The 126,069-nt window shown below is 55.1% G+C and overlaps 1 protein-coding gene and 1 long non-coding RNA gene across 2 annotated transcripts; one reads left to right on the top strand and one right to left on the bottom strand.

Moving 5' to 3' along the window:
• Positions 1–7,692: 7,692 nt before the first annotated feature.
• On the bottom strand, positions 7,693–101,495 carry SDK2 (sidekick cell adhesion molecule 2). The gene is made up of 41 exons (XM_060135284.1): positions 101,350–101,495; positions 96,007–96,140; positions 88,647–88,758; positions 86,464–86,654; positions 86,252–86,335; positions 84,430–84,624; positions 83,791–83,907; positions 82,002–82,169; positions 80,963–81,065; positions 76,399–76,575; positions 75,924–76,060; positions 74,839–74,986; positions 70,937–71,077; positions 69,119–69,300; positions 68,460–68,575; positions 59,195–59,390; positions 58,897–58,995; positions 58,321–58,512; positions 56,576–56,697; positions 55,730–55,839; positions 55,478–55,628; positions 52,777–53,014; positions 51,885–52,000; positions 51,031–51,220; positions 49,568–49,666; positions 48,132–48,326; positions 46,863–47,064; positions 45,646–45,749; positions 45,064–45,134; positions 43,037–43,172; positions 39,991–40,092; positions 39,706–39,821; positions 33,418–33,604; positions 30,938–31,075; positions 28,533–28,694; positions 25,797–25,922; positions 21,616–21,780; positions 20,199–20,339; positions 19,796–19,934; positions 17,326–17,452; positions 7,693–8,332 (listed from the first exon to the last, which is right to left on the bottom strand). Exons 1-41 carry the CDS (start codon positions 101,493–101,495, stop codon positions 7,979–7,981), a joined length of 6,129 nt encoding a protein of 2,042 aa, XP_059991267.1. The 3' UTR covers positions 7,693–7,978.
• On the top strand, positions 27,117–29,560 carry LOC132511740 (uncharacterized). Its single transcript, XR_009537702.1, has 3 exons — positions 27,117–27,249; positions 28,129–28,258; positions 29,033–29,560. It is a non-coding gene; the product is annotated as an uncharacterized LOC132511740 (long non-coding RNA).
• Positions 101,496–126,069: the final 24,574 nt, after the last annotated feature.

The following is a 126,069-nucleotide window of genomic DNA, read 5'->3' as shown; positions in this document are numbered from 1 at the left end:
CTTGGGTCCTCCCAGACCTTCAACATGGCCGTCCCAGGGCCCACCTGTAGGAGGCGCTTCTAGCTGGGCCAGCAGGCTGCCTCCATCGTCAAGTACCAAGCATCAGTAGGAGGACCAGATCATTTATAGACCAAAGTGAAAGGGAGCGCCACAGATGATTACAGAAGGAAAATAGGTGCAGAGAAGGACCTGCAGTGGCCCTACTCATCGGCGACTTTATCCGGGTCCCACAGGGCGCTGCTGAGCAGATTCCAAACCCTCCAAGACTAGGAGGCTGCAGGCAGTTGGAACAGAGGGAGGTGCAGCCAGCCCAGTCCCCCCCTGTCCTGCAGCAGCCCCCCGCGCCCAGCTGCAACGAGAAGGAGGCCTTCTGTTCAGTTTGGAGTCAGGTCGTTCCTAGCTTGGTCCCACGTCCACGCACCAGCCTCCAGGGCAGAGTCCAGAGAGGTCACGGCCGAGGGTGTCCCTGCGTTCAGATCCTCTGGAGCAATGGGTGATATTCTTTGGGCTTTGACCTCCTGTGTCCTCTGGGGTAACCTGGGCCCTGGCTGAAGCTCTGGCTAAGTAGGAATAAGCCCCACCCCGAAGGGCTTGGTTGCCTGGGACGGTCAACTTTGGGAGGAAAGTGAATCAAACACTATTTAGTTATTTCCATTCCCAGGGTGCTGCTTAGCTGCTGAGCAATTGGCTTTAGACAACCCGAATGGCCCCACTGGGAAGTGGTAAGGCCTCCTGGATTTCCCTGGGGCCTCTCAGGGCCAGCGTTTGAGCAGGGTGGGTGTGGTCTGTGCTGGGAGCCTTGGGGCAGGCGGTCAGCCCTTCTTGAGTCTGATGGAGCCAATGGGCTGACCGAGCTGGAGCCGACTTCTGAGGCCCGCCCCTGGCCCATCCCCGCTCCTTACACTGCAGCTAACACGACCTCCTCCATACCCAACCTCCAGAGCCAGCTGCTTTGAGCGATTCCTCCCTGCCAGAAGCTAGGATGACAGAAAGAAAAACATCGCTTGCTTTCTCCACCTGCAGACTCCAGCCAAGCCTCGCTGCCAAAGTGCTTTGCCATCAAGATTGGGAAACTGAAAAAACGCAGCTCTGGTAGTTCCGGACCTGCCCTTCCACGTGCAGGACAGAGAAACTGGGAAAGGGAGGGTCAGGATGGCGTCTCCGTCTAAGAGGTTATTTCCCTACGCTTCATTCGTGACATGAGTCTGCGGTTGGAAAAGGTAGAAGTTGCACCCATTCCACAGATGAGGGAGGGGAGGCTGGTGGAGGTTGAACTCAAGTTCAACCTCAAGCTGGAATCTGTGTGAACCCAGGTCTGCCAGCCCCAAGCTCTTTTTGATTAGCCTTGCCAGTCAAAAGCGCTCTTCCTGGTTGGTAACTCGGGGAGTTCTGAGAAAAGAAAATCTGAGAGGCCTCTTTGATGTTTTCTGGGTGAGGTTACCTTTGCTCAGTAGAGAGAAGGAACGTTATGTATAATCCAAGCCAGTACATTGTATCACCAGATGTCTCCTTGGCTTTGGAAAGCACCTTCCTTTGCCCTCCCACTTCCTTCTCAGCAGTTTTACCTTCCTTATTGTTTTGGAGAAACGTATTGTCTTTTTTTTTCCTCCTAGTGTATTTGACTGGTATTGTTGCTGGAAACAGCCAAGGTCCATGCCCACTGGTCACAGTTAGGGAGGGGCCAGTCTGGGATTAGAAATGATGAGGAGGAAGACTGGAATTCCAGAATACCAGGAGGTTTCCCCCCGGGTCTAGAACAAACACACCTCTACCACCGGGAAGACACGCTTCTGACGGTGCAAGCCTTTCCTTCAAATCTCATTATTTCCCTGGATCTTCCTGTCAGTCTGGTTGGTGGTAGATGAGAAAACTAAGAGGCACTTCAAGGGGGCAGTGAGGGAGGGGTTATTAGGAGTTTGGGATTAGCAGATACACACCACTATATATACAATAGATAACCAACAAGGACGTACTGTATAGCACAGGGAACTCGACTCAATATTTTGTAATACCCTGTAAGGGAAAAGAATCTGAAAGAAAAAAAAAAGACATATATGTATGTATAACTGAATCACTTTGCTGTACACCTGAAAGTAACACAACGTGGTAAATCAACTGCATTTCAAAAAGAAAAAAAAAAAAAGAGGCATTTCAAGTCTCAGTTTGCAAGTGACCGTTCTAGAACCAAACCCCCACTTCTGACTCCAGTTCTGGAATGTCTTCCCCTTACTACCCTTTAACCAAACATCCTCAAATCAGTTGTGGGGGGTCACAGCTAATGTGGGGCTTGGGTTCCACACTGTGTACAATGTAAAGATTATGGGTGGTCAAAATTGCCCTGGAAAATCCCTTAACCACCTTGAAAACTACTCATAAAGTACAGTGTGCAGGGTTTGTACTGTAATACATACAGAAGGTCTCTTATCTGACCTCCACTTAACAAATATTAGCGATATTCATTGATTCTCTCTGCAAAGCATGGAGAAACCCATCATACCCTGGAAACTGAAGGCTTATGTCCTGCTTTCTCTGATGCCCACACATTCCTGCTCCTACCAAATTGAGTTGTATGTTTACAGAGTCACTCATCACTGTTCCCAAACTTGTTTATGCCAGTCATGCTTTTTATAGTAATTATGTAATTTAATGAAATATGATCTAAGTGGATAGGATAAGCGGGCAGAATGAGGACAGTTATTTCTTTGAAAATTACATCGAATGCTTTGGAAAAGGAGTTACTTTGATAAAGCAAAGTTGCAAAAATAAAAAGAGTGCTGAATTAGGGACAAGTACAGTAAGATATTAAGGAAAGAGTAATAAAATCCCTGCTCTTATATCAAACCCATCATTTCTACTCTGGTAAGTGAAGACTCTCTGTATTCACCTAATTTTAGGAGCAGCAGTTGGTCCTGTGACTTCTCTTCTCTATGGATCTAAGAAGAGGTGTTGAGTTTTCCACTTGCTTCGTTTCCCACCCATTGTTAGGACGGGCTGGCAACTTCCAAGCTCCTCACACGCCAGAAACCGCAAGTCTCCACTTCAAAATTTCTGTATATTTTTGCTTTAAAGAGATAGAAACTGGAGTCCACTGATGATATATTATAGATGTGTAAGAAAGACCAGAACTCTACACATTGAGCCCATTCTCAAAAAAAAAAAAAGGAAAAATGCTCTACCCAACATGAACGGATTGGTGGATGAATTGACATTTGTGAGTTTTAAGTAAAAATAAAGTGGAGAAGGTGCCTACGTAATAGGTATTTTAAATTCCCTGCTTTAATTATGTTTTGATTAGTTGAATGGCCTCCATATGAATAAATGTCTAATATGCATTAAACAATGTAGACTATATAAAATAAGTGTACTGTGTAAAACTGAATGGCTTTACATGTACCATTAAAATGGTTTTTCCTTCACTCTCTCTTATTGGAATCCATCTGACTTAACTATTGGGAGGTAAGCGTGGTCTATTCTAACGCCAGTGTACTCAGAAATTCAGCGATTCCAGCCCTAATTCTAAATCTGGGTGGATTAACTCTGTTAGATCCACCAAATGCCAGGGTGGTTCTTATTACATCAAGGTCACTAGGGCCTGAGGTGCTGGCTTTGTCGAAATTAAAGTGAAAACGGGCAAGAAACTTGCCTTCACACATAGGAGAGGCAGCATCTGTCTCTAGAGCCAGACTGCTTTAGAACAAATCCTGGCTTTTCTAATTCCCAGGGGCAAGCCACTTACATTCTCCCTGATCCAGTTTCCCTCCTAAGGGGTGGGCACAAGCATGCCATGGGTTAATCAGTGTAAAGTGATTAGAACAGTGCCTGGCACAGGGTGAATGCCATAGGAGCGTTAGCTATTGCTATTACTATTATTATTCATCATTACCATTGTGCCTCTAATTGGGCGTAATCTGAGAAGCTCTTCTCTTAAAAGTGTAAAATAAATAAAAGAGTGCATTGCACTTGAAGGCACAAATGTTCACTCACCTATGAATTAAGGCAGCAGAAAAACTTGAAGCCTTGACACTGCAACACCACAGAAAGGCTAAAAAGGGGTGTTTGGGGACCAGATTACTTGACAGCAATGTGGGGCCGGGGAATCCGCATTTATCCTCCAGGGAGAAGAATAATCAACATCGCTTCAGGACTCCAAAAAAAAAAAAAAAGTTTATTTATAAAATACTGACCAGTTTGACAGGACATGGGACTTCTCGTGGTCTATATTTCAAATCAATTTTTTTTGTTACCTTTCATTCAAAAAATAAACCTGCTAACAAGCTATATGACATATATATATATATTTTCTTACAGACAGACACCTGCCATAATGAATACTCTCCCCATAATTTTTCATTGTATCTTTTAAATCAAAAAAATAAAGATTTGTGTTGGTTCTTGTTTTTGGAGTCTATATGCGTAAAAGAAGGTAACACATTTAAATGCTTTTGGTTATTCTTACAGAAACAAAGAGAAGGGGGTTGGTCCCAAGAGGGCACCTGTGCTCAGGTGGTGGTCAGGGTTGCCGCTACCCAGGACCGCACAGAGGCACTCAGGGGCAGACGGCTGCCGTTCAGATGGTCCCCCCTCCCCCTCCAGCCCCTCACCAAGTGTGGGCACCTTCAGATGTGCACCATGGGAAGGGAAGGGGAGCCTCTGCCCAGAGTGGGCTTTAGGGAGGCTCTGGCACCTTTAAAAGCTCTGCCCAGGGAGGTGTGGACAGACAGAAGGCCTCCAGCCGGCGTGCGCAGGGCGGGGCAGCCGGCAGCATCCCTGTTTCCTCTGAATCACGGCAGTGCCAGGTGGGGTGATTGGAGGAGAGGCAGCCTGTGTTTGCAAACTCCCTGGAGCCCTGGGAGGAAGGTGCTTCTGGAACCCGGAGCAGCTTTTCGGTTCACCTTGGCAGTCTGGGTGTGGAGCTGATGTGAACACAGGAGGGTGTGGCCAGGAGGGCAAAGGCAGCCCTGGTGTGCCAAGCGTGCGCTGCGGGGCGCAACACCAGACTTCCCGAGGGCACGGCGAGGCAAAGCCGAAGGAGCCAGCGAGCGAGTGTCCTGATGTGAACCCGCTTCAGGTGGCGTCACACAGACACGGGTCCTGGCATCACTGGCCCAAGAAACCAAAGGTCAGGGAGGCTCCCTGTGCCCCGTGGGCAGTGCCCACGCACCTTTCCAAAGCAGCCAGGCGTCTGGGTGGGGGGCGGGAGCCTCCGCTGCCCCAGCAGGTATGTAAACAAGGGCAAAGAGATGTCCTCTCAGAAATCCAGAGGTCCACAGCTGGGGACCTGGGCTTCCAGATGTGGCTGGGGCAGTGGAGACTCCATTTCAGGTGGGTGGGGATGGACTGAGGCTGGGACTTTCACTTCTGCCCGGCCCGCCTTCCCAGCTTCTCTGAGTTCTGCCCTTTCAGACAACAGAACCCAGCCCGCCCCACATGTGGGAGTGACTCAGGCTGCCTGTGCCCCGCACAGGAGACGGCGTCAGCCCTCCGAGGGGGCTGCGGACACACGGACGCTGTGCATTCTGTGTATATCGGCGTGTGTGTGCACGGGCCCAGGTGTGTGTGTGTGTGTCAGCATGGGTGTGAAGGAGCACGTGGGGAGGGGAGGGCAGGCATCTTAATGCACAAGGTGATTCACAGAAGGCAAAGGGAATTTGGCCTCGTGAAATACATACACGCGGACAGAGCGTTTCTACTGACCCCCGCTTCCTCCTCCCACATCCCTCCCTGGGCTACGCAACAAACACCGAACCGGAAAGGGCTTTAAATGGTTCAACACACGGCAGATAGAGGAAAGGATGAGACTGTTTGGGGGGGGGGCGAGGGGAGAGAGAGATAAGGAAAGACAAAGCAGCATCACCATCACATGGCCCGCAGCTGTGCACGTTCCCCTAGGGAGACGCCAGATGTGTACAGGGGCAGAACCTCAGGCCTGTGTCCTCCTACAGGGGAAAGGCTGTGCTTCCCTTTCTAGAACCCCTTAGTGGAGAAGCTGCTGTTTGGACCTCGGAGCCGGGTCAGCCCGTCTACGGAGCCATCTTCCAACTTCTCCCCATCACATTTCGGGGGGATCCCAGTGCCTGGGAGCCCAGAGCTGGGTGTGCCCTTTCCTCAGGCCCCTGGCCCTGCTGCCACCCCAGGAACCTGATTCGGGGCGGTGGGGAGGGGTATAGGCCCACTCCTTCCTTGGCTTGTTTCCCAAATCCTCCATTGTTCTCCTTACCCCTCAAAATGGGGCATCACCTCCTCCCAGGCAGGGCAGCAGTGCCCACGCTTGGCGCCTCCAGGGAGCCCTGCGCCACTAAGGGGCCCCGAGATGCACTAAATGTGCCCCAGCCGGGCCATCCTCTCTTCCAGAGGCAGGGGCCCGTCCCCGACCCTGGGGGATGGGCTGCTTTGCAGGGCCGGTGGGCACCCAGGGCACTAGTTGGAAAGGCTCCCCCTTAAACTCCTGCATCCGGAAGGTCTGAGTTGATGGGAAGATGCAGGCCGCCAGAAGGAGCTTTGTAAAGCTCTGTCTCCCAACAGCTCTAATTGCCCCTTGGTCCCATCTGACCTGCTCCTCCCGGCCAGCCTGGCTGTGCATCGTGTAAGCTTGTGTTCAGTTTGGACGGGGCCCCTCCTCGCTCTGAGCTCTGGCAAGCTGAGCCGAGTCTGGAAGACATTAATGGGGGTTGGGATGGTCTTTGACTTGTAAATCGGGTGCTGGGAGATCCAGCCTCGGGACCGGAGACTTGGCCCGCCCCTCTGGGCCCCTGGACTTAGGAGGCGGGGGTCTTAGACACAGAGGACTATGGGTTGAGAACGAGAGACACAGATCTAAAAATGAGTGTCCTGCTGGCTAGGAGGACCCAAAGGGATTTCCCTTGGAGAGGATCTCTGGACCCTTTTCCTTGCCAGTGCATGGGGGTGTGTGTGTGTGCGTGTGCGTGTGCGTGTGCGTGTGCGTGAAGGTGTCTATCCAGGGAGAGGGGCGCGTCTGCCACGGCGATGCCTCACCCCCATTTAGCCCCTCAGCCCCACAGAAGCTGACTTTCCTTGTCTCTGTAATTCCCTTTTCCCTCTCCCTTTAAGAAGGGGGTCAGGTGGTACCTGAATTGGAAGAAAAGGAAAAGTCCAAGCTTCCTCCTTCCGGTTCCGAATTCTGCCTTATGCCCAGTTATCCCAGTGATGCCGGGCCAGTGCCCCCATCTCTGTTCCCCAAGTTCATCTCTCCTAGTCTGTGCTCAGGAAAGTGAATTCAAGGAAAGGGATGGCGGGGTTCAGTGGCAGGGGGACCTCTCCCCAACCCCCAGGGGCCCTCTACCTTGGGTTCACAACAGAGAAGTCTGTTAGGAGCAAAGGAGCTAGCTAGGCAAATTCTCATCCTTCAGCTGGGTTCGTTTTTCTAAATAAACCAAATGCTTGGTGGGGACATTGAACAGGGAGGGGGTAGTGGAGGGTGAGAAGCAGGGCTGCACAGGGTGGGGTGGGAGTGTGGGTGCAGGGGGGAGGGGAGCTTTGCCCCCAGGGATGCCCATCCTGGCGCAGCACTAGGCAGCAGCAGGCCCAGGGCTCCAGCACATGCCGGAAGGGAGCAGCCGGCTGGACTTCCAGAAGTTTCTTCACCACCGCCAGCCACGCCCGCCTTACAGCCCTCCAGGCTTTGCCTTCCCTCCCTCCCTCCCTCCCTCCCTCCCTCTCTCTCCAGGGGCCCAACCCACTCGTGTCCACCGCAGCCAGCCCCCCTACTCTGCTCAGCCCCCCGAAGGAGCAGCAAACCCCACAGTCTCGAAGCCACACACGTCCTCTCGTGGTTTTTCTCCATCCTTCTCAACACCGGCTTTGCTGGCCCTGGAATCTCTGGAAAAATAAACTCAGGAGGTGAAAAGTTGACTTGGTTTCTTGGTGTTTCTCTTTTCTGGCAGGCGGTGCGAGGAGGGGCGGAAGGGGAGTTTGGTGCTGTGTTTTCTTTCTTTTTCCTCTTCCGACAATGAGGATGACATCAAACAAATGATGAAAATCCTGCTATAGGAGCCCGGGAGCCAGGGGCGAGGCTGCTGGGGGGACGGTAGAGGGTGCTCTGCTGACTCGGGGGGTTCGGGGGGTTTTGGGGCGTTGGGGTCCGACTGGCCTTGGGCCGAAAGAGGCTGCCCTGCTGGGCGCTGCTGCCATTGGACAGGGCGGTGGGGTCTGGCTCGCCCGGGTCGCTCTCCGTGTAGCTGTAGGCCTGGGCCCGCGAGATCCCCTTCTGCTGCCGCCTCCACGAGTTGTAATAGGTGGGGTCACTGATGTAGTGGTTGACAAAAGAGTGGGCCTTCTGGGGGCTCGGGTCGACCTCGTACTCGCTGTCGCTTCCCTGGGATGGCAGAGAATCAGGGTGTCAGTGGGCCCCGGGGACAGGTCAGCAAGATCAGGGCTGACAGGCACAGAACACTCTGACCTGAATCTCTGCTCGGCCGCTTCCGAGCCCCGAACCGTGGGCGTCTCAGCCCCCTCTCTGCCAAGGTGGTATAACGCCCGCTTTCTTATGCACCTTCAGAGCTCGTGATGTGTATGAAGCCTCTACCTCAGGGCTGGTACAGAGCCTGAGGACCCTGCGCGGCAGAAGACCTGAGTGCTAACCTCTTACGAAAAATCGAAGTGAAATTCACATAACATGAGGTTAACCACTGTCAAGCGTACGGTTCACTGGCATTCGGTACGTTCGCAGTGTTGTGCGACCATCACGCCTTTTCATTCCACAACATCTTCATCATCACCCCAGGGGAAAACCTTGTGCCCACGAAGCAGTCGCTCCTCTGTCCTTCCTCCCCAGCCTCCCCCCGACCCCCACTCCCGGCAGACACCAGTCCACTTTCCGTCTCCGTGGACTGATCCCGTCTGGATATCGCATCAAAACGGAATCACACCACAGGTGGCTTTTGTGTCTCGCTTCTTTCATTTAGTATAATGTTTGCTTTTCGACGTTGAATTCATCATGTCTTTTCACTTTCTGGATTTCTGATGCTTTGATATCTGGGGCCTTTGCTGACCCTGGGACGACTGCCCCCCACCGCCCCCCCCCCCAGAACTAGCCAGTTCCCGGAGAGAGTGAGCAGCCTTTCATACCCAGAGTCCACGCCGATACCACCTCCTCTAATGGGCTCTTACACACCGACTCGGACCCATCATTCCCTGTCCCTAATCACCCCAGGGGCAGGTACCAGACAACCAGGGGCAGCCCCTACCCGCTAGGGCCCCCTGAATTTATCCAAACTAGCCTAAGCCTGCTTGCCCTGCCATGCCTTTCCTGTGGGAACCACGATAAAGGCTCCTGCCTGCGTCTTCCTGTTTTCCTCCGGCTCCTGACCAAACTGGGTGTCTCCCTGTGTGGTCCCACCTGGCCTGGTGTGTCCCCTCTTCTTGGGAACCGTGAATAACTATCTTTTCATTGGTGGTCATCTCCTGATCTGCTGGCCTCATCACACCCGAATAATAACAAACCTACATTTTAAAACAGAGGTTCACGCGTGATATACTGAGTTCTAATGCAGACCCAGCCTCTGACTTACTGTGACTGGGGCCAAAGCCGGGACCAGATCAGAAGACCTTTAGGGGCTCCTGGCACTGAACAAAGGGCGATGCTCACCCGTGTGTGGTCCAAAATAAAAGCAACACTCGGTTATAAAAGAAGCAAGAGAAAAAGATCAACGGAGTTCAGAATTTTCACACGATGACCACCCTGAGGCTGTCGGGGAGAAACAGAAAAAAAATTAAATTGTCCTGAACACGGTGATACTCTGGTGTCCTTGGCACGTGCTCTATCTGCCTTTTGGGGAAATCAGCAAAGGAGTCGGTCTGCGTTGGAAAGTGGCAGTTCGGCTCCCAACTGCGGAGCTAAAAATACCACGCACCCCTTCCCCCATCCCAAGCTCCCAGAGATGTTTTGAGAACTAGTAAGACAACAGATGGGAAGGCCCTGAGAACTCTCTGGAAGACATGCACTGATTTTAGTGAAGAGTACACTCTCAAGGAATATGGTGCAGAAGACCGCGCCCGGGTTGCCTCGTCTCTGCCCAGAGAATACATGCTTGGAGGCAGGAGGTTAATTTTATCAAGTAAAATATACGTTGAAAAAACCCCTGCAGCCCGGTGAGCCCAATACAAACGAGTCTGGGACGATCACCTGTGTTTTGCTTCACAGGTAAAGAGAATGGGGAGTTGACCTTGCCCAGGAGGTCTGAGCTGTGGGAAAGGTAATGTGCGCTTGTTTTCAGGAACTCAAAGTTCTTTATGGCATGTAAACCTTCAAGAGAAATAGGTACAATGCAAAGAACTAAAATGATACTAACTCTGGAAACGCTGACTTGCATTCTCGTATTTAAATTTCACACCTCTGTGCCGTAGCTACTACCCTACTCGAGCGCTGATGAGAGGGTGAGGGTTTTGCCCAAGGAAATGATGAGTTGGACTTGAACGCAGATCTGCCTGATTTTCCAAAGCCCACGCATGCTCTGAACTCCCATACTCCTGCCTGGAGGTCACGAGACAGGAAGGAGAGCCCCTCTACCCTCCCGGGGGGATTAACTGCTCCCTGGTTGATCTGCTAATTCATGTCCCCTGGCCCCTCCCCTCCTCCCCCCACCCCCGCCCTTCCACAGTCCCCACTGCCCCCAGCAGACACCCCCAGGACACGATGGTCTTGGCAGGCAGAGCCGGTTGCCCAAGACAATGGAAAGTCCCTCACCCTTCTTCCCGTGACGCAGAGCGGCACAATACAAGCCCTTTCTTTGCCTACGGCCCAGCTGCCGGCCCAGGAGGGAACAAAGGGGCTGGGCAGACTGGAGGGCTCCATATGCCAGGAGCCCAGGGGAGGGGCGGAGGGGTGGGCACCTGATGCCTGGGGCTGTGGTGAGGCTGGCCCAGGGGCAGGAAAAGTCTGAGCGAGCTGTGGAGGACGAGGCTGGGGTCCCTCCGGTCCAGGAGCAGTGAGGGTCTGAGAGTATGGGGGGTGAGAGGGGCGCCCCACAGTTTTCCCTACAGGTTAGGTCTCTCTGGGAGGGCACCTACCAACTGGCCGGAATCATTGCTAGCGGTTCTAGAACTTTGGCCAGCCCCAGGCCCCAGTCTTGAGGAGAAATCCCCAAATCACCGTGGGCCCAGAGTGAATGAGTCTCCGGGGTGAGAGGGCGCGGGGGCACAGTGAAGTCCTGACTCTTCCCAGGTAGGTAAGCTTGGACCCATCTCTTAGCCTCTCTCAGCCTCAGTATCCTTGTCTGTAAAATGGGTAGATCCCGCAGTTCACAGGATGAAGTGAGCTAATGGATGAGAGAATAGTGGAAAGGTATTATTAGGGAGACAGTGAGGGGGTGTCTGGGAGAGATGGGGCCTCGAAGCCCCCAGAGGAGGGATCAGAAGGGGCCACGGATGGGGGAGGCTGACTCAGGGCTCAGCTGGGAAAAGAAAAGAATGTACGGTTCCTGCTTCCCCGCAAAACCCCAACCCTCAAGGATGACTAGTAGGTAGGGAATGGGCCTCCTTGGCCCTCCCGGGGGCCCAGACCAAAGCCCATTCATCCAAATCGTCTCCTACCCTCTGTTGAGCACCTACTGTGCACCAGACGCTCTGTGGGGCAGCAGTCCCGGTGGGGATGGGAAAGCCGGAGGAGGAGCTGGGAGGCTGCGCTGGGGGAGGGGTGTGGGCTACAGTCTGCTCTGCCCCTCCCCCAGCTCTCCAGCGCCAAAGGATGGGGTCTCTGCACCGTCCTCCTCTCCGCCTCCACCTCCCAGAACATCTGTTTCTTTTCTGGATGGGGGTGGGGTGAGAAGAGAAGAAAGAAAGCGAGAGGGGACCAGGGGCTCCCATTCCGGCTTTCAACTCTCGCCCGGCCCTCGGTAATTGAATGCAGCTTCCCAGTCACCGGCCCAGCACAAAGAGGGCCTTTCACGGGCAGTCCCTCCAGGCTGCCAGCAATCAGGTGACTGCTTCAGCTCCCCGGCCTCTTAACAGCAACTCAAAGCCACTCCATCAGCAATCACCAAGGTCTGGGGAGGAGGGAGCGCAGACAGCAGGCCTGGCAATGGGAGTGAGCCGCATGGGGACCGGCGGGAGGGAGGACCCCGGAGCAAGGACGGAGACAAAAGAGAGGGAGCCATGGAAAGCCTTTAGCTTTTCTGTTCCTTTCTAGAAGGAGGAACTGTTGTATCAGACTCAGCAGGCGACAGGGTGGGCGGGTGCCGTCCTGGGCTTGGGGACCGGTGTTGAGAGCCCAGGGCGGGGCAGGGTGCCCTTATCTTGTTGAATCTCAAGAATTCCGGCAGGAACGCGTTGCCCCAGATGACAGGTCACCCTGTGCAGCTCCTTGGGAGACTGGGAGCTGGAGCCCCTCCCCCGCCCGTGGTCCAGGGGCTCCCTGCGCGGAGTCTAGCCTGAAGCCTAGTTGGGAGTCTGTCACCTTGGATGCTCTCACGGGGCCCCTCCTGCAGGGGCTGCTGCCTCCCGGGGGTTAGAGGTGGGGTGGGGGGTGGGAGATGCCTCCTTGAGGCACATTTTTCTCCGGGGCTCTGGGCTCCTTACCCCTGCCGGGTGTCACGCAGAGCCCAACCTGTGTGTGGCCACTACCACCACCAGGCCTCCCAGAGGGCTCATGGGTTAAGTGGTACCATTCTCGAACAATCCTTAGAGCCATTCCTGGCTCCTAGTAAGGCCTTCGAAAAAGTTCACTCTTCTGATGGAGTGCTCAATAACCAGTGTCTAAAATCTAATATGGCCTATATACTTCCTTTTTCCCATAGGTTCAATTTCATTATAATGAGCTTAAAGGGGCTGCCCAGACATCACAAAGAACCGAGTATCGATTAGAAGAGACTTGCCATGGGCTTGGAGTTCCTTTCCCACTGACATTTACTTGTGCGCTAACTGATTTTTCTACCCAGTGTGGGCTCTGATTTTGAAATGACGTAGGACAGTGGCCATACTTTCTTTTTAGAAGTTCCCTCAGACCAGCCTCAGCCTTTGTGGGTCCCCCTGCCTGGACCCCCTTCTCCTGTACCCCTTGAGACGCAGCCGCCAGCCCACCCCATGCCGCCTGAAGGGAGCCAGCCCCGCCTTCCTCTGCCTCCACCCACAGCCCTGTTATGGCCTTTCCCATGTTGTATCATGTGTGTTTGTTTATAAGAAACCTCGACTTGGTGTTTATTACCATATCACAGGAAGATGGCTGGGCAAATTTCCTCCAGTTTTGGAGACTGACTTTTGGGTGGTCTGACTTAGAATACCAGCCAGGCGGCACAGACAAAATTTACTCTCCGGGGACGGGGGGGGGGGGGGGGGGGGGGGTTGGGGACTTCGCAAAGACAGCTGGCCTGAGGGGCTGGCTGTGTCGCTGCAGCCCTTAGGGATGTGCCCTTGCAGAAACGACACGGGCAGGGCTAACGGTGCGTCCACCGCGAGCCCCGAGCTGAAAGTCGTGACGGTGGATGCCGCACGTTCCAGACACTGATGTGCGGTCCAGCTGCTTCTCGGGGGGGTGGGGGCGAGCGAGCAGCCCCAGGAGCATCAGAGCGAGGCCAGCTGCTCTGTCCCCAGTCTGTCCCCTCCAGCCCACAGGGAGCCCCTGGGAGGCAGGACTGCGTCTCCATCACCTCCTGGCCCTCACGGTGAGTGCTGAGAAGTCACGGTCTGCTTGCCGCCTGCACCGGCTGCAGCTGCCCTCACAGCCCCGGGCAAATGCTGACACCCAGGCCTCCTGAGCCGCTTAGGCGGGAACTTCGATCTGACCCCCAGAGGCACAGAGGAGTGGCCCTGGCTGAACCAGGCATGACCCCACCTGTAGCTGCAGAATCATCGAGCACGCTTCCTGGGTCCTCCCGGTGACACTTAGGGGCTCAGGGAGGGGGCTCTTTGCCAACAGGTAATGGAAGCAATTCAACTTTTTGTTTTGTTTTGTTTTTTTGGGTCACACCACACGGCTTGTGGGATCTTAGTTCCCTGACCAGGGACTGAACCAGGGCCCCAGCAGTGAAAGGGCTGAGTCCTAACCACTGGACCGCCAGGGAATTGTCACCATTTAACGACGCACAACGTACCAGTGCCCTCGGGCTGGGGGCACACGGGTGACTGATGGCTGAACCTCTCGGGGTCCTCCCGGGCCCTTTCACTTTCATGTCAGAGGACGCTAATGCTCTGACAGTAGCCTCCTGGATCCTGTATGACCGACCTGCCGTGACCCTAAAGCCAACTGCCTGGTTTTCAAGAACAATTCTAGAACAAATAACCCACGTGATCCTGGTTGCCTTTTCTAGGGCCCCTGTGATGAACCTGGCACTGCACAGGCCCGACGGCATCTCACCTAACGCACTCCTGTAACCGCCCCTTGGATAGACGGTCCTACTGTGCTGTGTGGGTGAGGACTTGAAGGACCTCCCCCACCCCCACCCCAGGGTCAGTAAAGGGTGGGTTGGGATTCAAGTCCAGGGTCACACACCAACCACAACTAAGTGCTGCAGATTTTCAAACAAGTGTCCCCCTTCAGAGCAGCCTCAGAAGCGGCTGGAGAATCACTGCGGTGACCCATTGTCCCAAGCTGCTAGGGTGTCTTTCTTGGGGAATATTTTAGTGCCTGTAGCACGTTCCTCTGAGTGTCTGTCTTTATCTTTTTTCTTTTTTCTTTTATTTTGCGGTACGCGGGCCTCTCACTGTTGTGGCCTCTCCCGTTGCAGAGCACAGGCTCCGGACGCGCAGGCCCAGCCGCTCCGCGGCATGTGGGATCTGCCCGGACCGGGGCACGACCCGTGTCCCCTGCATCGGCAGGCGGACTCTCAACCACTGCGCCACCAGGGAAGCCCTGTCTTTATCTTTTAAAGACAGGCTGGAGTTTATTTATTTTTTAGAAAGTCCAGTTGCTTATCCTCAAGACTGTTTCATCAGCTAGCTCTGAAGGTCTTTCCAGAAAGGTCTGCCACGAGGGCAACGTCACCGGCTTCAGGACGGGGGTAGGACCGCGGGGCTGATCTGGGGTCTGACATCCTAAGGCCTGTGTGTAGCATCTGGCTCTACAATCTGGAAGCCTGGGTTTGCACTTTTGGACCTGAGCCGACTCACTTAAGCTCTCCCAGCCTCAGCTTCCCCATCTGTACAAAAAAGATGACACCAAGGTCTGCCTTGGAGTGTCGGTGTGAAGATACACCGTGGCGAGGCACTTGGGATGCTGAGTGTGGCCCAGCGGGCGGGGTGAGGGGTGGCTGGCTTCCGTCATCAGCGTTAACTTTGAAGAGCCTCTATGAATGTCTGAGATCTGATGCTGGTTATTCCACGAATCTTTGTTTCTGTAACCCGCTAACCATATACGGTTTTGAGTCTGTTCAACCTGACTACCTTCCCCAGTGACCCTCTCATGCTCTCAACAGATACGCCCAGGGAGCCCACATGCCAGTGCCGTGCAGGACTCTGGGGACACAGCAGTGATCAGAACTGTCACGAGTCCCTGCTCTTATGCAACTTAGCTTTCAGAGTACATAGACCCAACTCAACTCAGCTCAGCCCCAAATCAAATCCAGAAGCATCCCAAACGCTGCAGGTGCAACTCCAGGCCTGGGCTGTGGTCCTCGGTTTGGGCATTCCGGAACCAGGAAGCCTCCTTTCTCTAGGGTATGCGCTCCCCGAAGGGGTGGCTGGTTCCAGGATGCTATGGAAACAGTGTTCAAGCGATGGGCTTGTTCTGAACAAAGAAGACCAATAGCTACATGGAGGATTCCGGGTACTCTGCCGCCCTGGGGTAACTGCTGAAGCAGGGTGCTCCTGGGATGGGAATTCTTCTCCCAGCAACCTCTTCAAGGCTGGGGGACCCTGGCATGGCCTCAGGGACCAGCTCTGTATCCCATGTGAAGGTCCTCCAGACTCTTGCAGGGATGGCCACAGAAAGCTCCGGAGACATCGGGCAGTATCGTCTGCCCTCAGGTGGCTTACTCTCTGAAAGGTCGGGGCTCAGCTGACGAGGGTGGATAATAATGCCCTCTGCGGAAGGTCAAGGGGGGCTGAGCAGAGCAACCCTTCCACCAGGCACCACGCTGCTTTCTCCACAGACAGGGGTGGGGCTCGAGCAGCCCTTTGTTACCACCCCACGGGCACAGGGGATCCCTGTATCTTTTTGAATTTTACCTTGGGTACCTACAAGCCAAATGCTCATCACCATCTTTGGGGAGAAGCCCCCAGTTCGGACGCGGCTGCAAAGAGTTAAATACGCATAACAGGATGCCGTAACCTGAATCACGTGAGTCCCCGTGTAACCCAGGCTAAGCTGGGGTCTCGGTCCCTGCCAGCTCTGAGCTGGGGTGTCAGCTCCAGCCTCCCCGGCTCTGCCAAGCCCAGCAGTAACCCTGGCTGAACAAAACAGCAGTGAGCAAGAGGCCCCCGGTTCACGGGGCCGTGACTGGATCCCAGGCTTTGCCGGTACATCCCGCCCGGCCAGCAGCCCCGCTCCCTGCCGGCGCCTCTCCCTTCTCATCCTCTCCCAGGACCGGGCAGAAAGGTCCAGGGTGTGGGACACAGTAGCCTTTTGCTGCCCCTTCCTCGGCAACCGCCAGGCTTGGCCAAGGCCGAGCGGGCTGGGTAAGAGGCCGTCACATCACTTTGCTGGAATGCACTCAATCCGCTGTCCCTAAAGTCTGGGGCAGTGTCCCCGCGTGGCCGCCTAATGGCAGCCTCTCCAAAGCTCTGGATCTCCCGAAGGCACCATCCCCTTTTCAATATTAAGAGCTGGCATTTATGGAATGTAACCTCAGCAACTCCTCCCCACAACCCCATGAGCCCATTCTACAGATAGAGAAACTGAGGGTCCAAGACGTTACTTAGCACACCCATGACGCCCGTGGCTCCTAGGCAGCAGAGCCAGGATCCAGCTCAGGTCTGAACCTCCAAAGCTTAACGCTTTAACGGCCTACACTGCTTTCCATCCTTAGGGGGTCCAGGGCACACAGTCCCCCATTTCTGGGGCTCATTCTGACCCCGAATAGCCAAGTTCAGTGGTTCTCCGGGCTCTGGCAAAGCAGGGCTGCTGTGCCAACCTCGCTCTCCTCGTCTTCATGCTCCTTTGCAGCCCAGAGCTACTGAGGGACGGAGCACGTGGGGTGACCCTTGCAAATCCAGAGGGCCATGCTCTTGGGGGTTCCAGGGACCCCACTAGCCCAGGGTGCAAACTCTGAGCAGAGCTTGGGAGGTGGCAGCTGGCCTACACACACCTTCCGGATAGTTTTCTGGGACCCCTTGGTTTTTCCTGCCCGTAAAGGAAAGGAGGGAAGGAAGTGATGGGCAGGTTCACACTCCGGGGTAGGCTGCTTCACCTCCCTCTCCGGGGCACCTGGCCCTCCTCACCTGAGAGTCAGAGATTTCCGAGGGCTTCTCGGTCAGGCTGCTGCTCTCGGCTGGGATGAGGTCGTTGTACTTGGTGACGTCCTCGTCGGAGTAGTGGAGGCTGCCCGGGCTGGGCCGAGGAGGAGATCTAGAGAGTGGGAGCGGGGGGTCAGAGCTGAGACCCGGCCTCCCTCACAGCAGCCTCGTCCAGCCCGGAAGGCACAGGGGAGGCTGGAGGCCCTCAGACCCCTCCGTCCTGTGTTCCTCCGTCCTGTGTTCCTCCTTCCCGGGTCTGCTCGTCCGGCAGGCCTGGGCCTTGGGCTGGAGGCCCTGCCTGGCTGGGGACGCCCCAGGTCTTGAAGGCCTAGGACAAGCCTCCCGAACCAGCTCAGGGAAATGGGGGGCTCGGGGAAGGAGAACCTTGACTCTAAGGCCCCAGCACTGGGAGCGCTTGGCAGTCAATGTTGCAAAGCAATTCTGGGCGCCACTGGGACCTCCTGAATCGGAATCTCAGGTGAGGTCTGGACACCTGCCCTGCAGACAAACTCCCCGTGTGACTCCTAAACTCACAAAGTGAGCTTCTGAGAGTTAACACAGAGGATTAGGGAAAAAAGGAGACTCATGGCCTCCCTCCCTCCACATCTGCTCAGAGACCAGAGATAGGCTAAGTCACACCCTACCTTGAAAAATCAGCCCTAGAGAAAGTTGTGCGTTTCCCAGGGGCTTGGCTCTGAGTCATCTGAACAAACAGCCAGGACAGGGCGCCTCGGGCACTCTGCCTGTCGTGGGGTGCATGAGAGGGTGGGGGACAGGATGGGGGCAGGGGAAGCAGGCTGGCAGGCTCCCAGGGGCCCTGGGCAGGTGGCTGGGGTCCCCCATGACTCTGCCCTATTTGTGTCTTCTCAGGGTGGGGTACAAGGGGGCCCTGCCCAGGGCCTGATGCCCCCACGATCTGCCTACCCTGCTCCAGCAAGCGTTTATGGCCCCGAGGCCCTGAACCCCAGCTGTCCCGCCCGGGCTGGAGGCGGTTTGCTGCCGAAATGCCACTCCGAGAACGATCTGGTGGCCTGGGACTGTGTCACAAGCAACGCCCCCTGCTACCTCCAACCTCTTGTACTGTATCTGCATGCATTTTATTCCAATCAACAAAGCTGCGTCCTTAAACTACTTAAGAGTAAGATGGCAGAACCGGCAGCAGCTTCACGCAGACAAGACTGGCAAAGCAGGACAGTGGCAGGAGGGAGAAAATGGGGCGCCAGGCTAAGACAGTCTTGGCGACATGCAGGCTGAGTGGGCGCCGATGTGTCACTGTGATTGGGTCGGGCCCCCGGCGCCTGGGGCTGGTTTGGGGACCACGGACTTCTGTGTATACACAGCGGGGTAGGGGCCGCAGTGTGTGGACACCGGGGGTGTGAGAGGCAGGCGAGGCCAGGCCGTGGGTGAAACGTCCTCTTTTTCCACGTGGCAGGGCCCCAGAGCCTGGCTGGCCACTGCGGCCTCAAACGGCTCTTTCTTTGGAAAGCTGGCTTTGGCAGCGGATAAGAGGGGGGGGCTGGCCGGCCTGCACACCCCTCCCGCTGTCCTCCCGCTGAAGACACACGTCGCTCTTCCTTCCAGGACCAGACAGAGGGAAGCTTTGTGAGCGGTGCCTGGGAGAAGCAAATCCCCCACTCCCGCGGGCACCTCCAAGGAGCCGGGAATGTGAACAGGGCTGAGGCTGGGGAGAGGAGCCCCTGGGCCGCAGCCCCAATGCTCCCGCGCTCCCGGGAGCCCGACACTGCCGGGTCAATCAGGTGAGGCTCACACGAGCCAAAGCAGCTGCCCCTGCCCTTGGACACAGGCAGCCCGGCCCGCCGCAGCGAGTGGGGCTAGGAGGGGCCTGGGGCTGGAGAGGTGTCAGGAGGAGACAGGAGCTGGACCGCCTAGACCTCCCCTGGTTGGCTGCTCTCAAGATGCTGCCCTTTGAGGATGACGCTGAGCCTGTGGACTTGGGGGGCCGGTGGGAGAAAACTGTCTACAGCTACAGCAGGTATGAGTAGGTACCCGGGGGAGAGGGCGTCCACACTGCGATGGCCCTCTCTTTCCGGAAGGAGGACAAGTTAAGGTATAAGCAGTCACGGGGGGACTCCTGCCTGGCCCACCTTCGCCGGGCGCATCTCGCCTTTAGGGCCAGTAACCATCGCGGCTTCAGGCCTGTACTAGAAGCAGCTGGCCCCACACAGCAGCCGGTGGTTTGCAGAATGGTGCAAGTGATTTGTATTCCGCTGTGTTTGGCACAAACCCTCTGTACCCACCTCCTTGTGACCTTCTCCCCAGCCCCTGTGGAGCTGCCTGGGCCCGGCTCTGTCTTCCTCATGACCATTCCCAGTGGATGCCGCTCCAGGACAGGGTCCTGCCTGCTCTGTGGCCCTCCCAGGAGTCCCCCAGTCCCTCGGCACAGCTGGCCCCCAAGCCTCCATCCCCCGGTCCCCCACGCAGACAGCCCCGCTACCTGGTATACAGGCCGTTCTTTCGGCAGAAGGAGTTCTTGACTGACAGCCGCCGGTTGTTGAGTTCTAGGGCAGGAAAACTGCTTTCGTCCAAGCTCATCATCTCCCCATGGCCCAGGGCACCAGACTTGGGATTGGTCCCTGGGAAGGGGGGGGGGATTGACATCCATCGCTCACTCCATCCCTTCAGACCAGGTGGCCTCCCTGCCGCCCCCATGGCTGGGCTGCCCCCCTTCTCTTGTTATAACAGGAGATGGAGATGGCGGGTAGGAACCCTAGGCTGCCGCCGCCCCTCCCCCATCAGAGCAAGTGCGTTTCCAGGAGAGGGAAGACCCCGCCCTTGCCAAAAGGGAGGGAGCCGCGTGAGAGTCCCCGTGCAGCCGGCAGGGCTCAGGGCCGGCTCACCCGAGTCTGTCTTCTTGGCGTACTTCTTGCTCTGGCCCCGGATGATGAGCACGAAGACCAGGAGCAGGATGAAGATGAGGCCGACGAGCGCGATGACCACCAAGAACCACCACTCCTCGTAGAAGGGGTTGGCTTTCTGGGCTGGAGCACGGGGCGGGGGTCAGGGCCAGGACCGCTCAGCTCCGTCCTGCCTCCAAGCCTCCTGCTCCAGCTGGGACCCTACCACCTGCTCTCACACTTCACGGTAGCTGGGTCTGTGCCCTCTGCACGAGGCAGAACCTGAGGTTGGTAGGGACGGTTTCATCTCAAGGGCCAGCTCTGAGCAATCAGTAAAGCGCTGCCTGGAGGGCTGTTTTGAGAAAAGTTCTGAGGTCGGTTCTAGACTCCCTAGGAAAGAGGGCTGGGATTGATTAGTGATGTCTGCTAAAGACACAGGAGGGAGGACTTGCAGTGTGCTTGCTATCTTTCCTTTCTTATTTTTCCTTGCCACCCGTGGCCCAGGGGCTACCTTGACAGACAGACAGCAATGTGGTTGGAAAGGCGATTGCCTGGTCTGTGATGGGCCTGGGAGAGTTTCTCCCAAGGTTCAGTTGTGACAGAAATCTTTTTCTGGTAGCAGAAGGCGGGGGAGCTGGGAGGGTGGACATGAATGGGTCTTCAGAAAGCCTCCTCCAGGGAGACTCCCCTTCTTCCAGAGCCCCCAGTACTGTGCTCCCTGCACCCGGCCGGTACTAATCCATGCTGCTGCCTGACGGGGGCTGGCTCTTCTGTTTCATCTTGAAGTGCTTACTTACCATGATTTGTTTCTATCAGGGCAAGGGTGAAACTTGCCTGGTGAGTAGACATTTTGAGTTATATTCCTGCCTCGAGGGAAGAGCCCTCGGTTTTAAAAGTGGCTAGTGGTTAGATTTGGGGTCATGGGTTTCGACACTGGCATCCTCTGTGAGCTTGGAGACAGTGGGAAGAGAAAGGCAAGGAGGCAGGGGAGGGATGGGGTCCTGCCCCATCGGGGAGCTGCTTGCTCAGGCCTGCGCTTCACAGGCTGCTGGCTCAGTTTTGGGGGGAGGTTTCCGCGGAAACACGCAGTTTATGGCCTGGTGCCCTTGAATCTCCTGGGTGACAAGCTCAGGGAGACTCTCATCTTGGTTCCGCTGATTCATCCTCAAGCCCACTGGGCCCCCTGCCCAGGGCTTCTGGAGTCCTTGAAAAGGAACCCAAAAGACCCCTGGCCCCCAGCTCCTTCCAGAGTCGAAGGCTGACTCAGGCCCTGGCCCAGGGCTCTCTGCTTTAGAGAACTGAAGCGGTCCCCACCCCAGTCTTCTGGGGCTGCTACCTCTCCTCCTTCATCCCTGCCCCAGACTCCACCACAAGGCTCTTCAATGGGGCACCCTCACCCCTCACCCGCAGGCCACAGTACCTGGCACAGACTGGGAGGGGCTGCTGGGGGTGCCAAAGCCGTAGTCGTTGACAGCGATGACCCGGAAGTCATAGCTCACGCCTGGCTTGAGGATGTCCATGCTGAACGTGTAGGACGTCACCTCCTTGGGGATGTCTTTGATGAGGATGTCCCAGAGCCCCTCGTCTGCAGGGGCACAGAGAGGGAGGTGCCCGTGAGGAGGGGCCCTGCCCGACCCTAACTGGTGCTCTGATGCTGGGGCCTTTTGGGTCTGCCCCTTCGACACTGAATCTCCGGTGCACGGCACCTAGCAGGTCCTCAGGAGACATTTACAAAAAGTATCTGACTTTTTATTCTTTCTTTCTCTCTCTCTCTCTCTATCTGTCTAGGCTGCACTGCACAGCTTGTGGGATCTTAGCTCCCTGACCAGGGATCGAATCCAGGCCCCGGCAGTGAGAGCACTGAGTCCTAACCACTGGACCACCTGGGAACACCCTCTTTTTAATTAAAATGTCCGTAAAACATTAAAAAATGTATAATAAAAAAATGTATAATAGGCAGAAACTCCTTTAACACCCAACCCAATATCACCATGCAGAGAAGGAGCCTCACCATTCCAGCACTTTGTGCAGAAGAAATCTACAGATCCGTTTCCCTGTCAGTAAAGCACGCTGGTCAGATGCTTTTAAGAGGCTGCCTAATGTGTTATCATGGGGGTAGGCCTTCCTTTACTTAACCAGGCCCCTATTTTTCTGATCCCCCTTCCTATTCAAAACACCCACAGTAGTGGCATCAGACAAAAAGAACAGGACTTTCTAACAATCGCTGTAGGAGGGACGGGGGTTGCCTGTGAGGTTCTGGTCAAGTTGCCTGGATGTGATGGGGCTCCGTTTGGGAGAGGAGATCTGACGAGAATGAGGGAGCAGTGAGAGCTGGAGGGGACTCCGTCCGCTCTCCCCCTACACCCCCATCCTTTGAGCTCCTGACTTAACCTTCAGGCCTGTCCCCCTTTGTCCGTGGCTCTCTGGGCCTTGTCCTCTTGGGCCATCATTCATTTCCACCTGCTTCAAAAGGAATGAGCGTGCTGCCCATGCAACAGAAGAGGCCAGCAGCACCCTCCAGGGCCCAGTGGCATCCTCCGTAGATGCTCTGTGTGGGGCCCATGGGGCTGGCCTGGCTTGGGGAGGAGGGTGAGTCCTGCCTGCGTGAGTGCAGGGCTGATTCAGCAACCAAAGTGTCAAGCCACTTGGGCCCTGGACGGGACCCGTTTTCACATGGACCAGGGGCCCAGGGGTCTCAGAAGGGCCTTGGTGGGCTGAGTGCCCAGGTCTTCATCCTGAGCAGCTGCCGCTGGCCTGGACCAGCTCCCACAGCACGTCCTCCGCTCCACCGGCTTCACCGTCCTTCCTTGTCTGCTTCTCAACTCCTTGGCGTAAGAGCTGTCTTTCTGGCCCACAGGCTGCTCCCAGCTCGGCCATTCCCCGGGGCGGATGGATTTTGCTTGTTTCCTTCCCCACACTATTTTTTACAGATCCACCCAAGTCAGGAATCCCGGTGGAGTGGCCGTAACTCCATCATCATTTCTGAATGTTGGACCAGGAGTGTGGTGGCACCTGTGGAGGCCACCTTCCTGCCTGGGTCCCTCTGCTTGAAAGGCGGCCCGTCTGCGTTCTGCTCTCCTTAGAAGACTCCAGGGTCCTCACCTTCCCTCTTAATGATTTGTTTTTCGGTGCCTGCCTCATACACATCACATCTTTTTGTTGACTGTCTCTCTTCCTCCTGCTAGGCTGTGAAAGTCCTCCAGGGCAGGGATCGTGCCTAATCTGTCTTTGTAGCCCAGCACCCAGCACAGGCAGACTTGAAGTGTTTTTGAATCAGTGAGTGCAAACCTTTCTTCCCTGGCCTTTCCATAGCATCATGAAACACAGGCCCCGATTTCAGTACTGCAGGCCCCGAAATACAAGTATTGGGGTGCAAATCCATTTTCCTCCTGTGACTTTGAATTCTCTCATTCACCCTTGATGACAGGCACGGTGATGATACCAATGATGATGATCAAACAGCGACACTCACTCCTTATCAAGCATCCTGGTTCCAAGGGCTTTACTGGCAGCAACGGTGAGAAGGAAGAACACTTGTACCCATGTTACAGATGCGGAAACCAAGGCGTGGAGACAGCTGAGCTCATCCTCCCGAGGTCACAGTGGCAGCGCTGGTGCTTCAGCCTTGAGATGCCTGATTCGTCCCAGCGCTGAACGCCCTCCCTGTGCCCAGGACGGCGGGCGCTGACCATCATGACCGTGTCCAGGTGGGCTCGGCCAGGACCCCGCTGCCTCCCAGAAGCTGGGGGCTCCGGCCTGCTGTCTGACCCTCCTTGTTCCTCCCCACACAGGAGCAAAGGGTGGAGCCGGGGCGACGGGGCCAGGCCGGAAGCTGAGGGAGCGTCATGCTGTGTCTCTGGCCTACAGCCCTGGGAGTTGGCCCGAAAGAGTCCCTCCCTGGTCTGCAGCGTCTGGCTTCTCATGTTTAGTTGATTCTGCCCAGGAGGGAGCACAGGCGATGCCGGCAGAGCCAAGGACGCGAGCGATTCCATCCTGAAGAGGATGTACAGCCGGGGGGAGAAGCACGGCATTCCCCTCGTGTTCCCGTCACCAGCTCTCGGGTACCACCCCGAATCCCCGCCCTTCAGGGGGTCCTGGCTTGATCCTTCCTCTGACACTCAGTCCTTGACCCCAAGTGTGCGCGCCGAGTCGCGGCCCCCAAACCTGGAACACCAGGTCCCCTGCCGGGCCTCCCAGGGAACGCTGGAAAATCCACAGGGCTGAAGTCCAGCGCCAACATTCCAGAGCCTGGCGCCCCGGCAGGCCAACTTGGATGGGAGAAACAGGCACAGGCCCTGGTTGAGAGAAGCACGCGGAGGTCTCCCAGCCAAGTCAGCAGCTGGCCCTGGCGGGCCAGGGAGGGACCATCCGGAGAGGGGAGGGCGCCAAGGCTGCGCGTATCTTCCGGCTACACGTTGGATCTGAGCTGCGGGATGTAATAGCTATCTGTGCCTGCAGTTATTAGTCCCAGATTAAGGCAATGGCAGGGTGGTAGCGCCTTCCTGGAACCGCTGGAATGAACTATTTGCTATTGAGATGTTCAGCGCTCCGCCACCCCGCGGTACTAACCACGTCGCTGGGATGTGTCAGCACCCTATTAGAAGTATTAGCTACTGAGATGCTGGCTTCCTGCTCTGATTAGTATTTGCTATTCGTGCTGGAGCAACACAGTCTTTTTGTTTGTTTCTCAACTTCAATTACCTAATCACAGATCCACGGAATACGGAGAACAAGCCTCCAGCCTGAGCCGACTCTGGCATCTCTGATTAACTCAGAAACCTAGCAACGGAGGGAGCTGGCTGCGGCCGGGAGCTCCTGGGGGTAAGGGGAGCTCCTGGGGGTAAGGGGAGCCGGAAAAGCAGGAGCAGGTGTCACCTCGACTGTGAAACAGGAGCTCGGCGGACAGCCCCCTGCAGCGACTTATCAACCGCTCATCTCCTGATGGCTTTGGAAGTTCTTGTGATTCGATTTCAGGCTTGAGAGGAGAGACTGAGACATTACAGGAACTGCAGTGACAGCCATGATAGCGGCGACGGGCCTCAAAGAGGCAGCTGGGGCTCCGGGGGACAGCCAGCCTCCTTGTGGGGCACTCGTCAGTGGGGTCGTGTGGAGGACATGGGTGTTTAGCAGATGGGAGCCCAAATCTTTGTTCTCCAGCTTCTTTTTTTTGCGGTATGCGGGCCTCTCACTGTTGCGGCCTCTCCCGCTGCGGAGCACAGGCTCCGGACGCGCAGGCTCAGCGGCCATGGCTCACGGGCCCAGCCGCTCCGCGGCATGTGGGATCTTCCTGGACCGGGGCACGAACCCGCGTCTCCTGCATCGGCAGGCGGGCTCTCAACCACTGCGCCACCAGGGAAGCCTTGTTCTCTGGCTTCTTGGATGACCCTTACATGAGTCGGTCCTCACCTGGTGATTATAGCTGTTCTCCGGGGCCTCCTGGGTTTCCCTTAACTAAGGATGCAAGTCCCATTTCCCACTCGTCACAGGGCTGCCTCTAGCTTCACCTGGGGCAGCACAAGCCCCTTCTCACGCGACATCAGTGCCCCAAGTGGAGGCACTCTGTTCCCGAGGGCAAGCCGGCTCAGCCCGGGCGGGACATACCTGAAGGTCTGGCTTCTATGACGTAGCGGGTGATGGGGCCTTTGCCGGGGTCTCCGCTGGACCAGTGGATGGCAATGGCCGAGCTGTACCGCACGATGATGGGCACTCCGGGCGGCCCGGGGGCACCTGTGAAGGGCACACAGTGGGTGAGAGGATGCATGGGAGCCAGAACAGGCGCCCAGGCTGTCTTCCTGAGCTCCAGCAGGAGGTGCTGGACGTCAAAACCAACCTCGGCCAGGGGCTCCAGGAACCTGCGTGTGCCGAGGCCCCGGGAGTGCCTCCTGCCCAGGCCTGCTGGGTCTGACTTATTCTCTGCCAGGTCACCCAGAGCCCCTGCACTCCAGGAGAGGTATATGTGACGATGCCAGAAAGGTTCCCAGCTGCATTTGCTTTAAGCCTAGGCCAGAGAGGAGGCCAGGGCTGCAGGAGGATCTGGAAGCTTTGCGTCCAACAGGAAGAAGAACCTGGCCCCGCTGCTGGCTCTGTTAAGTCGGCCACGCGGGCTACTGGCCCCAGGGGCCAGAGCAGGAGACAGACGTTCGCCTCCGTAGTGAGAGGAGTGAGCCCGTGCTATCTGCTAAGAGTCCTGTACCCCTTCTTCCCTGGGGTGCCCTGCAGCACCGGCTCCCACTGCCCCCAGGGCCCTGTCTGCTGTTCCCCACGACATCTGGAGCCCTGTACCCCCAGGGCCTGGCACACAGTAGGTGCTTCCTAGGTGCTTATGGGACAAGGGAGTGAGCCAGGGAGTGAGGGGGTGGGTGACTGGCTGGCCTGGTGGCCCCTGTGGACGCCTGCGGGGAAAGGAGCTGAGAGCCCAGCTTCAGACTGAAGATCCTCGGGGCCTGTGAAGGCTTGCAGCCGGACAGCAGGCCAGAGACTCACTACCAGAGCGTGGCGGCCCATTGCCCAGCCCGCGTCCAGCACCGCCCGTGACCTCAAAGGGCCTCACTGCCTTCCTTCCTGTCCCCCTTCCTCCCCTAACGAGCATCCTGCCCACAGCACAGGGCAAAGGCGGCTGAGGGATGGAGGGCGTGGGACACAGCCCGAGGGAGATGTGAAGGGTGGGGCAGGGGCCCTTGGGACCCTGAGTTCTCATTCCGCACAGGACAGCCCTCGGGGCTGAGAGGAGCTGTCATCTCCTCCTGGACTAGAAGCTTCCAGCATTTCCAGCATTGCCCAGCCTGGAGGGAGAAGGACACCCAGCTGCAATCTGCCCTTGCTGACCCCTCCTCCGCCGGGTGGGCGCAGTTCAGTGCTTTCTCAGAGGCCCCTCCCCCCAGCTCTGTACCGTCCCCCTCTGGATCCCCCCCCACCCTGGGTCACTTCAAGCCTCCGGTTAGAACCCCCTGTCCTCCAGGCGGCCCTCTCCTGTCCCCAAGCCACCGCACTGTCCTTCTTGTTCCTGCCGGCTAGCTTCCTGCTTTTGTCTCCCAAGGAAGCCAAGCTGGCTCAGGTGAGAGGTGCTGGGGGGATGGGGGGAAGGCTGGAGGCAGGGGGAGGGCAGAGGCGGGGCAGGGGGCAGCTCCCTGGCAATCTTCCCCCTGCAGCCCTGCAGGCTTTGTTCCAACAGAGCCCAGGGGCCAGAGGGCTTTTCTGCAGAACAAGAGGCAGGGAATACAAAGTGCCCAGGAAGAGAAAGTGAAGGGGGGCCACCTTGAACTAGCCCCTGGGCAAACCCGCCAGGCCGGTGAGGCAGCCTCTGCAGGCCCAGCTCTCCCGGCAGGGGGGCAGCGGCTCTCCCAGCCCAGCCCCGGGCTGAGCTGGGGCCTCCTCCACTCCTGGCTGATGGGCGGGGAAGATGGGGAGGAGGGATTTCAGGGGGAGTCTGGGGTGGGCTGTGTACTTTCTCCGAGGGGGAAGTTCAGAGTGGCTGGGAGGTGGATTCTATGTTTGGGACACACTGCACGGTGACAGAGACGCTGGGGAACTAAGCCTCAACCTCAAGTTGCCCAGAAGAATTCCCCCAGCCTGACAATGACCCCAAGAGGCATCGCAAAACCCAAACCAAGGCACTCTTTCCTCCCCGGTCCCCGGTACTCCCCTCCCTCCCCTCCCCTCCCCCCAGGCCCAGTGCACAGGGCCTGGCCTGTAACTGCCTGGCTCCTTTCTTGCCCTGCCCCCAACCCTGCCCCTCTGTCTAGGAAGGATGCAGCCAGCAGGTGCCCCCTGGCCCTGCCCAGTGTCATCTTCCCAAGCCTGAAGACCCCCAGAGCGTGGGTTCTCACAGTGGGTAGCAAAGAGCTACCTCAGCTCTCGTTCAAATGCACATTCCCAGGGTGGCTACACAGAGATGCTGAACTTCCTGGGACCCAGAAATCTGTACTTATCACAGGAACCCCGGGGGATCTGACATCAGTGGCACCTTGAGAAACACTCCACAGCCCGGCCGGCCTTCCCTCACACCTGGACACCCACCCCTTCCCATCCTGCTCCACCACAGCTTCAGAATTCTGCAGATGCCGGTCTGTATTCCCACGCAGCCATCTGAATGGATGACTTCACCCCCATGGAGTCTTCTGGAATCTCCCCCTTTACATACCCCCCCTCCTCCCCCCTTCCTCCCCCCAGGCCCACCCCCTACAACCCCAGGGGCCCACGTGCTCCACCAGAGACCCCGTCTTGCTCAACTCTGCACCCCCAGGCTCCAGCACGGCTCTGGGCACCCCCTTCCGACTTGGGGGGCTGAACACCGTGTATGGAGACAGCAGCCCCCGCATCCGCCCAAGGCTCCCCTACCTTCTCCGGGGCCCGTGGTGACGTTGGCTTCGATCTCGGGCCCGTAGGTGAAGGTCTTGGCTCTGATACGGAACCTGTAGGTCATCCCCTCCGCCAGGTCCTTCACCTTCAGCCACAGAGGGCTGCTGCCCTTCACATCCACCGTCACGATCTTACTGACTCCTGGGGGGGAGGGGGACACACCGCATGTAGGGCCGGGGGAGGCCATGGGGGAGGAGCTGGCCAGGGGCTGCACCCCCTTGGAGTCAGGCTGGGACAAGCACCCTTGGCCACACAGAGTGTTTTGCAGACTGCTCTCAGAACACAGCCCGCGGGCTGCCTACCTGCCTGCCTGCCTGCCTGCCTACCTGCCTGCCTGCCTGTCTGGCTGTTGACTGAAAACCCAGAGGGTCCTTCAGCATCTGGAGGGAAAAAACAACTCACCATCTCGCTTAACTTAACCACTGTACGCCAAACATATTTCACCCCCTGTTTTTGGTCCCCCACGTTCCATCCCATAGAATTCAAACCCCAAGGATCATCTTCCGGCGAGTGCTTCTGTAAAGACACCACCGTCCAGAGCTGGAGGGGACACCGGTGCAGCTGCCCCTAGAGCCCAGGACAACCTCCTTCCTCCTGTACCAGCAAGAGCCAGGAGCCCACGCCCGGCCCTCCACCAGCTGAGCCCGCCAGGCTCTTCAGGGCAACAGTGAGGGCGCTACAGCACTCCAAATCTCGGCAACTAGACGGGAGGCTGGATGGCTTCCAGGAGGTGAGAGTTTGCGTGCTGTGAGTCCCAAGTCAAAATCCTCCCGACCGCCAGCCTCCCCAGGACCGGGTTTCCTCTCTCATGCACACCAAGCAGCCGGCCACCCCCAGGAGACAGGCTTTGCGGCCAGCAGGCTGGGCTCAGACCCCAGAGCTGCCTAGGGGGTCTCTGAGCATGTCTCCTACCCTGGCTTCGCTTTATTCTACTGACTGAGGGTATCAATGGCATCTTAGGCCAGGTGTTACGAGATTAAATAAAATAACAGAGCGTCTGGCTCAGGGTTGGGGCCCAATGTATTGAATGAATGAAGTCCTGATGGACAGAAAAGTGGGCGATCTCGAGGGGCTTCCTGAAGGAGCGATGTACCCGTGGGGTCACGTGGTGATGCGCCCTGGGACCCGGAACAGCAGCCCTGGGTACCTGGCCCCTCGACTTTTCTGAGCAAACCCTTCACTGGCCTGGGCCTCGGTTTTCCCTACAGAGAAGCAGGGGTTGCTGCATCCTCGTGGGGCCTGTTTGCTGGACTGAGGAACAGACAGGCCAAGTGACCATGCCTCGCCAGGTGTGGGTCCCCTGGTGCCACGGCAACAGGAGCCGTCTGTCCCCCTGCGTCCCGTCCCCGTGACCTCTGCCCTCTCCATCCTTCCGTGGGAGAGATGGCCCCTTTCCTGTGTCCTGCACCTGACCACCCCTCTTCCTGGGGCCCAGCTCCCCCTCGGGACCTCCAGACCCGGTGAACTGCTGGCATGCAGGTTGGGCCGGGAAGACTGAGGGCCATTGTTCCCGCCGCTGACCCAGAACTGCTGGCCGCCTCGGCTCCCAGGGCTCCGCCCCTTGTTCTGGTCAGGCTCCACTGTCGGGGAGGGGTGACCCCAGAAGCGGTCACCTCTAGCCACCAGGGTGCCACCTGGTAGGCCAGCCATACCCCCAAGGCCTCACTGGGCTCTGGAACTGGACACAGGCCACCAGGGGTGCAATCTCCTTCCTGCCTTTCTAAGCAAACAGCAGTAATCTTGGCCGAGGGGGGGCAGCAGGTGGAGGGGCCCAGGAGTGGGGCAGGGTCCCCACGGGGGTCTGGATGGATGGGGCGGGGCTGCGGGGAGGGCACTGAGGAACAGGGCTCAGGGCAAGCGGGAGGGAGGCTAGTTGCCGAGCAACAGGCTTGAGCTGAGGTTCCCAGAGGGCAGCGGGGCCGCAGTGATTCCCGGACTCGTGCGCCTTTTGGGGAGAGGCTCCAAGGCTCTTATCAGATTCTCAGAGGGGTTCCTGCCCCCACGAGAGGCAGAGAAGAACTAACCCGGAGGAAGGGTGAGCCCCTGAGGTTGGCGGGCACACGTAGGACGGGACCATCGGGGGATGGCCCATCTCTATTATCCATCTCGGGATAGGTCCTTCCACTCCTCCCCGCTTCCATCCACTGAAGGGGAGAATGTATTTTAAAGTTCTCTCCCAGGACTCAGGAGGCCGGGGCTACTGTTGCAATTTTGCCTCCAACTTGCCACTGTTTCACCTTGGCGATGCCCCGGCCTGTCCTGTCGGGGTCTCGGTCTCCCGTTTGTAAGCGGGGAGGGGCTCATGGCTCTGCGTGGTGATCACGGAGAGGACCTGTGCAGAGGGTGGGTTCGGGGAGCCCCGCGGGAGGGAGGGCCCCACTCACCGTCCACGGGGGTGCAGGGCTCGTACACCAGCCGGTAGCCCTCCAGGACACCATTGGGGAACTGCGGAGCCTCCCAGGACACGTTCACTGAGGTGGTGGTCAGTTCACTGAACTTGACGGAGCTGGGAGCACTGGGGGCTGGGGGGAGACAGCAGAGGGGCTTTGTTTCCTCCTTCCTGGAGGTTCAAAGCCCTGGGTTTGGTTCCAAGGAACCAGCAGGGGCGTTTGGGCCCGGGAAGAAGCAGAAAGCAGGGCTTCGTGCCGGAGAGGGTGGGAGGGGTCACTAGAGGTCACTGGGCCCCCTTCCCTCCCCCGCTGAGGTCGTTAGCATTCTTTCCAACATCAGAGTCCAAGTACTGGGAGAAAAGGGGACTTTCTTTTCCCTAAAGTTGGAGAACGCTGGCTTCCTCTTGCTAAGTGGCCCCGAGCCCTGGCTGAGAGCGCAGGACACGCCTGGACGGTAGCCCCGGGGTCACTGCGGAGCCGGGCGATGCCTTGGCTTCCCTGGTGGAGGAGGTTGGGGGGTGCCTGGGCCTCAGAGCATCGGGTGGGCCCTAAACAACCTGCCAGAACTGCCACGGACGTGGACTTTCTCTTGCTCCTGGGGCCCCGGGGATTACTGCCGAGAGACACCACACCACAGGAACGTTCAGCGCTCTGGAAGAGAAGCTTTCTTGGCCCAAGAATCCCGGAGTGACCCCAGAAACATCGGAGGGGGGGAGAGGTCGGAGGGGGAGGACAGAGAGGAAGGGAAGGGAACATCAACCACGCGGCGTCCCGAGCTGGCTCCAGTGGGACGACCGGGCTATTATTGTCCGGAGCTGCCCGCCCACGGAGCCGGAGCTAATCTGGGCCGGCTTCCGCTCCAGCCCCGGGAGGCAGCGTCAGGGAGCCGTCCTTGAAGGACGGAGGCCAGCTCTGGAGGCCCTTCCTGCCTCCCCTCTGTTAGAGGGACGTGAGACAGAACACTTTGTCCTGCTGACGGAAGCGTCCACGCTCCCAGGGGCCCACATCCGGCCGATGACACTGACAGAGAGCGGTCGGGACAGACAGGCAGGCAGATCGACCCTCGGGAACCAGAGCTTGTCCCCAAAGAGGGCAATACTTAGGAACCGACTCCACGGGGTCTCACTCTGTCTTTAAGAGAAAGGTAATTGACAGAATGGGAAACAGCAGGTTGGAAAAGATGCTTCAGGCCAAAAGGCCTGTATTCAAATCCACGTGGAGAAAACTCGATGGCAGGCAAAGAAGGGGACCAGTGCCATGAAGACAGCCCAGGACATGCTCAGATATCCTGGGCCCCAGTCTCTGCTCCCCCATGGACCAGCTGGGGGACCTTAGGGGAGAAGCATCACCTCCCAGGCCACCCTTGCTCATCGTGAAACCGTGTAACTCCTGCCCTGCCCGTCCTCAGGGCTTCCGGAAAGGTCAAGTGTACTGTTGCCAGAGAAGTGCCTCTAGATACCATCTAGAGGGCTGGCTCTGCACGTGTGGACTGCAGGGTTCTTAGCATCGCCCGCTCCTCGGCCCCGCCCTGCCGCCCAGCCTCCTAACTGGCCTCCCTGCCTCCCTCCTCTCCCCTCCATCAGCCCGTCCCTGGTACAGCAGCCAGGGCGATCTTTTATAAACACAAACAGATCCTGTTGCCCAGATGCTCATCCCCACCAACGGCTCCCCGGCACGCTTAGAATTAATCCTAAACTTCCTTCCAAGGTCCCCAGACCCTCTGCCACCTGACTCTTACTCACGTTCTTTCAAGCCACCTGGCCTTCTCTCTGTTCTCTAATCCCCTCCAGCCTCCAGGCCTTTGCACCTGCTGGCCCCTCTGCCCGGAACACCCCTCTCCTCCAGAACTTCCCGCGGCTGGCTTCTTCTCACCGAAATCTCAGCTCAGATGTCAGCCACTCCGAGAGCCCTCCGCGGGCAAACCCATCGGAAGCCATCTGTCCACTCCCTGCCTCAGTCCTGAGCTCACTCACACCCACTACCACCTGAGGTTAATTCATCTAGATGCTTGGTTACCATCCGACTCCCTCCCTAGGAGTGGGCCCTTGTTGGTTTCATTCACTGTCGTGTTCCCAGCATATGGCCCGGTGCGGGCCCACAGAGAATGCTCAGTAAATACTGGTGGAGGGAACAAAGCCAGGGAGATATGAGATAGTCAGATGGGAACAGACCGGGAGCAGAAGGCGGCTGGTTGGGCATGGACGGGCCATCGGCAAGGCGGGCTACTGGGGGAAGATGGGGGGAGGAAGGGCGAGATCCGGGGGCCTCTCCAAGGCTTTCTGGGGACAGTGCCCCTCTTCTGGGCACTCATATCTAGGCCCCTCGGGGTGGGCGGTGCTCTCCCACTCTGGAGGGCGTCCCACGGGGCCCGGGGACCCAGGCCAGATCGCTCAGCTGCCTCCACGCCCCCACGATTGCGGACGCCAGGTGCCCCCCGCCCTCCCTGCCGTCTGTCCCTCCAGTCTGTCCCCCACCTGCTTGCTGGGTCTGGCCCCGGGCCGGCGTGCTCCGAGGCCCGTCCCCCGCGGCGTTGAAGGCCGCCACGCTGACCATGTAGGTGGTGTAGCCGGTCAGGTTCTTGAGTTTGACGCCGTTCTCGGCCAGGAAAAGCGTCTTCACCCGCTCCGTGAGGTTCCGCCGCTGGGCCTCCCAGAAATAAATCTGTGGGCACAGAGGATCTGGAGTGAGGGAGACAGTCCCCCGGCTTCCCCCCTTGCCCCCGCCTGATCCCAGGGTCTCAGACACACCTGCTTTCATACCATCCACACACCTGGATGGGAGCTGTAGGTCGCCCAGGAAATAGTATAGGTGTATTTAAGAGGTGTTTTAGAAACCCTTCCAGAGCGTTCCTTTTCACAGCTAATCCTTCAGTCTCTGCTAGACTGTAAACCCCATGAGGGCAGAGACCCCATGCGTCTGTTCAGTGCAGTGCCTGCAGGATTGAGCACAGTGCGGGCACGGGTGGCCCTCAGAATGTTGCCACTGTAGGAATAACTCAATTCTGCTCTGTAGGACCCTGAGTGCAGTGTAGGTAGACTGCTGGCGTGAAGTCTACCTCAAACCCAGCCGAGAGTCGACTTTGAGGACCAGCCCATCGGCATCACCTAGGAGCTGCTTAGGGATGCAGTGTCAGCCCACCCTGGACCTGTGGCATCAGCATCTGCAGGTTGACAAGGGCCCCAGGGACACACATGACAGCTGGAACAGCTCGCTGTAGAGGCAGGCAGGCCTGGGCTGACCCCAGCGCACCACTGACTTGCCCAGGTGACTTCTCTGAGCCGCAGTTGTGTCGTCCGTATAGTGGGGGTCACAGACACCCACTTCCCAAAACCAAGGTGACGTGCAAAGGTTGTAAAAAGAAGGAAGACACGGCAATTCTGCAGAAAGTTTCAGTCCAGGAGTGCAGCAGGTGTCCACAGTGCTTCCGATAATAGTTGAACCCCTGAACAACACGGGTTTGAACTGCCCGGGTCCACTTCTACGTGGATTTTTCTCAATAGACAGGCGCAGTACAACAGGATCTGCGGTTGGTTGAATCCGTGGATGTGGAACTGCGGATACAGAGAGCCGACTGGGACTTGAGCACCCGCAGATTTTGGTAGTATCCACAGTGGGTTCTGGAACTGATCCCCCGCGGATTCCGAGGGACGACTCTACTTCATATTCACCGGGGGTTAACACCCACTCATCGCCAGCGAAGCAGCAGATCCTTCACTGTTTTTATTTTTTGACTGTATCATTCTTTATTATTTTGGATATCTACACAAAATTTTACTTTATTTTTTTTTAAATTATCTTTTTTAACATCTTCATTGGAGTCTAATTGCTTTACAATGGTGTGTTAGTTTCTGTTGTATAGCAAGAGTGAATCAGCTATACATATACCTATATCCCCATATCCCCTTCCTCTTGCGTGTCCCTCCCACCCTCCCTATCCCATCCCTCTCGGTGGTCACAAAGCACACGGAGCTGATCTCCCTGTGCTATGCGGCTGCTTCCCACTAGCTATCTATTTTACACTTGGTAGTGTATATACGTCCATGCCACTCTCCCACTTTGTCCCAGCTTACCCTTCCCCTGTGTCTTTATTCCTGTCCTGCCCCTAGGTTCTTCAGAAGCATTTTTTTTTTTTTAGATTCCGTACATATGTGTTAGCATGCAGTATTTGTTTTTCTCTTTCTGACTTACTTCACTCTGTATGACAGACTCTAGGTCCACCGACCTCACTACAAATAACTGTTTCGTTTTTTTATGGCTGAGTAATATTCCATTGGATATATGTGCCACATCTTCTTTGTCCATTCCTCTTTCGATAGACAGTTAAGATGCTTCCATGTCCTGGCTATTGCAAATAGTGCTGCAATGAACATTGCTTCACTACTTTTAGAACTCAGAATCGAGGCGTTGGGAAAGCTACAAGTCCCTGGCCCGCAGAGGACTAGAGAGCATTTGGCGCCACCTGCTGGCCAACGGGGTTTCGGCACGCTAAAGGCTTCTCAATTTCTCAATTTGCCTGGAGAAAGTTCATAAAAGCGAGAAAGCTAATAAAAGTGTCCCCACCTGGCATGTGTGAACGGCAGTTAGGACGACTCGGTACCATCAAATCCTTGCTTTTCTCTAACCCCTCCCTTTTTCTTCTTTTTTTTTTCAGTCTTCTGATACAGGTAGAGAGTCACACATGAAGTCATTCATTCATTCACTGTTTGGAATGAATGAGTGAACCTACTTGGAGTGGATTCAAGAGAGACGGGGCAGAGGCAGCGGGCAGACATTTTTTGGGAGGGTTTCTGCCATAAAGGGACCAACCAGAAAAATGGCTGAAGCAAACGTGAGGCCAGGAAGAGGCATTTGAAAGATGCAACATATTTCAGCATGAGAAAAGTGACAATGCAGGACAGGGGATGCCAGTGGCTGGCGTCACGTTCTTGGGAAGGGGAGGAGGGGGGTCCAGGATGCAGGGCCACCACACGTACATAAACGGGCACCCTCAGCAGGCAGGTCTTACCTGTGTGAACCGAATTCAGCAGACCTTTGTTGGATGAGGATTAAGTGACATCTGTGCAAATAGCACAAGGGGCTGAGGCTTGACCCCAACCCCAAGGGCACACAGCCGAGTTGCTGTGCCTGCTGATGGGTAGCCAGGTGTCTGCTAGAAAACACGCTCCCTGGAGGGCCCACGTCCTTGGCTGCCTTGCATCTCAAGCGCCTAGAATCATGCTCAATAAATATCTGCTAATGGATAAACACCGTCCTTAGACGGGAACAGGTGTAGGAGTGACTCGTCATCACCACCTTCTCCTAGTCTCAATTCCCTGCCCCTTCGGGCTTCACCACAGGCAACAGGCCGAACTTCAGCCTCGGTTAAGTCAGGTTCATGCCCACATGTCACATCGCTGGCTGTCGCTGGAGGAAAGCCACACTTTCAGTTCACGAGCACAGCCTTGCGTGGCCCGGCCACCGTGATACACTGGCCTGGTCCACTCTCTGCAGTCTCCACACAACCCTTCCCCATTTTCCCTCCCTCCCCAACCTCACTCCTGGCTCAGGACCCTTCACGGAGCTCCGGAAGCCATCACACAAGACTCCACAAGCTCCCGCCCAGCTGGACCACCTCCTGCCCTGTGTCCCTACCCTCCGCCTCCCTCCTGTGACCAGGGCTGAACTGCTGGCTCCCTACTCAGGCGGGCCCCACGTTACTGCACTAAATCCCAGCCCCCCTCACAGCTTCCTCTCTTCCCTGACTCACCAAATTCCTCCTCTTTCCAGAATCATTTCTATCCGCACACAAATGAGTTATTCCTCCCATCTTAAAACCGCCTCCGTTCCGTTGACTGTCTTTTTCCAGTCTCTACCCCATTTTGTTACTTCCCTTTAAAGCAAAACTCCTCAAAAGGGATGTCGGTACTGGCTGCCTCTGCTCATTCTCTCGTGAACCCACTCCAAGCAGGCATTCCCCGCCCCCAGCTCTTATCAGAGTCACCTGTGAACTTGGCCTGTTTAATGCTGATCCAGGGCTCTGGAAACTCCCTCTGTAAAGGGCCAGGTAAGAAATACTTTAGGCTTTTCAGGCCTCACGGTCTCTGTTGCAGCTATTCAACTCTGCCTGTGACTTGAAAGTAGCCAAAGGCGATCTGTAAACAAATGGGTGTGGCTGCATGCCAATAAAACTTTATTTACAAAAACAAGTGGGGGGCCGGATTAGGCTCATGGGCTGTCTGCCCATCCCTGAATAATTGCTTCCTAGATTTCATCTTGTTTGAGCTCTCAGTAGTAGTTGGCACATCTGCTGCCTCCCTCCTTCTGGAAGCACGTTCTTCATGTGGGCTCTGAGACTTCGATCACTTGTTTTGGTCCCGGGGCTCCGTTTTCAGACTTCTGGTGTTTTGTATGTAGTCTCTGGGCTTTCAGGACCATCTATATGCTGAGGATCCCACCGTTCACACCTCCATCCTGGACCTTCTCCTTTGGACTCCGCACCTGTGTGTCCAGCTCCCTCGGGTGTCTCCCCTTGGAAGTCCAACAGACGTCTCCAACCAGCTCTCCCTCCGTGCCTCCCCCTCCCACCGTCTCCCCTTTTCCTGCGCTGTAACTGGAAGCTCGGTCATCCAACTGCTTGGAAATCCTTATTGCTTCTCCTTCTCTCACATTCCACATTTAGTCCATCAGCAAATTCTATCAGCTCTACCCCCTTCAAATGGAACCAAGAGCAGATGCTTCTTACCTGCTGCTGTGTGGACTAAACCACCATCACCTGGACGATACTGCCGCCTCTTCGTGTTTTGCATTTTCCCCATTTCAGGCTACTCTCAACGCAACAGCCAGCACAAGCCTTTAAAAACCCGAGTCACCCATGTCCCTCTTCTGTCCCCAAGTCCCTGTGGCTGCCATCTCATTCAGCCAAAGCCCCTGAGGACTCCAAGCGATGCGCCCCATCACACTGGGACACGTGGGGCTCTTTGCTGGGCTTTGTATACGCCAAGCACCCACGGATCTCAGGGCCTTTGCTCGTCTTCCCCCTCCTCCTGGAACACTCTTCTCCCAGATCCACGTGATTCACGCCCTGTTCGCCTTCATCTTTGGTCACGTGGCAACTTCTCATGAAGCGCTCTCCCAACGACCCTATTTAAAATGCCAAACCTGCTCCTGGACCCGTTCCACTTACCACCACCTGGAGGTGCCCTTTGCTTTGCATCACTGGCTTCCTCCCCTACAGTTTAAATAAGCTCACGTTGTCTCTGCTTTCATCTCAGCACCGAGGCCACTGCTAGGCACAAAGTAACTACTCAATAAACACGCATCCCTGAAAGGCCGGATGCGTGGACGTGCCTGTCCCTGCACACGTCACAGCTCATTCTGGTGCAACCACTGGCTGGTGGTGTGAATGTGTGGTTAATGTTAAGGTCAGTGAACGCGGATGTTAATGCAGGTCTGGGAGGTGGCAATTCTGTTTCCCTTGTCAATGTCCATGGCTGGTTATGATGTTTCCCTGAGCACGTGGACGTCTGCTGTGTGATGTCTGGGCAACCACACATTTCCTGGGACCGTCCCTTAACTGGAGACTTCCACACCTCCCCAGTCTGGTGGCTGCCAAACTGTTGCAGGCCCTGCCCGACTCCTTCTTCTTCCCCAGGGAGGCATATGCTAGTGGCGCAACGTTTAGTTCTCCCAGCTGGCGCTGCGCGGGAGCGTCATCCATCTTCAGAGCATCCTTCGCGAGACGTCTTTCTTCCTCTCTCCCGCCTCCTTCACCCCACACAGAACCAGACTCCTATACCAGATTCTGTCTGAAATGGGGTCTCCACAAGCCGTGGGACCGGGCAAGGCCCTTACCTTTGTGGAAACTCAGTTTCTGCCTGTGGGACGAGGGCTGAGCCGGGGAAGCCGGGAAGCTCCTGGGTGCTCCCACCCTTCCCACCTTGCCACTGCACTAGGCTACTCTCCGGAATAACAAACAACCACCAGGAATCAGAGCGGCGCTGGACAGCGGCACAGGAGGTAGGCCTCAGACATGGCCACGGGCTGAGCGTCCAAACGAGCAGCACGTGATTATTACTATTACTGTTATTGCCGTCTCCTCCAGCGGTTGCGTGCTCAGCGCTTCCTCCCCACCTTTCACAGGGTGACGGCGAGCAGACCTGGAATCTGACTCTCTGCCATCTATCTGCTTTTTCTGTGACCTCGTTGAACCACTAACCTGGGTCTCCGTTTCCTCATCTGTACAACGGGCACAAACATTATAACCTACCAGCTTGACTGGGCTTTCAGGAGGATTAAGGAGCTCTAAGGGGCTTTGCGAAGTTTGGAGACAAATTGAATCCTGCCATAACACAAGATGTTGCCTAAAATCTAGAAATAACTTTAAACAGAAATTACCAACACCTGGCCGGTGGTCCTTTGCTAACTGGCCATTCAATTTGCATCCATATGGTGACTAGGGTTGGCCAGATAACCACTTTGAGAGGTCTCACGTTGGCATCGGGAGCTGGTGGGCTGGGGGGGGGGCGGGGGGGTGTACTGCCCAGGGATGATACAAGCTGGGGGGTGTCCTGAATTTCTAGCATCTGAGTGCCTCCTGCCCCAAGGACGCCGGGGGTGGGGGGGATGGGCGGAGTCTTGCTCCAGCTGCAGGTGTTTCAGGGGATCGGGTGCAAACAGCCAGGGGATCAGGTGTAGCCCCGGGGCCTCACCACTGCTGGGTCACTCCCAACCACCACCCGGCCCTGTGTCCCTCTGAACCTTGCTCTCCGCCGGAGCGCCTGTACCTTGTAGCCCTGGATGTCTCCGTTCTGGCTTTCCGGCGGGGGTGGGTCCCACGTCACATCCAGCTGCGTGGCCGTGGCGCCGTGGACAGCCACGTTGCGGGGCACTGCCGTGGGCACTGGAGGGTGAGAGGGGTGGTGAGTGCGTGAGGGGACCTCAGGGAGGAGGAAGAGGAGGTGGGCTGGGGGCGGGGTGTAGTTCCCCCAGCTCCCGTCTCTCCTCCTACTGGGCTTCCGGGGCGGGGCGTGGGAAAGGTGTGCTGGGGCTGGAAGGGCAGCGGCGCTCACCTGCCTCCCCGACGAAGACCTCGTGTGGGGGGCTGGAGGGCCCCTCGCCCGCAGTGTTGTACACACTCATGCGTATTTCGTAGCGCCGGTGCTTGTTCAGGTCTGGGGGTGAGAGTGGGGGAGGGGAGAGGCACACAGAGGTCACTGGCCCTGCAGTGGACGGGGGCGGCGTGGAGGGGGGCGGCTGCAGGGGGCGCTGTGATGATGCACCCCTGCGAGTCTGGACCCCTGAGTGCAGGTTCAGGAAAGAACAGGTAAGAGGTGGGGCAGCCGACACTGGGGAGAGGGATGCTCTGGGAATCTGAACACAGGGTGACACTGGGTGGCGTCCTGGCCAAGCGTGACCACCTTGGGCATTTTTGAGACCGAAAGGTGTACTGTTAACATTTATGCCGGGACAACAGGTGTGAACCAAAACTGTCCCAGAGGCGCCAGGTCACAGGTCCCTCCTTCCCTGCCTGTCCTGGACACACTGGCCACTTTAGATGCTTCAAGTTCCCAGCTTCCCCCCGCCCCCACGTCTCCATCAACCAGCTCTTAATGCGGGGGGCAGGGCCCAGCCCTAAAGAGAAAAGGCTCATTGGAGGCGAATCTGGGGCGAAGAAACTCTCTGTTTTTGCTCAGTTGGGGTGCTTGGGGGGAGACGCTTAGACGGAAGCTGGGACAGGGGAGCAGCTGCAGGAAAACAGGCCCCGACACCCTGGGTGGGAGTTGCCGTCCCTGCTGGGGGGTGGCTGACACGTTCCCCCAGTCTCCTCTGCGTTCCCCTCCACAGCTCCCCCTCCCCAGGTGGAAGCCCTAAGCACCCCGATAGCCCTGGCCCTGCACCCGCGAGGGCTGTCGGTTCAGGAAGGACGGAGAGGCACAATTCAGTCAAACGCGTGCTATTAACGGGAGGCCCCCCTGGTCCAAAGCTCCGGGCCTCGGGGAGAACCGAATGTCCTCTGGGACGTTAGGAAAGAGCTAGGGCTCGGGGCACCAGGTGGGGACATTTCCTGGTCCCTGAGGGAAGACGGGGGCTCTGCTCACTCCAGGGTGGGCCTTGGCTTGAAAGACAGAGCTGAGCTGACAAGTGCCTCTGATGGGACGAGACAGAGCGGCAGCAACGTGGACGCCTGCCCGTGGACCCCCGGCCCCTACCGCGCACCTCCTCTCGCCGTCCCCCGCCCCCCAGGAGGACGAGGCCTTAGCCATTTCCCTTTCTGTCCTGCACTGATGGACGGTGGCCTGGAGCAGACCTTCCCTGGCGACCCCCTGCTTTTCTGTGTATTTCAGGAAAGTCACGCGTGTGCAGGGGGTTCCCCTTCTTCAAGCAGCCTGAGGTGGGCGCACCACTCAGCTGTGGTCAGGCGTCCTCGGAGGCCCCTCTCCCCTCCCCGTGGAAGGCGGGGCCCGTCGGGGAGCCGCCGTGCAGGGGGACTTACTGTCCAGCTCGTACTGCGTGAGGCTGGGCCGGCTCAGGTCCCGCACGGAGTACAAGGCTACGGGGTTGGGGTGGGGTGGAGGGGGCCGGAGGGAGACAGCAGACAGAGGAGGTTAGTACACACACACCCCCGGGCCACACAGACCCCGATGAGGGGGGCGGGATGGGAACACGCATGCAGAGGGAAGGGCCCTCCAGATTCCTGAGTGAGGGGCCAGGGTGGGAGCGGGGATGTGGGGCGGGAAGAGGCAGCTTCCAGGACAGTGCCATCCCGTCCTGGTGTGCACCTGCTGGAGGTCACAGGGCACAGGAGCCCCTGGGAGCCCAGCATCCCCAGATGGGGACAGCTCTGCTCCCTTGTCTAAGGCTGAGTTCCTGCCATGATAGAGTGGTGTCGTTAATTTCCTCATATGAACCAGAACCCATTTTACTACCAGGAAATATGACTGTATTATACACAGGCCTATAAAATCACAACGACCAGCACGTCTGCCAAAAAATAAAACAAAATAATGCAAGCTGCTGTATCAGCTCTTTCTGAGGTTTTCTATTAATTTTCCTTGGCTACGTGTTCAATCATCCTGTCTGTTAATACCTGCTAGGAGACAAGGTGCAGAGGGTTTACGAGAAGGATGGGAGGAAAAATCAAAACACAGAGGATCTTAAACTGTTCCTGTTCTCCCAGTGTCTCTGGTTTGGTACCACCACTCACCTGGGGACCAAATCCTCCAGATCCCTCCCCGTCCCACCGGCCTCCCTCTCCCCAGCTTGAATCAGTGCGCGTGTGTGTGGTGGGGCTCAGAGCACAACATCTCCCAAACAGGCCCTCGACTGCATCTCACGCCGGCTGCCCTGGCACCAACCTCATGCTCTTGCCTCCGTCACTGTATTCGCCTTGAACTGGGGCCACTGCTTCTGGACCCCATCACCAGCCATGGCCCTCAAGACCCCAAAGTAACCATCCTAACCCAGAAGTACGACGTGTCATCCCTTTGCTTGTGTGTGACTCTCTGGGATTTTTACTTGGCTTCTTGAATTTTTTCCTTCCTGCTGCAGAGGCAGGCTGGATTCCGGGGACCCCAGGGCAGAATGGGCATCTCCCTGAGGAACCAGAGGGGGCCAGACTGCTGCCCTTGGGACATGACCAGGCTTTGCTTTGGGTCCTTCCCACCTCAGGCCCTTTGCACGTGCCAGGATCCACCCTCCCCCGCCAACCTCCTCTGGACTGGTTGACCTGGAATCATCCGTCAGTGTCGGCACCACAGCCACCCCCAGGGAAGCCTTTTCTGACACCTGCTTTAGGATCTCCTGGAATACGTGCTTCACAGAGGCCATGCCGACGGTCTTAGATTACCTATAGCAGGGTTTTCTTCTCCAGCGCCTGGCTCCTCCCCCAGCCTGCAAGCTGTCTGAGAGGGCAGGGACCTTGTCTGTCTTGTTCACTGGTGTCCCCCCAGTGTCTGGAGCATAGAAAGTGCTCAATAAACATGCACTTGGGGATTGAATGGGATGGGATGAGAGGCACACACAGGGGAGGGCGCCAGGGTTTCGGGTTAGTGTGATTCCAGGATGCTGAGAGCTTCACGCCCCCGCCCGCCCCCGACTCCCTCCACTGTCACTCACAGGTGAGCTCTGCCCACTTGGCCCCCGGGTTGTTGATGCCACGCAGTGTGAAGCCCCTCAGACCCTCGTAGAGCAGCTCCCGGTACCGGATCCGGAAGCCCAGGAGGATGCCGTTGATCTTGTCTTCTGATGGTGGCTGCAGGGAAGGGAGTGGGGGTGGGGCCGGCCGGGCTGGACCATGGCTGGGCATCCCCTTCCCCTCCGCCCCTGCCTCCCTCCCCATCCTGCGTCCTGCAGCCACAGAGCAGGGACTGTGTCTTAACCGGGAAAAGGAATCAAAGTGGCATTGAGCATTCTTAATTTACGAAGCATTTCCAACGAAGTTACTCCATCCCTGTAGCATTCCCTGGGAGGCAGGGCAGGGCGGGAATCATCATGCCATCCCCACTGAACAGAGAGGAAAGTGAGGCTCAGAGATGGTGAGGAACTTGCCCAAGGTCACACAGCATCATGGGGGCCCTGAGCATGACTCTGGACGCAGAACCGTCTCAAAGAGTTGTTCCTTGTCTAGAAACTTCCTCACATGATCACGTGCCCTGGCCAGGATTTCCTGGAGTTTCCCGGGAATTAGGGAGAGTCCTCGCCCTGCTTTTCAGCAAGAACGAGGGCGGCGTGTCTTCGTGCGCTGCCCCTCTCTGCCTTGATCGTTTTCCTCTTTGCTTTCTGCTCCCGTCCTCAGATGAGTTGGAGAACAGGCTTCTGGAGAAGGTGGAAGCTACTTTATTTATCTACTTTTGGCTGCGTTGGGTCTTCATTGCTGCGCGCGGGCTTTCTCTAGCTGCGGCGAGCGGGGGCCACTCTTCGTTGCGGTGTGTGGGCTTCTCATTGCGGTGGCTTCTCTTTGTTGCGGAGCACGGGCTCTAGGCACACAGGCTTCAGTAGTTGTGGCCCGCAGGCTCTAGAGCACAGGCTCAGTAGTTGCGGCGCACGGGCTTAGTTGCTCCGTGGCATGTGGGATCTTCCCGGACCAGGGCTCCAACCTGGTGTCCCCTGCATTGGCAGGTGGATTCTTAACCACTGCGCCACCAGGGAACTCCCAGAAACTACTTTGTTATGATGCCTCTTCTAAAAAACCTGCTGAAATGGCTCAGCCTTTTATTAGCTCCTTAACTGTATTCCTGGCTGCAGCTGGTGCCTCCCTGCCCCCTTCATCACGATGGCCCCGACCTGCTCCAGCCTTGGTCGGCTCCCCGCTGCACTAGGTCATTTTCACTTAAGGGACTGTCCTTCTCAGGTGGGGCCTTGAGCTGTGGGAGGGGTCGGGGGGGTCCCTCCTGTTTTCTCTTCAAGGGCTTTCCCTTCAGGGGGGCTGCAGGTGGGCAAAGGTTGGCACCTGCCCCTCTAATCCTGAGAAACGGAGACAGGAGTTCAGGGCTTTGGGGCCTCCGTGGGTGACCCGCTGAGCCCCTGGACTGGGCTTCAGGGGCTGGGGAGGGTCCTAAAGGCACCCACGGGCAGCTGGGTCTCTGAGATGCGTCCCGGGTCTTCCTCAGGCCGTGAAGGGATGAGCAGGTGGCTGGCGGAGGAGAGGTGGGAGGCTGGTTCTTTGTACCTGGATGATGGGTTCCTGCTCACGGTGACAGGACCGAAGCCCAGCCTGGGTGCAGGTGAGGCAGGCACACCTGTGACTGGTCTCTGTCGGGAATCCCTTCACTCAGAGCGGGGCTGGGGTTCACAGAGACGCTGGAGGCCCTGACAGCCCCCAGCCCTTCTCTGTGCAAGGATTCTGCTGACGTAAGGGCACCGAACCTGGCCCTGCCACCTAGTAGCTGTGTGACCTGGGGCATTCTTGTCACCTCCCCGAGTCTGGGTCCTCATCCACAGAAGGGTATAGGGTAGGACCGTATTATCTGGAGGTGGAATGAAGGGTGTGTATGTGTACACACGTGTGTGTGCGTGCGTGTGCGTGTCTACGCACGTGGGTGCCGTGTTCCAGCCCTGCGGGGGCTATTGTCTTTCTGGTCCCAGCACAGGGTGTGTCTGAGTCCTCGTGGGACACGGGCCCCTCCCCGCCTGCCCGGCCGTACCTGCCATCGGATCAGCACGGAGGTGGTGGTGTGCGGTGTCACCGAGACAATTGTGGGTGCTTCATCAGGGGCTGGGGGGAGAGGCGGACAGGTGAGCTCTGGGGGGGGGGTGGGACTTAGGCCCCCTGGGAGCCATGGGACCAGATTCTGCAGACACTGGTCCCACTTAAGCCCCTCCTCATGCCCACCGCCCCAAGTTCTTTACAACAAAGAGCCAGTGTAAAGTGGGAGAGGGGCCGGGACCTTGACCCCAGCCCAAACCCAAAGGCCCAGATCCCCTCCTCTCTGCACCCAGTGCCACAGGCCTCCCCACTCCCACTGAGGTTTCCTGGGGTCGGCCATGAGCTTCGAGGACAGAGAAGAAACACACGAGGATGCCAGGCTGGCTGTGGGTCCTGAGCCCATGGCAAAGGCCCCTCTGGCCCAAACCTCCTTGGGACTCTGCCTGGGGAGCCAGACCAAGGGCCCAGCAGGCCCAGTGCCCCACCCATCTTTGGAGGCTCCTCCCCCAGAAGAGAATGCCCAGGGCCCAGCAAGTGCCCAGGGGACCAAGAGAAAGAGACCCCAGTGGAGGGCACTGACCGGCCTGCAGGGTGGTCAGTGGTTCCGACTCCTTGCTGAACTCACTGTCCCCGATGTCATTGGTGGCCTTCACTCGGAACTTGTAGGACGTGAAGGGCTTGAGCCTGTGTAGGGGAATCGGGTTTGATGAACAGAGGTGTCCCCTAATGGCCCTGCCCCACCGCCTCTGCTTCCCATCTCCCCAGGGCAGCCCCAGCAGCTGTGGGTCCATCATACAGACGGGAATGTAGAGGCTCAGAAGGACGGTCTGCTACGCAAGCGACAAGCTCAGGCCAGGCCCTGGGGTGCCCTAGACCAGGCCAGCTCAGGGTGTGGCCTCACCTTGGCCGCAGCTAGATGCCAAAGGTCCCCAAGTGGAAACGTCCACATATCCCCTATCTCAGAGGGGCCTGGAGGTAGGAAAGCTCCAGTAACTTCCCCTCAGAGCTGACACCTCCCCCAAAGACTGCCAGCCCTCTCTTGCATTTAGTGAATTCAGGAAGGGCTGAGGGTCTCAGGAGTTAACCAGCACTTCATCTCTATAAGTCTCATTTCCTCTGCAGGCAAACAGCTTCCTTTCTGATTTATTGAGGGTGGGAGGGGGAGTGAGGAGAAAAATCTTGCTCAAAACTCTCGGTCTCATCAACTGGAATGTTAAAAATACATCCCGGGCTTCCCTGGTGGCGCAGTGGTTGAGAGTTCGCCTGCCGATGCAGGGGACACGGGTTCGTGCCCTGGTCTGGGAGGATCCCACATGCCGCGGAGCGGCTGCGCCCGTGAGCCATGGCCACTGAGCCTGCGGGTCCGGAGTCTGTGCTCCGCAGCGGGAGAGGCCACAACAGTGAGAGGCGCCCGTACCGCAAAAAAAAAAACAAAAAACCCCCCCAAAAAACCCACATCCCACTAGGAATTAAATTGAAGGCAGAACTTTGGAGCGAAGCTCCACTCCCCTATTAAGGATGGAGAGGGAGGCTCCGCCTGGCTGGAGAAATCCAGCTAATGAAGGATGGCGAGCCTTTCACGGAGGGGGCTTCTAGGCTCCAGAAATAGATAATAAGAGGCAGCCCTAACAAGGCTCCAGAGAGGGTGGGGAGGGAGGTTAGGACAGAACTGGAGGGGATGAGCGTGGATGCGGAGAGGTCCCTGGGGATGCGGGCTGTGGAAGCGATCTGGGGGTGGGCGGGGTCTGGGCCGGGAGGGGCGGAGCGGAGATGCTGGCGGACACACGGGGGCCTCACCTGTCCACAACGAAGGCGGAGGCGTTGTGGCTCACAGAGGCTGAGTGCAGGGCCCACCTGCCGCTGGGCAGCTCGCGGGTCTGGATGGTGTAGTAGCGCACGGGGGACAGCCCGTCGCTCCCGGGCTCCCAGGACAGGAGCACGCTGCGTGCCTTCACGTTCTCCTGCTGCACCACGGGCTTGCTGGGGGGCTGCGGGCGGTCTGGAGGGGGTAGATCGGGGAGGAGCAGGTGAGGCCACGGCGGAGGTGGGGGTGCACTTTCTCGGCCCCCGGGAGCACTGATGCCCCCCATCCCATCCCATTTCTGCACGCAGGTTCCAACAGTCAGCACCGTGGCTCCTGGCCAGCGACTGTCCCTGGGCTACTCGAGGCCCAGGTGCCTGGGAATTTATACCCCCTGAGGGCAGCCCCAGCACAGGGCTGACAGTAAGGTGGTGTGAACGCCCCAGTTCCTTTGCCCCGGTCTGCACGGTGCTGAGATGGGACCTACACTGTCCCCAGTGGGGTGGGGCTGAGCCCACATCTCCCTCGGTGGGACTCGGTTTTGTCCCCTGCGAGGGCTTGGCCTCTGCTCACTTCCCCACGCCCCATGGCGGGATTCTTGGTCTCAGCACTCTGGCTCTTGGGTGGATGAGTCTTTATTGCGGGATCTATCCTGTGTGTCGCAGGATGTGTAGCGGCACCCCGGCCTCTACCCTCTAGATGCCAGGGGCACTTCCATTCCACCTGTGACACCCAGACTCTGCCCAGTATCCCGGGGTGGAGGCAAGGGCACCCTGGCTGAGAAGCACTGTCCTCCTGGTTTTTCCTGGGAACACTGTCTCATAAATCACGCTCACAGGGATCTGGGGCACAGGCCTGCTTCTGGGGAACCCAACTTTGGGCGAGAAGCCGGCTCAGGGAGGCAGGGCGACGGCAGCCAGGGCTCTAGGCTGCAGTCCCATCCTCCACCCAACTGGACACGGTCTCCTCTTGAGAAGGAGGGGAGAGAGGAAGGAAGCTGGTCTCACCGGCTCGCCCTTTAGAAAATCTGGGCAGGGCAGGACCCTGGGGAGGGGAACTCCCAGATCAGCTCTGGAAGTCTGCTGGAGCCCTTGCTGACCTTGGCCTCAGAGATTTGAGCCCACTTTCCCTTCTGGACCAGGGCAAGAGACTCACAACTAGCCCACCCCCAGCCATGCACGAGGAGATGGTGTGAGCTCCCGGGCCGGCTGCGGGTGCCCCCCCCCGAGGCCCCCCAGGCCTCCCCAGTCCCGGTGGGCAGTCACCTCTCTTCTCCGTGGTCACCACCAAGGCCTCGGCGGCCTCTCCCCAGCCCTTGCGGGTCTGGGCCGTGATGCGGAACAGGTAGACGGACTCTGGCTTGAGGCCGGTGGCCGTGAACTGGCGGGCGCTGGGCACGAGCACCTCCACCGTGGCAGCGTTGGCCGTGGTGGCGTTGAGCCTGTGTGTGATCTGGTAGGCTGCGGGGAAGGAAGCAGACGGGCCGTGCTGGGAGGTGGGGCAAGCTGCTCTGGAGCCCCGAGCAGGGTCAGTCCTTCCTCGGCCACCGCTGTGTCTGCCCTTGGGCCACCTTGGCTGTGGCTGGTCTGCTCGAAGCCCTGTGGGTGGCTCCCGCGTCCTCAGCTGTCACCTGGGGGGTGGGGCTGCGGGGGGCACGAGCAGGTGCTCTATGCAGCGTCTGCAACCCCCAGCCCAGCCCCCGACGAGGCAACTGAGGCTCAGGGAGGCCAGGCCACCTGCCAGGAATTGACCAAGCTGGAATTCCAGCCCAGGTCTTTCTAAGCCCAAACGCCTTCCCCCCACCCCCCAACCCCCAGCCCCATCGACTCTGTCTCCAGAGGCACAGGTTTCACAGGGGGCGGGCGCTGCACGATGCCAGGACTGAGCCCTGGACTGGCATAGGTGGTCCGATCCCCCGTTCTACAGGTGAGGGGCTGAGGCCATGGAGGGAAGCCGACTTGCTCAAGTTCACACAGCTGTTCATTTCAAGCCTATGAGTCTTCTCGTGTGTGTGTGTGTGTGTGTGTGTGTGTGTCTGCGTGTGTGTGTGTTAGTAGGAACCGTGACTACGAAATGATGCTTCCAACCTGTAGCATCCCTCCTGGGTGCCTTAGGCCTCGTTTCCCACCTGTGGGCGCGGCTGGGCTGAGCCAGCCAGTGTGCCCTCACCTGGCTACACTTAGGAACAGCGGCTGAGGGTCACCAGATGGCCAGTCCCCTGGGGACCTGGGTCACGTGGAGGCACAGAGCTGACCAATGGTCCCTGAGACACCTGAGCCCCAACCTTGCCCTCCGGCTGATAATCTTACGGGCTGAGATTTCCAGTAGGAGAAATTAGACTCACAACCATTCTTTTTTTTTTTTTTTTTTTTTTTTTGCGTTACGTGGGCCTCTCACTGTTGTGGCCTCTCCCGTTGCGGAGCACAGGCTCCGGACACGCAGGCTCAGCAGCCATGGCTCACGGGCCCAGCCGCTCCGCGGCATGTGGGATCTTCCCGGACCGGGGCACGAACCCGTGTCCCCTGCATAGGCAGGCGGACTCTCAACCACTGCGCCACCAGGGAAGCCCTCACAACCATTCTTGAGGAATGTGGACACTTGTCCTGGGCTTAGCCTCTCTCCTGCCAAGACTGAACAGCCTCCTTTACACCTTATACCTCCTTCTTCCTGCAGCCAGGGCCCAGGAAGGGTACAGGCTTACCAAGAATGATGCCGTTGGGGGCGGCGGGGGGCTGCCAGATCAGCCGAACCGATGTGGTCCTCACCTCCGGGAACAGGATGCCCATGGGTGGTCCCGGGACTGGAGGGGACAGAGGAGAAGCAGGGGACACTGCAGCTGCCGCTCAGCCCCTAGACCAGCCCGGCTCCGGCAGAGCAGCACGGCGGGGGGCAGGGGAAGGGGTCACTCTGCTCGCTGAACTTCTGAGGAGTGTGTGTCTGTGCTTGGCACCGTGTCCTCACACAGGACGTGGAGATGCTATCAGTGAGGTTTATGCATTACTTGGCAGGAACTAGACAGGGCCGAGGCTCCAGCTTTGGGGCAAATGAAAGCACCAACCCCAAGCACACACCACTCCTCTTTCTGGACCTCACTCTGGGACCTGTGGGCCTGGAGCTCCACCGCTCCTCTCTCTGGACCTCACTCTGGGACCCGTGGGCCTGGAGCTCCACCGCTCCTCTCTCTGGACCTCACTCTGGAACCCGCGGGTCTGGAGCTCCCTGCCCAAACAGCCCCAGGCATGCTTCCCTTCTACAGGGGCCCGGAACCACCCCCCTGAGGGTGTAGACTTGTCCCTCTGGACGGAGGGATGGCCAAGAGGCAGGTGTTTTGGGCAAATGGATGGAAACTGGATGGTATGGGCCAGAGGAGATGGGGGCGGGGGGAGACAACAGGGTGGCAGAGTCGGGGGACGGCTGAGGGGGCAGCTCTTCCCAGGCTGCCTCGATCTAATTCGGAATGCCAAGAAATCTGAGATTTCTAAACTTGAACTTGGCCTTCCAGGTCATTAGGAGGGTATATCTGTCACGGCAGGAGCGTAGAACACATTTAATTTAACAGATCATTAGCTTCATTTATCACTTTAGAACAGAGACATATGGTGTTTGGGCTTCGCTTTGCACTCTCGTCCCGACCCCACAAGTGTTTTTGGTGAGCAGTATGTGAGGATGTGTGTGGGGAGGAGAAAGGGGGGCAAAGGACCTGTCAGATCAGCCTCCGATGGGGAGTTTTGCTGCAGAGATGAATGCCTGGAGCCCGGCAGGGGTCACTCGTTTGCTAACAGGACCCGTAGTCTTGTGTAAAGGAAAAAATCAAGCCTTTCGCTTGCACAGACCTGCACTCAGAGAGAGCCTGCCCCAGGTGAACAAGAAATCAAAGCGGGTACAAATCCTCTTTTCTGTTCACCTGTCCCAGAGAGACTGGATCAGATGCCAGTCTGCCCTTGCATTGTCATTTCTTCCTTAGGGATGCGCAGTTTGTAATTAGCATCCCTTGCAGTGGGGTTGGTGGCCCTCAGTGACCTGATTCCCCCAGCAGAAGCCTGAGGCCACGGTTCCCTTTGGGGCAGAGAGAGACCTCAGAGGGGCGGGGCAGGGCTGGGCAGGGTAGGGGTGGACAAAGCGCAGCTCTCAGCCTTCCCCAGGCTCCCAGGGACGGAAACGTACTGTCATCCAGCGTCCGCTCCAGGATGGCAGGATGGCTGGGGCTGCCGTCCCCGATGCGCGTGAAGGCTAGCACCTGCACCTCGTACAGCACGTATTTGCCCAGGCCTGTGAGCTGGGCGCTGCGTGACGAGTTCCCTTCCACCAGCCAGAACCGGGGCTGGGAGTCTGAGTCCTTCTCCTTATACAGCACCTGTTGGAGCCCAGCGCAGGGGTGAGGGCCTCCGGCCTGGGTCTGGTCCCGCCAGAACCTCTCCTATCTCCTCCCCAGGAGCCAGGTGGGTGAGGATGAGTGGGTGGACCTGGGGCTCCCTGGAGGGGCTTGGTTCCCAGGTTACACAAGCCTAGTGCTCGGGGAGGGAGGGGGACACAAAGACGCAGTCAGCCATGGAGCTGGAAGGTTCCTTAGAGAGCATCCAGCTGAGGAAACAGGCCCAGAGAGGGGGCGTGACTTGCCCAAGGTCACACAGCCAGTAGTGGCAGAGCTGGGATGTTAAGCTACGTCTCCTGACTTCCAGGCTGGGGCGGTAGGTGCAGCTTTGGGAGGAATTCTAGAAGATAATGGAAATTGAAGCTGGGCCCATCGGGGCTGAGAGTGAGGCTTGGGGCACCCAGTGTGGCCTCCTGGGGGAGGTAGAGCTGCCCCAAGGACCTCAGGCCTTCATGGGAAGCTTCCCCACCCCCAAGGGAGGACTCCTTGGTTGTCATGGTGACCAACGGATGCCTCCGGCAGATCCCCTGTGTCCACTGTAGAAGGCAGAGTCCTGGGCCCCAGGGGGTCGCGAGGACAGGGCGCCGGGACAGGGAAGTGGGTGCAGGGGCTGCAGCCCCCTCCTCTGCTCGGATCTGGGACTCACCTTGTAGCCCAGCACCAGCCCGTTGCGGTCGGCCTCTGGGACTTCGCTCCAGCGAACCAGCATGCTGCTGGAGGTGGTGGCCAGCACAGACACGTTGGTGGGGCCCGAGGACGGCACTGGGGGAGAAAGGAGCGGAGAGAAGCAGCTCACGACCCAGAGCGGACCCGACAGTGGAGGGGGTGGAGTGGGGTCTGAGGAAGGAAACGGGGCACGGTCCCCAAATAGCAAATTATTCTGCGACGATGATGCCTTTGGCTCCGGAGTGTTGCAGATGCTGCTTCTGGCTTCAGATCAGCCTCCCCGTTATCCCCCCTCAGACTAACGTTAGGATGAGGCTGCATTTCCTGCCGTAGCAGCGAGGGGTGGGGGAGGGGCTAGGGTGGGAAAGCAGCCATCATTTAAAGGGCGTTAGGAAAAAGCCACAGAGCTACACGCCACACGCGGCTGGATGAGGGCTGCCTGTAGGCCGGGAGCACATATTCTGTGGATGTCCCCTTGCCAGGCCCCTATGAGCCGCTGCTGCTTCTGGAATGTTCTGAGAGCTCACCCAACCCGTACCCTCTCCCCACCCCCCCACCTCCATCTTGGGGTCTCACAGGCACTGCTGGGTGTCAGGGTTAAAAGTGGGGACACAGAGGCGGGAAGCCCCTCCTGGGAACCTCTGGAAGCAGTGCTGGGAAAACCAGGTTCTGGAAGGCGCGGCCACACACACACAGGGTGCTCTGCGGGACGCTGAGCACAAGTAGGAAAAGGAGCCCAGGACATTTTCGCACGACAGCTCCAGCCTTTGAGCCCTTAGAAGGCCCTGAGGGCAAAGAGACAAAGGTGGGGGGGTATCCCCAGGCCCCAGGGCGGTGAAGCGGGTGGGGTAGCTGGCATGAGGGCGCAGTACCTGACTCCCGGGTCCTGCCCAACACCGTCTGGCTCCAGGGCCCGCTCCCGATGGCGTTGAAGGCCTGCACCTGGACGCGGTACTCCGTCCACTCCTCCAGGTCTTCGATGGTGTACTCCCGTTCCACGCGGTCTTGGACCACATGGCTCAGTGTCTTGCCGTGGCCGTCCGCCCGGCTGTACTTGATCTTGTAGCCCACCGACTCAGGGTTCCCGTTGTATTCCATCTCTGGGAGAGGCTGCGGGAGGGCAGGGGTGGGAAAAGCAGCTGTGAGGCCAGGCCCACCTAGCGTATGGAAGAACTGCCTGGCTCGTGCTGCCTCTTCCAGGCAGCCTTCGGGATTACCCAGCCCACTGTCCAGCCCGTCAGCGCCCATGTGAGGCGCTCTCACCCCTGGGTGTGGCTTAGTTGTGTAACTCTGTGCTTCTGACAGTCCCACCATCTCCCTGTCTCTCTACCCTGGGCTCAGAGGAGAGGCAGCATCCACTCTTCATTGTGCAGGTGACAAATTTATGACCCTGCCAGGGGAGTTGGCCCTGGTGAAGAGAGGCATAAAGGCTGTCTGTCCCACACTCAGCACCTGTGGCAGTGGCTGTCTCTGCCACTTAACTCCCTCACTCAGCCTGCCAACATATACGTATTTAACTGCCTACGGCACGCCTGGTCTCAGGTTGTGTCTGCCCTTGGAGAAGCAGGCACGTGAAGGCAGCATCTCAGGCATGGGCGGAGCTCCAGTCACTGTCAGGAGGTCCTTCCATCCAGCACACCTCCGTCTCTCCCGCTGCAGTTTCAGCCTCCTCCTTTTTGTTTGAGTCTCAGTGAAGAGAAAAAAGACAGCTTCATCTCCTGAGTCTATGATTAGGCTGGTGGGGCTGTGGTCACCGGCTCAAGGTCATGCGGATGAACTTGGGCAGTGCTGATAAGCGGTGGAGGTCTTTGTACACTGGGGGCAGCCTGGGATCTGAAGCAGGCGCGAGCTGAGGGCCCAGCCTTCAGATTCTCCTCTGAAGGTGACAGGGCTGGAGCTGGGGCATCCTCAGCCCTCACCTGCCCGCATTCTGCTTCCCCAGAGGCTCCGACGAGCCCATGATCCACAGGCCCTGCACGTCCTGACCTACTTTCTCTGGCTGCTCGGCCTCTGCCTCACCGCCTACATCCCCCGTCCCTCCTGCCAGCCCCCGCTCCTACAGACACTCAGTGAAGCAGACTAGAGGCCATTAACACAGCAATCAATGGGCCTGAGAGCTTGAGATGGGCCTCGAGCACATGCCCTCCTACCTGCTAAGGAAAGGCAACGGGCCATGCGCCATTAGGTGGGACCGGAGGGGCCCGGGGCCCCGCACAGTGCAACCCCTGCCTTTTATTCCCCCTCCAGCTCCCACCCTACGTACCAGACTTTTTAGCCTTTTAGTATTTGGAAACCTTAAAGTGAGATGCAGAAGGGACGCGGGGAGCAGCCTGGAGGGGAGCAGAGCTGAGGTGAGAAGCGGGGGGTCGGCGAGGGGCGAACTGGGCCTGACAGCTCTGCCTGGCGCTGGTCCCAGCCGCCTGGGAGGGGCGTCGTCATTCATAACTAGCGCTTGTCTGGGCTGACGGCCATTAGCGCCTCCATCAGGCGTGTCCAGGCAAGCGGAAGGCAGCAATGACTTTCTGGTAAACCTCAGCCCACAGCTCGGGGTTTTGCAAGTTGAGTTTGGGGCAACTAGTAAGACATTTTAGTGGAAGCAAAAAAGAGTTGCATGGCCGGAGGGGCCTGGTGAAGTGGAGGCAGGCAGCTCCCCCTGAAGCTATCATTCCTGGATTCTCTAAGGAGCCGGGCTGTTCGGTGCTGGCCCCACGTCTGCTCGTCTAGGAATTCCTCTTGGGTTGCTGCTTTGTGGCGACCGCGCCAGGAAACGCGGTTCCAGGCGATGTCCTGGGGGAGAAATGCTCTCTCCTGTTCCCCAGAAGATGGGCTGGCTCAGGGGTTAGGGCGGTGGATTTTGGGGGCCAGACTCCCTGGGTTGGGATCCCGAGCCCTGCTGTTAACTAGGGGGTGTGGGGGGTCTTGGGCCAGTTATTCCACCTCTCTCTGCCTCAGTTTCCTCATCTGTAAAGTGGGGGCCAGGATCACTGTCACAGGCTCGTGGAGAGGGTTCAAGGTCCAACTCTGACAGCACTCAGAACCCAGCTTGGCAGGAGGAGAAGCCCTCTGCACGGATTACTCACTCGTGCAGGGTCACCGGGGTAATGACCCTCGATGTGGAACCCTGATCTGTGGGGACAGAGCCTAATGCCTCCCCGACCCCCCCTCAACCTGAGAAGCAACCCCTCCCTCTCTGACTTGGTGGGTGAGACAACTTACATCCGAAGCCCAGAACCACCCCGGGAGCTGTGTGACTGTGGGTGAATTCCTAACCTCTCGGAGCCTGTTTTCTTAGCTGTAAATTGGGAGAGTACCATGTCCTTTGCAGGATTACTGGGAGGATTAAATGGAAGAAAAATAACGTAAAATGCTTGGCGTGTGGCAATACTCAATGAACAGTATTTTCGAGCTTTTTTTCACGTGGGGCGTTTGTTCATTGGACTAAGACTGATGCTCAGAACAGAGGAGGGGCCTGGAGGGAATCCCGTGGACGCCTGCTTTGAGGCAGTGACACCTCTGCAGGGTGCTGAGGCCCGAGGAGACGTCCCACCCCCGCCGCCCTCGCGGGAGCCTCACCACCCAGCGGAGCCACAGGCTGGTCTCACTCGCCGTGCGCAGCGTCACGTTGGCCGGGGCCATGTCAGGGGGCGCCTGGAGGGTCTGGATCTTTCTGGAAGGCTGGCTGGGTGGGCTAGTGCCCACGATATTCACCTGGCGCATGCGGAAGCTGAGATGGGCGGAGACGGGTGAGCAAAATGGTGAGGGCAGGACCCCAGGGCCAAAGCCCGTCCCAGGCCGGGCAGCCCCCGCCCCTTCCTCACCCATTACCTGTAGTAGGTGAAGGGGTTCAGGTCGGGCACCTCCATGGACCGGGCGTCGGGCTCGTTGGGGAGCTGGTGAATCAGCAGCCACTCCTCTCCCTCCCCGACCACGCCCACCTGAAAATGGAGACACCCTTAGGCCTGGCCAGCCTGCCGGGCTGAGATGGGGGTGCTCTGAGCCCCAGCTCCCGGGAGGAACAGCCCGGCCCAGGGAAGGTCTTGACACAAACCCCAGGGCTCACCCGGAGGGCACCACAGGGGGCCCCCATCTTTCCAGGCCCTTAAACAAGCCTTCAAGTGGGACCCCAAGCCCTCCTGCATCAGAATCTCACGGGCTGCTTATTATAAACCCACTCCTGGGCGCTACCCTTGACCCAGCCAATCAGAATCCCCGGGGGTGGTGCCCAGGACCTACATATTTATCAACAGTAAGCTTCCCGGGTGATTCTCCCCAACACCCTGGCATGCTTCGTAAAACCCCAGCTAAATCAAAATCAGAATTTCTGGGGGTGGGATCCAGGTGCTGGAACTTCTGAACACTCCCCTGGTGCAGGCAAAGGTGAGACCCATGGGTGTAAAGGGCTGCAGCAAGCAGCTGGTTATTTCTCTAGGCTAGCCAGTCACCACCCTGACCAGAGGAGGAGTGTGTGTGTGTGTGTGTGTGTGTGTGTGTGTACACAGGTGAGGTGGAGGTGGAACTGTGGGCATTTTTGGTGTATCTGACCTTCTGATAGTTGCATGTGAAACTCACACAGATTGAAACACACATGTGATTTGCTCTCAAGAGCAGGCGTGCGGCCAAGGCCGGGGAGCAGGCTGCCCAGGCTGTAGGGCTCTCCTCTGGCAGCTTTACCTGGGCCTCCACCAGCCAGCGGGAGATGGAGGTCTTCCCATCATAACCTGGCCTGAACTGCAAGGTCACGGAGCGGGGGCCAATGTTGGAAATGCCCAGGTTGGTGGGGGCTCCTGGGAGTTCTGGAAAAGGAAAACAGGGCAGGAAAGGAGTGAGAAGAAGGTCCTTCCACCTCCCACAGGACTCTCCAGGCACGGGGCTGGGGGGGAGTGGGCTGTGTGTCGCACATTTCCTAGACACCTCGGAGTAGGAGCATGGCCGAGGCCTCAACCCACAACACGGCCTTCGGCCCTGCATCTAAGGCTCACTGTGTTCAGACTAGGGACCGAGGTAGGCTCGGGGCTGAGAGAACCCCCCAGGGCCAGGAAACGGGGGCTGGGCTTCCTGAATGAATCTTCTCCATCTACACACAACCCATTACAGCCCTCCCAAACCAATAATGGCTGAGGGAGGTTAGAAGGAGGGATGAGGACGGGAGGAAGCCCCTGTATTCTTTTTTTTTTTAAAAATTATTAACTTTATTTAGTTTTTGGCTGCGTTGGGTCTTCGTTGCTGCACACGGGCTTTCTCTAGTTGCAGCGAGAGGGGGCTACTCTTCGTTGAGGTGCGTGGGCTTCTCACTGCGGTGGCTTCTCTTGTGGAGCACGGGCTCTAGGCACACGGGCTCAGTAGTTGTGGCTCGCGGGCTCTAGAGTGCAGGCTCAGTAGTTGTGGCGCACGGGCTTAGTTGCTCCGCAGCATGTGGGATCTTCTAGGACCAGGGCTCGAACCCATGTCCCCTGCATTGGCAGGCAGATTCTTAACCGCTACACCACCAGGGAATTCCCAAAGTCCCTGTATTCTGACCAGGAACCTTGGGGTTCAGGGTGAACAGAGAGAGAACAGATTCCGGGGTCGGACTGTCTGAGTTGAAATCCAACTCCACTGCTTCTGATGCTGTGTGCCTTTGGGCAAGTTACCTAACCTTTCTGTGCCGCAGTGTCTTCCTCGGTAAAATGCAGATGATAACAATATTGCCTACCTCAGGGTTGTTGGGAGGGCTAAGTGCACGGATGCACTGAGCTCTGGGCCAGGTGAGCACTACAGTGTATCACCTGGGGTCAACTGAAGCTCAGGTATCTCAACCACCTCGGTGGGCAGGTCGAGGGATTCTGGCCGCATCGCACAAACACAGACTTACAGACCCAGACAGGACCACGTGGCTATCCGGTGTGTCTCTCCATAGACACAGATGGGGAAACTGAGGCACAGAGGGGGACGCTTGACCTGCTCAGGGTCACAGAGCCTGGCAGAAGCGCGATGGGGGCCAAAGCTTGCTGTTTACACCGGGGGTGAGGTTATTCTCACCCTGCTCTATCCCCTTCCCAACCAACATTTCCACTGGTTGGAATCCGTTTGGACCTTTTGGGCGACAGTGAGAATTCTTCCCCGGAATCATAGATACCGCTGCTTGATGCAGAGCCTGGAGAAGGATGGGGGAGCAGAGGGAGGGGGCAGTGGCGGAAGGAGGCAAGGGTGGGGTTCTGCGGGGGCCCGGGCTCCACTGAGAGTCAGGGGAGGAAGCGGCAGCAGCCCACACGGCCTCACCATCACGAGGATGCAGCCGGCCCTGGGAGGACCCGGGAACCCCAGACTCCAGGGAGGGGAGAGCTGTGTGGGAAGAAGCCAATCTTCCTGAAGAAGGGGCCTCCTCCCGAACAGGAGAACAAGAGGCCAGGAGCCCAGCGCTGGGGGCAGGCACCCACCTGGAGGCACCCCGGAGGAGATGGTTGAGGCAGACACCTGGCCCTGGCCCTTGGCGGTCATGGCGGCCACCTCGATGGTGTAGGTGGTGAGTGCAGTGAGGCCCGTGACGCGGTACTCCAGGGTGACGTTGGGCAGGTAGTGCGTCACGCGGGTGTTGGTCCGGTTATACTCCTCCCAGGAGATCCGATATCCTGGGGAGAGGCCCCAGTGTGGTGTGAGCTTGGCTGGGACCTTAACCTTCTGCCCTGCTTCTCACTTCCTTACTAGTCTGGCAGTTAGACACGCATTGGAAGGAGGGGGCCGAGGGAGGTGGGAGCATCGTGCCTGGGGCCCCGGGTGTAACCTGGGTGGGTGCCCCTCATTGGGTGTGGATTGCAGGAGGGAGGGTGGGTCACTGCGGCTGAAGATCTGGGATGCGGCTCAGAGCACAGGGGCTGAGAGCCTCCCATGAGTCCTTTCGAAGAAAGAGTGGCCTGCTGGGAGGCTCTGGATGACACTAGGTCGAAGGGAGGGGCATGGACGGGAGGGCCTTTGCCGCCCGTCTCACCCCGGGGCAGCGATGCCGTGGCGCCTACCTGTGAGAATGCCGTTCTTCTCCCCTGGTTCTTGCCAGCTGACCTTCAGCGAGGTGTCCAGGATTTCAGTGAAGCTCAGGTGTCCCACGGGCCCTGGCACTGTACCCAAAAGGGTCCCCCACCCACCCCATGCCAGTTAGAGCCGGAGAGAGACCACCGTCCTCAAGACAGCCCGTGGGGCTCCAGGGGTGACCCCCGGCTCGAAGACAAGAGCAGGGCCGTCCTGGGCCTGGAGCGCTCAGCCTGGCCCGCGGAGGGGGGTGGGGGCAGAGGGAGCCGGGGTTAGGGCGCTGCCTACCGTCCTCGTGGGTGCGCACCAGCTGCGGGGTGCTGCGAGGCCCGTCGCCGGGGGTGGTGAAGCACAGCACTGAGGTGAAGTACTCAGTGAACTTCTTCAGGCCCGACACAAAGCCCACGTGGATGCTGTCTTGAAAGTTGGGCCGGGCGGTCACCATGGTAACCTCCTCTTCCTGCTCTGGCTCCCAGGCCATCAGCTGCGGAGAGGGCAACCACTCAAGCAGGGCGGCAGCGAGCACGCGCCAGCAGAGGCCCAGCGCTTTCCCACAGGCTGGGCCAACAGACAGAGAGTGTCCAGGAGCCCAGCTTTCCTAGGGTCCCTCCTCCCAGGGAGGGCCGGCCGGGCGGATACCACAGGCCACTGGAGCCTCTGTCCTCTGGGAGCTCACTTTGGTGTGCTGCTCCATTTGCTGAGTGATTTACTCTAAGCAAGGTACCGGGCAGGGTGGTTTCAGTGAGTCCTCTCCCACTCGATTCCCACAGCAACCCCACAGGGAGGTACTTGACCAAGACTGGCTACATAATTTGCAGGTCCAGTGCAAAATGCAAATGGAGGCCCCCTTGTTCAAAAATTATGAAGAATTTCCAGAGACGGCAGCAGAGCATTTAACTGAACGTGGGGTCCTTCTGAGCGTGGAGCCCTGAACCCCCACACAGGCATGAAGCCAGTCTTGTTTTTTACAGATGGCGAAACAGGCTCAGAGAGGCTAAGTGACTTACAATATATCACACAGCTCCTGGGTAGCTGAGGGTCTTTGCTTCTACACCTGGGCTCCCATGCCTTTCTCTGCCTGGGCCGGGGCAGTTCCTCCTAAGAACTCCAGTATGTAGATAACTCTCTCTTTCAAACTTGTTCCAAGTTGGGATTTCAACTGTAACCATCCTCTAGAGGTGGAGCACTGGCAAGAAAACCCCGTCTGGAAATTCAGCATCACTTTTCCTCTAATCTCCACTCTACATATCCCAGCCATAACTGCATAAACGCCCCACCTCCCCTCCCTTCCTCTTTTATTAAAAATTGAAGAATAAAGTTGATTTACAATGTTGTGTTAACTTCTGCGAAGTAATTCATTTATATACATTTATACATCCTTTTTTTATTATTATTTTTTTTTCCGGTACGCGGGCCTCTCACCGTTGTGGCCTCTCCCGTTGTGGAGCACAGGCTCTGGACACGCAGGCTCAGCGGCCATGGCTCACGGGCCCAGCCGCTCCGCGGCATGTGGGATCTTCCCGGACTGGGGCACAAACCCGCGTCGCCTGCATCGGCAGGCGGACTCTCAACCACTGCGCCACCAGGGAAGCCCTATACATTCTTTTTTTAAAATATTCTTTTCCATATGGTTTATCACAGGATAGTGAATATAGTTCCCTGTGCTATACAGTAGGACCTTGTTGTTTATCCATCCTATATATAATACTTTAGCATTAAATATAGCATCTGCTATGGTAGCATCTGCTAACCCCAAACTCCCAATCCATCCTTCCCCCAGCCCTCTCCCCCTTGGCAACCACAAGTCTGTTCTCTGTGAGTCTGTTTCTGCTTCGTAGACAACTTCATTTGTGTCGTATTTTAGATTTCACATATGAGTGACATCGCGTGGTGTCTGTCTTTCTCTGTCTGACTCAGTTCACTTAGCAGGAACATCTCTAGTTGCATCCGTGTTGCTGCACGTTCCTGCTGCTTCTTGACCTCCTGCCCCACACTCCTATTTTCTGGGCCCTTTGTCTGTCTCTAACAATGACAGCTGGTCTCACAGATTTCCTCAATTATTTCAAATTGATTAAATAGCAATTAATGGTGAAAAGCTATGCTGGATGAATTTTAATAAGCCTGGGTATTTATAGACATAAAACAATACCACGCCAATGTCTCTTGATTAACTCAGGCCCATGACAATGCTTCATCTCCTCCTTTTCATGGCCGTGTGTTTATAAAGAATGTTTGGAAATTTAATTGGTATTGTGAAAAGATAGCCTATAGCAAGTTAATTAGATACCAATTAGACCCTAAAAATACTAATCAGAAACACTAAGTGGTATTTAATACGTAGGTTAAATACCCTCATTTCGGTTATCTTGTTTCATAGCAATTCAATTGCTGAACTTTGCTGGAGTAGATTAAGAAACAAGCTTGATGTTTTAATATACTTTAATCAATGTAATTGCGAATTAATTACACCATTAGAATTGTGTGGTGCCTTCTCCAGTAAGTGCAAAATCTGGGTAAATATTATTTTTTCGGGTTTAGGCCAATTGTGATCACTACTATTTAAAAAAATAAGGGACAAAGAATGTCTTGACAGGTGCCTTAAAGCACATTCACAGGGAATTGTCTTCAGATATGACAAAGAAGATGGGGACAGGGTGATGGTAGTGTGGTTGGGTGGAGTCATGACCACAGCATCATCCTCCAGGTCCAGGCCCAGAGTCCAAGACGGAGGCAGGACAGGGGTTGCTTCAGAACATTTACTCTGGGATGTGAACCACTCGTCCTGTAGCTGCATCCAAAGAGGAGGAGGCTAAGGGTTAAGAGGCCTCTCCCTCAGGTCCAGGAAGACAATAGAATTGTCTTCTGCACCTCTATTGCTTCCAAGGGGCTGGGCTCTGGGCAGCCATGGGGTGGAGGCTGTGCTCCATACACACACTGGGCTCTGGTCCCATGAGCCCTTCCTGTGTGCCTGGCACTGGGTTAAGCCCATCACGGACCAGTCCCGTTTCACCATCACGATGAGGATGACGTGCGAATCACTGTCCTGTGCTGCTACAAAAAGGAAACCAAGGCTCAGGAAGGTTGAGGACTGGTCAGTGCACAGGGGACCACCTGGATCTGGCTTCAGATTTGTGGACCTGAGACCTTAGACGCAGCCCTCTATCTGCCGAGGTACATACAGCTGCCAGGTGAGGGCTGGGGGTTCTCCACACCTGCTCTTGTTACTGGGGGTCAGCGCTGATTGACTTCCTCAGGTCCTTGGTCTTGGATTCTAAGCAGACTGGGCTGCCCTGAGCATGGCTGGGGTGTGTGGGTGAGTGTGCTTGTGGGGGGACTTCAGATCTAGATGGTGGGACAGGCAACTCCACCTTAGACAGCAGAGGCCCAGGGGGTCACCCCTGTAACTGAAAGGTGTGTGTGTGTGTGTGTGTGTGTGTGTGTGTGTGTGTGATGGTGGGGGGGCCAGGGTGCAGAATGTGCAGCCAAAGCCGAGAGAAAGGACGACAGAGCACAGCTTTGCCATTTACTGTGTGACCCTGGGAAAATCACTCAACCTCTCTGAGCCTCAGGCTATTACAGGAGCCAGTATTAGCTACCTCAATGGTTGTGGGGAAAAGGGCTGAACTGACGTGCCTCCTGTTTCTGATGGAGGCAGTACATCGCGGGCTCGAGAGTCTAGGAGAGTATAACCTGCTAGATTCTGGAGTTAAAAACAAGTCGGGGAAATTCTCTTTTGCACCCTCCCTTTGTCTTTCCCTCTACTTTTCTATCTCTTTTGCACGGATTCGCACAAAACATCCTGGAAGGATATGTAAGAAATTAACAACAGTGGTTCCCTGGAGTGTGGAGAATTTCAAGGTTGGGTGGGATAGAACCAGGCAGATGAGGGACTGGGGTGGCATGGCGTGAGATGGAGGATGTCTGCCTGCTATAAGTTTATCTTTTTACATTTGTTGGTTTTTGAATCGTGTAAATATATTCCCAGTTAAAAATTAAATTAAAAAATTAAAAAAATAACGGGGGCGGTTTGGCAATAGCAGCAAAATTATACACATTTACCTTTTGACCCAGCAATCTCATTTCTAAGAATCTGTTTCAGAGTTATATGTGACAGTATGAAAAAATGTAGGCACAAAACTATTCACTGCAGAAATCTTTGTTATAGTAAAAGACTGGAAACAACCAAAATGTCATCACTAGGGAGCTGGCTGACTAAACAATGGGAGATCCACATAATGGAACACGATACAGATTTTTTAAAAAGGGACAAGGAATATCTCTATATACTCTTACAGAGAGACCTCCAGGATACAATGTAAATAAAAAAGCAAAATGGAGAAAGTATGTGGAGTACACTGTCATTTATCTAAGAAGGCGACGGTACACATTTAAACATGCGTAGCTTTTGTTTATGTTAAAGACATGGAAGGGAAAACTGAACCAAACCAACAAACAAAAAGAAATCATTTCTCTTGGGAAGGAGGAGGACCAGAATTCAGGCTGATTTTTTTCTGAATTAACTTTGCTTTGTAGATTTAACTTTGGAACCATGTAAATATGCTACATAATTATAGAATAAAATTAAATAAAAAAATCAATCCCTAAAAATCGAAACCCAAATGAAACAAATGAACCTCACTGTATATTGAATTGTAGCAAAATTACACAGAAAGAAACCATTTCAGAGACTTTGCAGCACAGAAAGGGGGGGACTGTATCCCTGGTGGGATACCTCCTGAGAAGTACAGATAATCTGAAACTATTTTCAGTAATCACAGTGTTGATATTGCTGTTCTGAAACTGTCGTGGGTATTTGTGGGATCAAGTAGTGAGTAATTCTGTTGCTGCGGAAGAAACTAGGTTTTCAGAATGGAGAAAAGAGAGACAAAAGACCAATGAGATTATTTTTAAAATGTCCTGAAATTGAATTGGAAGTATCAGTATGTGTTTTATCTTTAAAAAAGTATTTCTGAGTTGTCCATTCACAGGGCCTTGAAACAACAACCAATGCTAGAACCAGGAGCAGCCCCAGTGCCCAGATTTTGGTATCTAACTATCATTAAAAGAAACAAGGGGGCTTCCCTGGAGGCGCAGTGGTTGAGAGGCCGCCTGCCGATGCAGGGGACGCGGGTTCGTGCCCCGGTCCGGGAAGATCCCACATGCCGAGGAGCGGCTGGGCCCGTGAGCCACGGCCTCTGAGCCTGCGCGTCCGGAGCCTGTGCTCCGCAACGGGAGAGGCCACAACAGTGAGAGGCCCGCGTACCGCAAAAAAAAAAAAAAAAAAAGAGTGGCCCCTGCTCGCCACAACTAGAGAAAGCCCTCGCACAGAAACGAAGACCCAACACAGCCAAAAATAAATAAATAAATAAAATTTAAAAAAAGAATTAAAAAAAAAAGACTCCTGGGGCCATATCAAAAGGACTCACCAACTTGGAAGAGGTGGGTGATGGGTCAATTTGGTATCAATAAGAGTAATAATGGCAGTGGATTGAAATATATCAGACGTATTAAAAATCCTTAAGGACATAATAATACTAACAAAAACAAAACAAAAAGATGCCTCCCTCTGCCCCCATCCAAACTCATCTGTCACCTTAGAAGACGCTAAGGAAACAATTCACTATTCTGAAAATTGTTAAGTCATGGAAGAGAACTGAGCATTTACCATGCTTTTCCTAGATGAACTAAACCTTCAGGTAACCAAAAAGTTGTTAACGGAAAAATTCTTTTGGGGGGAAAGTATTTCAACTCATAAATCAAGGAGAAATCATAATATTCAAGTATCCTCATTTTGATACTTGAATACATTTCATATCCTCAAGTATCCCCTATTGAGATAATAGAGCACACAAGGGTGGTCAATGGTCACCGCATCCTAGTAAGAGAGACAGGTAGACTCCGTGCCTTCTAATAAAATGCACAGCACCATCTAGGAAGTAATATTTTGAAAAAAAAAATCAAATCTGAATATGATCAAGCCTCTAGTTCTAAATTCCAATTTACTGCAAATATAGTGTTCAGAGGCATATATTAAATGACCCCACAGGGATGCAGTTGCAAATCCAGGCTGTGGAAAACTCTATAGGACAAATGGCTAAGTTTCTTTCTTTCTTTCTTTTTTTTTTTTGCGGTACGCGGGCCTCTCACTGTTGCGGCCTCTCCCGTTGCAGAGCACAGGCTCCGGACGCGCAGGCTCAGAGGCCGTGGCTCACGGGCCCAGCCGCTCTGCGGCATGTGGGATCCTCCCGGACCGGGGCACGAACCCGTGTCCCCTGCATCGGCAGGCGGACTCTCAACCACTGCGCCACCAGGGAAGCCCTGACTAAGTTTCTTTACTAAATAAATTAAAAGGAAGAGAGAGTGAGAGAGAGAAAGGAGAGAGAGAATCTGTAGATCAACTGAGACCTAGAAAACTTCAACCAGTTGCAATTGTGTGGCTCTCATTTGGACCCTGAGGCAAATAAACCAACCAGTAAAAGAAATGCCGCGGCAACTGGGGAAATTTCAATGCTGATGGGGTATCTGATGCTATTAAGGGGACTGTTGATTTTTTAAGGCACTATAATGGGAATGTGGTTATTGTGTTTAGGTTTTAAGTAGAGACTTTATAATATTTCTCTGCAGAAATATTTATGGATGAAAGGCTACAATACCTGGGATTTCCTTACAAATATTCTAGGGGAGAAGCAGAGGGCTGGAAAATAGAGGGAACGCATTGGGCCGTGAGTTGGTAACTGTCGAAGCCAGGGTGCGTTATGGTCTGATCAAGTCATCTTAGTCTCCTCACTACTTTTGTAGATGTTTGAAATTGTTCACAATTCAAAGGGGAAAAAAAGGTCCCTTCTCACTGGAAGGATGGAAGGGACAGACACTGCTTTTTTCCCCTCCCTGTGATACTGAAGGCCAAAGGAGCAGGAAACAAAATCCCCACTTGTATCCATTCATACTTAGAAAAAATCAAGTTATAGTTATTTACAATTAAATCATACAACACTTTCTTTTTAATGCAAGACGAAGTGCAGGCTCTGGAGTTTGAAGCCAAGCTTTGCAGTTACTCTGACTGTGAACAAGTCACTGGCCCTCATGCCTCAGTTTCCTCCTCTGTAAAATGGGGTGATGATAACACGCCTTCCTTCTTAGGGGTCTTGTGCAGCTTGTAGGAGACAAGAATGTGAGGGAAGCCCACGCATCCTGCCTGGCCTGTAGAAAGTGCCCTGAAAGCGTGAGCTTTTCTTACGCACCAGTTTCTATGCTCAAGCTATCTGGACAATTCATTTCTGCTGACTTTCTTGGAGCAGTTATGGGGTGCTGGGCACAGACTGGACCTGGGAATCAGGTGGGCTCCTGCAGCTTCCTCTGGCTCTGGGTCATTGCCCTAATTGTCCCGGCCACTAAGCTGGTCTCCTTGGCCCTCCGGGAGCCATTTGTCTTAGAAGTTTGCAGCCCAGGTCTCCCCAAAGTGGAAGGAAACTTAGAACCGGCAGCAAGAAGCTAATTCTTCCCAGCTCAGCTCCTCTGCATGACGCAAGCCTCCCTCTTCCCTCCACTGCCTCCCCCCAGAGTCCCAATTAGGAGGTTTCTCCAGCCAGCCGGCACTACCGGCGAGCAGCTACAGCCCTGGTCCAGGAGGGCCCCGCTCGGCTTCGGTGACGCACTTTCCTAGAAGCGAGATGTCTGCGGCTGGGGTGTATCGGGATCTGGACCCTCCCTCCTTTACTTGAAACACCAGCAGAACATTCTCTGGGTGATTTAATCTCAGCCCCTTCCCGTCCAGCCATCCCCCACTTTGCAGCAACAAAAGCTAAGGCTGCTAGTCCTAGAAATGGTCCTTGTTGTCACACACGGGTGGTGTGGGAATCTTCTGGAAGTATCTGCGGTCACCTCGAGGCCAGCAGAGCCCGCGGTTCCCTGCCCTCCACGGCTGGCTTCCTGGTGACATGCCTCTCACATCCGGAGGGAGCGCACTGCCTCCTCCCACCCGCCCCACTCAGCTGAGGCCAAGCTGTAAAACACGGCGTGGACCACACACTCTGTGATCTGCCATCTCCCATTCTCTTAGGGAAGGTCAGCTCCGTGCTCCTCGTGGGGTGAGAGGAGAGACCCAGGAGTGGCTGCCAGAAGGGGATGGTTGAGAAGTCCCGACTTGCAGCACAGTTCCAATTATAGCAAATCTACTACCATCACCGTCACCACCGCTACTAGTGCTTTTTGTTATGGCTGAATTGTTTCCCCTCCAATTTTTATGTGGAAGCCCTAACCCCCAGGACCTCAGAATGTGACTGTGTTTGGAGATAGCCTTTAAAGAGGTAATTAAGTTAAAACGAGGTCCTTAGTGTGGGTCCTCATCCAACAGAACTGGTGTCCTTCTAAGAAGCGGAAGTCTGGACACAGACACACAGAAGGAAGACGCGTGAGGACACAGAGAAGGCGGCCGTCTACATGCCAAGAAGAGACGCCTCAAAAGGAACCAGTCTTATCAGCACCTCGACCTTGGACTTCCGGCCCCCAGAACTGTGAGGAAATACATTTCTGCTGTTTAAGCCGCCCAGTCTGTGATACTCTGTGAGGGCAGCCTGAGCAACGAATCCATTTCTACTACTATTGCTACCATTTTCGGAATGCTTCTTAGGTGTCATTCTGCTGAAAAAATTACAAATATTCTCATTGAATCCTCATGCAATCCTAAGGGACAGAAATTATCATCACCTTCGTGTGCAAAGGAGGAAACAGGATGTCTCTTGGCTCTCCAGCAGCCAGAACAGCGCCCATGGTTGGGCTCAGTAAACACTTATTGAAGGAAGGATGCTCAGACAGTTTACAGGACTTGTCCAGGGGCCTGGCCAGAGGCAGAGCCAGGACTTTAATCTAAGCTTTCTGAGTCCTACTCCTGCCCTTAAACACACTGTGTAGGGTCAAGTACAGTCTGAGGACAGATGACCCTGCAGAGTGCCCATTAGCCCATGGCTTGGGGGTAAGAAGCACGGTCTGGATTTTTTTTTTTTTTTTTTTTTTTTTTTTTTTGCGGTACGCGGGCCTCTCACTGTTGTGGCCTCTCCCGTTGCGGAGCACAGGCTCTGGATGCGCAGGCTCGGTGGCCATGGCTCACGGGCCCAGCCGCTCCGCGGCATGTGGGATCCTCCCGGACCGGGGCACGAACCCGTGTCCCCTGCATCGGCAGGCGGACTCTCAACCACTGCGCCACCAGGGAAGCCCCGTTCTGGATTTTTCTGCTGGGGCCGTGGCTGTGCGGGGACCCTGAACCTGAAGCAAACCTGGTTTTGTTCATAAGGCAGGCTCATCGAGACTGACTGCTCCCTGCACTGGGTCACAGACAGGCCAGTGTCCGTACTCCCCGTGGCCTGGACGTGGACCTGGGGAAAGCCCGCATGCCCCTTGCCCTGATCATGTATCCTCTGCTTGGCTTGAACCAATGATTCAGAGACAGAGCGGGGACTCCCTCCTCCCCCTTCCTCGCCTTCTCCCTGCCTCTGTGGCCTGCGTCCTTCCGAGAATCTCCAGGCTTCCTCTCGGGGCAAGGAGAGGCCTCAAGTACCTTGTAGCCCTGGTTGATGCCGTTGATGAACTGGGGGCTGGGGGCAGTCCAGGTGAAGCGGATGGTCGTGGAGTTGGTGGCTTCTGCATGCACGTTGCCCGGAGGGACCGTGGGCACTGGAGGAGAGCAGAGAGGTAGGGGTGTGTGTGGAGGGGGCACCGTCTGACTGTCCGGCCCGGTTAAGCAGCGAAAACACATGAGGTCTGCGGACCCTGCTTTACACCCCTCCCCCCAGCTCCTCCCCTGCTGCTACGGAGACTTCAGATGCCCTCTTTCTGCAGATTAGTTTGGGCTTAATGAAACCGGTCTGGCCCATTTCACAGGGTACCCACAAATAAAAGTGATGGATCTGAAAATGCTCAGGGTGGTTTTTAGGTACAACGCTAAATGTAAGCTGTTTCATGATCCAGTTAATGGGTAACTTTGCAGAAGGCCCCTGTATCCCCGAAGCCTCTGCGTTCATCACACCCACCCCAACCTCTTCATCCATCTTTCCCTCCGTCCTCCCACCCTACGGGGTAGCTGGGCACAGCATGTGACAGCCTGGGACTGGATAAAACAGGTGACACGGTTGAGGCAGTCAGGACTGGACAGTCAGGACCCATCAGGCACGGAGAGGGGGAAGTACCAGCTCCTCCACGGCCACTGTCCCCACCCACCTCCCTGCAGTGTCCACTCGGTGACTTTGCTGCTGTAGGCACCCAGTCCGGCGCTGTTGTAGGCGGCCACCTCGATCTCGTAGTTGGTCCAGATGATGAGGTCCTCCAGCAGCAGGTTGTTGACATCAGCATCCGTGATGTTCTTAAACTGGTACCCAACAGGCAGCCCGGCCAGGCAGTACCTGAGGGGAGAAAGCCAAGATGCCATGGATCGGAGTCAGCCTGCTGTGCTCGTGCCCAGAAAGCTGTCTGTGGCGGTGGAAGCCCACATCCATGCTGTCCAACATGGAACCTGCTAGCACTTGTGGGTTTGGGTGCCTGAAACGTGCTTAATGTAACTGAGGAACTACCTTTGTCATTTAATTTACTTTTCTATTAATTTAAACGGCTGCAAGTGACCAGCGGCTACCCCACGGGATGACGCAAGTCCAGGGGATGTGTCTGGACTCTTCTTTTTGACGGGGGAGGAGGACACTGGTAGGATAGCTAGCCAGGGATGCTGAGAGCTCCTGGGAAGATCTCACAGGTCTAGCTTTGAGGGGTCGCTGATCAGAGAGTGGTCTCCAAAGGTCGGGCTCATTTCCTTTCTCCTTCTAGGAGAAGGGCTCCCTCTTTGGACAGTCATTCACTGAGGTGGAAAGAAAAAAACCTGAGGCTACGTACTCTACCAAGTTCCACCTTCCACTGGAAAAAAGAACGCAGGGTAATAAAGAAATGGGATACGTACAGGCAAATTTTGGAGGATGGATAGCTCATAGGAGAACAACAGTGCACACATACTCTAGCGTCTAACTATGGGGAAATCAGAGGCCCCAACTTATTCTGATGCTTCACAAAACCCCACAGCAGTGGTTCTCAAAGCCTTAGCGTGCATTAAAGACACCCGAAAAGCCTGTTGAAACACAGATTGCTGGGCTTATCCCAAAGGTTCTCATTCCACAGGTGAGGGGTAGGACTTGAGAATTTGCATTCCTATCAAGTTCTCAAGTGACGCTGACGTTGCTGGTCCAGGGACCACACTTTGAGAACCACCACCCTTTAGGATTCACCAAAAAGCCCACGACGAAATTGACCGATAACAGAGCAGCCCAACCAACAGTAACTGCTTCCAAAATCGGGGAATTCCAGTGCTGTGAGTGTACACATTCAGGAAAGAGACGTGTGAAGCTGCCTAGCATCTTGCAACCAGCCAGAGTTCAGAACACTGACACGAGTTCTCAGAAGTTTCAAGTAGCAGGCCAATTTTCTTTTATGAATACCAAATTTTAGTAACAACTTAGTAATACACTTTCAGGTTACCAGTAAAGCACCCACAGTCAAATGTAAAAATAAAAGGCTATATAACTGGGCTCCACTGGGCAGTAGGGACCAAAGACAGGACTTCCACTTTTTAACCAGTTCTTGGCCTAGTCATTCGCCCACTCATTGTCTGTCCTGGGGAAATCTGGCCTGCTAGAATATTCTTGGTTTCCCAGGTGGTTGGTCCCCTGGATAGTAACGTGTCTCCGTGTAGCCCTACTCCTATGTAGCCCTGATGTCTGGCAGACCTGCCATCCATACAGGCTTAAGGAGGCTACATTGTATCTCCTCTCTAACCATTCCTATTGTTTTCCAAGGCTCTCACTGCTGGAAGTTCTTCTAGATGTCTAACTTCAATTCCTCCTACTGTCGTGTAGGCATTTCTTGTTGCCTGGTCCTTGTTGATGAAGAAGGACCTGCCATGAATCTGCTCTGTTTTCCAATCCACTCCCTGACCCTCCCTCATCTCTTTCCTCTTGAGTCTGGGCGGCCCCTCCTTTCCCTGGTGTGGACGCCTACCTGATGATGTAGCCCTTAAGGATGCCATTCTGGTGGCTCTCGGGAGGTGGCTGCCACTGGATCATGATGGACTGGTTGGTCCGGCCGCTGGCGATGACATTCTGTGGAGGGGCCGTGGGGGGCTCCTCAGGAAGGGAGACCCTGGATAGGAAAACACCAAGAATGGGCAGGGCTTTTCACTCCTAGTCTCCACGGTAAATACAGGAGTTTAATGGGATAGGAAGAGGCCCCACCCTCCTCTGTCCCTGGATGACTCTGCACAATTGCTGTGTGCTTTTGGGCTAGTCACTTAACTTCTCTGAGCTTGCTTCTTTACCTGTAAAAGCAGTATCATAAAGTCCACTCGCCTGCTTTATGAGTGGTTGAAGCTCGAATGACACAATGTATATGGAAGTCTTTTTAAAACACTGTAAAGCACCAGATATATGTAGTTTCTGTGCGGTTGAGGGACACAGGCCTTGGTTTCCCATTTGTCAAAGAAGCTGCTGTCGGGGTTGATGACGTCATGAGTGTTCAAGTATTTTAGAAGCAGGAGTGTCAAATACTCACCTCCCAGTTACCAGCTGGCGGTGAACTTGAACCACGCTTCCTTTACGAAGCAGCTGAGCCCCGGCAGGGGTGAGGCAGGCCGGGTAGGGGTGGCATGGTGTGTGCGTGAGAGTTTGAGCATCCCCGCACCCCCCGAAGCCCAGTGCTACTGCATTTCTTTCTCTGGCATGGCCAGGGGACACAGCATTCCACTTCTGTATTTTTCACATAACTGACATGCATCCATTAACAACAAAAGTTGATTATTTTTGATGGATGTCTTTCCCGTTTTATGTTTTTGTTTCCTGATGGATAGCTTTTCCAAAACATCCTGCACCCTCCCATGGCTTTGTAAAGCCTCAAGTGAGGGTAATCTAACCTTTTACTTGCTGACTCAGGACGATTCATTAAGAAGATGAATCAGCATTACACAGGGAAGCCCGAAGGACTGGAGAAGTTATAGGATGGTTTCCCTACACTTCGAGGCTTCTTGTTATTGGGATTTCGTAGCTCTGAAGGATTGGGGCTATGTCCATTTTTTTCCCCTGCACCACCTCTCGTGGTCCAAACATGGCCTGGCACATAGTAGGTGCTCAGTAAACAGTGAATGAATAAATTCTCCTATAACTGCTCTCCATGCCAGGCTGTTAGCTGTCACTTCTCCCTCCTGTTAGAGTGTCACAGCCCCTGTGGCATCCCCCTAGTAAAAGCCAGAGGGATTCAAGCTTATTGTAACTGTGGGGAAACCACAATGATTGATTAAACCCAGTGGGGGGCGTCTGTGTACACACCAAAGAGCATCTTTTAAAGAGCAAAGTGCGTTCTTGGCTCCCTTAGCAAGTACTGTTTGCTATTTCTATTTGCTATTATTTCTGGGCTCTCAATTCTGTTCCATTGGTCTATGTGTCTATTTTTTTTTTTTTTTTTTTTGGTTGCAGCTTGCAGGATCTCAGTTCACCAACCAGGGATTGAACCCGGGCCACAGCAATGAAAGTGCTGAGTCCTAACCACTTGACTACCAGGGAATTCCCTATGTGTCTATTTTTATGAGTAGCATACTGTTTTGGTTTACTATAACTTTGTAGTATAGTTGGGAATCGGGAAGTGTGGTGCCTCTGGCTTTGTTCTTTGTTCTCAGGATGCTTTGGCTATTTGGGGTCTTTTGTGGCTCTATACAAATTTTAGAATCGTTTTTTACTATTTCTGTGAAAAATGCCGTTGGAATTGCGATAGGGACTGCATCGAATCAACGGATGGCTTTGGGCGATATGGACATTTTAACAATATTAACTCTTCTCAATGGGAAAAGGATAGTCTCTTCAATAAACGATGTTGGGAAAACTGGAAAACCATACGCAGAAGCAGGCAATTGGACCTCTATTTTACACCACTCCCGAAAGTGAACTCGAAATGGATTAAAGACAAACTTAAGACCTGAAACTATAAAACTCCTAGAATAAAACATAAGAGGAAAGCTCCTTGATTTTGGTCTTGGCAGTAATTTCCTGGATATGACACCAAAAGGACAAGCAACAGAAGCAAAAATAAATAAAAGTGGGACTATATCAAACTAAAAAGCTTCTGCACAGAAAAAGAAACAACAAAATCAAAAGGCGACATAATGGAATGGGAGAAAACATCTGCAAACCGTGTATCTGACAAGGGGTTAATATCCAAAATATATAAAGAACTCATACAACTCAACAGCAAAAAACGAAATAATCTGATCAAAAAATGGGCAAATGAGCAGCATAGACATTTTTCCAAAAAAGACATAAAAATGGCCAACAGGTCAATGAAAAGGTGCTCAACGTCACTAACCATCAGGGAAATGCAAACCAAAACCACAGTGAGATATTACCTTATGCCCATCAGAATGGCTATTATCAAAAAGACAACAAACAGGGCTTCCCTGGTGGCGCAGTGGTTGAGAGTCCGCCTGCCGATGCGGGGGACGCGGGTTCGTGCCCCGGTCTGGGAAGATCCCACATGCTGCGGAGCGGTTGGGCCCGTGAGCCGTGACCGCTGAGCCTGCGCGTCCGGAGCCTGTGCTCCGCAGTGGGAGGGGCCACGACAGTGAGAGGCCCGCGTACCGCAAAACAAAAACAAAAACAAAAACAAAAAAGGCAACAAACAACAAGTGTTGGTGGGGATGTGGATAAAAGGGACCCCTCGTGCACTGTTGGTGGGAGTAAAAACTGGTACAGGGACTATGGGAAACAATATGGAGGTTCCCCCCCAAATTGATAACAGAACTACCACGTGATCCAGCTACCCCACTTCTGGGTATATATTCACCCCAAAGAAATGAAAACAGGATCTCGAAGACATATCTGCACCCCCATGTTTACGGCAGCATTATTCACAATAGCCAAGATATGGAAACACCCTAAGTGTCCGTCAACAAATAAATGGATAAAGAAGATGTAACACAGCTATACAGTGAAAGATTTTCCAGCCATGAGAGAGAAAGAAATTCTGCCATTTGCAAAAACATGGATGGACCAGCAGGGTGTTATGCTAAGTGAAATAAGTCAGGCAGAGAAAGACAGATACTGCAGATCTCACTTATACGTGCAATCTAAGGGAGCTGAACTCAGAGAAATAGAGGAGGTGGGGGGCTGGGGAAGATGTTAGTCAAAAGGCATAAATTTCCAGTTATAAGAATAACAAGTTCTGGTGATGGAATACACAGCATGGTGATTATAGCTAAGAATTCTGTATTATATACTTGAAGGTTACTAAGAAAGTTGATCTCAAATGTTCTCACCACAAAAAGAAACGGTAATTATGTGACAGGATGGAGGTGTCAGCTAACACCACGGGGGTAATCATTTTGCCATAGAGGAGTGTGTCAAATCAACGCATTGTACACCTTAAACTTACATAATGTTACAAGTCAACGATATCTCAATAAATCTGGAAAAAATAAAAACACACATAAAAAAATAAAGAGCAAAGCACACAGCTTTGGGGCATGGGATTGGTGTCACTATCATTCTGACCTGATGTCTTTTTTCTCACTAGAGGAGGCTGCCTGTTCTATGGGGGTCTAGGCGGCTAGAACGCGCCTCCTACACAAGTGGGTGTTAAAACGCGTGAACTGCTGTTTTTATTAAACTTTCATCATTTTAAAAAAAGCTTTGTTGGAGGCTTCATGGGGTCTGGCACCATGCAAGGCACTGCATACAGAGATCCGTGTAGACCCTAGACGTCTTTGGAAATTCACGTGCGTTTAACAATGATGGCAACCCATGGGGATGTACAGCAGAATGGGGTTAAGTCTTGGAACTTGCATGGCCCACAGTGAGAAGGACAACTCAACTGGGTTAGTGAGTTGAGCCCCTGACAGACGCCCACCCGGCTCCCCTCACCTCTCTGTGTCTTTGCTGAACTGTCCTCTCCCCACGTCGTTGACGGCACAAAGACGGAACTGGTAGGAACGTGCGGGAACCAAGCCCTTGACCATCACCGAGGTGGCCTCGGGGTCCACACTGGCCAGGAGCACCGTCCAGGGGGCATCTACAGGGACAGAGGGTGGAGGCTGAGGTAGGCATCTTGGGGGTGCACGCTTCTTCCCCCTCCATTCCCAGCAGGGGTCCAGCCTCGTTTGGGCTGGCAGGGTAGTACCTCCCCAGCTTGGTCCAGTAGAGGCTGGTCACGTCATTTTTCTGGGTCCCCCTTAGCCCACACGTCCCAGGGGGTTGGGGGGTCCTGGGGAGGGAGCAAGGGCTCATGGGAACTGAGAGGCATTTGTCTTTTCTATCTTTTTTGTTTTTTCTCAAATTGATGAGCTCTAGCAAACTGTATTTGAAACACCACTCAAATGATGCCTGCTAATTTTGGAGTTCATGGCTTGGGGATGGAGGATAAAAATTAAAAAAAACAAAACAAAACTAATGGCCAGGGACTTCCCTGATGGCGCAGTGGTTAAGAATCCACCTGCCAATGCAGGGGACACGGGTTCGAGCCCTGGTCTGGGAAGATCCCACATGCCGTGGAGCAACTAAGCCCGTGGCCACAACTACTGAGCCTGCACTCTAGAGCCCGAGAGCCGCAACTACTGAAGCCCGTGCTCCGCAACAGGAGAAGCCACTGCAATGAGAAGCCCGTGCACCACAACGAACAGTAGCCCCCGCTCGCTGCAACTAGAGAAAGCCCGCGCACAGCAACGAACACCCAACGCAGCCAAAAATATATATATAAATAAATAAATTAATAATAATAAAAAAAACCAACAAAAAACAAACAAAAAACTAATGGCCAGTGTCTTGGAGGCTTCTGGGTGGCAGGTCCCAAGTCCAGCCTGTGCGTCATCTCGTTCAATTGTCACACGACGGCAGGATGCCGTGGCTCATTTTACAGATGAGGGAGCTGGGCCGTCCAGAGGGTTGGCTCAAAGGTACGGAAGTGGGGTCGCCCTGGCTGCGGTCGGCGGAGGGGGTGGGAGCAGCCTTACTGTTCTCCGACATCTCCAGGACGTAGCGGATCAGTGGGCTGTTGCCGTCGAAGGGCTTGGCCCACGTCAGGTTGACGGCCCTTCTCTCCGCGGCGCTGAGAGTCGCCACTGGGTGCTCAGGGGCATGAGGCAGCTGCCTGGAGGAGACAGGTGTGGCGGGGCCCCCCCGTGAGGTCTAGAATCAGGTGACACCCAGGACTCAGTCTGAGCTCCCATGATATCTGGTGCTCGGCCCCCGAACCCAGCCTTTGGGGCCATCTAGCTGGAGACTCTGTGCACTGGCTTTGGAGCCCACCTGGCGAAAGCCATAACCCAGACTCCCCGCCCTTGACAGGGGCCGAACTGAGCTGGCGAAGGCCTGGAGGATGCTGGGGTGAGGTGAGCGGGCTCAGGTCACACCTGGCCTGGTGGCCTGCCTAGACGCAGCCTTCCCTTTGCTGCCTGCACCCCTTTACCCCCCGGAGCCTGCCCTCACCTCACACGCAGGTGGGCACTGCGAGAGTCGTTGCCTCCGGCTGAGAGCACCCGGCAGGTGTAGGTGCCGATGTCCCCGGACCACGTCTGCGAGATGTGCAGGGAGCCGTTTCTGTCTAGACGGATGCGGGGGTTGCCCTCCATGCTCAGTGTGGCCCCATCCTTCTCCCAGACGTACCTGAGAGTAAGAAGGACCGCTATGTAAAGAGAGGCAGGGAAGGCAGGGTGGGGGGGGGGCTGCTGGGGAGGGCACAGCCCAGGGCTGGTCTGGAGCAGGGAGCTCCAAAGGTGGGCAGGGGGCAAGCCCCCAGCCACAGCGGGGGCACCTGCAGCCCATCACGCCTGCGGGTGGGGCCCTTGGTCCAGGAGCGTGACCACATCATTACCCACCGTTCACACCTTCAGTTCAGGTCCAGGTCACAGCCTGGTCGCTTTTGGCCGGAAGCCATCACCAAGCGGTGCAGAGTGGACAAAAGGTATCTTCCAAAGAGGTTAAAAGATTAGGGCTGGAGAAAGAATGAACGTCTCCATGTAGACTACATGTGGGGATTAGTTTTACGACGGGAAGCATCAGATCAATGCATCACTGTGACAAATTAACTTCGGCATCTAGAAAAATCACTTTAGCTTTGGTCAGTCAGTACAAAGGGGGACTTGAGAAACTACACACGTGCCCGTGCCTGACAATGAGCAGTACCTGCCCTGGGTCTGCCCTGGAGGAGACACAATCATTGTCGTGAACACACGGGGTGCCAGCTCCCGGGAGGATGCTGGGCCGCTTCCCCCGGGAAGGGCGACCAGGGCGACCAGGGCAGGAATGCGGTCGGGCTGGGATGCTTTCCATCAGTCGCTCAATGAAGGGACAGGGTGATGGGGCTGAGTCACAAGGCCCTAGAACTCTCTGGGTTTAGGGAGTGTGAGATGGCTGGGGAGAATGAGCCTGTTATATATATATATATATATATTTTTTTTTTTGCGGTACGCGGGCCTCTCACTGCCGTGGCCTCTCCCGTTGCGGAGCACAGGCTCCGGACGCGCAGGCTCAGCGGCCACGGCTCACGGGCCCAGCCGCTCCGCGGCACGTGGGATCTTCCCGGACCGGGGCACGAACCCGCGTCCCCTGCCTCGGCAGGCGGACTCTCAACCACTGCGCCACCGGGGAAGCCCTAACTAATATTTTATAGTCCTCAGGAGATCAAAGATGTGCAAAAATATTTAGTTATAAGGACATTCAGAATGATATTTCTTAACATGAGCAAAAATTCAGAAACAATCCACATACCCAGCATTAGGGAACTGGTAACAAATTCTGTGGCATCCACACAGTGGAGGACTGAACAGTCATATAACTGACAGAGGAAGAGATTCACAACAGGTTCGTAAGGGAAAAACCAGAGTAAAACACTGTTTCTAGTTTTTTCAAATGACACCCAAATACTACTCTCTCTAGTGAAAGGAAACAGATCAATCTCCTTTTCTACTTCCTCTCTCTCCATCCCTCCCCATGGTCTTTGGTTTCCCTGCATTTTCTATATTGTCCTCCCAAAACGGATACCTATTAGCTGTATGATAAGAAAAAACAGTAACAACACTGATTAATATTAACAAGGTGGACTGTTCGGATTCAGTCTAGATCTGGGTTCAGATACCAAACAGAAGCAATTTTGGAGGTTTTTCATGCTGCCACCTACACCTGCCCAGCCTGCGTCCCCTGGAGCCCAGCTTTATTCTGAGGATATGTAACCAGGATTAAGTGGCTACCACTTTAGTCTGATTTGGTTGTTCAAATCCTTTCCAGTCTGTCTACTCAGGGAACCCCTGGTATGTTTCCTGCCGCCAGAACAGGGATTTTTAATTCTGGCTACACATCAGAATCACTTCGGGGACTTCTAAAAAAATACTTAAGTCTGGGGCCCACCCCACCCCTAAGACTCACCTCAAGGAGGTGGAGGGCTGCCGGGAAGCTCCCCTCCCCCAAGGTGACGGAAACCAGGCGTGTGTGGGAGATGTCGGGGTGGCCTTGGCCACAGATTTTGCCAGTTTGGGGGGATGATGGACCAATTCTGTTCCCTCCCCCATCTAAAAAAGATTGTCCTAGATGGGTAATTCCACTCTAAGGCGAGGACCCCTCCAGTAAACTGGAACAGTGATTTCCCATCTGTAGTTCACTGGCGGTCCCGGAACGTGGGCCTGCAGATATATTGCAAAGGGTCCCTAAATCTCTCTGTTCACAAGAATTGTTCAGAGGGTGAATAAAATGTGCAAGTTTTCCCCAAGTATTTGTAGATAACATTTTAATAAAATACCAATTTATTTTAAAGTTTTACTGACTTAATATAGCTTTTCGTTACAATAAAAATTTGCAATTAATGGATGCTAAAGTGATAGCAGCTATTTATGTATGGGTCTGAGACCCACAACAGTGTTCTATGGGGAGAACATGTGGGTTCTCCTGGAAGACATTTTTACACTTGGTATATTAACTTTTTAAATAAAAATCTAATAAACCCTGGGATAAGCATATTCTAGATTATCTGCTGGCCATGTTCTAACTCCGTCTATGTGATTTCAAGGCTCATGTTTCTAGATTATCTGTTGGCCATGTTCTAACTCCGTCTATGTGATTTCAAGGCTCATGTTTCTAGATTATCTGTTGGCCATGTTCTAACTCCGTCTATGTGATTTCAAGGCTCATGTTTCTAGATTATCTGTTGGCCATGTTCTAACTCCATCTATGTGATTTCAAGGCTCATGTCTGCATTTGATGATGAGTATCCTAAAGGGCCAATGTTTAATGTTTAATGAGGTGTTTCTCCAACTGGGGCCTGAGACAGATCCTCTGAGAATGGGTGTGGATCTAAAAGCCTAGTACCCTTGAATGTAAGGCGGTGCAGCCACTGTGGAAAACGGTATGGAGGGTCCTCAGAAAACTAAACGTAGAACTACCAAATGATCCAGCAATCCCACTCCCGGACATATATCCAGAAAAAACTATAATTCAAAAAGATCCATGCACCCCTATGTTCACAGCAGCACTATTCACCATAGCCAAGACATGGAAACAACCATGGATGTCCGTCGACAGAGGAATGGATAAAGAAGATGTGGTACATACACACAATGGAACATTAGCCATAAAAAAGAACAAAATAATGCCATTTGCAGCAATGTGGATGCAACTGAAGATTATCATACTAAGTGAAGTAAGTCAGAAAGAGAAAGACAAATACCATATGCTATCACTTACATGTGGAATCTAAAATATGACACAAACGAACTTATCTACAAAACAGAAACAGAATCGCGGTCATAGAGAACAGACTGGCGGTTGCCAAGGGGGAGGGGGTTGGGGGAGGGTGAACTGGGAGGTTGGGGTTACAGATGTAAGCTTTTATACACAGCCTTTACACAACAAGGTCCTACTGTGTAGCACAGAGAACTATGTTCAATATCCTCTGATAAACCCAAATGGAAAAGAATATACATACATATGTATAACTGAATCACTTTGTTGTACAGTAGTAATTAACACGACATTGTAAATCAACTATACTTCAATAAAAAATAAAATAAAAAAGGGGAAATAAAGCAAAAAAAAAAAAGTTGTGGTACCCTTGCCTCCAACCTTGGTTTCTGGGGTCCCATTTGTCGCGGCCAGACAGACTGTCATATACCCACTGGCCACCAGGTGGGGCCCCAGGACACAACTGCCTCCTGAGCAGAGCGGGCGTTACTCCAAGTGGCATCAGTGCCCGGCCCTTCCAGCTCCGTGCCAGTTGCTTTGGCAGTGACATTGCCCATAAGATAGAGAAGCAGCACGGAGGGAGTATTTATTTCTAAGGAAACAGTGACGTTTTCTACTCAGCATCCCGGAGCTCAAGGGAGAGCCTGAAGGGACCATTTTGTTCCTGTTTTAGTTCCAGGAAGTGTCCTTGTGCCCAGCCTGGGAGGGTTCCCAGCTTTCGTGACTTTCTCGGCTTCTTCTGTGCTCCCTGGCCTCTCCAGGGTGTTCCACGGCGGGACCTGGTTCCCTCCAGGCCAAGTGGCTGGCCGAGGTCTGGGCTCCCAAGGAGGATGGCGGGGGTGGCCCCAGGCTGGGCCTCTGTCCCTCACGTGTGTCCCTTTGAGGGTCACCTCAGGACCCTTTCCCTTCCCAGCCCTGTCACTGCTCCCACGCCTGTTTACCCAGACCCCCCTGCTGTCCACGCAGTGGGCGGAGGGTCTAAGGCCTGGGGGGGTGGTGCTAGCAGGGGGTCCCGAGCAACCCGGAGCCTCCACCTCTCCCCAGACAGATGCCTCTTTCTCATCCCTTGCCTTCCGCCCTCCTCCACTCCCTTTCCTCCACTTCTTCACCCCCCAGCCCCTTCCCCTCCCCCCACCACCCTGCCCAATTCAACTCAGGCTGGTCAGTCCGCCAGGCATTTACTTAGTATCCCCCATGTCCCAGCCCTGCACTAGCTCTGCACGGGCCACACTTACCCGTGTAGACACTCGCCCAGCAACCAGCTACCCCCTAAAGCTGCCCCTCCCCTTTTGCCTACAAGGGGCCACAGCCGAAGGAGTACCTGACAGTCACTCGGGGGTCATGGGTCACTCCACACATCATGGAGGCCTGGGTTCCCTTGATGACGCTCTGGTCCTGGGGGGGCTTGGTGATGCGGGTCCGGGCTGAAAGAGAGCAGGGAGACGGCGTGGTGGGAAGGGAAACAGGTGGGTCCCACACAGACAGGTGAGATGCAGGTGTAGGGGAGGGGGACCTTCAGGTGAACGGCACCCGAGTGGCTGAATTCTACGGGTGGACTGGTCTGCTGTGGTCAATGTCCCAGAACGTTAAGAACCATGTGCTTCCACGGTATGGGATTCTTGGCAGCCACGATCACAGTGGGGGTTCTTTTAATTTTGCTCCCACAAACCCACGCAAGGGATGAAGAAAGATCAGGGCTGCGTTCCCAGCACACCAGTGGTCCAGCCAGGGTAAAAATAGGACCGTCTGATTCTGGGTCTAATGCCCACCATCACCCACCAGGCCCCTGGCGCTCAGCCTAGAAGGGCGGCCCACACCTACGTGTGGTACCAGATCCCAAGTGGTACCATCTGAGGGTGGGAAGGGGCTTGGGAAGTTGCCCCAGAGCAGGGGTCACGAACCACAGCCTGGGGTCGAGCCCAGCTGGGGGCCTGCTGGGTAAATTCCCCCGTCCTGGCACTCAGCCACACCCGCTGGATTCACCACCGTCTACAGCTGCTTTCTTGATGAAACAGAGGAGTTCATGGAGCTGTGACAGAGACTGTTTGGCTCACAAAGCCTAAAATATTTACTATCTGGCCCTTTACAGAAAAAGTGTGCTGATTTCGGCCCTAAAGTCTATGCCCATCAGCTCTCTCTTCTCTCAGCTTGGCCAGGCACGGCCAGAGCCTCGCTCACACGGCATCACCCGCGGGACCTTGGCCTTCCTGTGGCCTGTCCTCTGCATTGATCCATCCAGGTCCTTCTTGTAAGACGTGCCGGCTGGACAGACACGCGGATGTGGAGCTGCAGGGGCTCGCGCGCGCTCAGCGCCAACTAACCAACTAACTAAAGAGCTCCCGCTTGCCCTTCATACTCACCCCACACAACCAGGTCGGCCGAGGCTTCGTCGGCCCCCCGAGAGTTGGTGGCCAAGCAGGTGTAGGTGCCGGCGTCGGAGGTGTGCGTGGGGCTGACGAGCAGGCTGCCGGATTCCAGGAGCGTGAAGCGAGGCAGCTGGACTGAGCCGCTGGCCAGGATGCGCTCCCCTGGGGCGACACGGGGTGGGGGGGCACGGGTTCAGGCTGCCGCCCTGGGACACGGGCATCGCCAAGGGCCTGGACGGCACTCCCACCCGTCCCCGGCCCGTCTGGGGCAGGGTGAGCTCAGGCAGGCTCCCAGCTTCAGAAAGGCTGGAAGGGCCACCGGTGGGGGGATGGTGGTGGCAGCAGGGCTGGGGACCAGAACGGTTTCTGACTTGGTGATGGACACAAGGGCACACGGTCCCAGAGCGGGTGGCCCAGAGCCCTGATGTCTCCACCCACCGCGCTGTCTGCCCTTCACCAGAGGAAGCCAGCACTGTGCCTTGAGCTGCCGGGCACAGCCCTCGGAGGTAGCTGGCGCCTGGGCTGGGGGGAGGGGACAGAGAGCTCTGACAAAGTGGCGGCAAGCCTCCTGTGGGAGGATGCTTCTGGAGAGCCACCTGCAGGGGAGCAGAGGAAAGTGATGGGTGGGGACAGTAAGGGGTGGGGGCGGAGAGGGACACATAGGGCGGGGGCAGCCCTTGTCAGGACGGACCTCCCTCTGCAGTGGGACCTAGGGAGGCCTGGAAAGAGGGAGAGGGAGGGAGGGAGGAGGGAGGGGATACGCCGTGTGTGAGTGAGTCTGAGAGTGCAGGTTTTCGTGATTGCACCTATTTTAAAGAAAATCCCACCTGTCTGTACAGAGGGGACTGTCCGTGTGCAAGTCTGGGGGTGAGCGGGTCCCTCTGCACACACGTGTGGGCATACTGAACAAGTGAGCGTGTTAGGTGGGTGTGTTTACTTCTGGGCCTGAGTGTGCCCACACTCCCCCCACCAGTAGTGATGGGGTATCCACTGTGTGTCAGACTCTGTTCTAGGCCCTGCGGAGATAGCAGGGGACAAAATCGAAAGCCCTGACCTCGTGGGGGGCCAGGCAATAAGCAAAACCAAGGTGCAGATGATCTTGCGTATTAGAAGGTGGGAAAATAAAGCAGCGGGGGGTCGGGGGAGGGCCTGGGTGAGTCCTGTGGAGAAAGTTCATCTGAGCAGAGGCCTGGGGGGTGTAAGTGAGTGACTCTGTGTGTGTGTGTGTACATGTGTGTGTGTCCCCGGGGAGGGCTGTGAAGGTGAGTGTACAATGCAGAGTGTGGAGGAGTCACGCGGGGTGGGTGGACCTAGGTAGACGGCTTGGGCTTTGGTGGCTCAGGTGTCTGGAGCCCCGCAAGCTGCCTGCAGAGCGGGGATGGCCTCCTACCTGTACGAACAACCTTCACCGGGCTGTTACATCAGCCATCATTGTTTGGGCCTCCCTACTTCCCAGGCACAGAGCAGGCCCTGCGTGAGCATCCTCTCGTCTAGTTTTCATGCCGCTCCCAGGTATGCGTCCTACTGTCCCCATTTTACAGATGGGAACCTTGAGGCTCCAAGGTCACAGGCCTCACAAGAGGTAGAGCTGAGCCTTGAGCCCGGCAGGGTGGCACGTGGTACCTACCGTCGTGTGAAAGAAACCATCTTGGGTTGTACAGTGCACAACCTTCCCAACTGTACATGGGAAACCCCACCCGGCTGGCTCCAGAACTGAGCCCTGAGGACTGCCCTAGACTTTGTCACGTGGCCACACCCTCCAAAGCAGATCTATCTCAGCTACCTTTCTGCCAAGTGATGGCCGGCCGGGGCGCCCCCGAAGTCTCACAAGCCAGCACCACTGACATGCCGTCAATCACCGTGCTGTCCAGGGGGCCCCTGGTGATGTTGGGGGCGATGCCTGCGAAGGGAGACAGTGGGGCCTCTTAGGCACACCCCAGGTCCTTGTTCTGCCCTGCCACTCCCGCTGGCTGAAGTGGGTCCCTCTGCAGGGAAGGATGCAGGTGTCCTGACAGGGCCCCAGCATTGGGAAGAAGCCCGGAAGGCCCACGAGGGGCTCCCCTTACCACCTGCCTCGTGGAAGGACCCAGGTGACACCAGTCCCCACCCTGCCTTGATTCTCAAGTCTCCATTTAGGGGAAACTGAGGACCCCCAAGGGCAGCTGACACCCTCCATGACAAGGTAAATGGGATTCATCCTTCATCAAATGTGAAATCGAGGGTCTGGTTTGTAAAAGAAAAAACGGTGCTGGCTGCAGAAGCAGCAGGTGTTACTGGCCAGAGCCACCCGGCCCCAGGGGACAGCCTTCTGGGATCCTGTCTCTGCACCGCACAGCATCCTGTTCTCAAGAGGCCCCTGGCTTGGAGGAAAGCTGCGTCCTGGGCGGGAGGGGCTCGTGCAGGACAGGAAAGGTCGACTCACTGGTGACGGCCAGGTAGGTGGAGGTCTGCACCTCGCCGGCCGCGTTGCGGGCGAAGCACTGGAACATGCCGGTGTCGTCGGGCACTAGCCCGCTGATCTGCAGGCCCCCGTCGCCTCGCTGCCGGAAGCGGCTTAGCCTCCCCACCTCCACCACGGCCGAGTCCTTGTACCAGGTGATGGAGGGTGGCGGCACACCTGTGGGAGATGAGCGCCCACCGTCAGCCGCCCCTGAGGGATGCCCAGGTAGAGGCTGAGGCAGCAAGTCCTCGGGGGGGGGGGCGGGGTGTCCCTGGGGTGTCTTGGTTTCTAGAACCTTCTCAGAGGCGCCACTGTTGGTCTTGGGAGCGGGGAAAGATTTTCTCAGAGGGACAGTTCTCAAATTCTCGTCGAGTAGGCGTTCCAGGAAAATTTAAAAGATCCTGGGGTTAGTTTAGCTTGGAAAGGCTGGACTGGACAAGCTCTATTTTTTCTGCAATATTTAGCAGAGTCTTTTGTGTGCTCTGGGAACCTCCAACTGGGCTTTCACAAACCCAGGTGACCAGAGAACCCCGTGTCAAGGGGCATGCGGATGGGATCAGCATTCCTTCGGAAGCCCCCTCCTACCGGGTCGCACAGGGAGGTGAATGGGGTTCCCCTTACCCCTCGGCCTTCCCCAAGCTGTGTCCCCAGCCTGGCATGCTCTTCCCATAGGTATCCCCTGGCCCTCTCACCTCTCCCACTGCGTCTCTGCTCAAATGTGACTTCTACAGAAAAGGTCCCCAAACCCCGTTCGAAAGACCACCCCGTGGCTCCGAGCCCCCTCAGCCTAGTTGTTTTTCCTTCTCAGCACTTTTCAACCCTGACGTCCTCTAATAGTTCATCCAGTCCAAGCAGAGCCTTCTTTCACATTGTAACGTCTCAAATCAGGACGTGTCTTACAATCGACAGCATGTCATAATTTAATTGGCAGTCCCTTTTCTTTCTTAGAGGCACATGAAATAACGGGGCATCTTACAACCCATGGCATTTTAGATGAAGTGAAATACGCTCTCTTTATTTGCTTATTGGTTTGTCTACCTTCCTCATGAGAACGTAAGTTCTGTAAGAGCGGGGATTGGGCTGTTTGGTTCATCCTGTGTCTCTCCAGCCCCGAGAACAGTATCGGCACATGATAAGCCCTCCAAAACCTTTGTTCAGTAAATGAACGGATCTCTGTCTTCCCCTGGTGTGGTCTCAGAACCGGGGTCAGTATCCCCCCTCCCCCTCCACTGGACCCTCCCTCCTGCCTGGGCTACATTCTCCTCTCTGTTCAATGTCAGACCCTGTCCCGTCATGCACGCTCTCCCCTATCATCCCATCATCCCAGATTTCACCCTGGTTTCGGGGTGCCTTTGAGCTCAGTGGAACCTGAAGGGGGGGGTGGGGATGGGAAAAGTAGAAAGTCTGCAAGAATTCTGACAAGGCGGGGTTAAGTAAAAATGGTGGGAGGAGGTGAAGCAAAATGGCCCAGACACCAGGCAGAGATGCACTCAGTTCTGACATAACGATAATTTGGCATTGTCTACGACTCTCAGATTATGGGCAATTTAGGTCTGTCACCTATCCTGAAATTACGGTAATTTGGATTCATTTGTAACCTTCAAGTTATGGTAACAGGGGGTTGATTTCCAGCTCTGAGATTATGGTAATTTGGCCTGTTGTTTCCTGGGGTGTCTGCCTACAGCCAGACTGACTCTCTGCTCAGTGATGAGAAGGATGAGAATTTAGAAAAGTCCATGTCAGGGACAGGAGCGGCTGAAGGTCCGGGGGTCCCTGTCCCCCTCCATCCACACCACCGCGTTACCTTTGGCCCGACAGGGGACGTCCACCACTTTCTCCATCTCTGCTGTGATGTGTCTCTCTGGCTCCTTGACAAACTGAGGCGGTTCTGCAGGAGGGGGGACGGGGGGGGGTGTCAGAGCTGTGCTCCTGTTGGTATGGCCACCGTTTGGGGGGTCACCCTTAAGTAGGCCCTAGCCATGCTTGGGGGACCCCAGCAGCCCCACCCCGTCTCACCCAGCACAGACAGGTAGGCGCCACGGACGACAGAGGCGGCACTGCTGCCGCGAAGGATGGCCTCACACTCGTAGTAACCGGCGTCGCTGCCCGTGGGGTTGGGGATGGTGAGCCGGCGGTTGTAGTCGCTGATGCCGCTGGACAGCAGCACCCCATCCTTCTTCCAAGTGATGTGCAGCTTGATCAGGGGCCTGGGTGGGGGGGGGGGTGCGAGGGAGGCAGGCCATCAGCCACAGAGACTTCAGAGGCCCGAGAGGCAGGGCAGGGCATGGTAAGGACTGCAGGTCCGGGGCCAGGCTGCCTGGGTTTGCCCACGCCCCTGACACTTTCTAGGTGAAGCCGTTGTTTGGCGCGGTTCCTCCAGTGCTCTGGGCCTCAGTGTCCTCGTCTGTGGAATGGGGGCAACCGTGCCCACCTGGGGGTTGTGGCGAGGGTGGATGGACTCACACAGGACCTGGTCCCGGGGGTAACTCGTGCGCGGGGGCTTTCGAGGGCAGAAAAGCGTCCTTCCCACGCATCTCTCTTTCTTCTGCTCTGCTCCGCGTGCCGTGCCCCATCCCATAGAAGTCAGTGGATAGGAAAGTGTGAAAGGTGAGGGAAAGTGACAAGTTGAAACGGGAGGGAAGCACCCAAAGTTTGGAGATGGGGAAACAAAGGCAGGCAGGTGGACATACGCACCCCCAACTCAGAGAGAGGGCTGAGGGTGTGAGCTGGGCCCCCTTTCCTCCATCACTGACCCCGGCTCCCCGAGGACCCCTGAGCTGGGGTTGGCCCGGCTCTCCTGTTTAGCACCTGATGGATCCCTAAGGGCGGATCTGCCAAAGTGGGGTCCGTGCTAGTTCCCCGGGGGCTCAGAGGGGGTCCCATGAAAAAGGGGTTTCATGGTCGAGTGAGTTTGGGCAGCCTGGCCTGAATGGTGTTATGTAGGTTCTTCTCTGCTCCCTTAACGTGCTCTGTTGCATCCTGGCGGCCTTTCCCCTACTTGTGAGAAACTTGGGTTCTGAGAAATGTACTTTTATGTATTAAAAAATTTTTTTTGGCTGCGTTGAGTCTTAGTTGCGGCATGTGGGCTCTTTCGTTGTGGCGCGCCGGCTTCTCTCTAGTTGTGGCATGCGGGTTTTCTCTCTCTAGTTGTGGCGCGCATGCTCAGTAGTTGTGGTGCACGAGCTTAGTTGCCCCACGGCATGTGGGAATCTTAGTTCCCCGACCAGGGATCGAACCTGTGTCCCCTGCCCTGGAAGGCGGATTCTTTACCGCTGGATCACCAGGGAAGTCCCTGAGAAGCGTACTTTTAGAAGCACTGCTACAGAGACACGCTGTCCGGGAAACTTCAGCTGGGGGTGAGCTTGGGGGTCACTGGTCTAACTGCCCACTCCATCACATTGGATCATCTTTCCGGAGCACTTAGGAGGTGTCAGGTCGGGCTGGCTCCAGCATTCTACCTGCATGCCTCACTGCTGAGTTAGGCGCTGCATCATTTCCCATTTTATAGCTGAGGACACTAAGGCCCAGAGCCTGGCAGTGAGTGTGGGCCCGAGGGGTGGTGGCTTGTTGTATTGCAACTCTGCTATCGGCCAGCTGGGTGACCTTGGGTAGGTTGCTTGCCCTCTCTGGGCTTCAGAGTAGTGACACCTACGTGGGTAGCTGTTGGAAGAAAGGAGGTTTTGTGGGAGGGCACGTAGCACAGTGCCCACACACGACCAAGGGAGAGAAGTGAGGGTCGTACACGGCTGAGAAGGGGCCGCATTTGCACCTGACCCCAGGTCTACCCTCCTGCAAAGTGCATCACGTGACCTGTCTCCTAGCACAGCTTTCCTCTTGCCCATGCCTGTACGCGAGGAGGGCACTGCTGGCAGAGGTGAGCCACCCATCTCCAGGCTGCTCTGAACGTTGGAAGTATGAGTGGATCCCCCACCGGCCCCTAATATCCCGGGCTGGGATCTGCTGGCCCGTAACTGCTGCCATGCCTCGAGGCGTGGGCTCTCCCCTCGGGCGGGCCCTGCTTGCATCCGAGGGCTCTGTGACGGCCCACCTATCACCCCTCCTCTAGGCTAAATACCCCATCTTCTTTCATGGGTCCTCACGTGACACTTCTGGGCCTGTCTGAATTCCGACTGGTCTCCTCCGAGCCCACAGGTCAGGAGCGCTCGCTGGAGTTAAAGTGGGGGAGGGGCACTGCCCACCTGGCATTGGCCACGCACTCCATGGTCACCTCCGAGGTCCCGGTCACCACGCTGGTGTTCTTGGGAGGAATGATGATGGTTGGAGCGATGGGGTCTGCGGGGCTCCCGACATCTGGAGAGAGGACAGGTGTCAGCTGGGAACAGAGGCCGGAAATCCCACCCCCCTTTAGAGGGATGCCACGGGAGACCTTTGTCCTCACGGAGGGGGGGCAGGTGGCCATGGGGCAGACGCCCCAGCAGCCCCAGAGCCGAACCTCCAGACACGGACCCCGGGGTCCTTTCCACCTCCTCTGCTGATGGGTCTCCACACAGTGTCCAGGGAGAGTGCACTGGAGACCTCAAGACCTCTCCCGCTCCTCCGGTAATGCAGCCACTCCCTCGTCCCCATCCCCCGTCCTGGTTTTTTGTCTTCAAAATCCTTCCCTCCACCTGCATTTATCTTGTTGGCTTACTGCTTCATCTGCCACCTCTTCTACCAGAATGCAAACTCCCTGTAGTTGGCTGAACACTGTCCCCCAAATCCAAGTCCATGGCAGCTGTGAATGTCACCTTATTTGAAAATAGGGTCTTTGCAAGTGCAATCCAGTTAAGATGCAGTCCTACTGCATCAGGTGGGCCCGAAGTCCAATATGTGTCCTTATAAGAAGAGGGAAATTTAGACACAGACCCACAGGGGAGAAGGCCAGGTGAAGACAGAGGCAGAGACTGCAGTAATGAATTATAAGCCAAGGAACATCAAGGATTGTCCGCAACTGCCACAGGCTTGGAGAGGCAGGAAAGGACCCTCCCTTACACCTGTCAGAGAGAGCGTGGGCATGCCGACACCTTGATTTCAGACTCCTATGCGAGAGTAAATTTCTGTTGTGATAGGTCACCCAGTTTGTGGCCCTTAGGAAATTAATACATTCTATGAGGCAGGAACCTCATTTGTTTTTGCTTTGGACTGAATTGTCCCCACCCCCACCCCCATTCATATGTTGAAGCCCTAACTCCCCTGTGTTTGGGGTGGGGTCTTTAAGAGGTAATTGGGTTAAATAAGGTCATATGGGTGGGGCCCTAATCCAACAGGGTTAGTGCCTTGGTAAGATGAGGAAAAGGCCCCAGAGCTCTCTCTCTGCCATGTGAGGACACAGTAAGAAGGCAGCCGTCTGCAAGCCAGGGAAGAGAGCCTTCAGCCAAAACCAACCATGTTGGTACCTTCATCTTGGACTTCCAGAACTATGACAAGTAAATGCCTGTGTTTGAGCCCCACCGTCTGTGGTATTGTTATGGCAGCCTGAGTCAAGACAGTCCTGTTCGTCCCCACTTCCAGAACCGTGCCACACAGCACACAGTAGGTGCTCAAATACCTCTGTTAGGTGAATGAACGCATGGGACTGGAGCTATCGTTGTATAACTTCCAGGGTCGACGATTAAAATGAAAGAGAACTTATCATAACTGGGCTTTATTAAAGCAAACACCCCAAAAACACCCCAAACTCTCCTAACAGAGGCAGGAGCATTTCCTTTTTTATAGTTTTTGAGCTCTTTAAGAAGTGGCCAGGTTCTTAACTCTGTGGGTCAGCGCAGGCCCAATACTGGCAGAAACTCCAATATTCTCTGTACACCTGCTCTATGGCTCCCAGAAATACAGCCACCAAGGACTTGCTCTCACAACAAACCCATCCAGGTGGCCCCTAACTGGGAGGCTCTGGAGGTGCAGGCCATAATGAAACACACAGCCCCCCAGGCCACAGCAACAGGACATGCTTTATGGGGACGTCAGTCCACCCCAGTCAGCCCCGGGAAGGGTTTTCCTGCCGGGCCTCCAGGCCTTGCTGGGAATAAAATGTAAACAGTAAACTAAAATGAAGGGGGGAAGAAAGGAAGCTTATAAACCAAAATGACTGCAACAATATAAGAGCCTCATGTAGGCGCCCATAAAGAGCGACGGGACTGAAAGCTGCTGATGTCGCTGAGTCCATAAACGTGTGCTCCACACCGTACTGCACGCCGCGGTGCGCAGCTACGGAGGCCCAGACTACGGGCGCACGAGGAGAAGACAGACAGAGCCCCACGGCATCAACGGGTAAACAGAGCCCTCGGAGTTTAAAAATAGCAGGGCTGCCCCCCCACCTCAGGGCTGCCTTGTTGGCTTTAGGAGGTTAAAGGGGTGACTGACACCCACCCAGGGACCCTGTCCTGCCCAGATCCAGGTGGCTGCTTGCAGGGTACGAGGGAAGGGGCCCCGGATGCAGTGAAGGAGGGCCTGGCGGGCAGGAAGGCCTGGCCCAAACTCTTGCTCTGCCCCAGGCGTCCTGGGCGTGACTCCGGCTGGTCACCTCATCCCCCGAGTCTCTCAGTTTTTCTCAGCTGCAGAAAGGGGGTAGAAATCACCGCCTCTCAGGGTTGTGTGGGACCAGCTCCCGACTCAACAAAGCTTTTCTGGGTAAGGGCTCTGTGTGCGCCAGACTGTGTACCAGGCACCAGGGATTCCCTGCTGAGTGAGATGGGTAGGGGCGTCTGTCCTCATGGCGTGCAGTCTGGGAAGAAGTCAGATCCGCGCTTGGACGGCTAAGAGATTAAAGATGCGCGTGACGGGTGTTGGAAGGAGGGTCCTGGGGGGGCACGGCTAAGCTGCTCTGGGGTAAGCGCAGAATCCCTGGCACACAGTAGGTCCTCAATAGATGACGGTCCCTCCTCTGGGGACTTGTCTGCCTGAGCGTGGGTGGGGGCATGTTTCCTTGCTTCTTCCCTCCACCCCCAATCCAGCCTGGACCAAGTGATGGAGCCAGAGGCTACCAGGAGGGGAAGTCATGGACTCTCAGGGGCCTCTCGACCGAGGGAAGGAGGACACACGTGTTCAGGGCTACAGGAGATCAGGCAAAGCCTCGAGTGCTCCCTGGGGACTCACAGGAGATGGGGGAACTTGAGTGGAACTCAGAGAAGCCAGAGGAAGAAGAACATTCCAGAACAGAAGCGCTGTGTGAGTGAAGGTGAGCTGAATGGGGGGAGCCGGAGGTAAATGTGGGCGCGACGCCGGGGTGGCCTCAGAGTGCTGGGATGGATGAGAGGGGAGAGCCCCAGAGCAGACGTGATGGACCCTGGCCCACATGCTGCCCCGTCCCCAGCCCGCCTTCCTGATTGTCAGTGCTTTTCTTGCCTGAGCCCAGAGGTGTCCTCAGAATCCTTCTTAACAAAGCACCAACAATGGATCAGAGCTGGCCGATGAGGTGGATCCCATTTTCCATCCCTGCTAGGGGGAGTAGATCTGACTGGGAGAAGTTGGGTCAGGGCCAGATTCCTGAGAATTTCCAAGCTGGGCTATGGGCTGGAAGTCAGCCCTAGGTGGGCACATTACACGGAGGGGTCGACAGACATGAGGAAAGGATGCCTGGACGTGGGGCCCCCTTTACAGAGAAAAGTTAAGCCCAAGGGGAACAGGTTTTCAAAGAAGGGAGATGGGTTGGGGTTTTGTCGCCCTGGGGTGGCGATGGCGGTGGGATGTCGGAATGAAGGTACTCAAGGGGGGACATTCAGGAACACGAGGCAGGAGCCCCGGGGGGTGACGCGCCCGGAGAGAACAGGAGGGTGGGGCGAGGGGGACCCCGGGGACCAGGGGTGGGGGAGCGGGAGGCACAAAGGGCAGAGAACCAGGCATCAGCTAGTTCACATCAGGGGAGAAGGAAGCAGGAGACGGGAGAACAGGGGGAGACACGCAGGGCTGAGGAAGCTCAGGTTACGGGGTGCCAGGGAGGGGGGTCGAGGAGAATCAGGATGCAGGAAGTGGGTTTGCCACCAGGAGGTCACCAGTGGCAGGGGCTGGAGAAAGCAGGGGAGCCGGTGGCAGCCATGACCGGGAGGTAAAGACTCGGGAGGGGGGGGTAACTTCTGAAAAGTCTCGAGGTGCCTCTCAGGGGGCGGCAGTGGCCAAGAGGGAGATCTGCTTCCCTCTGGGACGTCTGGGGAGCTGTTAACGAGGTGAGCTTGGCAGCCAGGGAAACATGGTTCCATTCTCGGGTTTGCGCATCATTAGTGAATGTCGCTGGGAAGTAAATTGCTTCGCCTCTTGGGCCTGTTTCCCCCGCTTTTGTAACTCGTGGAGGGGAATGACAGACTGCCTCCAGGGTTTGCTGTAACGATGGAGCACCAGAGTGCCGGCTGGTGCCCAGCACGTGGGGCGGCGGAAAGGGAGGCTGTTGGTGTGGTGTGGAGGCAGAGGGGGACCGCTCGGGTGGACCCACCCTCGGCAGGACGCACCTTTCTAGCAGGCGCTCCCTGCAGGGAGGCCTGTACTGACTCAGGGTCTCGGGAGGGCCAGCCAGGGGGACGGGGACAGCCTGGCCATGCTCAGGCACTGCTCTGGACAGCGGGGTGAACGGGGCCCTAAAGATCAGGCAAGAAAACCACATGCAAACCAGAGCAAGGACGGGCATCTTCCGCATGAGCTCGCGATGTGGACGGGGTCCTGGGGCACGAGGAAGCTTAGGGGCTCCCCACATGGGGGCAAAGTTGGGTCTTGCTGCCCCAGGACGATTTTGATAACAGGCGCGACGGGGGACACCCACTCTGATCCATTCTCCCCGAGTCATCTCATCGAATCCTCTTCCCAACTACGCTTTGCCACAGGCGAGGAAACTGTGGCTTGGGGACCACGTGACGGGGCCACGGGTCAAGGGGGTGGGGAGCAGGGAGGCGAGCTGCTCCCCTCTGCCGGGCAGGCTTCCCGGTACTCGCGGGCCCAGGGCAGACCTACCCTGTCCAGCATGGGCAGGGGTGGGGCGAGAACCACAGGTGGCTACGAGCTCTTGAAACGTGACTGGTGCCCCTTTGATGCAATGGGATTTAATTTTACCTAATTTACATTTAATTAAAAGCGGATCCCCGAATCAGTTATTAGAACCGATTAGAACACTGTATGTGTGGAAAAACTTGGGCATACGATCCCACCTTTCCAGCTGTAAATTTTATGAAATCTAAATACAGATCACGTATTTCAGATGAAAACCCAGCATCCAAATTGAGATGTGCTTTAAGTGCAAAATACACACGGATTTTGAAGACTTAGTAAGAAAAGGAACCCAGTGTAAAGCGTCTCGTTAGTATTTTCTCCATTGTATGTTCAACTGCTAATATTTTGGATATGTTGGGTAAATAAAATATAATAAGATTAATTTCACCAGTTTCTTTTTCCTTCTGAAAAAGTGAGGCCAGTGGCAAGTTTTAAATTACATATGTGCCTCATATTACAATTCTATTGGACAGTGCAGCTCTGATTGCCATCCAGTGGGACCATCAGCCAGGTATGAACTTTTCAAGAGCTGTGACAGTCCGTGTGAGGTCACCTGGGTGACACCTGGGCAGAGGGTAACTGGGGGCAGGGGGTGTCCCTGGTCTTTGCTCTCTCCTTCTCCATTTCTGAAGAGCATGGATGTCCCCTGAGGGCTGTTAAGAGGCTGAGCTGACCTGAGCAGAGGAGGGAGGAAGGGGGGAGGGGGGAGAGCAGAGGGAGAGGTGAGGCTTGGGCGAGACAGATGAGGGGAGATGCAGCCGGTGGTGGGCGGAGAGGCAATTGTTCCTAGGAAACTGGCCGGCAGGCCGGCAGTTGGGGGATTTGTGTCAGTGACAGTAACTGGGATTTGAAGTGCAGTCACTCGTGGGAGGAGAAATTAGCTGATAAGCAGCTGATTTCGCTCTCAATCCAGTACAAATCACCGTGAGAGCAGGTGGAGGGGGGTGATGGGGTGGGGGAGAAACAGACAACAGGGGTGCGGCGGGCGAGGCTTGGGCACACATGGGGGTCCCAAGGGACCCTGCCTGCCTCTCTTGGGCCAGCCGGAGGGCTGGGGGAGGCAGCTGGGAGTGAAGAGCCCGCCCAGTTGGCCAGGAGAACAGCTGGTGCAATTCCCGCCAGGAGGAGGTGCCAGGGGAGGGGCTGGGGGATGGTCTCAGGGTCAGCGAGTCACCCAGGAAGATGCCTGGCCTTGACTCGGACCGTGAGCATCCCTCCCACTAAACGATTCAATTCCATTAGCCTCTCTAAGCGCTGGAAAATACATGGGGACAGACGTCTCTCTGACGGTTACCTTCCTTTTCCTATAGAAACAGCAGCCCCAGGTCATGGGTTAGGCCCCAGGTTGCCGGGACGAGACTGAGACCCTGGCCCAGGTCAATGTCAGAGGTTACACCCGTGACCCTGATAGGTCGGTATCCAGACTGGAACTCTGCTCCCTGCACCCAGGTTTCTCTCTGGGCAGACAGGAATGTGGTCTGGGGGGAGGGGGTCACTGCACGTATGGGAGGGGCTTCTGCTGGTGCTCAGGAGGTCCAGGAATGGGCAGGTCGGGACTGGGGAATGTTCTGGGCTTTCTGGGCCCTTGAAGACAGAGGCTGGGATCAGAGGAAGGACACGGGAAGGTTCCGAGCTGGCGGACACCCTTCTCTCGCTGCTGGCGGGTCGTCCCAGCAGGACCGCGGATGATAAATGAGGCTGGCTTTCGGAGCAGCAGTTGTGCAGATGTGGAGGGACGTGAGCATCTGGCTCCCCCAGCCTGTGTGGCTGCTTGGCCGCTGCGGGAAGCTCTGGCCTTGTCCCGCGTACTCTGTGACCCCCCACCCACCTCTCCATCCCAGGGATGGAGAATGGAGGGAGCGGGCCGGGGAGAACCAGGCCGGGGGGGACACCCCCAGCATCTCCATCACCGATCGGAAACCTGCCTTGAGCCTTGGCTGGACAAATACTTCTTTGCCAAAGACACCCAAGGAGTCACCCTTTCCATTTGCTACCCTCTGTGCTCTGCCACTGGGGAGAGCCTTGCCTCTCTCTTCCAGGGTGCGGGGTGGTCTCTGGGGATGGACACAGGGGCACTTTTAGGCAGGAGCCTGGGCAGAGAGCAAGTGTTCCCATCGGTGAACTTGGCTTGGCTCCAAGTAGAAGTGGCGCTTTTTACAGGCCAGCGGAGTAGAGGCAGTCAGTACATTTCTTTAAAAATGAGCTTCCCATCTCCTGGCGGGCTCAGCCCACCAGCACCTGAGCCCCAGGGGTGGTGGTGATCCTCTAGTGCACACACTTTCTCCTATATCCCACGCCCTCCCTGGGCTCCCAGGGGCCCAGCTAACAGCCAAGCTAAGTGTCCCCCCATCCTGCTAGGGTCTCAGACTCGTCACGGGCACGGGGTCCGGAATTCAGCTCCCTCCCGGCCTCCACCTCCCACTCCCACCCCCAGGTGGGCCTCTTCCTCCTTGGGATGGCGCCTCCCCCGCCCTTTCCCAGCCTCCCCCCTCCACCGCCATTCCATCTTCCCAATGACCCCCCGGAGCCCCATTCCCAAGATTTAACGACGGGCTCCACCATCGGTCCCGGGCCCTGCGGCTTACTTACTCTCCACGGCGAGCGCGATGGGCTGGCTGGTCTTGTTATCCCCATTCTTGTCATTAACAGCTTGCGCGTAGTAGCGGCCTGCGTCGGGAGCCACCGTTGACAGGATGACAAGGGCGTTCTCCAGGGTGATGGCTCTGGGGAGAGGAAAAGAACGCCTCTGCTGGGCCTGCTAAGCCTGAGCATCTGGGGATGCGAGCGGGGACGTGAAGCCAGGCACCCCAAGACCCCCTTCTCCAGCCCGCCCCCTGGAACCACTTACTGCCTGAACTCCAGCCGTGTTTAGTTTGCAGAGAATCCCAATACTCCACCAGCACTGGGGATCACACCCCAATACAGAACATGCCCAGGGGTCTGAAACTGTCCAGGTGACACTTCTCTGCCACTCCCCGCCCCCAGGCCTGGTTAGGGGCCAGAGCTCCCCTGGAATTCTACCCTTTCCTGTGTCACAGCGTGGATGGCTGTGTGGGGTTATCTCTGCACCAGGAGTGTCTAGAACTAAAGAAATTCATTCACCAGAATCAGTGAATGAATGAATGAATGATGAGAGACGAGAACGAATTTAGAAATGAACACGATCATTCCAGAATCACTGCCTTAACCTAATCCTGAATCTGTTTAGGTTGATTCAAAGGCTACAGTCTGCCTGTAACACAGCCTTCTGGGGTTCACATCTCCCCCCCCGTCCCCCTCTTAGGGCATCCGTTTACTTCTCCCCAAATCTGATCTATAAAAGAGGGGCCACCTGGACTGGTGGAGAGGGAAAAAGGAGACGGGCCGGGTAGTGGGGTGTAGACGTGGGCTGTTTGCTCCCAGCCTGGTTCCCACTGCTGGGATCCCATCCTGCAGCCCCTTGGCTCCCATGTCCGCGGGCCGGGCGCAGGGCTTTTGCAGGCGGGAATTTGGGGACCCCACTGGACGCGGGTGCAGGAGCAATGCCCACCCTGGCTCTGCCAGGCACCTCCTCTCACCCATCCTCCTGATGACAAACAAAACCACTAGTTTGTCAAGTCTCTCTCTGGATTTTAATGTGATGTGCCCAAGACAGCTGTTAAACATCCTTAATGTTCGTTTAACAAGGACAAATCCAGTTGAATTCTTTTCAAATTTTCCCATTAGGTGAACGTAACAGAGTTTTGAATGGGCTCTCAAATAAACACCCCCACGAAAGTCTCTCCAGCCTGGTCTCTCCCAGCCAGGCTGTGCTGAGGTCTCTCCTCCTGGTTTTGGGGCTTCGCGTGCTGAGTCTCAGGCTGCCTGCCGAGCTCCAGGAAGCAGGAAGACAAAGCCCTCCTACCCCAATTCCTGGGAACCCTAATGATGTCCTTTCTTTTGTTTTCTTTCCCCCTGGAGAGCTCTTTTAACCTCCAGCTAATGAGGTGATGGGAGTGAGGACAGAGCCAGCTAAAATATTTTAAAATCGACATAATGGGACAGGGATGGTGACCATGTCCTCACGTGGGACTCCGCAGGGGCCCTGGTCCTTTAGTGGAGCTTGTCGGGGTGGGTGAGGGCTGGCGAAACGGAGGCTGGGCTGTGCCAGGGCAGGGGGGCAGCTCTGGGGTGGAGCTCCGGCCTCTAAGGAGCTCACAGCCTCCTTCTTGCTGGGCCTCAGTCTCCTCATCTGTGTAAGGGGTGGAGGCAGAGGCGGGTGAAGACCCCTTCCAGCCCTGAGGCTGAGGCTGCTTCTGTTAGTTCCCAGGTGGCCTGAGGCTGTCCCCTCCCTCTCACTCAGCCCTCTCCAGGCACACAGTCCAAGGTCAGGGCTCACACAAGCAGCAGTGCGCGTGGACCCCCTGGGCTCCAGCTTCCCCAGCCGCTGCCCTGGTGACGCAGAAGCCAGCTAGATGAAATCTTTGGCAGGTGGGCACCCTGGGCATGGCCTGGTCCCCCTCCCCAGTACACCCGTCTGTCCTGAACGCCTCTTCTGGCCTCCAGAGAAGGCCCCCCACCTCCACTTCCTTCTCTCCTTGACCATACAGACTCTCCCCACCCCCTTTCTCTCCTTTGCCTATATTTTGTCTATATTATGATGGATCCTTCTAGGTCAGTGGTTCTCAATCAGGGGTGGCTTCACCTTCCAGGGGACATTTGGCAATGCCTGGACAAGTCTTGGTTATCCCAGCTGTGGGGCTGTACTAGTAACTAGTGGGTAGTGGTCAGGGATGCTGCAGTGTCCCCCCACGCACCAGACAGCCCGCACGACAGTTTGTGGGGTTCAACACGGAATGTGTGGATTGTGTGGTGGTCGGTACCCTGTCCTGGGTCGGGGGGGACGGCACATCCAGGTGGCAGAGATGGTCACCATCTACCTCTGTTTCTGGCTCCTCTCCTGCAGAGAACTGAAGATCTCGGTAAGCCAGGCGTCACCCTTCCCAGCCCCCCTTGCACCCAGGTGGGCAGTTGGCCGAGCTAGTGGGATACGGAGGATGTGCGCCGCTTCTGGGCTTGGACCAGCGGGGCCACTGGGAGCCCGGTGTGGATGAGGGTGGAGCTCCCACCAGCCTGGCTGTGGAGGAGGGTGCCCCTCCCATCCCTCGCCCTCGGTGGGACTTTCAGTTGGCAGGAAATAAACTTCTCTGGCGCTAAGCCCCTGGGATTTGGGGGTCTGTCTGTGATGCAGCTAGCATGGCCTTGACTGGAACTAGAGGAAAGCACTGTGTCCGGGACCCCGGGGCCTGGGTTCGAGTTCCCAGTGCGGAGCGAAGAGGAGGCAGAGAGCCGGGGAAGGGCCAGCGGCCTTTTGACCTGCTGTCCCTCTGTCCTCGGCAGGAGGCTAAGGAAGGTCCCTGGGCTAGCAGCCTTCTGCAGGATGACCTTCCCCTTGAGAGATGGTTCTAGAACGACCCTGCCCCTCACCTCCAAAGTGCACAAAGCTATTTGTGGCTGTCAGGAGGGCTTCCGGCCTACTGCCCCCAGAGGCACCCGCATTGAAGGAAGCTGCTGGAATTCTTGCAGGGCGTGGACATCAGGGCTCTACTCTCAGGCGGGGGCTGGTTGTATTTTCCAGCCATACTCCTCTGGTTTCAATTTCCTAGGTCTTTCCCGCTGCTTTGATGGGCCCAGCTCCCTCCCACCTCCCATCTCCCACTCCTATGAAGTGTGCCCTTTTTTCTCAGCTCCACGGGAGCCCAACTCATCATTTAATTAAGAATAAAATAAATCACCCTAGAAGCTGCCCAAAGCCCCCAGCGTGTGTCTTTGATGGGAATCTTGTCTCCTTTTCAACAATGAGTATCAAGGAACGGGCCAGGGGTTACTAATCTCCACTTCTGCCCTGGGAGGGAGAGCGGTCCTCTGTAGATAGCACACGCCTTCAGCACCCTGTGCACCCCACCGACTGACAGCGCTCATCAGATGCGTATCTCCAGCAAACAGACACCAGAGAATTTGTTTCCAGGGACCTTTCCTCTGGGTTATGAATATTAATCTGCTGTAATTGCTGAGATGAAATCCCCACAGTGTTCTCTCGTGCGTTCGGTATGACTGGAGGAGGTGGGGAGGGGGTAGGCGTGACCAGGAAGGTGTGCGTGTGTGTATACCCAATCATCACCTGCTCTGCAGCAGCACCTTCGCCAGGTGACCCTGTAGTCCTCTCACTCAAGAGCAGAATCAATTTCCTGGCTTCTTGAGCTGAGTTCTACCATGTGACTTGCTTTGACCAATGGGATATTAGCAGAAGCTTGTGTTTTGCTTCTTCTGAGACTGCCAGGAGGAGACGCTAGGGGCCACTGGCTAGAGGCTGGGACACGTGGGGCAGAATTGAGTCACCCAGGCATTCTCATCAGCCAGCCCCAGCCAAGTGAGAGAGCCAGGCCAAGCTCACCAATCTGCCGGTTCACATGACAAATACAGGCTTATTGCATCAGGCCACTGGGACCACTTGTTACGTAGCACTATTGGGTCTGTCGGTAACAGATACATTCTAGACACTGGCTCTCAATTGAGGCTGCATGCTGGAATCACGGGGAAGCTTTTAAAACTCCCAAGGCCTCGGTACACCCCGTTTCAATGAAATAAGAATGTGTGAAGGGTAGAATCTGAAAATGAGTATATTTTAAATGGTCCCAGATCATCTCAGAGGGCAGCCACGTTGAGAATCAGCAGGACCAATTCTCCAAAAGTACAATCACTTTATCCTTTTTAGCTCCCATGTCTTTGTACCTGTTCTCATATAATTTCCACATAAGGCAGAATTAAGGACCTGACTCTGGAGTTGGCAAGCCTGGAACCAGCTGCGTGAGATCTAGCAAAGCAGTTAAACTCTGGGGGCCTTCACTTTACCGTCTATAAAATGGGGGTAAAATCAGCCACTTCGTAAGGTTGTTGTGAGGGTCATTCATTCGACAAATATTTCTTGAGGTGGATCTGGGGATGGAAAAGGGAACGAGACAGAGCATCTCTCCCTGGGAGGTGCGTGTCTGTCCTGGAGGAGAGGGTGATGGCGGGTGTGCTTAGCCCAGGCCTGAGAACACAGCAGTCACTGTCGTTGCCAGGATATCATCATATTCTTAAGATCACGCTTCTCTCACTGGACCTCATGTTCCCCAGAGGAAAGAACTGTCCGTCTCGGCTTCTGCTTCCTACAGAGACCAGAATGGGCTCCACCCACAATGGATCTGCGGCCCGAGTGGACAGGGACCAGGGTGGTCTTTCCTCTCTTCTGGGAGTAGAGTGTAGGGGAGAGTGCGGGTCCTAAAGAGGACAGCCTGGGCTGGCTCTCCCAGGGGGCTCAGGAGGGCCGCTGCGCCCCGTGCTTTGCCCCTCGCCCTCTGTGGAGGCGCTGCTTCTGTCACTCTGCCCACAAGCCAGGCTGCCACAACCCCCTTCCGGGCAGCACAGAGGGGCCCTTGTGAGCGCTGAAAGGACCGTGTGTTCCTCTTCCCGCCTCTCCTGGCCTCACCTCCTCCCTGGAGCCAAAACACACACAGCCGTGCACACCGGTGGACACCCAGCCACACACACACCGCGGAGACACCCTGCCGGGGAGATGCCAGCGCCCTCCCATGTGCCCTGATCCCTGGGCCTGTAACCACGGTGACAGAGCCTCTGTCTGTACCAGCTCGGGTTTTTTAAGCGCTCTTAGAGGCAGAATTATTCTCCAGCCGAGAGTGGAGCCAATGCCTGGGATTCCCCGGGGAGGCCACGGAGCTGTCGTGGTTCCAAGACTCCTCCCGCACTCTCCCAGAAAGGTCCCTGGAAACCAGACTTCCCTCATCGGGGATGTCCCCCATCTGGCTCCCTCCCAGAGCAGGGAGGGCCCTCCGTCCTCAGCATCTGGGGGCGCTACGTGGCCCCGCATTTCCTCTCCTGGGGCCAGCCCCCCGCCCCCCCAAGGAGGCTCACATGCGGCTGCTGGGCGGGATCTTGCGGCCGTCCCGGAACCAAGTCACCTGCGGCCGTGGGAAGCTGGCGATGCGTGGGGCGCGGATGATGGCCGCTTCTCCGTGGGAGACGCTCTGGTGCTTCTGACTTTCCTCAAAGCTCCCCATGTCTGCGGGAGGGAAGGGCACATGGAGGGGTCAGGGGCCGGAGGTCGGCAGCCGAGACTGCCCGGCTCCCGGGCTGGGAGTGGTGGCAGCGGAAGGAAGCTGCGGGGCAGACAGGATGCTCGTGGAGCACGGCCACCATGCTCGGGCTACCTCACGGGGCCCATCACCCCATCCGTCACTACGACACGCTCTGCTTTGTACTTCTGGGGTTTGTATCCATTTATATCCATATGTCCCTGAAGCAATGGATTCATCCAACAACCATGAGACACGCGTCATTATTTCAAACAGTTTACAACGGAAGAACTTTGAAACAGGCTCGTTGACTTGTCCAGAGGCACGTGGCTGGAACAGGGTGGAGGCAGGATTTGAACTCGGACCTCAGAGTCTGGAGGCAGGCAGAGCTGTCCCTCCTTCCCTGCCCTGTAGTGCGGCAGGGGTTTAGGTGTGGGGTGAAGGGCACATCTGGGGAGCAGTTTCCCGTGCCCTTGGGTGAAGTGTGTGAGGCTGCATGGATGTTGTACACAAACACCACGTTGCTCCTTTAAAAGAATGCCTACCCCCTTGGCAGATAAAGAGGGGACCGCTGGTCCAGCTCCGGTGTTCCGTCAGCCTGGAGGGGAGCAGCGGAGATGCAGGTGGGAAGGTTCTGGCTGCCCACCTGCCTGCTGGGATCTGGATGGGCTCTGACTCTAAGAGCAGAGGCTTGGAGATGGGTGGAGTGTGGGAAGGGGTGTTTGTGTTGATGACCACAACAGCACAAATGAATGCTTTAAAGTGAATGCACATCCTTGCTACCCAAAGGGTGGTCCGTGGGCCAGCACATGGGCACCACCTGGGTGCCTGCCACAAAGGGAGAGCCTCAGGAATGCCCCGCCCCCCAGACCTGCTGAATCAGAACCTGCCTTTTAACAAGACTCCCAGTCAACTGTGTCCACATCCAAGTGTAAGAAGTACTGTTTGCCCTCAAACTTGGCTGTATGTCACTGAGTTAACATGTCAAGAGTTAAAAGCACCTAATGCTGGGGTTTCATCCCCAAACTTCTGATGTCCCTGGTACGGGGTGTGGGCTTCCCATCAGAATCCCACATGCAGTAAGGTTCAGACCACCGAAAGCTGGCTGTGAGTCCCCGTTGCCCACCTGTTCCCTCCTGGATCAAGGAGGCCGCGTGCTAAGCCATATGGGCCTCCTGCTGCTTTGATCTGTTTCTTAACCCCTCCAAGACCACTGCTCTTCCTCGTCTCCTTCAGCCAGGAGTCCCCAACATGACTGCCCCTTAGAACCCCCTTTAATATTCTCAGAGGTAAGAGCCTTTTGGGGTGTTTCTAGAGCCATTCAGGGTGTTCCAACAAGAGCCAAGGCCGAGAAGTACCGCTGGGCTGAAGCCAGTGGTTCTTACACTTTGGTGGGTCTCAGAATCCCTAGGGAACACGGTAAGCCCAGAAATTTGCTCCCACCCTTCCCTCGTCCCCTAGGGCACGGAAAGGCCCTGCTTCAACGTGCCTGGGTCTCTGAGTCCTTGACTCACCTTCCCGAGGCTTCTGCTGCACGCCGAAGTCCTAGGACCACCGGCCTACACTCTCGTTTTCCAAAGCCCTGGGCTTGAATCTCTTCTTGGCCACATTCCCCCTTGGAGGCCTTGCCTAATCTGATGGTTTTGGCCATAGTCTCTCTGCAAAGGCTCTCACATCTGCCCTGGCTCCTCCCTGAGCTCCAACACTCAACACCCAACTTGCCACAGGAAATGCTGGGTACTTCTTACCTCCCTGCCAAGCCTCCCTTCTTGCTTTCACAGCTCTGCTAATAGCTGCCCCACCTGTACCTGCCCAGATCACCTGGGCTCAGATGCTTGGAGCCTTTCGTGGTGCTTCCTTTCCCACACTACGGCCCCTCTGTTCTCCCAGGCCCCACCCACGTGCTCACCCCATCACTTGGCTGCACGGACTCCGCCCCTACACCAACGCCTACATTGGATCCGCCTCCCCCATCTCCCACACTGCTCCTGATTAATTTTTCTGGCTTGCTCAGATCCTCTGGTATCTCCTCATTGCCCCAGGAAAGTCTACATTCCCTTGCCTGGATTCAAGGTCTCTGCCTAATTTGACCCCAACCAACCTTTCTTGTCCTATCGCCCACACCACGTCCCGCGTCCCCCGCCACAATGAATTACTTACACCCCGCTTCTCACCTCGGGGCCTTTCTTTGTGTGGGGGACCCTGCCTGGAACGCCACCAGAGCAAGCCATGATTCACCAGGGCACCACGATTCAATAGCATCCCGGGAGGATCTAGTCAAGTAAGTGTCTCAAGAAATGAAACCTGACGTTGGCAACCTTGTCCTCACTGGGCAAGCAGTAAATGTAACGGTGGTGGCTTTGGAGTCACTGAGACCTGAATTCAAATCCCACTTCTGTTACTTATAAGGCACGACCTTGGGCAAAATTTTGACTTCGCTGAGCTTTCACTTCCTCTTCTGTAAATTGGAGTTAAGAAGAGTATGTCCCTGGGCTTCCCTGGTGGTGCAGTCGTTAAGAATCTGCCTGCCATTGCAGGCGACACAGGTTCGATCCCTGGTCTGGGAAGAATCCACATGCCACGGAGCAAATAAGCCCGTGCACCACAACTACTGAAGTGTGTGAGCCTAGAGACCGTGCTCCACAACAAGAGAGGCCACCGCAATGACAAGCCCGCGCACCACAACCAAGAGCAGCCCCTGCTCGCCACAACTAGAGAAAGCCCGCGCGCAGCAACGAAGACCCAACACAGCCTAAATAAATAAATAAATAAAATTTATTAAAAAAAAAAAAGAATGGTCTACATTTAAAAAAATGATACAAATGAACTTATATACAAACAGAAATAGACCCACAGACATAGAAAACAAACTTATGGTTACCAAGGAGGAAAGGGGGGAGAGATAAATTAGGGATTTGGGATTAATTTATACACACTATATATAAAATATATTTATATATATTAATTTATTTAATTAATATATATTTAATTAAATTATATATTATTAATAATTAATCAATATATATTAATAATTAATTAATATATAAATAACTAATTAATATATATTAATTTAATTAATTATATTTATTAATTAATATATATTTAATAAATTTAATTAATATATATTAATTTATACACACTATATATAAAATAGATAAACAACAAGGACCTACTGTATAACACAGGGAACTATACTTAATGTTTTGTAATAACCTATAAGGGAAAAGAATCTGAAAAATAATATATATATATATATGTATGTATAACTGAATCACTTTGTTGTACACCTGAAACTAACACAACGTTGTCAATCAACTATACTTCAATAAAAAAAAAAAAACGATGGCTACCTTACTATTTATCTCCCATTCAACATGATCTCCTGCCACTGAGAGGTGGGGGCTAAGACCCCTTCCCCTTGAGTCTGGGGGTTTTGTGACTATACTTGTAGAATATGCTGGAAGTGATGCTATGTGACTTTCAAGGCTAGGTCATCAGAAGGATATGGCTTCCACCTGGCTCTCCAGACACTGCTGCTTGGAATCCAGCTGCCATATTGTAAGGAAGCTCAATCTAGCTCACACAGACAAAGGAACAGCTCTTGTGCAGAGGAACTGAGGTCCCAGAGGATGGACTGCATCAACATTGGACATGTGAATGAACATGTGAGCCCTCAGATAATTTCAGCCCCCAGCCTTTGGGTCTTCTAGTTGAGACCTCAGTCATCAAAGAGCAGAGACCAGCTGTTCCCACTGTGCTTGGTCCAGACTCACAGAATCTGTGAGCATGATAAATGACTGTGGTGCACCATGATGTTTGGGGGTAATTTGTTATGTAGCCATAGAAACAGGAAGAGTATAGTCAAGTGCTAAAAACTGTGTCTAATATTTATAGTATTAAAATATTGGAATCCTATACATTTTTCACAGTTTAAATATCAACCTCTTCAACAAAGATTATCGCATGCCACCCAGATAGTCACTGACCCTACGTCAGGTTTCCTTCTAGGTGGACTTCACACAGATTGTCTCATTTCATCCGCATAATGACACGACAAAGCTCAACTTTCCTAAATACACATTTTTAAATTGTTTACTAATTTCTGTTACTTGGCTCTGTCTATAAAAAAATTGCATCAATAAATCACATTGATTTCAGTTCTTACAATAATTTTATCTATTTAAAAAACTTTTCACGGAGCTCTGAAGATATATTTGAACAATTTAAAGCAATTTCATGGTAATCGTGTTTTTCCTCCTCTCTCGGGTTTTATTAGCTCCATTTCATCAGTGAGGAAATTAAAGCTCATGGAGATAGAGTGGCTTATCCAACGTGCGCAGTTAGGGCTGGGCCGGCCAGCAGTTAGGGCTGGGCCGGCCGGCGTTCAAACCCGGCTCTCCCTTTGCATTTCCTCCTCGCCTCTTCCATGACTCATCCCCTGCGTTAAAATTCTTCATGCACATTCTTTATCTCTTTCTACTACATTGAAAGCTTCAAGAGGCAGTTCTATTCAATTACATTCATGAGCAAATCCTTATAAGACATCAGGCCCCCTCCTCTGCACACAGTAGGTTCTCTCTAAACTCACCCAATGCCGTCATGCAATGACTCTTATATTGAGTCCCTACTATGGGTCAGACAGGCTCTGCAGAAGGTGCTGAAGAAAGACCCGGTCCCTGTCCTTGTGGAGCTTATGGTCTGGTTAGGGGAACAGGCATAAGAAAACCAACCCAACGAAATTCAGGGACATATTGTGACAAGTGTTAGGAAGAAGGAACAGGTTTTTTTTTTTTTTTAATGAGAGGCGACATGAAGGGAACCTACTTTAGACTGGGAGGTGAGGGTGAGGCTTTTTTTAAGCAGAGACATAAATAAAGGGTAGGTGTTAGCCATGTGTGTGTGTGTGTGTTGGGGGTGGGGTGGGTGTGGTAATAGTCCAGAGGAAAGAGAGTATGCGAAGGCTAAGAGGTAGGAGAGAAGTGCTAGTTTGAGGCAATTTAAAAATGCCAATAGGGTGGGTGGTGGGTTTGTTCAGTGGACGGATGAATGAAGAGATGGATGGATAGATGGGTAATTGGATGAGGGCAGGGATGGATGGATGGACGAATGGATGGAGAGAAGGAGGCATGGTGGATGGAGGGATGGATGACTGTATATATGTATATATGGCAGGATGGATAGATGAAGGAAGGGCACACCTGGCCTTGTCCAAGTTTTGCAGTTGATGCTCTCATTCACGCTTCCATCCCACAGTCTCCCCTCCCCATGGCTCTTAGGCCCCCAGAACCCTCCCAATTCTCTCTACTCCACTTTGCCGAATGGGCCTCCTAGGTCAGGGAGCCCCTTGCCTCTGCTCAGGGGGCCCAGCGCACAGGCACGTATGTCCTGAACACCAGCTGCAAGGGTGGTGCTAAGAAGAAGTCTGCTCAGCCAGCCAGCGCAGGAGAAAGGCTAGAGGGAAGTGCACACTGATGGGGCTGGGGATCCAGGATCTCCCAGGAAAACTCACTCCCACTGAGGTGGAAACAGGTAAGGGTTTATCTACTATACTTCCTCTCCAAGATACATGCTTGTTAATATACCACGTCGTTCCTTGCAGCGCTGATCCAACTTTTCCTAAAAATTCCCCCAAGAGCAAAGAAGTATGGGCCTGGGGCACAGCTGGATGTGACCTAAAATTATTCCTGATGTTTCTGTTATATCTTAAAAGGTCTTGTAAATTATGCACTCCACTTCAGAATATATTTATTGCTTTTATTTATTTTTAAAACATTTTTATCATGAAATATGTCATGCATAAAAAAGAGCAAATATAATTATATGAATAGTTCAAAGAAGCAGAACAGAATGCACCCTCATGTACCCACCGCCAGTTTAAGGAATAGCACATGAACAAAGCTCGTCTCTCTCCCCCACGGCATTCCTCCCATATCCCCTCCCTCGCCAGAGGTAACCGCCGGCCTGGATGCTGTGTCAATCATGTCGTTGCTTTTTGTTTTCTTTCAAGTTTCACCATGTGCAGATGGATCCTTAAACAATTTATTGTTAATTTAGCCTGTTTCTAAGCCCTTTGGGTTATTTTGTATGTCACCTACTGTGATTTGCTTTCTTTTGTGCAACATCCTTTTTGGGAGCTCCATCTCCGTCCTTGCACCTGGTCTAGTCATTTTCATGGCTGCTTGGACGTCCATGTATCAGGATAGCACAGCGCTGCTGCAGGCTGGCTTTGTTCTCAGTGTTTTCCTCTCCTGCTAAGAACAGTCTCTTGTGGCTCTTCTAGCACATGTGGCTGAGAGAATCTCTAGAGGAGGCACTAAAGGTGGAACTGCTGGGTTGTAGGTTGTGCAAATGTTAATCTTATGAGGTAATGCCAAGCTGTTTTCCTGATATGCACCAAGTTGCTAATTCACACGCCCACCAGCAGTGGTGGGACTTCGTATTAACACCTTGTCTTGCTAGACTCCGGTTTTTGCAGTGGGATGGCACCTCACTGTGGTTGTGTTGGTTTCTTATGAAGATGCTGTTTCTCCCTCCAATCAGTTGTATCGTGCCTCTGCCTCTAACCATCCGTGACTTCCACTGCATCCTGAGTCACACTGAACCGCCCGATCGCATCTTAGAATGTCACCATCTGTCCCCAGTGCCTCACCTCCTCCGCCACATCTCCTTCCGCATCTCCATTCTACGTTCAATAGACACACTCAGGTTGAGGATTAAGAAAAACGGGCCCATTGGTGGCACTCTGGACACGAACTCCAGCCCACGTGACAATGGGTCTGATGCCCTCAGCTCTCCTTTTGTACAGGTGGCTGCCAAGCTGCCCAGTAGAACGGGGGGCAGGCCAGGCTCCCCAGTGGAGCAGGGGCTCTTGGCCCTCTGAAGTGTGGGTGGGCTTACTGCTGGGGCTGGGGGTTCCAAGTCTGAGCCATCCGCCCACCTGGTGAGGGCTGGGATGGGGTCAGGGATGTTGCTCAGGCGAGGAGGACAAAGAGGTGCCCACAGGATCCGGAGGCCGACTCCGGAAGGCGTGCCCAACCCTCTCAGCCATTCAGTCCACATGTCAGAAATTTATGGCGACTTCGTAACAACAGAGACTCGAGGTGGGGTCAGGAAGGGAGCTGGGGAGGTGGGTGAGGATTTTACTGACTTCCCTTAATTGCTGTAATTAAAAACATGTAAAGAGGGGACTTCCCTGGTGGCGCAGTGGTTAAGAATCCACCTGCCAATGCAGGGGACACGGGTTCGAGCCCTGGTCTGGGAAGATCCCACATGCTGCAGAGCAACTAAGCCCGTGCGCCACAACTACTTAGCGTGCGCTCTAGAGCCAATGAGCCACAACTACTGAAGCCCACGTGCCTGGAGCCCGTGCTCCGCAACAAGAGAAGCCATCACAATGAGAAGCCCGCGCGCCGCGACGAAGAGTAGCCCCCACTCGCCACAACTAGAGAACGGCCGCACGCAGCAACGAAGACCCAACGCAGTCAAAAATAAAATAAATAAATAAACTTATTAAAATAAAAAAACATGTAAAGAATCTTTTTGGAATGACTTCGCTATTATCATTAGTGGTTAGCACAGCTGCCTTATTAATTTCTCATTAGAGCCCAATTCACAGCCCCTCTTTGGGAAGGGGGATGAGAGCCAGGGGTGGGGCCTGCCTGGCCCGGCCTGATCCAGTCTCTGTGGAACCGGCTGCTTGAAACCCCAGGACAAAACCCTCCCACCCCGGGAAGCAGAAACAGCCAAGGAGGGAAGATGAGGGGTTTGGAGAAGCAGCCATACCCCATCCATCCTCAGAACAGTGAGCATCTCTGTGTCTGTGTAAAAGAAACAGACGGAGGGACAGACAGATGCAGGAGGTCTGCGGGGCACAAATCTGGGAGAGGCCCAGGACTGGGATGGGTGAGGAAGGTGAAAGATTTAAGGAGGTACCCACTGTCAGGGTCCTGCAGGTGCACGGTGAGTCCCATGAGAGGGAGTGCCTCCTTAAATTCTGCATCCGCCTTGCCTCACTTGCCTCACCCTAGCCCCAGCCCTGGAGAGCAGAGGTGGCGGCTAGGACCATACCTCCGAAGGTAGAATGAGAGAGGTTGTGAATGTTTACTCCAGGACGCCTTCCCTGGTTGGCCTGGCGGAGAGAAGACGTGTACACTCTGCCACCCCAAGCGTTCCCTGGGCTGGGCGCCATTTCTGACGGTTCGTGTGCACTGACTGATTACGTACTGTGACCACCCGGCCAGGTAGGTACTAATATTAACATTCCTTTTTACACATGAGGGAAAAGCACACAGAAGTTAAGTAATTTGCCCAAGGTCACACAGCTAGGGAGAGGCGAGGGGGATGTGAACTCAGGGTCCATGGCTGGGTCCATGGCCCCACTCTACAGCTGCTGGTGGCAAGGCAGGAGAAAGGAGATGGTAGAAATCCTGGCTGTGGGAACTTGGGCTGTCCTCTGACCTTTCTTTTAAGAGCCCCTGTCTTTTTTTTTTGGGCAGTACCACGAGGCACGTGGGATCTTAGTTCCCATACCAGGGATCGAACCTGGGCCCCCTGCAGCGGAAGCACAGAGCCTTAACCACTGCACCGCCAGGGAAGTCCCTCCTCTGACCTTTCTGAGCCTCGACTTCCCCATCTCAAGATGTGGCTCCCTAGACACGCCTTCCTCCCTCTGAGGCCTGTCCTCGGGACCCACAGAGGAAAGAGTGCACATCTGCACAATGTCACCGGAGGGCAGAGTGCTGGGGAGGCTCTGCTGCGTCTCCCTAGCATCTCCTTAGGGACGCGGGTGTCCAGCTTGGACCTGTGATTGTGACTGTTCTGAAGGCTCTTGGGCTCGTGCACATCTTTTCAGGGAAACAGAAGCCGTGCTTCCTTCTCTATCTGCACCCCGGCCCCCTACTCCCCAGGTGTCCGGAGCCCTAAGCTAGTCGCCGACTAGACTGGGGCCAGAATCCACGGTTTCTCCCTCGCGTCCTCCCAAGGGCCGTCCCTGGCACACAAAGAACCCGGAAGCTAGCTGTAAGCATTTTTCATCTGCTCATCCCTGCTGAGAGCAGAGAAAAGGGCTGACGACGGGTCAAGGCCACCTGGTGGCGTGAGATGGCCTTCAGCCTAGCTGGGGGCCGCATCTACTCACAGGGCTGTCTGGACACGAATTCTTACAGTCCAGGGGTGTCCCTCAGATTCCCTTTGACCCCTGGCCCCAGCAGCAACTGGCCTCCCCGCAGCTGGACCCCATTTTGATGTCTCTCTTCTCGCCCTCAGGCAGCGGTGTGGGGAGGCGTGGGCTCAGGTCATGGCTTCGGCTCCTGCCTCTGGTGCTTCCTAACCGTGACTCTGGCGAGTCCCCTCAGCCACACCGAGCCTCGGTTTTCTCATCTGTAAATGGGGATGGGGGCTTCCACTCTGCCGGCTGGGATGAGGTGGGGATGGGGGAAGGGGAGCGAGTTTCCCTTCTCTCCCACTGTGGCCGCCAGGCTGAGCGAAACCTTCATCTGTTAGGATGAGCGCTTTTCTCAGCTGCCAGACGGAAGTTTCTAGGGCTCCCCTAACTCTTTTGCTTTAGGGCCCAAAGGGCTGCACTGGGCGCTCTCTGCTTGATGACGCCTGGAGGACACAGCTTCAGGCTTGCAAAGCGGCCCGGGGCAGATGAGGCTGGGGTCCCGGCACCAGCCCCTGGGTACCAGCTCAGGGAGCTGCACCTGGTGGTCAGGAAGGGCTGAACCTGGGTCTCCCCACACCGCCGCTTTGGCCCCTTCGAGGTGCCCCGTGCTCTCTGCCAGGGGCCTGTAACCACATCTGCACAGCTCAGCAGCAGCAACGCCATGTAGCCTGGTGGCCACATGGTGACAACCGTGGTTGTAACTGTGTCCAGAAGGTGACTGGAGCCCAGGGTGACAGGTAGCTCTGAGCAGCAGGGCAGGGATGCCCCTGTGAGAGGTGGTGGAGGGGAAGGGGCCGGGCTGGCCGATGGCCCAGGGGACAGTGGCAGCTCCCTGCTCTGCATCTGGCCAGGACAACTTCTGCTGGAAGCCATTCCATTCTGCGGCCTGTTTCTTCCTTCTTTAGAATGATAATATAGAATATTCATTGTAGCATTTACTCTCACTGAATCAAAGTGTGTTATCTGTAGGCACTGGCTAGGTGCATTGGTGGATACGAGCTCAAGGAAGGGCAAAGCCTAGGGGGAGGTAGTTCTAGATGCACATTACAGATGAGGAACCTGAGCTGCGTGAGGCTCAGAGAGGGTCAGTCACTTCCCTGGAGCCACACAGTGACTGAGGGCAGAGTTAGGATTCGAATGTGGTCCGTCCAACACGAAAGCCTAACCTCTTCATCAACCGTGCTGCCAGTCATGGTGATGGGCACCCCACAGCCTGCCAACACTGACTGGATCTCAGCACTGCAGAGTCCCAGGCTCCCTCATGGGTTTGGGCCAGGCCCCCTGCATGTCACCGCTACCTGGGGTCATTCCGGCCAGCATCACCTGGAGTGGTCCAGGACCCTCAGGACCCAGAGAGCCCATAGTGTGTGTGTGTGTGTGTGTGTGTGTGTGTGTGTGTGTGTGTGTGTGTGTGTGTGTGTGTGTGTGTGTGTGTGTGTGTGTGTACACTGGGGGGGGGACCCCACCTCAAGGGTCTGTGACTGGGCAGACAGTTAGGGTGTTGGCTAGCTCGAGTCTCTGCCATCTGCTTTTCACCCCCAGGTCGGTCTAAGCCCTTCTCTGCCACATGCAGGGAATACCAGGGACACCTGAGTCCTTCACAAAGGCCTCTGCCCTCCATCAGGGCACGGGCTCGCTTGCTCTGCACATGGGCCTGGTCACAACCCATCCCTCTGCTTGGGGGCAGGAGGGTACCTTCGGGTCTGGGGACAGGATCCGGCTTCCAGGGAGCATCCTCATGTGAAAAGGAAGATGCCTATGGTGGGAGAGGGGTCAGGGAGCTGAGTCCTGGGTCCTGGGTCCCTACCACAGCCAAGGAAAGAAACATCTCAGCCACACAGACACTGCTTCTCTCCCTTTCTCTTTCTGATCGGCGGAGCCAGCCCAGGGGAGACTCGTGCCATCTCTGCAGCTTTCAACTCCAGAAAGTTCTATTGTCTCCTGTGAGCGAAGGCTTTGGAACAGACACTCGCCTGCTTCCCCCGACAGCCTGGACTGATTGGTGTCCTGAAAGGTATTTTCAACGGCACACACACACACGTTCTCACGTGCACACAGGTGAACAAAGACGCTGACCAATCCAGACACACACATTTGCACAAACACATGCCTGAACCCACACCCACCCTGGAGTGCACACAGACACACGCATGAGCAGTCTCTCTGCAGGCTGACCCACGGCTACCCCTGCACCGCTGGACTCTGGGCGCCGGCTAAACGGAGCTCTGTGGGAGCCCTCCAGCTGGCTGCCAGCGGCCCTGATCCATCATTTTAATTCGGGGCTTTTCCACTCCTCTGAGTGAGCTGAGTTGCCTTTAGTGCTGATTTATGGGACAATCAGTCCTCCACTTCTGATTACGGTTGTTTTCCATAATTATTATAAACACTCTTTGCCCTCACTTGAGGTTTTCTTCTCGATTTCTCTCCCTCACTTCTCTCCAAGTAGCAAGCTCTCTCCTGCGCTAAATCTGACTCAAGCCCCAGTGGGCCCCAGATGAGAGGGTGTCCTTTTTTTTAAAAAAAGCTTCAGGGCTCATTAAGGCGTTCCACACTCCCGTGGCCCACGGTGCCACCTTGGACCTCTCCCCCTAAAAATCCCAGAATGAAACAGCCCATAATGAGGCTCATTTCTGCTCATTTCTAAGGCAGCTATCTTAGAATGGGGGGCAGGTCTGGGAAGGGGATACTGAGTCACAGGGGGAGGAGGTGGATTGGTGCGCTGGTCCCTGAGATGCCCTTGCGTTCTTCTGAGGCTTCCCTCTTGTCCTCCATCTGAGGGAGCCCTTTGGGGCTTGGTGGCAGTGGAGGAAGTCCGTTACCCCAAAGGCTCGGCGAGGGTCTGTTACCTTACCCTCTGCTTGCCTGGTCCTTTCAGGAACCCTGACTCATCAGGTCCCCTCTCCCTCTTAGAGCTATGGTACCCACACCAGCCATCTCCCAACGCCTCCTGAGACCGTGGGGACCCCCAAGCTGTTACTGCTCCAGGGCTGAGCAAGCTGGAGGATGGAAAAGTTAAGGTCATGGGGGGGCCCCGGGAAGTCTGCCATTACTAAGATCCCGCAAGTTGGCGGCCAAACCCAGAGGAGTCCCTTGAAGCAGGTGACAGGGTCTCCTTTTCAAAGCAGAAGCAGCTGGTCCCATCCAGAGAGTGCTGAACTCAGAGCCAGCAGATGTGTGTCACGTGTCAGCCGTGTGGCCTTGAGAGCTCTTGCCACCTCTCTGGGCCTTGGTTCCCAGATGGCGGGAAGGGCCACCATTAGCACCCAGTGAGCGTGGAAAGCCACAGCTGGGACCTGGCTCTGCCCAGCGTGTGGCCGATGGGGGACGACTCTGCAGACCCTCTCCCGCTTCACGGCCTCCCCCACCCGCCCCAAGTCCGCGTTGTACTCACAGGCCACCTGGACCTCGGTTTGCCGCTGCAGCAGAGCGCCCATCCGGTTACGCACGATGCAGCGGTAGAAGCCGGCGTGGGTGCGGTCCAGGCTGGTGATCATGTACCTGGGGGCAGACGAGACAGCCAGTGAGCAAGTCGGGCAGCTCCAGGGATGCAGAGGTCAAACCAGGGTCAGAGGGCAGAGGTCGCCACATCACCCTCTTCCATAATGAAAGGTGCCAGGGACCCCTGGCTCTACCATGGGGGTCACAGAAGGGTCCTTATTAATAAGAGGTCCCTCCCAAAGGCTTTTGCTCAGCTGCCCAGGAGGGAGCCTGCACTTTCCCAAGGACGGGAGATGCTGTGCCTGAGCCCTTGACTGTGGCCGTGACCAGGCCTCCCAGGACTGTTTTGGGTCTGTTGGAGGCTACTGTCCTCCCCTGCCTGTGACCTGCATGACTGAGAAAGGTGGGGGCATTTTCTTTAGCCTGGACCAGGGACACGCCATAAATGTTAACTTAAATAGATGTAGGTTTGTTACAAAGCAGAAACTAACACACCATTGTAAAGCAATTATACGCCAATAAAGATGTTAAAATAAATAAATAAGTAAATAAATAAATGGAGGCAGGGAAATTTACGTTTTCCCAAACGCTTTGCATCATTCCATGCTTAGAGTTGCAGACAGCTCCACTGAAGCTCTGTGAAGGGAAAGGGCAAAGCCGTCTGGGCAGGGCAAGTTGGCTTTCTGTTCGCGTGGGCCCTGGGGCCAGAATGCGTGAATCCATTTGCTTTGGGAGCACATCACTGGCCCGAGTGCTGCAGGATCTGGTGTTGGGGGGAGGGCGGGGGGAGAGCAGGTGTGTGGGGCGCTAACCTGGCTGGGAGGAAAGGAGGAGGCCAGGCAGGTCAGTGCAAGGAACTTCTGGCAGCGAGACACGGCAGGTGATGGGTGCTCTCTGGTATGGAGGGGGCTAGTTCCCCTAGCACCCATCTCGTGATCACCTTTCTGATCCTCGGGCAGTGAATGGCCCGGCAGGGACCTCTGAGGACCCAGGGGCTTGTGCCTAGGAGACCTCCCCTGTCCTTGGGTGTCCTAGGTTTTGCCAGCTGACTTGGTGAACTAGCTTACTGCCACCTGCTCCCAGGCTATGCCAACCCTGGGACAGAGCAACCTCATTTGTAGGATTTGCCAAGTTTTCTTTTAACGTGAGTTCTAGACAGTGTCCGTCAGCATCTCAGAATGAGGAAACCACTACCACTTTCTGAGCACCACCTATGCTTCAGACGCTGTATTCAGTACTTTTCATTCATTTCTTTTCTTTTCTTTTTTTTTGGCTGTGCCACGTGGCTTGTGGGATCTCAGTTCTCTGACCAGGGATCGAACCTGGGCCCCTGGCAGTGAAAGCGCTGAGTCTTAACCACTGCACCACCAGGGAATTCCCTTCATTCCTTTCTATATTTCACACAGCAGTTCCCAGACTACTGGATATCATGGACCAGTAACACTTAAAAAAATGGGGCCAGACATAAGATTATCTTACTTACGGCCAAGTAAGACCATTAAGACCAATCGACCAAAAAGCAAACTGGGAAACAAGCAACCAATAAAACTAAAAAAAGATACAGGCATGGAGAGAAAAAGGAACAGAAATGGTCAGTATTTTATCTAAAAAGGACATTTTTGAGATCACAAAAAAAGACATGTAACCTCAGCATCAAAGCAATTTTAACACATTTTAAACTGAAATTTTATGCCGCGTCCACGACACTAGCTTCCCTTTTCTCATTTGATGTGGACACGTGCAAAATGTCGTGGGTCTGAATTGGAGTCTTTCGCCTAATCTCCCTGCTAATGCTATGGAGGCAATACTTTTATTAGCTCCCCCTCCCTATTTTAGAGGTGAGGAAATTGAGGTTCAGAAATATCACATCATTGGCCTGTGGTCTCACAGGCAGTAAGAGGCAGGGCCAGGGTCCCAAAGAACCTTTCGGACTCCAAGGCCAGCTGCTAACCTGTTCAACACGGACATCCTACCCCAAAGGGCCCCACCTTCCATCCTGGGACTGCACGAGCCCCAGACTCACGGGTGGCTGTGTGCCAAGCCTGCTCTGGCTCTGCATTAATATCCAGAACCTTCTGGCTGTCCAATCTCTTATCTCTGCCACCGGCTGCAGCTCTTATCTGTCCTTCGTTACTATGCATGGCGTGATGATGGGGAGATAGCGGGTACCCAGGCTCTGGCAAATTTCCTATTCTCCCTCTATTCTGTCCTCAAGCCCATCACAGGCTCTCTTGCCTCTGCCCCATCACTCCCTGGGGGAGGGGGGGGACAGCTTTGGGTAAACTGTTTGGGTCTTAAAAGTGATGGGGTGACCCAAGAGGAAGATGGAAGGAGAGATTGGCTGGAAAAGCTCTCTATCTTTGAAAATGGAATCAGATGTTATTAAAAGGCATCAGGGAGAGGAAAATGAACAGCAATGGCCAAACACAAAAGACGCTCGGCCTCTGTCACAGTGAAAGAAAGTCCAATGAAAAAACAAGACAATATGCACATATCAGATTGCCAAAAATTTTCTTGTATGATTACACCCATGGCAAGAGTGAGGGGGTAGGGAGGCTGACCTCAGATCGGCCGATGAAAGTGCAAATTGGTCCAGCCTTTGGGGCAGAATCGATCCAAGTAAGAATATTCCAGTCTTTTGACCCAGAGGCTGTACTCCAGGGAGCTGGTCTTTCGGATATACTTGCAAAAATGTGACAAAAGGGCTTCCCTGGAGGCGCCGTGGTTGAGAGTCCGCCTGCCGATGCAGGGGACACGGGTTCGTGCCCCGGTCCGGGAGGATCCCACACACCGCGGAGCGGCTGGGCCCGTGAGCCATGGCCGCTGAGCCTGCGCGTCCGGAGCCTGTGCTCCGCAGTGGGAGAGGCCACAACAGTGAGAGGCCTGTGTACCGCAAAAAAAAAAAAAAGTGACAAAAAACAAGTATGAGGATGTTCACTGTGGCTTTGCTTGTAATAACAGAGACAAACGAACAAAAGCCAGAAGCAGCCCTCAAAACTGTTCTGTCTCATCCATCAGAAATGGAATTGAATCGACTCATGATGCCGTAGTCACAGAACGAACGAAGGACACCTGTATGGGATGAGACAGTCTCCAAGATGCACAAAGCACGGGAAGGAAGTCGGAGCTGGAGACGGCGATGTTTATGGAAATTAAAAACACGAGGAATAAGCTAAACAGCGTCACAGCTGAGTGTCAGGGACACGAGAGATACTGTATTCTTATCACTTGATAAGTTGTTGTTTATTGACACAGGCTACCAAGCCCTTAGTCTAATGTTTAGGATCATACAAATCGACCCAATAAAAAGAATTTTGAGTTTGTGAGCCCAAAAAAAAAAAAAATAGTCAAAGAACAGTGTGTTATGATACCATGCAGGTACACTGGAATAGTACGTATTTGTATATATCTGCACACGCATAACCATATATACCCTCTAGCATGGATATAAAATGTTTTCGGGATGGATACTCCAAAACACGTGATCTGCCTTTTGGGAGAGGTATTAGGAACGCAGAAGGAGGGAAACGTCTATTTTTCGATTTTATGTCTTTCTACGCCATCAGAATGTTCTTTATCGTATGCATATGTTGTTTTTATTTTAAAAAGAAAATTTAAAAATGCACTTTGAGCATATAATGTCAGGATATGTTATAAAAAAGACACCAGGGACTCGCTAGATCTGGGTTTGTTTGCTGATGTCAGTGATGTGTGGTGAAATTTCAACTTTAATAAAAGTTGATTTCTGCAGAAAGCTCTAGTTCATTTGCTTCAGCCAGGAAGCCCCAGGCCCCATCGGGGGCCCCAAGGAAGGCCAGCCGGGTGTAGGTCTGCCCCACCCTGAGGTCAGTAGAGGAGGCCTGGCTCTGGGCCTCCCCTCGGCCCCCACTGTGGGGAGGTGGGCATCCCTGTCTGAGCGTCCTTGGCCGGGCAGAGAGCAGGGTGCAGCCCCCCTCCCCGGGCTGTCTCTGGCGTTCCCCTCCCTGCCTGGGAGCACTATTTTTGGCTTGTAGGCAACTGTTATCTAAAGTAGCCCTTCTGCCCACCGCCTTTCCTACCAGGGAAACCCGCTTCGCTCCACCCAGATCGCCTTGCAGGCGGGTGGAAGAGGCAGCTGGCCAGCATCTCAGTTTGCAAATCCAGCGCAGCCAGCGCTGTGAGCATGCAAGCATCTGAGATAATGACAGTGACAGCTCAGTATCCCCCCCAGTGCTCCCTCCTGGGCCCTCAGGACCCACTTAGCCTACAGCTCTATCTGTCCCACCCACCTGTGGCTGCTGGCCTGGCAGGAAACTGGATGAGCCCAGCCCTGTCCAGGTCCCTTCCAGAGGCAGGGGGATGGCTGAAATGCCCTGTGCAGGAGGGTGCACTTGTGATCGCTCAAGACAGAGCCTGGTACTGGAGAGTGTGCTGAGGCTTCTGATGTAGGGAAAATTAAGCTTGATTTTCGCTTCTGCACTTTCTTAGGAGTGTGGCCTGGTCAAGTTATACAACCTCGCAAGCCTCAGTCTTCTCATCTGTAAAATGGGGACAATAATGGCCACCTTTTTAAAAAATTGAAGTACAGTGGGTATACCATATTATATAAATGACAGGTGTACAATACAGTGATTCACAATTTTTAAAGGTTATACTCCATTTACAGTTATTATAAAATATTGGCTATATCCCCCATGTTGTACAATATATCCTTGTAGCTTATTTCTCACCTAATAGTTTGTACCTCTCGCTTCTCTACCCCTATACTGACCCTCCCCCCCCCACCACGGGCAACTGTTTTCTATAGCTGTGAGTCTGTTTCTTTTTTGTTATATTCACTAGTTTTGTTATATTCACTATTTTTTAGATTCCACATATAAGTGATGTCATACAGTATTTGTCTTTCTCTGACTTTACTTAGTATAATGCACTCCAAGTCCATCCATGTTGCTGCAAATGGCAAAATTTCACTTTTTTATGGCTGAGTAGTATTCCATTGTGTATATATGTGTGTGTGTGTGTGTGTGTGTGTGTGTGTGTGTGTGTGTGTATATATATATATATATATATACATACCACATCTTCTTTATCCATTCATCTATTGACGGACACTTAGGTTGTTTCTATAATGGATGTCTGGGCTGTAAGTCCTGGACTTAAGTCCTGGCACATGGCAGGTGCTGCACAAATGCTTGTCACACGAGGGAGCAAATATATGAGTCACTGGCAGGGAGTGGAAGGTAGTGGGGTGAGGTCGGGAGGATCAGAGAGGAAGATGAAGGGGGCGAGCAGGACCCTGTTCCCACCCACGTGAGGATGCGGTAAGGGCTCCATTCCAAGCATCAGGGGACCACAGGTTCCCTGGCAAATTCTCCGGCTTCCCCGTGGACACGTCCCAGCCACCCACGAAGGATCTGCCACACCCGTCGGTTTCCTCATCCTTCTTCCTGGGCTGCCCCCTTGGCCTCTTGGTCCCAGGGAAACTCTCTTCACCAGCCTGACCTCCTAACCTCTCCGTCACCTGTTTGTACCCTCGTCCTGGCTGACCTGCCATCTCGTCCTCCATTCAATGAAGAACAGGCGCAGGGGTGTGGCTCCAGGAGATGGGAACACCTGGGTTCACCTGCCTCTAGATCCCCCGCAAAGGACCGCTGATTTACTGATTTATTATAGGAAAGATATTCCTGGAACTCAAAATTCAAAGACTAAAAGAAGAAGTACACAGTACACATCTCTTCCATCCCTGTCCCACAGCTGCCTGGTCATTCCCAGCTCCCAACACACACACACACACACACACACACACACACACACACACACACACACACACGGAGGAAACCACTGTTAGTTTCTTCAGTATCTTTTCAGAATTCTTAGGCGAACGCAAGCAAATGTAAATTCATAAGGTGAAGAATCTCCTGGATGGAAGAAGCTTGGCTTTCCCCCAGTCAGAGGGAGCAGGTGGTGGAGAGAGAGCCTTGGGGACCAGGGTAGAAAGAAAGGGAGACACACAAGAACCCACACTGTCTGCTTTGCTCATCACAGGGGCCCTGATTTAACCCGCGGGACCCCGGTGGCACAGTCCCCTCCTCCGAGATGAAGGGCTGGGCTCAGGGTGGGGGGTGCATGACAACAATGCCGGGAGGAGCCGGGACAGATAACTGGAGTTTTAGAGACACAAGACGCACAGGGGAGAAAATAACTGCCTAATAAACCTGGCGTCTTCAGCGTACGAGGAAACGCACAACGCCCTTTTTGGTTCGAGTCCTTGAGTGTCACAGTTGATATTTAAAATGATTCTTACTCACGTTAAATAAGATATTTCAATTCCACAAAGCTGTCAGGAGATGATGCGGACACCAGAACTAACAGGCACACTCTCCTCGTGTTGTCCTCGTTAATGAGTCAGACGCCAGAGATGCACATGCGATGCTTGTGGTGAGGGGGAGCTGAGAGGGAAGGGTGCATGTGTGCATGGGCACACGTGTGTACTCCCACCCCTGTGCACACACATGCACATATTCATGCACACACAGCCCACACACATTCATGCACATATGTATGTGTACGCATACATGTGCAACCCATACCCATAAACTTACACATGCACACGTGTGTACTCGTCACACCAATGTGCTCATGTATACTCATGCACACGTACACACTCACTTGTGCACACTCACCCGCGTGCACACACACGCACGCAAGGCACACACTTGGGTATGCACATGCACACGTGTACACTCCTACAAGCCACGTATGCGCACTCCTGCATACACGTGTGCACACACCAACCCACACGAACACACGCTCATTCACTCCTGCAAACACAGTCACACCTGTGCACAAGGGCAACATGCCCAGGTGAACACACGTCCCTGGCCATGCCCATCCGAGGTCACCCAGGTGCACCCAGCCCAGTTCCAGGCCCCTCCCCACTCTTGCCCTCACACGGAGGCCACAGGCCACAGACACTCATTTAGATGCACCCAGGAGAGCGACAGCCACTGCCAGGCAGGTACCCTCCCACCCAAGCCTCACCTTCTAGGGTCTAGGTGGCCCTCAGGACACAGATTTCTGAAACAGTGGCCCCTTGGCTTTTCTCTCCAAAGGCCCTGCATGGGGGAGGGGCGGCACTGAGGGCTGAACACCCTCTGGAGGAGTGAATGAAACAGCCGGTACTGAAGGCCAGATCCTGCCCCCAAAAGGTGTCCACATCCTACTTCCCAAAGCCTGGGAATATTTTACCTTGCAGGGTATGATGGTTGAATTGGGTACCCCCAGAAGACGTGCTGAAGTCTAACCCCTAATACCTGCGAATGTTACCTTATTTAGAAATAGGGTCATAGCAGATGTGATCAAGTTCAGATGAGGTCAGGAGGGTGGGCCTTGATCCAATATGAATGGTGTCCTTATAAGAAGAGACACAGACACACAGGGAGAAGGTCACGCGGTGACAGAGGCAGAGATTGGAGGGATGCAACCACAAGCCAAGGATGCCAGTATCACCGCAACACCAGAAGCTGGAAGAGAGGCGTGGACTACATCTCCTCAGAGCCTTCAGAGGCAGCGATCGTGGCCGTACGAGCTTCCAGAAGGAACGCAGCCCTGCTGACACCTTACTCTTAGGACCTCTGAGCTTGAGAACTGTAAGAGAACTCATCTGTGTTAAGTCACAAAGTTTGCAGTTACTTTTTACAGTGGCAGGTCTCCTCCAGGCGGGGGATGGAGCTGGACCCAGGAAAAGTCTCTGTGACAGTGAGGGAGGGCTCAGTGGGTGGGGGATGAGGACGGATGTGGTCCATTCTCTGCGGACCACCGGAGGGCTGGGGCTGAGCTGAGCTGGATGCAGCACTGCCTGAAGGCGGCTGCTCCGGTGAGACACAGCCTGCGGGCTTGGACGGCCACCTTCTGATGGGCGGTTCGTTTCAGGAGAAGGGCCTCCCCTCCCTGCTGCCCCTGTGCTCCCCGCTCAACTGGGAAAGCCACGAGGCTCTGACTGATCCCGGGGCCCCATAGTCAATGAGAGGGACGACCACGGACACCGAGACGGCCCTGGCTCAGATTGGCGGGGGGAGGGTGTCTGCCCGCCCTGTGACCTCTGGCCAGCTAACTGCCTTCAGTGAACAAGGAAAAGGACTTCACTAAGGATTTCCATCAGCCGGGAGATCCCAATAGACCTTGGGTGAGACGACAGGGAGGGGGAGGCCTGGGAGGAAGCTGAGGGGCCTGAAAGGGCCCCTCTGCAGGGGCGGGGGGTAGGCGGACTGCCGCTGCTGGGGAGTAAGCAGGGTTCCTCCCTCTGATAACAACAGTCACAGCAGCATCGGGTTCTGAGCATACACTTGACAGCCGTTGTCTGGTTCGTTCCCACATTTACTGAGGCAGAGGGCTGGGGGAGGGACTCCTATCCCATAGTAGCCGGGGACCAGGGCTCAGAAAGGTTGAGCAAGTTGCCTGAGGTCACCCAGCTTGAGGGCAGCAACTCGAGATTCAATTGCAGGCCCATCCGACCCCAAACATGTCCCCACCCCACACCCACCCCCTGGCCTGTCCGGGGGCTCAGCAGAGCTCTCTCCTCACACCCCAGAAACAGATGCCTCACGGGCGCTGCCCAGACCTTGACCTGACCCAGGAGCGCCCCTCAGAGAGATTTGCCTGCTGCCTGAGAGGCCAGGGTAGTGAGGTCTGGGGATCATTTTGCAAAGTGGCAAGTGACACGGGACATCACATTTTATCACAGGGAGCAGAGAGGGATGAAGAGACAGAGAAGGCAACACTTGTCCAGGGCGCAATGAGTTAAAACTTACAGAGGTGCCCGTTTGGATTTTTTTAAAAAAATGACTGGGAAGGAAGAAAGCCTGAGTTTGAGGTTATTTTACAAAAATCATAAAGAAAATAAAAAGACGGACAGAAGGGTGAGGGTGGACGTGTCACCTCCTGCTTTGCTCTCAATGATGCTCTAGAAACTTCCCCACTGCTCCCTGCTTTCTCCACCTCTGGGGGGCAGGGCGGGGGGAAGCCCTTCCATCTGCTCTCCAGGCTTCAGGGCCCACAGGGCCGCTGTGTCCAGGCTCCTGGCACCTGGCTGAAATTCCACGTGATCCCTTTTCAAGCCATCAGAAAGAGAGCAAATTAAAGCAAGGCAATAAAGAGCCTGGATGGAAAGCCGGCCTCACGGAAGCAAGTTGCCTGTGCTTTGTGGCCCAATGGCTTTGCTTACTGCCCGCTCACCCCAGCCTGCCGTGTGTCTGGGTGTCCACGGGACATGCTGCTTTTAATGACCTCTTAGCCCCAGGGGGAGTGGGCGAGAGAGCAGCCTCTTAATCACACCAGCCCAGGTGCGGAGGCCAAGGAGGCTTTAACCTCCACTGTAGCTGGGGTCCCTGCTGTGAGAGGCCCAGCTTGTTTGGGGGGCACTGGGGCATCTGGGGGTGCATCTGTCCTCATCCCCCACCTACTGACCCCTCCCACACCGTCTAAGTGGCTTTTCCTGGCCCTGGCTCCGTCCCCAACCTGGAGGAGACCTGGCTGTATGAGTTTCCTACAGCTGCTGTCACAAATAATGACAAACTCTGTGACTTAAAACAATACAAAGGATTCTCTTACAGTCCCGGAGCTCAGGAGTCCTGAAATCCAGGCGGGGGTGCGTTCGTTTTGGAGCCTTTAGGGGAGGAAGCTTTCCCTTGCCCTTCCCAGCTCCAGGAGGCAACCTGCCTTCCTTGTGGCTCCTGGGCCCGCTTCACTCCAGCCTCTGCTGTTCTCCTCACATCTCCCTCCCTCACTCTGACTCTGCTGCCTCCCTCTCAGAAGGACCCTTAGGATCCCATTGGGCCCACAGGGTAACTCAGGTCATTTCCCCGTCACAAGGTCCTTCCCGTAATCCCAGCTTTAAAGCCTGTGTTACCATCTGCATGAGTTTTCCAGAGCCAAGTGCCACACACTGGGCATCTTAAAACCTCAGACATTTCTTCTCTCACAGTTCTGGGGGCCAGAAGCCTGAAATCCAGGTGGCGGCAGGGCCACGCTCCCTCTGAACGCTCTAGAGAAGGAGCCTTCCACGCCTCTTCCAGCTTCTGGAGGCTCCAGGAGCTCCTCGGCGTGTGGCCGCGTCACTCCCATCTCTGCCTCTGTCTTTACGTGGGCTCCTCCGCTGTGTCTCCGTCTCCACATACCATCTCCTCTCTGTCTCTCCTCTTATAAGGACACCACTGCAGTATGATGTCATCTTAACTAATTACACCTGCAATGAGCCCATTTCCAGATATGGTCATATTCTGAGGTCCTGGGGGTTTGGACTTCAACATCTGTTTTGGGGGACAGGAGGAGGGCTGGTGGAGGCTGTGGGGAGTGGAAGGCAGAAAGGCTTTTGGGAGGTGGTCCTGTCCAAGGCAAGACATATAGGGGGAAGGCAAGCCTGGGTGAGGGGCGCCAGGCATGACGAGTAGATATCAGAGAGAGAGACAGAGAGATTCCTGGGACCGTGAGGATTTGGGGCTTTTCTCCGAAGGACAGTAGGAATTTGCTGAGGGTGTTAAGCAGGGGTGTAAAACAGAGGTTGGCCAACTACAGCCCATGGGCCAAATCCACATCCCATCGCCTGTTGTACGGCAGGCATACTAAGAATAGTTTTTATATTTTTAAATAGTTGAACGAAATCAAAAGGAGCGTCCTGTTGCATGACAGGTGACAATGATATGAGAGTCAAATTTCAGAGTCCGTAAGTAAAGCTTTATTGAAACCCGGCCACGCTCATCGTGGACGCACTGACTGTGGCTGCTTCTGCAATACGACCATGGAGTTGAAAAGCTGCAAAGGACCCTACGAGACCGCAAAGCCTCACACAGTCAGTATGTGGCCCTTTACAGAAGAGGGTTTGCCAACCCTTGGAGTAAAGGAAGCAGATTTACCCTTTACAAACTCTGCTCCGATTACAGGGTGGACGACGAACTGGACTTGGTCTAGGCTGTGGAGTGGGAGGACAGATGGGTCTTTGCCATAGACCAGGGTAGAGACGGTGGGGCTGACCAGGGAAGATGGAGCCAGGGAAGGTGGAGAGTGTCTGCCATGTTGGCCTCAGGAGGGAGCTGACTGGGGGGCCGTTTGCACAGGCACAGCTGGCTGAGAAATTGGGGGTAAGCAAGAGAAGAGTGCCAAGATTCGGGCCACGACAGAGCAGAACGGATAACAAGTAGAGAGCGGATGTGGACAGAAGGAGAGGCTTCATTCTGTTAAAGGTGGGAGAGACCTGAAAATGTCTACAAGTTGGTAGAAAGTTCGAGGGAGAAGTAGAGAGACGGGGTAAGTGACGGATCACACAGATCCTGCAGGAGTTGGGAGCGATGGATCATGGGCACAGAGGAAGGACCATTGGAAGAGAAGCCGGGAGCGGGCGTGGTTCACTGAGACAGGGCTCCGGAAGCAGGAGCGATTCCTCACAGTGGCTTCTCGTTCCTCCAGGGAAGGGGGTGAGGGAAGGGGTGCGGGCTGGGTGGTGTGTATGGAGTGAAGGTGGAGGATAAATACGCAGACATGGAAACTCCTGGAAGGCCCAGGTGAGGTGGTACAAACTCTGGTTTGTAATGGGGGCCCCCAAAGGCGCGTGGTATTCTCTAGCAGGGCTCGGTGGCCTTACTGAGGGAGCAAGACGGGTGGAAAGCCAGAGTGACCCAGGGCTGGGGTTCTTCCAGGAAGCCGTAACAGATGGACCACAATGCCAGGGAGCTCAAGATACTGGCAAGATTGAGCCGAGATGATGATGTGACGTGTGGGCTGATTATGGACGATGGGGGCTGAGGGCATGAGGGCAAGAGGCTGGAGCTGGACCAGCAGCACGGGCAGAGCCTGCGGAACCAGGACAGAGATGCAGGATCCCGAGCCCCACCCTGGCCCTGCTGAGGCCGGATCTGCATTTAAGACGTTCCCAGGGTGGAACCCTCCTACCCTGTTGCTGGGAATGTACATTGGTGCAGCCACTAT

Source organism: Lagenorhynchus albirostris, chromosome 20, assembly GCF_949774975.1.
Source record: "Lagenorhynchus albirostris chromosome 20, mLagAlb1.1, whole genome shotgun sequence".
Classification (NCBI taxonomy): Eukaryota; Metazoa; Chordata; class Mammalia; order Artiodactyla; family Delphinidae; genus Lagenorhynchus; species Lagenorhynchus albirostris.
The sequence above is the reverse complement of the archived record's forward strand: the minus strand, read 5'-3'. Positions and strand labels throughout refer to the sequence as shown.

Coding starts and splice junctions, on each gene's coding strand:
- SDK2 (XM_060135284.1), bottom strand. CDS start 101,495: ATGGGGAGCTTTGAGGAAAGTCAGAAGCACCAGAGCGTCTCCCACGGA. Junction 58,996..59,194: donor GGTGCGCACCCACGAGGACG/GTAGGCAGCGCC, acceptor TTTTGGGTACAG/TGCCAGGGCCCGTGGGACAC. Junction 20,340..21,615: donor CCCCTCCCAGTCTGTGCCAG/GTACTGTGGCCT, acceptor CCCGTGCTCCAG/CCCAGAAAGCCAACCCCTTC.